The sequence below is a fragment of the Perissodus microlepis genome, chromosome 5 (genome assembly GCF_051167445.1).
Source record: "Perissodus microlepis isolate ML-2025 ecotype Zambia chromosome 5, ASM5116744v1, whole genome shotgun sequence".
NCBI classification, from domain to species: domain Eukaryota; kingdom Metazoa; phylum Chordata; class Actinopteri; order Cichliformes; family Cichlidae; genus Perissodus; species Perissodus microlepis.
The window spans coordinates 33,296,864-33,420,724 of record NC_140465.1 but is presented as its reverse complement, the minus strand read 5'-3'; the positions used below and the strand labels follow the sequence as shown (position 1 = coordinate 33,420,724).

The following is a 123,861-nucleotide window of genomic DNA, read 5'->3' as shown; positions in this document are numbered from 1 at the left end:
ATGATGCCAAAGATGGTCGACAACGTGGTGCTGTCTTGATGTTGGGTGGTCTTTGTGGTCAAAAATGTAAGCTGTCAGGTAAGTGTCATTAGGAAGTATAGACATGTTTCTGGTTGATAGGTACAAAGAAAAGCACTGATATCACTGATAGACATTTATAATGTGTCCATTTAAACATGTTTAGACAAGAAATTTTGGCACACACACTGATTTTCTTCAGGCTTAGCGTCTATTATCCTTCTATTGTAGCTGGAGAGAAGGCTTATAGAGACCTTTCTGGCAAGGGAAAAAAGCAGTGTTCTGGTGAACTCCTGCATCTTTTGTCTTAGGCCTAGGTTTTTAGTGCCCCCAAAATCACATCAGCCTCTATGTCACACTGACATCTTGCTGCATTCTGCTCTAAAAAGCCATTTGCACCATGCAAACTGGACAGTAAACATCCCAAGTGTTTGCAAGGCATCAGAGCTTTTGATTTACCTCTTTGATTAAGGAAATGTTACTTCTCCGATAGTGCATTTGTTTATACCAACAAGCAAAGGCTTGTATTGCAGACACTGCTGCCTAATTGCTCATAAAACTAAAGTTAACTAGAAAAATCCTACTTTGGCATGCCCAGACACATTACAGTGATATGCTCATTACATTGTCAGAAGTCAGACATCTAGAAGTAACCTTGTGTGTGTTTTCCACCCTATAATTAACAAAAAATAAACGCTAACATTTGAACCGAGGACTGAAATAGCTGTGTCCTTTGGATAGTTGTGCAATTCCGTGGAATATGGTTCAGGTGCTGGGTGTCTTTCCTTAATGGTGTACTGGATTCTCTTTACAGCAGAGACTCTGCAACATTTTTCTAAAGAAGATGCATAAAATGTTTCCCATCCAGTGTTCTCCTGTGGTCCCAGCTGTGTTTGGCATCAGGGTAGAACTTAATCACAACATTACAAGGAGCGTTTTTAAGGAATGCCTTGAATAGCTGTAGATTTAGCTCCCAACTTCATTGCCAGTACTGCTTACTGACGCATACAAACAAACAATAAGTCTAGTGCCCTCTCCTGACCAAACTTTAAATAACACTTATAGCAGATAGTATTCCCTCCAGTCATATCTGTTCTTCTAATTGGTGCCAATTTTAGAACATTGCAAAGCGAGAGGTTGCACTTATTTCCGATTCCAGGTATAATATTTTTATCAATCTGCTCCTTCAAAGATTTGAAAGAGAATACCTCATGAATATTAATTCTTAATAATTAATTCATTGAATTTGTGTAAAATTTAGCTATAAATAAAGGCTTTGTTGTGTGTAATAAGTCAGAACCCTTCTCCTGTTATTGTTTTGTTTGTGCATAGTTCAGTACGTTGGACTTTTTGACTCTTGGTGGAAACATGACAGAGGGAAGAGCACGATCACAGCAAAGTAGGGGTTGACTTAATTGGATTTCTGTAGTATATCTGAATGAATACCCTCAGACTCATCACTTAAACAACGCCACCAAGAGTGAAAGTTTGTGTCTGATGTTGACTTTTGTAAACAGTGGAACTATGCCAGCGAAAAAACTTCCAGTTAATTTGTTGGAACTTTTAAATGATCACACATTTTATATGAAATTTTAAAAATGTTTTGGAATAATTTGGTATTTAAGAAATCAATTTAAGATTTGTTAATCTTAAATTAGTAGTTTTCTTCTTTAGGTAACTAGTAGCTACAAAATTAAGATTGTGCCATTTCTGCAACCCATTTTAATACAAAAACAAGGCATTTTGCATTTTTTTATTTTGAAGTTCTATGACCCTTTTTTGTGGTCTCTCGGGAGGCCTGTAGTCTGTGACGTTATCACACTGTGTGCTAATTATGCCTCATTATCTGACAGATTTTCTACTTTTTGTTAGGACATACTTGGATGAAATGCACTCCAAAAATAAAGCAATAATCGTGAGTAAAATATATCTGAAATATATTAAATCGAAGGTCTATTTATTTACATAACTAATCATTGAGGAGAATATGCTTGATGTAAACTGAATGTATATCAATCAAGTAAATTTCTTTTATACAGTTCTAATAAATTTAACATTTTACATTGCACTTATGAAACAAAATTATGTTTAAATTTACATGTAATTAAAATACTTAAGTTAGCATTTTTAGGTATAAATATTTTGAGTCTATCCCATAGTCCCTTCATCCCAGCTCTTGCCCTGTAACAGCTGGGGTAGGCTCCAGCTCACCAGTACCCGTCTGAAAGCAACCCTGATAGGCAGTTAAGATAATGAAATGTAGTGAGTCTGTATTGCTGCATTGTTATGTGTCATATGGAGTGGTGCAAATAAGACAGCTGATGCATGATGTAGGCTAACTTAAATGTTTATATAAAATTTCAGGTGGATCTCTTCTGCACTCTAACCTCTAATGACTTTTAGAGAAGATAATCCAGTGTGTGACCCATTACTTTCTCTAAGTTAGTATGACCCCTCTAAAAAGAAGAGGAAAAACAAAAAACAGTGACGTTCCAAACACACCAAAATACTAAATTGGTCCAAGCCTTTTGAACAGCTACAGTCTTTTTATGTGACCTATTAATGTGACAGCATTTCTGCTTCTTTTTATCTATTATAAATGGGATGGCATAATCGATTAAATGATCTTTAATTTTTTAATTTAATTTATTCAGAGAAAACTTTTGTCAAATGACCTCTTTGACTGTGCCCAACAAGTCAAAGTAATGTAACACACTGATGTAACACACAGAGATAAAAGAGGTAACTAGGCCTGATGTAATGGGATCATCCTGTGGATTTAGGAGTTATTTGAGTGCTCTGTACATTGTACTTGTACATTGAAGTACACAGGCAACACAGAAGATACAGGCCCATCTAAAATGACTATCAAGATATAACTTCAGTTGGACTGGATGTCCAAAAATGTAAAAGTTTAAATGGCAACAAATAGATTTACAAAACAGATTTAACAAGTAATAAGATGTTTTTGTATTCTATCCTTTTACAGCTTGTATACCCACTGGACATGTTAATGCTCACTTTTATGTTTAAGTCAAGTTTTTATATTGCTGTTTAATAAGTATCAGCAATTACCAAGACATGTACATACATGTACAAAAGAATGAAATACCTGAAATAATAAATAATACCTGAAATAATAAATTGCACTATTAGTCAGCCGGCCAGTGTCATATTGCAAAATTAAATCTGACCTCTTTAAAGATTTGATTTGACTTGTCAGGTCAAATAAATCAGACACTTTCCTTCAAGAATCTTAGAAAGGACAGTAAAACAGTGTGTCAAAGCATAGTTAGTATATGGTGCGATCATTACTGTGAGTAGATGTCTGAGTGTTGTTTACTGTTTGCCTGAAAGTCTGCTGGGAGAAAGGACAGAGTGTGGGAGACTTTCTTACCGTCTTGTCCTGTCATGACACTGCGGGGGGGTGGGGGGAACAAGTCTGACGGACACCTTAACCCTCCCTGGAGGATTTTCGGGATTGTGAGTGGAGTAAAGGATTAGGGACTTAGTGGCAAACAGCAAACAGTGGGTCTGTGGGTCAGCGTGTCAGTGTATCAGTGAGTCAGTAGGCTTTTGCTTTTCCCAGAGTAGGTCAAATCTTTGTTTTCCATGAGCAGTGCTAATGCAGCCACTTCCTGATGTCAGAGCATACTCACCTGCTCACCTCACATGTTAACATCAAACTGTCCTCATGGTTATCTTCTAAAACCATCACACGTGCAGCCACAGACTAAGGTGTTATCTATGTTCTTCTTCAAACACAGGCAAGAGGCCTCTTTTCTTGTTACAGGAAAGAAGAGCTCTCTGCTTTCAAAGTGCATTTTTTTTTACCATCTATCCATCCATTCTCTTCCACCTATCCTTTACAGGGTCGCATGGGGGCTGGAGCTTATCCCAGCTACCATAGGGCGAGAGGCGGGGTACACCCTGGACCGGTCGCCAGTCTGTCGCAGGGCCAACACTTAGAGACAGACAACCATCAGATTCACACCCACATTCACACGTATGGGCAATTTAGAATGAATAATCAACCTAACCCCACTAACTGCATATCTTTCCAAGTGTCATCCTTAGTCCTTTAATTTTAAACTTCAAGACTGAAAAAAACTAAACAAAACGTTTTCTGCAATTCAAACCAGGCTCATAAAATTCAGATAACACCTGCAGAAACCAGTATCTAATTCTCAACATCTCATTAAAGTGTTATGCTAGGGTTGGTCTTCATGTTGATATTTTCTTTGAAATGTAGCATGCAACTAAACATTGTGCAGACCAAGCACACCCTCTCATTGCAACGCCTTGCTTTGGCGCCTTTCCCACCAAGACAATACATCTCGCCTCTCTCTAAACACTGCTATTAAATGCTTAAAGAAGACATTACAGAGGTGAGGGCATTAATCCAACTTCTAAATACCTCAGATTCCAGACTAATCAAGCATTGATGGGATGGGCCGAAACAAGCCCAATATATGTAGGCCCCACACTTAAGCCACGGGACTTCAGCTCTTTTGCAGTGCATCACATGACACCCCCTAGAGCAGGAGTGGGCAATCTCAGTCCACGAGGGCCGGTGTCCCTGCAGGTTTTAGATCTCACCTTGGTTCAACACACCTGAATCACATGATTAGTTCGTTACCAGGCCTCTGGAGAACTTCAGGACATGTTGAGGAGCTAATTTAGCCATTTAAATCAGCTGTGTTGGTTCAAGGACACATCTAAAACCTGCAGGGACACCGGCCCTCATGGACTGAGATTGCCCACCCCTGCCCTAGAGGTCCTGGGGGTGTTATATGGTGTCTGCATGAAGGGGACTTCCAGTCTTAGCCAGGTGGTTGTACTACTGTGAAAATCTATGGTGTCAATTTACTGCTGCCCATCCATATTACAGTTTTTCTTGATTGCTTTGACCTGCCTAAGGAAACTGGGATCCACTCAGTTTTTATCATCACTATCTCATCAGAGCAGAAGACACCTTTTGGAAATGTGTTAACCTTTTCTCAATGGATTGACACAGATGTCATTCAAGCAGTCCAAACCCCACTGTTTTAGCTATGGTAACCAAACAGAAAGCACACATTTATTTATTTCAGTCCAACTCATTGCAAGAAGCCAAATTTGACACATGTGGAAAGATAACATGGAGGCTATGTAATGGGCTACATTGACAAGCAATGGTGCACTGATTTGCACTGAGTGCTGTGTTTTGTATTTTGCTGTCCATTGTGTAATGACTGACTGGAAGAGCTCATACACGTGTTTGCAAGCTATTTTATTTGGAGGCAACATTTGCTTTTGTTTCATATTTCAAATGTTTTGGCACGGTTAGAGCCTTATGCAAACAAAATGTGCCACTTTGACAATGAGAGCCTCTGTTTAGGTCTGTGTGTTAACTGTTTGGAAAATGTGGAGTTTGCTGTCATGCAGCAGTCAAGTCAATCAAGAAAAACTGTACATCAAACGTCTTACTTCTATAAAATGTTTTAGTGGCTAATGCCGATTGGTTTTTATTGCAAAATTTAGCAGGTGACACAATAGTTGCTTACATCATTGAGAGCTGTACGATTTTTCTTCTTCTGTTCATTAGCCATCAGATATTTAAATGTGCACCTCGAAGGTGGGGGCACCTGACTAGTGTGCATAGTATCAGGTAGTCTGCTCTGCAGCTCACGTTGACTATAAGCAATTAGCTTCTGTTGTGCTACTTACTTTTGCTTTGATGACAGTCAGGATTTTAAGTACTATGTAGTACTAACATTAATTTCACACAATATTTATCAGTTTATTTTAGTTCACTGTCCATCGCTGACTCGAGACAGTAATAGTTAATAGAATCTCATCCAATCTCATTTAAATTTGCATCTATTCACAAATTTAACTGTTTACTGTAATGTGATACAAAACCTGTTCGGGACAAATGCACCCCACACCCTACGCTATACTTCTTATCTTTGTTCCTTTATGTTCTCATTCACCTGCAAAAATCTTATCTCTCACACACATTGTAGTTCAAACTCCTGAACTGTCAAAATGTGCATACTTTATACACTAAGGATTGAAAGAAAACTATAACAGAGTCTGTGCAGAAAAATAAGCCGGTCTAATAAAGGTCTTATGCAGGAGATAGATGAGACTGCATCAAAAGCATTGCGACACCAACATGGTATACCTAGCATTAAATATAGATGGAACAGCATCACATGAAGGTAACATGGACTTGGGCTTTGTGATACAAAACACAATAATTAGTCTGTTTGGTTTTCCCCTCATTTTTTGCTAATGTTTCTTTCACAGAGACCAACAACTCAGTTTAGCCAGGAATTCTTCGATCTTCTGTTAATACAGATGAAAGCGAACTTTTAGTCCAGTAACAGAAATTTAAATAAACAACCGCTATCATCCAACACGATTTTAGTGCCAGGTTACACGCAGACACTGATTATAGTCCATTTTGGATGGTGTAACATCAGCATCACTGTTGATTGTACAGGGGGAGTTGACAGATTTTGGCAGGAGAGCATATCATGGTACAAGTCATGGAGTCTGATAATTGATCTTTTGGACATTTGCTCCGTGGTGGTTACAAAACATGAAAAATGTTTATTATTTATAATCTTTTAATGTTCTTGATATAAAAACTGTGCTTAGAAATCGTTACAGCGCAGCTGTACTGGGCTGTGACTGTGATTTTATTCCACTGGATTGATAATGTAAATATCAGGATGCAGATTCTTTCCATTATTGCTCTTTTTGAAATTACAAAAATTAAAATATAGATCATTTAATATTTTTAAATATTATTTCTACTGAGATGTGTAAGATTTCGATTCAGATCTATCCCAGTTGCTAATGTATGATGTGAAAATGACAGCATGCCAGGAGAAAAAGACAACTGTTTACACAGCAAACACAGACAGTCCATAAAGCCACTTTTACTGTTTGAATGAGTAAACACACCCTTTGCCTCTTAGACAGTACAAATGTGGTTACACTGCAGGTGACTTGTTTCTCAGCTGGGAATTTTATAACCTTGTTTTTACATACAAAACAACCCTGTTAATTAATAATGATGAATTTCTTAATCAAAACATATTTCTACTTGAATCTGAAAAGCAACGCTTACCAATACATTAGATTTGTCCAATGAGAAAAAAAGAAGGTTACTATTTACAGTGATGTGCAAAAGTCTTGAGCCACACCTCTTTTCTTCATATTTTACTAGGAAAATGGGAAATATGTTCAGAGATTATTGAAACACATGCAAACATACATGGAAATACAGTATATAAGGAAAGAACAGAAAGAACAGAGTGTGTAATCTTCTAACACGCTTGAAAGTCAATATTTGTCATGATCACCTTTGTTCTTCAATACAGCCTGAACTCTTTTAGGCAGCTTTCTTGTAATTTCTTTAAGTAGTCTTCGGGAAAATTTCTCCAGGTTTCTTGAAGGAAGCTCTTCTTCTTCTTCTGCCTTTTGTTCTGTTTCCACACTGCTTCAGTAATTTTGAGGTCCTGGCTCTGGAGAAGCCAATTCAGTTCAATTCAATTTTATTTATATAGTGCCAAATCACAACAACAGTCGCCTCAAGACGCTTTATATTGTACAGTAGAAAGATACACCGACTGATAGTGTCTCACTATGTGTTTTTTGTATTTAGGTATGCTTTTACTATGTTAGCAGCATGTTTGTGGGCACTGTCATGCTGAACAACAAAGCCACTGCCAATCCGACACTTTCCAGATGGAATTGCATTGCAGATCAAAATCTGACTATAGTTTTCTGTGTTAAATAATTCTGTTCAATTTTATTTATATAGTGCCAAATCACGGCAACAGTTGCCTCAAGGTGCTTTGTAGTGTAAGGTAAAAGCCCTACAATAATACAGAGAAAAGACCCTCACCCAACCACCCACCCTCTATGAGCAAGCACTTTGGCGATAGTGAGAGGGACAAACTCCTTTTTAACAGGAGGAAAGCACTAGCAGAACCAGGCTCAGGCAGAAGCACTGATCTACAGTGACTAGTTGGGGGCAAGGGGAGGAAGACAGGACTAAAGACATGTTGTGATAGAGAGAGATTAATAATAGTTAATGATTAAATGCAGAGTGAGGGAAAAAGGTGAGTGAAGATGAAACACTCAGTGCATCATGGGGAGCCCCCAGCAGCCTAAGCCTATTGCAGCAGAACCAAGGGAGGAATGTTGATAAGATCCCCAACACCACTGACTGAAATGCAGCCCCAAACCACGACAGCACCTCCACCACATCTTATAGATGGGTATAGACACTTGCTGTTGTACCTCTCTCCTGACCTGAACCAAAAAGTTAAAATTAATCATGGACTGAACCTTATATAGCGCTTGTCTACTCTCCCGGAGCAGTCACAGGCTTTATACATCATGCCACATTCACCCATTCACACAAGTGCTTTCTTCTAAGCTTTTCAGTGCTTTCTAGCTAACATTCACACACATTCAGTCTCTGATGGCTGCATCGGAGATCTTGCCCAAGGATACTTGGCATGGAGACTGGGGAGCCAGGGATTAAACCACTAACCTTCCAGTCAGTAGATGGACCTGCTCTAACTCATGAGCTACAACAACCCATAAGACCTTTTGCCACTGATTTTAAGCCAAGTTCTTGTGTAATCTGATATACCTCAGCATTTTCTCCAGACCATTTCTGATGAGTCTTTGGTGATTATTAGATTAATTAAAGGGCCAGATGCATCTCTCAGGTTCTGTTTCAGGTTTTTGCTGGATTCTTTCCCGTCTTTGTTAACATGATATTCAGAAACTGATCATCTGCTGTGGATGCCTTTTTTTTTTTTAAGTTTGCCACTTATTGTTTTGTCTTTGATTTGTTCAGTTTCAGATTTATTTTAAGAACACACTACATACCATGCTGAGATATGCCAATGTTTCATCTAACAGGTCTTTGGGAATCAGCTTGTTGGTGCAAAAATGTTCTTTTTGAGTCTGTTTTATCTTTGTCATTTTTATAGATTCAACTAAAGCAATGGGAGGAAAGATGGGCTCAAGGCTGTTGCACAGTGCTGTACTTACATTACTATTTTGCTGCTACAGTTGGCTTAATTTACCTAATAACCAGTACTGCTTTTGCTGTACACTGCAGTGTGTTGTGGCTTCAGAATAAGACACATACAATAAAATGCCATTTATACAATAAAATACAATGAAGCAATTTAGTCTGTTTAAAATATAGAGTTATTTATTAATTAAAAATAGAATCATGACATTTTATCACACACTGACATTTCTGAATTGTATTTGCTCTTACAAATTTTTCATTTACATAAAATAAAATAATATGATACAAAAATAACAACAATGATTACAAATTTCAATTGAAACAGAATTCAAATTCTTGCATTCTGTGAATGCTCCAAAAGTGTACACACACACACACACACACACACACACACACACACACACACACACACACACACACACACACACACACACACACACACACACACACTTTTAAAAACAACTAGAACTTTGAAAATTTACATTTTCTTTCTGTAGGCCCGCTTTTAGGTATTTCAGGTAATGCCAACCTGATGCATTAAGTACAGTAATAGACCTGTCAGCACACTCTAAAATACAGTAGGGTGATAAAGTGCTTAATAAGATATGTTGCAATGGCACTTCAATGTCACATTGAGTCTTGGACAAGAAGTGCCTACAATATCAATCATAATATTAAAATACAACAGTTTTATAATTATTTCACACAGGTGTAAAGTAAATTGCTTTAATATAAGAGCAGCTCATAGAGGCAAGAGAGAGAGAGGTGTGAAAATAGTTTATCAAATATCAGCACAAAAATAAAATAAAAGGGTTTTTATGGTCTTTGGTAAAAAAATCCCCCATGCACTGTTTCAATTGTTTCTTTTGCATTATGGCTGTAAAATCCAAGTCCATAAGACATATAGTATATCAATACAGCCAAGATGAACACAGTGTTAATACAGGTAGAAGTAAAGAAACCCTGGGTATCATCTCTAAAAATAAAAATGTGATGTATTGATAGACATTAATTTATTAAAACTATACAGCTACGCAAAGATTGTGAAATTATGAAGAGTAAATTATGCTACTGGGACATGTGTACGATATTTCCAGCATATGAAAGAAACAAGACTGCCTCCACCTGGAAAGCATGAAATTTTGCATCACCCCTGAAATCTTTAGACTTTGAGAGCTAAAAATGTCTGCGTGCAGCAGCACGTGCTCACTGACCCACCTACCCTCCAGACCTTCACCTGACACTGAAGCAATAGCTAAATGTTTGCTCACATTGCTGAGAATAACCTTGGATTCATATGCTGTTAGAGCCAGTTGCCCAAATGATAAGCCAGGTTGTGTAAATAATACAGTGGAGATGCTGATTAAACATATTCCAGCTGCATGCAGCATGGGGTACCCTTTGACAGAAATCAGTCCAGCTTTCTTGCATTGTAACAACTTGTTCCCCTCGCAGCCTCACAATGTGATCAAAGTATTTGTGGAATGTAAATGTATTTGCTTTAATGTCATCAGAAGTTAAAGAAAAAGGCACGCTTTAAAAGTTTTTCATTGCTTTGAAAGCATTTCTGTAAAACAGCAGCATTTAGGTGGATGAAGATTTACAATGAAAAAAATAGTTACGTAAAAATGAAAGTATAGAATATATATATAATTTTTTTTACATTTGGACACTGATTATAACACAAAACAGACTATAAAACATACAATGAATTAGGAAAGAAATGTAGTGCATCTTTGAACTTCATCCTGGCAGCATGTGAAAAGTAAAAGTTGTAAGGTACAAATGACAAAAGTGAAAATTAATTAATGCAAGACTTTATGGGTTTATAAAAGTTTGAAAATGGAACCTGATATCATTACTGTACTTTTGTATTCACTGTACTTTTTTGCATTGAAATCTAAACTTTATTATTGAGTCTTTCATATTTTAGTGCTGCTCTTTGATTTTTGTGTCTGACGTATAAAAGAATAAATGTATCTGCATCCAGACTTAGCGTATTTGCTCACCTCTAGGCACTGAAATGCATTTGAGATTATTTAAATACTGACTACAAGAGTTTAGAAATAAATTAAAAGTTACTACAAGCAGTAAACTGTATCAATACCTATTTCTTTAGAACATAATACTTATATACTCATAATATTCTTTTTTATGCCCATAATTTTCTTAATGTAAACCTAGAGTGTTAATTTATACATTTATGTAAAAATACACACAACACACCTATTGAGTAACTGCTATAAAACAAACGTGTTTGTATTTGTAAAGATAGTCTAGTAACATCCTCTGTCGATAATTCAAAAGTCTTTTGGGTGGGCATTTCTCATTTTAAAGTACTCTGTGTAAAAGTTGTTTGTCCAAAGTTGGTCAAATTTGTGTTTCTTTAAGTCAACTTGTCTACAATACACTCAAGAAAATAATTAATTATACCACTAATAGTAATACTCAATTTTTTATGTGCATCCACAGGTCTCCACTATCATGTCAGGGACATCTGTTTTGACAATGCTGTGCTGAGAGTTGAAGTAAACCATGGAGAGTGGTCGACGCTCTGTGGGAACGCAGCATGAGGCTGTAGCTGTGTTAATACCATTGACTTTGAGTTGGCTGAAGACAGTGGCATGGAATGAGGATGCTATACCTGGGGAACCAGACAGATGTTGGGGGCAATGTCCCATGCAGTAGTTCATATGGTAGCCTTCAGGCGCAATGATCCACTCATCCCACTGGATGTCTTTAAACTTGATGTAGAAGTCTCTCTTGCAGCAGACTGTTACATCGTCACCGCAACGCACTGAGCGCTTCCTGAGCAAATGCTTGGAGTGGTCATCACGGAGACGCACCTGAGCCACCAGGAAGGGCTGGTAGGGGGTTTCAGCAGAGCCATCTAGGGAGCAAAGGTTCTGTCCGTCTTCTTCGCAGGTGACCTCCAGCTGCAGCCGATGTTGGCCCCCGTCCAAGAAGGTTTGCAGGGTGTGGGTGACAGAGAAAGTGTGCCAGTTACTCTCCTTGACGTGCAACATCTTTTCCATCACCAAGGTCCGATTAGAGCCTGAGATGTCACCATCTACGGAGAGGAAAACCTGGGCAAGGAGACGAGAGTTCCGTTGTGGGTCCTCAGAGGCACGGGCATAGATCCACAAAGAGGACTGGAGGACCTGGATACTTTGGCCACGTTCCTGCAGAAACTGAAAGGTAAGGCTAAGGCTTGCCTTGTCACTGCTCTTTGCATCATCTATGAAACAATGACAATTAAGAAAAACACACAATGTTAATATTTGGAAAAACTTCATAGCTCATCACCTTTCATACCCTTATAAAATTAATGCAAGTATCAATCCTCTTTCACTGTTTTAAGCATTTTACCTTATGGTTAACTTTTCCTACAATACAGCACAAGGGATATTGTATTTAAAGGTTTAGGCAGATTACATGTGTATTTGATTTTAAATATAAAGACCCAAATCCAAGTCCTGGAGCAAGCAGCCATCTTCAGACTTCTTCAAATTTAAATGCACCGTTGCATTTTATGTTGTGAATATGTATAACAGATTTTGGAGACCCCAGCAACAGAAACCTTCTGAGAGAGGGCTTTTAGTCATTTGCACTCCTCTTTGCAGAAGCTGTCTATGCACTTCATACAGATTTTGATTTACATATTCATTCTTGTCCTCTTTGTCTGCCACCCAACTCCAAATCAGAATCCTATCACCACAACCTGCACGAAATTACGTAAATTCACTTTTTATTACTTTCCCGTGTAAATCTTGTTAAAAGTGCAACAATGTAACACTGAAAGATAGATTCCTTTTAAAGCTTGCTTACCACCAGTTCATGTATTTCCACTTTAAAAGGCAATAAAATATGTAGTTTGCCCAAGGGGAACAAACCTTTTTGCATATAAGTAACGATAGATACTTGGATCCTTAATATTACAATATAATAGTTCAGGGAACCCTAGCCTTATGTTAATATCTTACGCAGGAAAAGAGACCTTATTAATCACAACGCGCTCTCCTGTAGCGTTATTGTGCCATGCGAAAACAGCTTTATAGCATAGAAAGTGGATACAAGACTTACTTATATCTGCAAAGCTCACTATTTCATAGGCTTGATCTCTGGTTGGTATATTGTTTTCTAGTTCAAGGGTACCATCCTGTCTGACGCGCCCCGAGTGAAGTTTGCGCAGCGCCGTGAGGAGCGCGACCCGGGGCACGGTGTGAGTGATGTTTGGTTTCTCTTTCAGGTGCAGTTTGTCCAAAAGTTGCTGCTTGGCGAATTCTATCATCATCCTTTCCTCTGCGTCCTTATCCATCGCTGACAACCTGCAAGACGCGCAGCCCGGGGAGCCACTGACCCAGAGACCCTTAAACAGCAACGGTGCCAACAGGAGGAACGCTGAGAGTGACAAAGACATAGCCATCTCCGATCTTGAAGTAAATAACTGCGTATTTGTACTCGGGCTGAGGTAACTAATAAACGTCTAGACTTCTAAACTGGACAACCAATAAAAAAAATCTTCAAATCCTTTCCCTTCTGAGTTGTTCTTTGCGAAAGAAAGTCTCCCAAACGTCCTTGTTGGTAGCTCGTGAAGAGAGGAGCTGAGTGATGTTTCACCCTCCTGATGGTAAAGATATCTGGGGTAATCCACCAAAACTGGTGACACGTTGGAAGGATGCACCAATGAGCGCATCGGGAAGCTTGGAAATTACTGGCAAAACACCTCTGTCCTCTCTCACAACACACGCACGGGCACACGCAACACACACGCACGCAACACGCGTTCACATGTAGGTTACTGTCTCACAGTCACTGCATACACGTGCTACATGATATCACACGCTGCTTTAGATTAATTACTACGCAAGTCCATGGCGGGTTTGGACACATATCGGGAAAGCCCGATAAGGTCTTGAGTTTATCACAACAGGTATTTTCTGTGCCACGTTTCTCCACTTCAGTGCCACTGATACGTAACCTGCCAACGCTCTTGTCGATCAAAGTTGAAATTCTCTGCCCTTTAACCTACTTACAGAATATTCGTGTCCCACAGACACCAAGCAATTGAATCCGTGGGCTTTAGCTTAACCTGACCGAAAACACTCGAGGATATGAGGCGGAGAGTTTAACGCGGTATTTGAAACACGTTCCGTCATGTTTCCTGCAAGGTGTCATAATGTCGTGCAGTAAAACGATGCCTCGTGTGTGTGTGTGTATGTGTGTGTGTGTGTGTTTGAAGGAGAGAAAGAGAAAGCTGGGAAAAGGCGAACCCTGCCTTCATGTCGGCACATGATTTGTCTGTCTGGGTTCTCACAAAAGTGCTGAGCCAGCTTGACATAGCCTACTAAAGATAACGCTGCCAATAAACCGGACAGTGTGTGCACTTAAATAGGCAAAAATACGTTAAACTGACCCTTTTTTCATCATGTCGGGGTCCAGGTCCAGTGTGAGCAGGAAAAACAATGACTTCCACAATCATTTAACACATAAACTACATGCATATGCACATGGAAATAATAGTTGTGAAACAGATTATCCTAAAGCGGTCACGTGTTGATTGTGCGCACATCTCCACAAACATAAACTGTATGGATCACAACACGGGTTGCACGCATTTTTATTTCTTTTATTTTCTTTGTGTTCACGTTTAGTGTTAAATGTGAGTCAAGGCCTTATCATGTTAAAGGAGTACTTGCCTGCCCACGTGTGGGGCATTTTGAGAATTACAACTGACCTCACCAAGTGGTGTCAAAGAATGTGCCCAATACATTTGAATAATTTAAACGTAAAGTTAAATCAAATAAACACGTTACATTTATTACCTAGAATTGTTAGTATTTTTCCTAGGGAGGTTTGAAAAATAAGGTTAAAATCAGAGTATTTTTAACTACTGCCGTGAATACAAACAATATATATATATATTGATATTAAATGTTTATTAGATAGACTAGATGTTATAGGCTATAAGAAGAAAAATATCATCTTAAGAAATGTGAAATCGTTACATTTTATAGTATTTAAACAACTTTGAATGACACATCTCCTACAGAAGTGGACAGCTGTCAAATTACATCCCACTAATAGATTTTCAAACATACATCACTGAGATGTAACGAAACTGCATATTACATTTTAACGCTTGATGCACAAAACAAAGTTCTCATGCATCCTGTAGGCTACGTATCCGTACGACTAGGAGGTACGCCGCTGACGTCAACTGTCGGTGAGGGGAAAAAAGTGACGCTAACACACACAAGCCGGAGCCCTGACGGGGGAATAGCGTTTTGTTTCTTTTTTCTTTAGTTTTGTGTCATTTATTCTTTAGGGTTTTGTTGTTATTTAGCAGTATTCTTACGTCGGACTCGACCGCCGTGTTCTTCAGCGCTTGCTATCTCGCATTAACGTCCATGCTGCTCTCCCCTCACGCGGCGCTATTTTGACAGTCGGGGTCGCGGTGAGCCAACTCAAGCTAGCAGCACCATTATATTAGCATCGGTAAGTCATTTGGAAAGCTTGCTAACCGTACTAGCTAGCACCTTCTATTTTGAGACCTGACAGTGCTCGTACATGTTCACAGCAAGTTTCGCCATTCTGTGACACGGCACACTCTTATTGAACAGCGAGTTGTAATATTAACGCTGTGTTTCATGGACGCTGAGTAGCTAGCGTCCACTAAAAAGAAAAGGCTAGCTAGCGGGCTAGTATTAGCTAGGTAGCTAATTATACACGCCGGACGAGGCAGGCTAATGCTGTGAGCTAGCTATTGTTAGCATAGAGGCAAGCTAATATTTTCAGTCAGCTGCACAGCTACGACTCTGACCAAACTGCCATCTGTCTTCTACAGACCCAAGTTGAAGGATTCTCCACGCAACTCAAGACATACTGCCAACAACACGGTAAGCCGAACCCGCGAAGATGACTCAAGAGCCACTATCTTTAATATGTAACGCAACATTAAGCACCATCTTTAAAGTCCGCCTTCTCTATGCCAGGCACGAGATGGCCATGTTAACATTTTATCCTTCCAATCGTGACCGAGAAGGTTCACTAAAACCCTGGGAATATTTGCTTTTTCCGAAGCGATTAACTATCTGGATGAATCAAAATTAAGTAATTGTTAATTGCTTATGGCTCTTCATTGAAGTCATACTCAAAACACACACTGGATACAACAAAGTTTTATTTATTGACGTGTGTGACTTTCATATAACAACTCAAGACTTGAAACGTCAGCTAACAAGGTTGAGATATTAATACAAACCAACGGAAAGTTACAGAGCTGTAGTGTTTGTATAGGACTGAGTGCCGGTGGGTTGCATGGCGGAATGCAGGTTATACTACAGTACTAAGCCGTCTTCACTGCTCCAAGCAATTTAAGGTTGTATTGTGTTAAGTGTTTTCATTAGCTTGCTTTTTGACATTCAAGACTAAGTAAATATCAGTGATTTTAAGCCTTGGCTCTTCCAGTCTTAATTCCTTAATAATTCATTATTAGTGACTCAGAGCTGGCTAGAGATTTGTGCCCCAGTAAATCGTCTGTAAAACGCACTGTTGTAAGTGATCGAGAAAACAGTGGGGTTTTCTCAAGACATACTTCACACGTGGTCATCACTCTCCGAGTCTTGGCTTTAGCTTTACTTTTTTAAAAACTCAATCCTAAAATAGGCAGCAACAGTGCTGTGAAAACAAGGTGGGATCACAGCATAGAATAAGTGGTTCAAACATCTGCTCTGGGAAAATGACATGTGTGCCTGGGAAAACAACAACCCCCCCCCCAACATATCAATTGGTGTTGGCTAGTCATGTGACAATGAGAACTGATAAGTGGCAAGCAGGGACTTCCATTTTAGTTCCATTTGATGTTGAGATTGTCATAAAAATGCTTCCCAGTTAGATTAATAGTAGTCCAAGGTGATAACCCCAATAAAGCAATGTTAGTTTTTCTGGTTTAAAGCACTGTTACTACTTTATAATCAATTTTTTCCCTAATACAGCTTTATTCTCTTAAATATTTTGTAAGCAACACAGAGTATGATTGTTGGTGTCAGGGCAGTATCATTGAAAAGTATGGTCCATTGTAAGATCTGTAGGAGGTGAGTCATTGAATCAACAGTCTACTGTTGCTAAGGCCACCAATGAGAAAGATGGAGTAACCTGCCTCTCTGTCAACATATTTCCCTCCCTTATACCCTGCAGCCTGTGGATCTTTGTGCATATACATAAATTCATGTAACTGTGAAGCATCGATTGCTTATGGAGTTTTATGAAAATCAGGAAAATTGTTGATTACTATCTGTTAAGTATATGTAATTTCATGTTCGTGTTTATTGTGGTTTGCAGGGTGCTTTCGCCTATTCTAGTAAATCATGTGGTTTTTATGCTAACTTGCTCACTTTAATGTATTTGCTTCCTGCATTCATGTATTCATATAAGCCAATATGGCCATTGTAAGCATATTTTAAACCCAGAGTAATTAAAAAAAGAAACTTATCTAATAAGATTATATCTGTATTTATCGCTCAGATATCCATATCTGCTTCTGCCTCTGAATCTCTGTTTGCAGCAGCATAAGCAGAAGAGTGGCTTTTTCTAGAGAGATTTGAAGAGCTATTTATAGATCTCTGCCAAAGCACCAAGCGTGGTGCTGTTGCTGCTGCTCCTATCTGTCTCTGCTCTTAACCGCTCCTGCTTCTGTTTCTCTCTCCATCTTCATTTGTTCCCCCTTCACCTGTTCTTAGTTTTCTGAACTCATTTTCTCATGATGTCTTCTACTCTAAGTGTTTGTCAGTCTTCTTTTTCCATTACTGTCCTCCATTGCTTGCTTTGATGTAAATTATCAATCAAAGCAGAAGGGAAGTGACATGGTTATAAGTCAGGCCTCAGATTGGTACATCAGCTTGACTAACTTTAGTATACTTTGTTGCAAAGCTGGATGTTTTTTTGCATTTGTTAGTAGCCTTTATTTAGTAAAAGATATGGCTCACAGTCCTCAGACCATGCAGAATCACAGTAGATAAGGTGGGTTTGCCTAAATAAAGGTGTTTTAGTAAAAACCTGTTATGACTGCTTTGAATATTTGCAGTGCAAATAACAACAGCTTTCCAAGTGTTTCATAATAGCTTTAGCTTAGCTATGCTGCATGCAGAAATGGCAGCATCTTGTAAGGTGGTTGTGTTCCCACTCAGTCTATCTGTGGTATCTTTGGCTACTGATCCTCACTCAGCCCCTCCCCTTTCTTCTTCCTTCTTTCTAAGCCCTTCTCTTACTGATCTGTGAAAGAAGCTACCTGGCTGAAGAAGTGACAGGACAGGTTATGAGGCATTAGTCCATGCAATGCATTTTATCCCAGTCATGTTGTTAGCCTGAGACGAACCTTTTTTCAAGGCCATGCTAGGATTGTAGAATCATTGGTTGGGTAAGTCTGGTGTCTTAAATTAAGCAATGCTTGAAAATAAGTTCGATGCTAAACAGCTGTTTATTAAATTTCTCTGGCTGCTTATGTTTTGCAGGGCCCTCTCAAATGTTAGGTGATGCTACTAACCACTGAGCCACAGTACTGATCTTCTGCTCAGTGTTTCAACTTTAAAGGGAAATTTATTGTACAGTTAAGTCCATAAGTGTATGGGCTATGGCATAATATTTGTAATTTTTCCTCTTTACACCACCACAGTGGATTTTAAATCAGATAGTCAAGATGTAAGTGAAGTGCAAACTTTTATTGTCACTACAAGGGGTTTAACAAACACATTGCATTAATTGTTTGGAATGTTTTGCCGTTTTTCATAATAACACATTTTCAGAGGCTCAAAAGTGACTGGACTAACACAATTTGAAATATAAAAATGATCATTTTAAATACCTGGGCAAAGATGACGTGATTGTAGTGACTGCCTGAAGTCAAAAACCCCTGGACACCACTAAATCTCCCTTGAGATGCTCTGCCAGCCTGTTCTGCAGCCACCTTTAGTTGCTGCTTGTTTGTGAGTTTTTCTGCCTTCAGGTTTATCTTCAGTAGGTGAAAAGCATGCTTTGTTAAGTTGATATCAAGTGGCTGGCTTGGCCACTGAAGAAACTCTTAGGTTGCATTTGTACCGTAGTCTGTTGTAATTCATTATCCATTCACTCCGTGGAGTGATGTTCAGTTTTGTAGGATTTGAATCTGAGCAGAGGCTATAGCCTTGTACACTTAGTTCATCCTCCTACTACTACTTTTATCATCATCAATAAACACTAGTGGACCGGTTCCACTGGCAACCATACATGCTCATGCTAGATTTGGCAGATAATATGGCATGCTAAGGTAGGGCTGTTCGATATAACGATATATATCGGATGACGATATAAAAACGTCTATCGTTTCATTTTACGCTATCGTGTGTTTCGTGGTGTTGCAAAATAAACTGTTTACGGCAATATTTTCTCATTGTTTTGATGGTCACTGTAGTGGCTATATTAATTTATTAAAGTTCTCTCTTTCTCTTATATTTAATATAACCACACAACAGACGGACAAGCGCCTGTTTTTATGCGTTGTCGTTAGCAACAACGACTGTAAAACCATCGCATGTCCGCTTGTTTATTTTCCACTTAAACCTTTCATAATAAAGCTCAAGATCCTGTTGAGACTTTTCAAAATAAACAGAATCACGTGAAAAAGTATGCAGAGTATTTACGGATGAAAAGCAAAAAGGAGCCGTCAGGTGCTAAAAAATAAACCTTAGACTCAAACGTTAGAACAGGCTTTCCCCCGCAGCACGCTGTGTAATAAATACTCACCAAGGAAACAGCAGCCGATACAACCTATGTCTAAAAATGTGTAGTTTCTTGCATCGGTTAAAACACTCGACTCCAGGTACACGACGCCCAGCTGGAAACACTTCAGCAACCCGAGATTCATAGAATTTACAGAAAATGTTAAATTTTTGTGATTTATATCGTTATCGGATGATAGATGTTTTATATCGGGATAAGAGATTTTAGTCATATCGCACAGCCCTATGCTAAGGATCATGAGTCATTCATTACCTTTTCAGTTTGTCTTCCCATAATTATAGTGCAAGCTGTGCTTGATTTAATTAATATATGTCCAAATATTTTTTCCCCCAGATCTGGGCAGGTTCTACGTTCAGGTTTTAGATGTTTTCTGGCAAAATGTATTCTAGCTTTCTTGTTGTTGAGTGTAATCCATGTGTTGCACAACTGCTGTAAACCCTCTGTATTTAAATACCCTGTGTATCTCTTTTAAACTCTGACAGTGATACCTCTTTGAATATGCTTGAGTTAGGTAAATGTTGTGAAAGATATTTCTTAACCATGGAAAGAATTCTGCGATTATTTACTTCAGTTGGTTTCCACCCTTTTAGGGCGTTTCTGGTGTTGCTGAGCTGGTCAGTGATTTCTGCTGATTTTGTCATTTCTCAGTTTTTCTGTCTCTCATGGACAGGTTTATTTATTTTTGTACCTTAATTGACAGTATGTGACCAAATACCTCGTATTAAGAGTGAACAGTGAATAGTTATTATATGCACTTGAAAATAATCTCAGATTTTTGATGTTGAATTATGAGGGAACAGACTTCACCTGGCCATGAATCTGCATGTCAGTCAGTTGTCTAATTACTTTTGTGTCTTTGCAGAGGTGGCACTATGTATATCGTCAGCCTTAAAGCTGAACTCTGCACTGAAATCACATTTTGATAGTTTGATTTAAATTATGAAATAATAAATGAAATAAATATCGAGGATTGATGTGAGTCTAGATATATATTTGAACATAAACTGCCCTCTCCCAAAGCAGGAGAAAAGCATTACAGAACAACCTAATAATTACTACATGTACTATAAAAGTAACAAAGCTCAGAGTACCCAAGTTGCTGTTGGAGGGTTGTTTCTCTGTTTCTGCATGAACTTGTAGTACTGTAACTCTTTACCTGAAAGGCTACTAGAAGTAATCCTTGAAGCTATTTTCTGAACTGAGTGCTTTCTGTCATATTTCATGCCTGATCACAGAACAAAACAACTGGGTTTGCATCAGAAGTCAGTAAGGGTGGTCTCTGCCTACGCAGCTACGGCTGGAAAAAACATAGAAATTGTTCTAATGGTCATCAAACCACATCTTATGGATATATATGCTGATGTGTCAGTGATATCAAGGGTCCAGAGGAGGTTGCATTTATAAGAGGAAAGGGTTAAAACAGTTTTGTTCTATTAGAATAAAGATTGGACACATAAAACAATGTTTTGAGAAAACAAGATTTACTGAGACTTTTAGCTGACTAGAAATGTAACACTGATCTGTGAAACTGGTGAAAATGATATTCTGATATGCATTTAAACAGGCCTATATGTCAATTGCATGCAAGTATCCATGATGGACGGGGGTAGAACTCCCCACAAAACAATGTGCACCATTTTTCTTCTTCGACTTCTTCGTCTTCAACTTCTTGAAGTCCAATCCTATGGCGTGCATCTTTTAGTAAAGTCTGTTTTAAATAATTTTTTATTTGCCTTTATGAAATCTTCTCTTAATTGTAGACTTAATATTAATGATCGACTTATCTCCTGGATTGTGTTATAACTTGCATGAAGTGAAACTTGGTGAAGCTGTTGGTATTTGTCATGCAAAGAACCCTGCAGCCATCTAAAAGCTGAAATCGTGTGTGGACATCGAGGCCTTTTTATGCTGCACTATGTTCTTTTTTTTTTTCCTTAGGCGGTACCAAAGTTTTGACCAGTGGTACATTAAATTTTTAATTTTTTAGCGAACTAAGGATGTGCAGTCTAACTTGCATCGCGAGCTCCTTTGTCTGCAAGTTGTGAGTTGATATTCAAATGACTTTTGACTAATGATTGAACAATCAAAGCCTTGTCTTTTTTTCACAGCTGCATGAATACAATTTCTAGAGGGACCACAGTCTAACATTTTTCTTCAAATTTTCCTCTATAAAGCCTGGTCACATACTGTCAAGCCAGAAACCATGAGACAGATAATCCTCCTGATGTTTTCCTTGATGCTGAACTTTTGACTGCATAATTTCCCTCCACTGCATCTTTCAGCTGTCATTTGCAGTGGGGGCTACTGGGAAAACATGCAAATGTGTTGTCTTGTGGGATTAAGGCTTTTCCTTGCTAATGAGGAGGTTTCATTATTTCACTCCATCTTCCCTTCCTCCTCTTTATTTTTTTAAATTGTTTATATATTGGAGCAGTTGTCTGGTTCACCAGCATCTGTCAGTACTCATTTAGTTTGTCCAGACAAAGGCCAAAGACAACGACTTCAGACTTTCCATATAATGAGTGATGAATGGGGACTGTGGCTTCTGCCTGTCTCCAGGTGTTTGATTATTGCAAAAAAAGTTCCAAACCTTAACCTGTACCTGTAAAAGAGTCTATTTATTTATATTCATTCATTTACTATAAGCTTTCAGTGGTGCTACTGTTGTATCAAGTGACATTATAGCGGATCCAAGCAACTCTTTAAACAGCTTGGCTTCTTGCGCGCCATGGTTTGCCTGTCATTGCAATTATATTGTTTCACAAAGGCAGAGAGCAAACAAGACCTGTAAGAGAGAGAGAGACAGAATCCACATGAAAGGGAGGGTCGGAGGAGAAGGGAGGGGTGCACACTGTGCGCATGATGGCACAAGTGTGGTAGTGAGAGAGGGAGCCAGCTTACAAGCAAGATTTTCTTTCTCACTGCTGTGCTTGTGCTTCATTCAGAAAAAGAAAGGGGGCAGTCGAAATAGAGTTTTTTGACCGTTTTCATGAAAGCCATTAAGAAAACTGAGATGGTAGTGTGTACAGACAAGAAGACAACACGGCAAGCTTGAAGACGACAAAAGTTGAATGAGCTGAAGAGACGGAAGAAAGACCTTAAACACCCTACAACTCCAGCAGGAAATGGGATACATTTATTTGTAGTAATAGGGGAGAGAAAACTAATGACAGCGTTGCCCAGATCTGCTTCTGCTGCTCATTCTCCTGCGATGATTTGGTTTTATCTGAGACACCTGATCTGATTTGGCTCGAGATCCATAGAGCTGAACTCTAAATACAGGAAGGATGTGCACTGTAAGTGAATGTGCTTGTGCGTCTTTGTCATTGGGTGTTAATAATTTGTAGGTGAGATGTAGCTTCTGTAGCTGTAGGTGTGATTTTTAGCATGAAGCCATTGCTTCTGCTATAATTAACTCTTGTTATGACACATTGCATTATCACTTTTGTGAAGTTCCTAAAGCATTTTTAAGCAATGTCTCATCAACAGTGCAAATATGATGTATTAAGGTTTACTGAAAGGTAGTTTCCTATAGTGTGTATACAGTTTATTTTATCACATGTGATTGCATTTGCACAGAAAAAATGTATACATGAAAGCATCTAAGATACTATAATGTGTGGCGTATTTACCAGTGTCATGTGTACAGGGTCATGAAACATGTTTGAGGCAAATGCTGAGGTAATAAGGAATTCCCTTCCACTGTCCCTGTGTGGGAGGAGGGACAGAGGAGGGTGGAGGTGGGCTGGTGGTGTGGAGAGTCACTGAAGTAGGCGTTGCTCTGCAACACTGTCATACTGATTGTGAGGGAGGGAGGTGTGCAGAGGAAAAGGACAACGTATGGGCTTACATAAGGCATGTGGATTGCACTGTATTTTAAGCAATAGTGGTTGTGACTGTTTGTGAATGCACCTGGAATTTAAGACTTCTCCTCCTTTATTTGTGGAACACAGTGTGCGGGAATGAACAGACTAGAGAGGAGGTGCGAGAGAGGCAGCACAGCCGTGAGAGATGCACAACAGCAGAACCCTCTTGAATAAAAAATCTGCCACTATAAATAGCAAGCCATCCTCATGGCTTGAGCACTGCTTCAAGTTTAGAAGACCTGGCTTTCCCTCTCCATCACTGTTCTGGTGGTTATAACCCTGAAAAATCAACCCACAATCCTCATCATTTCCTGCTTTTATTCTATTTTGTGATTGCTTGCCCCAGATCTCCCTTGTTCTGAACATGGCCTGTTTATATAATTAATTTTTTATGTACACGCATCCATCTCTTTTAGTCTCCTAAGTAATGCATCTTATTGAATTAGCTTGATGTACATAATATGGCAACGAGCCCATCATTGTACCCTGTTCTCAGTTAGAAATTGAAAAGACAGACAACTGCCACAGCTCCAGATTAAATATAAAATGCTCCTTTGGTGTTATGTTGCTAGAGCTATTGCTGTTTTTCTTTTGCTATTTATTAACATGTGAGTCTCTTCTCTTGTAACACAACACAGATAGCTGAAGTCAGGTGATTAGCGTTGACTGAGCTAATAAAGTCCATCCCCTCACTTGATAAAAATATGTGTGCATCCTTGCATGACCAGTACTTTTGCTGTTTGTTTGTGATATTGGAGTTCTTCTCCTTACGTAGTTGGTGCACCTATAGCCTCACTGCTGCATACTAATTGTTAATGCGTGGGAAAAAGCCTGTGTATCAAACGGAGGAAGCACGAGAGGGCGAGAAAGAGAGGGGGAAAAAATCAATAGCAAACCCCTGAGAAACTGCTGCTGTAATTGCTTTATACGTCAGAAGGTTCACACCTACTCCTTTGAGACTTTAAGAAAAATCTAACTCCAAAACTTTTATTTTGAATTGATAAATACAGTCTTTGTTACAGGAAAAAGGAAAACCAAATCATCAAAAACAAACAATAAGGAAGCACTGATTGAATTCTATTTATCTGATTTTACACTTTCCCTACTCATCTGAACTTTGACAATGTTTTTTTTTTATTATTTTTGATGTGTCCTCATTTGAGCTAATTATAGTATTCATACATGCTAATTTATGTGTGACCTTTTATAAATACATCAGTTCTTTTCTGATGAATTGACATCTGCATTACAAATGAATGTACCTGACACAAAGCATAACTTTAATGAAGGTAGATGGCTAACAGGAGCTAAAAGGAAGAAGGGTCAGTAAAATCCAACTGCAATTATTTGAGCTGTAAACTATAGAGACAACTTGTGCTTTACTGTGGGGCTTATATGTTCAAGTAAAATGAATATGTGGCTCAAGGTAGGTCAGCTCAACCTTGTATCTACTTTATCCTCAGATGAGACTGGGACAGACGTGTGCCCACTTGGTGAATTGTAATGAAGAGACAACTAAAAGAAAGCGAAATATGACAGCAGGAGTCCTCTAAAGACGAGAGGTGTTGTATTTACACAAGACAAGTTCAGGAGTGGTTCTAAACTTAGTGTATTAAATAGCCTCAAAAATAACTTGCATAATTAGGCGATGATGAACACAGGAGCAGAGAGGCAAGCAAAACTGTAAGAAGAAGGGAACAGAAATTGGTATCCTTATGCTGGCAGACCTATTGGGAGCAGTTGGCTTTTACAGGTAAACAGATGGCATGGCACAGCACAGCACACTGATGACCTGCCACCGCTGTCAGGTCAGCTACGTGATCTAGTGAGCCGCTGCAGTGTGCAGTTTCTCTAATTAACTGTACTTTCTGATCTGTGCTGGGGCTGGTGCGTTGCCAGTGTCATGCTAACATTCTCACAGCTGAGGAGAAATTGTCTTTAGAATTCACCATATCAACACATTTCATATCATGAAATGTCCAGAATTTATCAACTGGAATTTGGTGACTAATTGGTATCAGTGATTAACTTATGGCTTGTTAATTATTGATGGACATTAAAAAAAACCCAATCAAACAAAAAAACAACAACATTCAGATGTGTTGCGGTCCCTCCTTAAATCACAGTGTCATTTGAGACACTTAATTTATCAATACTAAGAGAACTAATATTATATTTCCTTTTGTAAATAGGTTTATATTTTGTCCTTGTTAGCATGGTTGTGAAGTCGTTGTTTTTACCATGGTGGCTTTAGACAAGTCTGTTGACTAGTCAGATTCTGTGTTACTGACTTCTGACCATTAGAAGCTGCTTTAGCATGCAGTAATGGGTGTGTTTGCTGATTGCCCCTTGGTATTGCTTAAATTGTATTACATCAGATCCTCTTTTCCATCTAAGACATAGGTCATCAGTTAACTCGTACGTTGTCTCATAAAATGTTACCTGGTTAATACCAAACTCAGATTTTCAAACACTAACAGAGTCTGGGAGCTGAGCGTCAGACAGCAGAGAGCAGCTGTAGCTTTTAACACCCCAAACGTTCAGGAGCAGCAGGACTCTTATTACACATGCTTCCAAAAACATTAAAAATAAAGTGATGAAGTGTATCGTGGCGCTCTCTGCTCGGTGTATAAATATGCTCGTGGTTAGTAAGCACTGACAGACAATGCTTTTGGACATCTATTCCACCTGACCAGCTGTTTCCAGTAGCAGCTGGACCAATTACAGTCAGAAAGTACATCTTTTACATAGATAGGTATTACCAATATATCAGTGCTGAACTGTTGTCCCTTCTAAAGATAATAGTAAATTAATGTGAAACACTGTAGCTTGTTTGCTCTGTTAAGTATTTTGGGTTTTGTTGGCGCAATCATAGAATAGCAGTTTTTAATGAAATTTTTGGCTATTTGAGTTAAAGTAAACACGGCAGTGTTGAATTATATCTGAATGTCAGATTCTTAATGTACCCCGCTCTGAATTTTGCTGTAAATATCGCAGTAAACCTATGGAAAAGTTGTCTGTTTGTCAATTTATTGATTTAATAATTACCATGTCTAATTGAGAAAATGGTGTAAATTAGCATCCTTAGGATACATTACTAAACTAAATTCACTGTAGTCTAGGGCTGCCACAAACGATTATTTTGATAGTCGACTAGTCACCGATTATTTTTGCGATTAGTCGACTAATCGGATCATGCATCCATTGAACGTAAAACGTACAGCTTATTGCACCAGCATGCATCTGCTCTTATATAACTATCATTAGCTTACAGCTTTAAGTGTTTAAGGTATGCGCTAACTAAAAATAAAGACAAGATGATAGTTTATTAAATTTTAATGAAGTTTGCAGATTGTTTCGGTGGAGTTTAGTAAACTGGGACGTCTGCTCCTTGCTATCTAAAATATAACAGGACACCGCAGTATATTCTCGAGCATCTCACACTTCTGATAATCAGTTGTCTGCTTGACGTTTATTCAGCTGTGTAAAAACTATAACTTTAATCTCAGCCAAACCGATTTACTCAGGAACAAATAAAATACTGAAAAAAGCCAAACAATAACATTTTTAAGTTCTCTAAGTGACTTATATATATTTAACCTGAGTTAGTGAAAGATGGCGGTGGGTTTGAAAACGATTTGCTGGGAGTCTGGTGTTCTCACCGGCTCTAGTGAGCCTGTAACCCCGGCTAGCTAACGAGCTAGTGGGTAACAGACGTCTCCGAAAACGTCGGAGCGCTTTTGAAAATATGTGGTGTCTTGATAAACTGAGCAGATATTTGAGGTTTACACAGCTACATTCTCGCCTGAAAATATGTTAAACGTTTATTTTGTGACCCAGAAAGAATAATAAGAGTAACATTAAAACTAACTAGCTGCCGCCATTGTTGGAAACTGAGCAGGGCCGCGCTATGAATTCTGGGACACAGCTTCTTCTTCTTCGGCGTTTAACGGCAGCTGGCATCCTTGTACATGCAGTGCTGCCATCTTCTGTTTCAGTCCGTTATTACACTCTTAAATCCTACTACGTATCCCTGCGTCTTTTGGGATCTTACAAAGCTTCAAACGACGCGTCGACTATTAAATTAGTCGTCGACGATTTTGATAGTCGACGTAATCGTGACTAGTCGACTAATCGTGGCAGCCCTACTGTAGTCTATACAATTTGTTTCATTTTGCATCTACAGCTCAAGTAGCCAACAGCAGGCCTGTCTTCCTCCCCTTATTTTTCTATTTTAACACAGTGTCGTCATTGTTGAGACATTGCAGTTGTAATGTTAGCTCATAATGGACAGAGGCCGTGACATTTGTGCTTTTAGTGAATTGTGTGATGATGGGTACTCGTCTAGAGGTGAGTGATTTGGCCAGTAGATAAGATGATTTGGGGAACAATTGACATTCAGAATCTGAATTACAATTCTCCCCACAGACTTAGTTGAACTCATGATCACATAATTGTCATGTGATCATGTTGTCTGCATATATATCTATGTAAACTTTTTGCCCTGATTTTGTTCTGAAAGTTTTGGAAGTTACTGTAATTTTGTTTGTCATGCATGGACATGGGTTATTGTTATTTGGAAGTATTTTCTGTAAGTAAAGTTCTGTAGACATCAATGTACTCCTGCACCATGTTGACAGGAAGGTCATGCTGTGGACAGCAGCAAAAATTATAGCCACCTAAAAGACATCACTATCGGTTTACATGTATGATGTGTTAAGAAGCTTTTATCCCCTTAACCTGCTGGTTGATGGTTAAGTCAAAGCTGGTACATTTCAGAAGTTTGCGACTGTAATATTTTAATAGGCTACTTCAGACCTGAACTAAGTTGCCATCCAAACTAAATTAAAAAAATCAAAGAAAACAGGGCAGCATTAGGGCAGGGCAATATGGCCAAAAATATTTATCACGATATATATTTGAAAATTTGCGATAACGATATAATTGACGCGAGACAAAACACTTTACAACTCCACAACTTTATTAGTGCAACCCCCCCCCCCATCACTGTATTTTCACTTAAACAAGCAGCTGTTTTTAATGTTCATTAAAGTTATATAAAAATTTAACAGTGCAAATGCAAATTCCTTGCTGACAATTTAACCAAAAGGCATTTCCAGTGGAAATTGGCCGACATATCCTGAGCATAACCATGTTTAATATCCACAAAACTTAAAAAGAGGTTATACACACACAATGCGGTAATATTATGTTGAAGCACAGTACGTATCACTCCGCGAGGCTCCTGACTACGGTGGCCGCAGTGCTCCGACAATCCATCAAGCGGTGCGGGTTCATAGCTTAGCAAAGTCGTACTAAAACATTTTTGACAGATTTTTGAGCGCTGTGTACCACATAAAATCAGTTCGGTAATAACGGTAATAACGATGGCCCGCTTGCACCCTCTACCAAAAAAATGTGCTTCGGTGTGTATCTGATTTACGAAAGCCAAACCAGTTCCACACCACTGAAGTATGGCGTTATTTTTGTGCCACTATTCTAATGAAAACATTAGAGCATTTATGCAAATATGTGATGTCTTGATAAATCGAGCAATTATTTGAAGTTTACACAGCACCATTCTCGCATGAAAATATCTTAAAAGTTTATTTTGTGACCCAGGAAGAGTAATATTTCAAACTCCGCCACTCTGTGTTCCTCCGCCACTTCCTCGTTTGAGTTTTGGACGAAATGGATTCTGGGATATTGCATTTCGTCATTTCGAGCTGATTGGAGACCAAAAGAGCCAATCAGATTTTTTTTGCATCCAAGTCTGTGATTGGCTGGTTTTGTGGCACAAATATAACGGTGTACAGAAAGAGTTGAACGTGCACAGGCAGTAATGTTGAGAGCACAAGCAACACATTGCGAGCAAGCGCAAATGCAAAAACTGAGCGAGAGGGGCTGCTATTGTGAAAAATACATTTTTTTTTGCATGCAGCAATGAATTTTGTTTTCTCAAATTTAGCTTTTCTTCACTCAAAATAAATTTCTCCTCAAAATGCAACACTTGCACCTGCAAATTTTTTTTTTTTACGTGCGCTCAATTTTTTTTAGCGTGCGCTCAGAATAGTGGCACAAAAATATCGGCATACTGAAGTTGCACCATTTTTATAAACCAATTCTGGTTCATCTGTTTCATTCAATGATCTGCTTTCGCCCTTTTCATTCTCCGTCGCCGCCATACTTTTTTCTGCCATGTGTGTATGAAAACAACGGCACTGCGCATGCGCGTTTTAACCCAAATTCTATCGTGATATTTCATTTTCTTATCATTGCCTAACATTATACTGTATTACTGTGAACGGTATGATATGGCCCAGCCCTAGGCAGCATGTCCTTTTTTTTTTTTTTTTTTTTTGTCAAGAGACTCAAATATGTTTAAAAGGGTTCATTCTTTCACTGTTGCCACACATACAGTTTATCATCAACTTAACCATCACTTTTTTTATTATTGATCCAGTTCTGTGTCCTTTCTTGAAGCAGGAAAGCAATGAGAGTGAGGGGGCTGTTTGAATCAGAGGGTTAAGAAATCTTTTATGTAATGCAATATCAGACAGTAGATCAGTATGAAAAACACTCTCAATCTAAATTTGATTAAAAAATCAATATATTTTTAAGGAACGCATATATTGCCATCCCTAGTTTTAGCATCATTAAAGGTTAACAATGCTTACTAGATATATCTGTATTAGAGTATAATTTGTGATGTTGTTGAATTATTCCAGTAAATATTAGAAACTAAATAATAAATATATTTGCTACACACTACTCTTCATCTTGCAGTGAATGACTTCACTCACTCTGCAAGCTACAGTCGGCCTGATGTAATTTATTTCACGACGGATTCTATATGGCTCCTCTGACAAGCAGGTCATATGCCAAATTAAGATCATCGTATCACCAACTACTAACCTCATCTGGTATGCGTACAGAGATCTTGTTTGGGGTGTGTCTGTCTTGTTTTCAGGCCATGGACTGTGGTATATGGTATTTGATATTTATTTGGCATCCCTCCTTGGGACTAAAGGAGGGATTAGAAACACTGCAGAGGATGATGTCTGGTGATCTAGGGAAATGAGTATTCACTAGCTGGATGGCTGAATGAATGGCAGTGTTGCCTTCCTGCTGGTTATTCTTGAGTGCACAAGCCACATTGTAAGAGACCACCACTTTGCACTGGCCTAAGATAGACAGCCTGGCAAGTTGACTGGCTGGGTGCCTGACTTCTGGGTTTGGCTGGCTGGCAGTACTCAAGAAGCCAACAGTGTTGTGGTGTTGGCAGCCCAGAAATACAGCTGTTATTAAGTCTGGCTCAGGCAAATAGAGCCATTTGTGTAGATCACAGAGGACATCGGTCACCATCTGGACACATCCAGTAGTTGGTTAGCAGTAGTCAGACTTTATAATATATACTAGACCATTATGTTCTAATATCCCAAAGTAGCACTGTAAAATCTAATAGTGTGTGCAAGAAAACCCTTACTTATAACCAGCCCAGTTCTCGAAAGCTGTTTCTAATGTTGCTCATCAGTTGTCATGTAATTTTCTTTTTGTTTTTAGTTTCCCCTCTTGGCCCATCTATCACAATTAGCTATTCCACAGCCTGTGCCTCAGTCATGGGAACTGCTTAAGCCTGTACTGGTCTACAGTCTACACTTTTGAAGAGTGGGCAGTTTGTGTCCTAGGTGGCTAATCATTTCGTCAACAAAGCTTTGAATTGTACATCTCTAATACAACAAAATGCTTATGGGTTTTAACTTCACAGTTTTGAGTAGTGCTCTGTTTTGATCAAAGCAGTAATTAATGGGATTGTTGCAACAATCCCAGTACATGTTATTATTAAAAGATGCAGTGTTTCTAATCCCTCCTTTAGTTTGACTTCATTCTTTTGTTTTTTGGATGTCAGTGTAATTAACATTAAATGAATATAACTGATTAAGTGGTGTGTGTGCTTCTAAAAGACAAGTTATAAAGAACACACTTAAGTAAATGTCATAACACAAGACACTAACTTTGGAGCACAGTGCAAGCACATTGGGGGACAAATGTGTTTGTAATACTGCTCAATTTACCAAAGAATCTGTGTTTAGATATTTTTTTTAATTGGAAATGTATCTGTTTTGCTGTCAAATAGAAGCACACTCTGACAAAGGATTCCTTGAATAACTTGCGACAGTGACATACTCATTCATGAGTCCTCTCTAAGCTTTTTAAAGACTAGACACTGCATTTTAAATGATGTGTAATTATGTGGTTTTTCACTTGGTGTGAAAATAAGCAGCCAGAAAAAGATTTGGTTTTGTCCACACAACATCCTGATATTAAGTAGTACTGCAAATCCACTCCCACTACACCATTCCATCCATACAGTTTATTTCCCTGAATGTTGACAAGATTACATAAGAACTGGCAAAGTGAAACTGAAGAAACATGCAGAGGTGGAGCATGGGCAAAGGAAGAACCCATGACATTTTCTTGATGATCTGGATCTCTTTCTTTAATGTTGTGAGACAGAACATTATCAGAGTGCACGCTCTTCAAGTGACCCCGTAGTGTTTTTTTTGTGTCCCTCAGTTGTTTGCGGCACATGTACACAACCCAGTGCAGCACTGTCAATATCTCCCTGGGGAGATTGCATTAAATATTACATGTCCTGTTCCTCCACCTGTCTATAATTGTCAGCTTGTCACTTCCACTTAGACTGTGGCAAATTTGAATTTCATCCCATGATCACACAAAGTCTTAAGAATAACTTCTGAGGAAGCATAACTCAGGTTTTAGACTGAAGTAATTATGAAGTGGTTTAAGGGGCAATAGAAATTGTTGCTGCTCCACTCTGCTCTCATATTGTACAGAACAGAAAATAATAGATAGTGGGTAAAAGCAAACAAGTTTTTATAGCATTTCTAAAATGCTAAACTGTGAAAACTAGCTGGATAAAACTTTTTGCAAATGTCTTAATTTTTTCAGTTGCTATCTCTGTGGAAAGGTGAAGATGCAAGGAGCTGAGGTAGTGAAAGTGGATGAGTTTAAATACCTGGGGTCAACCAGCCAAAGCAAAGGACAGTGCAGTGTAAGGAGGGCACGAAGGGAGTGCAGGCAGGGTGGAGCGGGTGGAGACAAGTGGCATAAGTACTTTGTTACTAAAGGATGGCAGCAAGAGTGAAAGGAAGGATTTACGAGGTGGTAGTGAGACCCGCTCTGATATATTGTTTGAAAATGGTGGCACTCACAAAAGGCAGGAGGGGGAGCTGTAGGTGGCACAGTTGAAGATGCTAAGATTGGGACTGCCCAGGAGAGACGGGATTAGAAATGAGTAAATCCGAGGGACAGCTGAGGTTGAGTGGTTTGGAAACCAATGTAGAGGCGAGGCTGAGATGTTTTGGACATATGCAGAGGGGGGATAGCGGATATATTGAAAGCATGTTGAAGATGGAGCTTTTGGGCAGGAGGAAAAGAGGAAGACAGAGAAGATTCATGGATGTAGTGAGGAGCAGAGGATTGGTGCGACAGAAGATGATGTCAGGGATAGGGTGAGATGTTGGCAGATGATCCAGTGTCACGACCCCCAAAGGGAGAAGCCGAAAGACGGAGCCATTTCCTTTTATCACACTCAACTGTGACTTGCTGTGGGGAACAAAATATAATTGGAGCGTACCTGAAGATGATCTAATGTCTCTGGAGGGCTTCAGTGTGAGCTATAGCATTTTGAATGGATTCACTTGAGAGACCTATGTCCTGTAAATTTACTGTGAGCTAGTTTGAGCAATGTCAGCAATATTTAAAATAACATTGATGCACAAAGCTTTGAGTGTTTAATTTTTTGGCTGATGGGTGTACAATGACCTTTTACTGTGCATAATGTGCATCTGACAGAAAAGGGCAGTTATTATCTGCTGGGGCCTACTTACTTATTCTGGAAATCTGTTCTTGTGTCTGTGAGCTCAGTCTGTTTAGGTCAAGGTTCAGCTCCAACAGACCTAGTAGTTAGTCACTGCTTTCATGTGAATGGAGACAGTCAGGGACGTCATGCCCAAAGTGCACATTTAAACAAACTGTGTGAATGAATCACATTCTAATAATTTTGTGTTAAGCTGGTGTCCCCCTGTGTGTTTGCTGTGTCTGCAATTGAGCTGTGTTGTTTAGGCTATATGTAACCCACGATGCTGCTCTTTGTGTGTCGTTTTTGTCTGTACAAGAATACCCAATGATAAATACATTGAGCTTTGTAATTGGGGATAGACGAGGGTCGTGAGAGAGAAAAGAAGCGAAAAAAAATATGGGGGTGTTGAGGGATATGGCTGCTTTTCTCTTGGTGACAGAGCTTGTTGCCATGGAGCTGGTCCTCCCATTGGTGGAAGTCTGGTCCAATCACTTAACAGTGCAGATTGTTTCATCATTGAGAAGTTTTTCCTCTCTTCCTGTCTCGCTAGCCACCCCTTGCTCCTCCATCCTTCATTCTTTTCCCCCCCTCTCCCATCTCTTACATCCTCTTGCACTGCTTCTCACACTAAAAGAAGCTGATATGTTACATAAGGTTTATAATGAGTGCAGTAGCTGCCACCCAGTTTCATTTTGACACAGTTATTCATTTAACATCAGCGGCTCAAGTGTGGGAGGCAGAATCTTTCATAAATCTCTTCACGGTGCTTGAGGAGACAAGATAACTCTAAAATCCAATATACATCTTCTTGAGGGCAGCTAAGAAATGTGATTATTTCAAATCACGTTTCTGATTGCCCAGAAGGTTTAAACACCGTGAAGTGCCTAGCTGTTGGACAGGTTTTTTTTTCCTTATTTTTTTTATTAGTTGCTGATGCTTCAGTAATACTGTGTCTAAAATATTAGATATAGCAGAATTTGAGTTTGTTCCCATTTTGCACAAAGTTTCAGGAATATTTCAGTTGTAAAACATGATAAATGCTCATGACATTTTCTCATCTTAGTAGTGTTGTCTTTGGCAGATAGACAAATAGATATTTGTCTGTTATACATCGCAAAACAAAAGAACGCCCCATTTTCTTATTGGAAACAGAGGTGGGTCATCTGTGTGTTTGCTTCCCCACATATTTGTAACTGAAAAGTAGCTTTTGGGCCTACAATGTGTAAACACTAATGGTGCAACGGATCAAAAATCTCACGGTTCAGATCGGATCACGGTTTTAAGTCACGGATCGGATCAATTTTCGGATCAGCAAAAAAAGAAAAAAGACAAATTTAACATTTACTTATTCACTTATTGAAGTATTTTTTGCCTGTTAAAAACATTCAACTCAAGACTCATTCCACGCAATTATTAAAAAATAATAATTATGGTTCAATATAGGGCAGTATAGGGCTTTGTATCTACCACTCAATTCAATTCAATTTAATTTTATTTATAAAGTGCCAAATCACAAAAACAAGTCGCCTCAAGGCGCTTTATATTGTAAGGTAGACACTACAATAATACATACCGCTGATTATATCGCACTCCACTGTGATATAATGAGCTGTCACGGTCACGTAGCTTTCCGTTGCCCTGGAGGTCCACCCATTTGTAGTAGTTAGGGCAACAGAAGATGCCTGGGACGGTTCAGCCATAACTTTAAACTTTTCCTGCTCATACATGCTTGGAACGATCTTGCCACTAAAGTGGACGCGCAACGGGATATCATAGCGTGGTCAAGCACGTTCATCATAGTTTAAACCCCTTGTTTAGCACAACGGAATACGGCCTCCTGTCTGCAGCTAAACACCCCAGTAGCTTTTGTAATAGCTTTAGCCCGGTCGGACTGGGCAGCAAAGGGCTGCTTAAATACCGAAAACTTCTCTGCTCCTCCACTTGGACCCCTAGCGCTGGCCATAACTATCGCTTGACAGACCCACCACGCGCACCATACATATACTTTTTCTTCTTCTTTTTTGAATCTTTGGATCACGTGCATGCCGAACCGTGGAGTGGGATCGGTTCGGATTACGGATCAACCGTGATCCGTTGCACCACTAGTAAACACTGAATATGCATATCAGGTGTACAAGGTCTCTGTTTTTCTGCTTCATTGCTAACATAGACCCCAAGCAGTTATCCCTTTTGCCACAGAATAAAGAAATAAAATGCATTATTTTGAATGAGACAGCATGGTTACGATTATTTTGGTCATTGTTGTAATTTCATATATTTTACATGATTATTTAAGTTAACAAACATCATGCAGTCATTGAAACATGCCTCTTTATACATTTGATCTTTATACATAAATCAAATGAAAACAAGTCTGGAAGCGTAAATGGTGGGGCAAACAGGGTTTTTCTACTAGGGAGTTGGCCCGTAGAAGACGTTGATTATGAATTCAACCCCAGCTCATTGCTGGTTCCTGCCAGCATGCAACTTTAACTATGGGAAATTTCAAGATACAGACAGGGGCAAATAGGGGCTTAGGCAGCAGCGGACTTCACCCGTTGCCTACTGGTGGTGGTCAGAGGGCCCGGTGGCGCCAGTGTTCGGCAGCCTCGCCTCTGTCAGTGCGCCTCAGGGCAGCTGTGGCTACAATGTAGCTTGCCATCACCAGTGTGTGAATGGGTGGATGACTGGATGTGTAAAGCGCTTTGGGGTCCTTAGGGACTAGTAAAGCGCTATACAAGTATAGGCCATTTACCATTTACCAGCTGAGAGACCCTGAGAAATCTGGGGAGAGCTGTTAATAATCCTTCTGGAGTCTTAGTTGTGGAACCTTGACATGTTTACCTTCTCTAGGTTGATGATATTGACTGAAAGTTTTCTTTTAGTATTGTTGACTGAAGCTGCACTAAACAGTAGGGCTGCCACAAACGATTATTTTGATAGTCGACTAGTCACCGATTATTTTTGTGATTAGTCGACTAGTCAAATCATCATCCATTGGACGTAAAACATACAGCTTATTGCACCAGCAGCATCTGCTCTTATATAACTATCATTAGCTTACAGCTTTAAGTGTTTAAGGTATGTGCTAACTAAAAATAAAGACAATATGATAGTTTATTAAATTTTAATGAAATTTGCAGATTGTTTCGGTGAAGTTTAATAAACTCCTTGCTATCTAAAATATAACAGGACACTGGAGTATATTCTCGAGCATCTCACACTTCTGATAATCAGTTGTCTGCTTGACGTTTATTCAGTTGTGTAAAAACTATAACTTTAATCTCAGCCAAACCGATTTACCCAGGAACAAATAAAATACAAAAAAAAAAAAAAAGCCAAACAATAACATTTTTAAGTTATCTAAGTGACTTATATATGTTTAACCTGAGTAGCGAAAGTCCGCCGGGAGTTTGAAAACGATTTGCCGGGAGTCCGGTGTTCTCACGGCTCTAGTGAGCCTTGCCCCCGGCTAGCTATCGAGCTAGTAGGTAACAGACGTCTCCGAAAACGTCGGAGCGCTTTTGAAAATATGTGGTGTCTTGATAAACTGAGCAGATATTTGAGGTTTACACAGCTACATTCTCGCCTGAAAATATGTTAAACGTTTATTTTGTGACCCAGAAAGAATAATAAGAGTAATATTAAAACTAACTAGCTGCCGCCATTGTTGGAAACTGAGCTGGGCTGCGCTATGAATTCTGGGACACAGTTTCTTCTTCTTCGGGGTTTAACGGCAGCTGGCATCCTTGTATATGCAGTGCTGCCATCTTCTGTTTCAGTCCGTTATTACGCTCTTAAATCCTACTACTTATTCCTGCGTCTTTTGTGATCTTACAAAGCTTAAAATGACGCGTCGACTATTAAATCAGTCGTCGACGATTTTGATAGTCGACGTAATCGTGACTAGTCGACTAATCGTGGCAGCCCTACTAAACAGTGAGTTTGAGCTTTGTGGCCACTGTTAGAAATGCAATTTTTGGCACTTCCATTAACTTAATTAAAGGTTGACACTTTTTTCTTTTTAACAACTTTTGTAGAAAAATACTAAATTACTACCACACACCTTGACAGTGACCTCAAAAAGCCTTTTACTAATATCTTGTGATAAGGATAGCAGAACTGTTATTTTTAAATGGATATTTTAAATTTCATTTTTTTCTTATATTGATTATTTTTTAAATAAAAGTGGTTATTTCACAACTCTTATTTACTTGTTTAGTTTTGGCCCACATGGAATTCAATATTTCTCTTCATCACCCACATTCCTGCACTCTTGCCTTCATCAATAATGCATCCAGGATCAGGTTGCCCCCTCTCTCTCCACTGGCGTTTGTTCATTATGCAGAAAAGATAGTCTTTTATGCCATCACCCACTTTGTCCTTGTGTGTTTATTCTGTTAAGTTTTTTTCTCTTTATATACGTTCTTTATGTTTTTCCACATGCAACAGTGGAAAAACTACTTATACATAGGGTATAAGTAGTGAGCCACAGAGAGATGGTTACGGAAAGGTATGTAGGTAGGTAGGTAACTAGGGAGGGAGAAGAGGGAAGGAGGGAGAGAATGAGTCATAGCTCGTCCCACAGGACTGAGTGGGCTGGCTGAGTGGAGGAGGATGGCGTCAGCACCAGGCTTGACAATTTAAGAAGACACATTAAAAGAGGAAGAAAAAGAGAGGCAGAGAGAACTAACATTTATTAGTGGGTGGAAGGAGAGAGAGGTATTGATAGGAGGGGTTGATGTGGAGGGGGTGGAAGGCAGGAAGGGGTATCCTCATAACACAGAGAGAAACAAGAGAGGGGGGTGGCAAGGAGAAGAACGGAGAGAAACATAAATGGAAGAAGAGAAATCCTTTCTTCCGCTACATTCGACCATTTATGTTCCCCTCATTTGTGTTTGAGTGCTGACAGAATGCTTTTTTCCCCCTCTCTGTGTCCTTATCTCTAACCCATATAATGTTCTTATTCCCTTTCACGGAGCTTGTGGCTGAAAACTATATAGACAAATGACTTATCTATAGATATTTAAGTGAAGCAAATGTGCATGGACCGCTATTCTACAGTCCCGAGTGCTCTTCCAGCGCCCTCGTCCCCTCCCTATGTGAAATTGTGCAACCAACGCAAAGGGGAATCCTCTCTGACACAGACAAGCACTGCTACGCACACACTGCGAGGGCTGCTGATATATGATATGTGCAGGCACTGAGCTTGCACAAACTCTGCTTTTACTACACACACATCAGCCTCCACTCTGCGAAGACATAACCTTGCTGCCTTTTGTGAAATGGGTTCTCTCTGACGTCAAATGGGCGAGGCGTGCAGCTGAATACAGAGGAGATGAACTGGGTCGAAGCTGCCTGTGTACGTCTCCCACTGCTCTCTGTGGGTTTGTGTGTGCATGCTCACTCCTGTTTGCAGCGATCTGCGATTTCATTCACCTTCGTCTTTCATTCAGCCTCTGCAGAGAAAATGGAGAGGCATTCTTGTTACGCATGCTTTCCCATTATGAAATTTGAAATGATGCAGTGAATGAACTAAAAACCAGTCATAGGTAGCAGCTATTAAGTTACCCTGAGAAAATTATAGGAATATACTGTGATTGTTCTATTTATTTACCCTCTGAAGATTCCAGTGTATATCTTACTGTTGTTATGGTTTTTTCCTGAGGTGTTTCATGTTTTTAACAGTTTACAAACCCCCTCCCCTAATATTATCATACTCAGCTGGAAATGTCCACACTGGACTGTTAGTACTCTACGTAATAGTTAGATATATTAGAAATGTATGTCTATTATTAACTACCATTCCACTTGTAAAACTGTGTTTTTCGTTGGGTTGACTGATTTATTTTTGTTGAGGACAAAGAATTTTAAACTGGCTCCAAGTCTCATTCTGTTAGGTATTTGTTGTGTCAGCCAGTCCGTAGCATTTGATATCAATAATCTGCATTTATAACCGCCATGCAATTCCTTTCATTTCTCTGGCTTACCGGACTGCTAACTATTGCAGAGACCCTGACCCAGCCTGACCAGATGGAAGCTAAATTTGACAGTGAGCTCATACCTGCAGACAATATTTAGTCTGGCTAGCCTACTGTCTGCAGTGGTTATATGCATACTGTGTGTTTGTAATGGTGTGTGTTAGTTTTAAGGCAGTGTTTACCAGGCAGATGACTGCCTTTCTCTCTCACACACACATAAATGCTCACACCCGCCCCTCATTTCTGATTCAGGGATCCTTTCCAGTCGCAGCTTTTGATGTGGTAACCTGACCCAGTGGGCTGGGTAGCTTATGACCTATGTGTCTCAGCATGGACCCTGTCATCAGGGTCTCTGCAATACTCTGCAAGACCCAGGGCTCGCAAAATCGCTAGCCCGACGTCCCGGGGCTAGCGATTTTTCCAGTCGGGCTACCAAAATCTGTCTCTGCCCTGCCCGTCAGGCTATCATAGGAAAATATATTTCAATGCTTTTGCATTCTTTCGGAAATGTAGCTGGGTAATTATGTCATTGGCATCGGTGAGCCACTGTCAATATGTGACATATTGAAATCGTGTTTGAATTTGCGCTTGTTTTTTGCTTTCACTTTGCAATCGCGCGAACTGTTTTATAGAGAGCGACAGCACTGATTGGTGAGTGATGATAATTTGCGCACCAATTCCTCTGACATCGTCTTATCAATCGTTAGCTTACTATGCAAACATGACAAGTGAAATCTCCCGCAGCTTAAACATGTGAGAGGTTGATCGCGCAGAGAATCGCTGAACGTTATGTGAGTGCGTGTGTAAAAGCAGCAGGATATATATTTTAGTTCTGCTGAGCCAAATAAGACAGGTCAGCGTGAAGAAGTGACAGCCAAAGAAAAGCTTACCACAAAACGGAAAAGTTATGACAAATCAGACTATAAGGCAAAAAGAAAGTGCAGCTTTATGGTTTCATGGACAAAAGAATTTCTGTGGCTGCGATATGATGAGCTATATAACCAGGGCTGCACATAAGTGGTCCGCAGGTGCGCATTCGCTGTCAAAATAAAAAACGCGCACAAGATAAGAAGTTGCACCGCGTGTTTGCGTACATAAGATTTTCTGGAGGAGGACAGACATTTGTTTAGAACTCTTAAAGATGTCGAAGAAGCTCCTTTAAGCAATTACTTTGGTTTTCCTCCACATCCAAAGAAATGTCAGAAGGAGTCCGAACCACAAAAGAAGCACGTATTCTCGGAAAAGTGTTTGCAGGAGGTGAGCTGGCTTCAAACAAATGATGAACGCACAGAGATGTGGTGCAGAATGTGCCGTGAAAATCCCACTCTAGCGGACAAAAACAGTGCCTTTTATATGGACGCAAACGCGCGTTGCAACTTCTTATCTGGTGCGCGTCTTTTATTTTGACAGCGAATGCGCACATGCGGACCACTTATGTGCACCCGTGTAAATAACATAATGTTCTGCCGGGTGTGTTGTTGCTTTTCCCTCGATTTCTGAGTCGACAAGCGCCTTTGTTACTGGGACCAGTCATTTTAAGAAAGGCCCCCATTAGAACCCATGAGAAATGCAAGAAATGCATTATTGCTCAGTCTGCAATATCTTTCCCAGAACAAACACCAATTGCAAATAACATACTAAAAATAAACCTGAAAATCAGTTTAGAATAGCGTACGATGTTGCAAAGAGTGAACTACCACTGGCAAAATTTAGCAGTCTTTGCAAACTTCAAAAAGCAAATGGCCTCGATCTTGGTTCCACTTGCCTCTTTCCTGTGACTTCAGTGGAAATTTCAAATTCAGGATCTGACACAGACTGATTCATGTCCTACACAGTTCTTACAAGTTCATAGAAATTTCTGTTCAATTAGAACCAAGTATTTGAGTTGATGATTGTAATTTTTATACAATGTTGTAATTTGTGTTTAAAGAATTTTTTGATTAATGTTTTGTTTCCGTTACAATATTATACTTTAATGTATAATATTGTAACGGAAACAAAACAGGAAACAAAACATCAATCAAAAAATTGCTCTCTTTTTTATTCGGGCTACTTAAATTTATTTTGGGCTACCAAAAACTGAAGAGTCCCTGCCCGAAGGGCTACCAGGGATTTTGAAATTTTGCGAGCCCTGAGACCAGTAATGTGCATGATGTGGGTCAAAGTGTCCTGCACTGCATCATGACAGCTGATGAGGATTGACTATATTTGTTATGTTGTCAGTGGGTGTGATTTGTGGACCTCGGGTAATGTCAGACATACACAAAATCTTACCTCTGCAATCAAACACAAGTAGTATGTGAGAGTGAATTGTGCAAAAGCAAAAAAGCTTGACAGTAGCAAAAAAAGTGGCATAGGTTAGTAATGACCCCACTGTTAGCTTTCGGTAAAAATAAATAATCTGCTGCACTGCCCGTGTTTTTTGTTGTAAGGTATGGCATAGAAGACGGCACCTGGGACTGTAAAGTCTAGCATTGCATTGTGCAGTGAACTTTGCAGTGTGGCACAGATGGTAAAAACAATTTGTGGTTGTACCTGGCTTTGTGGAAACATGCTTTCGACATAATTTGCAGTGTATGCTTTTCTAACCACATTATTAGTTTGCACAGTGTTATTCTCATGGCTTTTCATGTTGCCTGTCAAAACATTGATGGACTGAGTTCTCTTGCCTTTATATTGACCATGTCTCATATTTATATTGAAGAAAAGTTATTTTGTGATTATTATCAGTTTTATTGGCTGCCCTAGCAGATAGCCAAAGTGAGATGTCAGCATCAGACCCTCCACCACATTGACTGAACTGGGGCACAGGAAGGAAAGAGCAGTGCTGCTGCTGATAATGTAGTTGTTCAGTCTACAGTGTCCAACCCTTAATATATCATAATGTAATCGTGGTGTATACATTTTTGATAAAATGATCAAAAACAAATAAGGCTCAATCTTTACAAAACCTGTTGTTGCCCTGTTGCTCATAGGAAGTTTATTTGATTGTTAGGGCCTTTTCCAGAATACTATAGGGCAGGGGTGTCCAACTCCAGGCCTCAAGGGCCGGTGTCCTGCAGGTTTTAGATGCGTCCTTGATCCAACACAGCTGATTTAAATGGCTAAATCACCTCCTCAACATGTCTTGAAGTTCTCCAGAGGCCTGGTAATGAACTAATCATTTGATTCAGGTGTGTTCACCCAGGGTGATATCTAAAACTTGCAGGACACCAGCCCTTGAGACCTGGAGTTACACCCCTGCTATAGGGTCTTGCAGTATAAAGTGGCTTGAGGTGTCTGTTGTGATTTGGCAATATATAAGTAAACCTGAATTTATGTGAATTTAATATAGACTCACACACTATATAGCACTATATAGTGATATTGCCCATTGTTTAGAGATGCCCCATTTAAAAAGCCAGGGGTTAATTGTTTAACAGTTTATTTTGAGGCTAGATGTTACAAATGAGGAGTGGTTTTGACTATGAAACCACACATTTATTGAGCCTGTTATGCCCTGGATATCCTTTCAAAATGTTTGGATGGCAGTAATTTACAAAATAGACTTAATGTTGTACTCACAATGCCCTGAAACTAGTGAGTTTTCCTCATAAACTCTTTAGGAAAGTTTTTTTTACTCAGGTCACAGGGTAAGGGAGCTTGAGGCTGTTTCCCCATAGATTGCTATTTAACTTGTAGATTGCTAACTAGTCTTTTTGCAACCACAGGCGTTGCCACTAAAACAGATTCAGGTTGAAGGAGATAACTTTTCTTTTGTTTACTGATTTAAGAGACCTTAAATTGGTTGTAATATCAGAGTGCTCTGTCCAATCATATAGGTGTGACTTTCATCCTTGCTAGCTAGGAGAATGAAGACACAACTTTCCCTTGTCATGTCTATACCAGGCTATACAGTTGGATAAAAATGAATGATAAATGCTGCTAGTGAATGTTTTGACATCATGTCCCAAGATGTTTTATCAAAATCAAAAGGAATATCGGTGTCATAATGCACATCGGTGTGAAAAGAAAAATAACAAGAAGAAAGATTCTGATAAATATGCAGCAGTCTGAAAGGTGTAGTCATGTTTATCATCATTCAGAGCAAGGAAAAGCACGGAGCAGGTTAAAGGCAACTAAAGAAGCCTCAATACTCACTTATCAATTCAGTAGCATTAATTTGATGTTTTACTACTTGATATCCTGTGAATATCCTAGAAAAATGAGAAACCACTTTGTTGTCAGTGTAAGATTGCCTGAACTTGAGAAGGCCAAAATGGAACACTCGTAATGGCGTATCCGAGCTCTTGCTGTTTCTTTTTTTTCTTGCTGCATTTTCTCTGCTACTGTCCTTCCATATCTCTCTCTGTACGCTGAAATCCTTTTATTTATTTTTAATATCATTGTTTTCTCTTCCTGTTTCACTGGTACTCTCTCAGCACAAATGGCACTAGTACAGAATGACGTTATCATCTCCTTGGCAACCCCTTGTGCTGGTGTGTGTGTGCGTCCGCGTGCGTGCACGCGTGTAAGAAACTGGGAGGAGTGTTGATAGAGCAGAGATCATAAGCGAGGGATGGGCAGAGGAGGAGGGGATAGGTAAAGCCGGTTTATTCATAAGCACCCCACTACTGGCTCTGATTCACAATTTCTCCTGCAGCCCCTCCCTTACATTAAGCTTGCACAGTTTGCTCAGCCAGGAGATTTGAGACTGACGTTCGAAATGAATGAATATATTTGCTTTCCAATCAAAAATCTTTCACTCTCTTTGTGCAAAACTGCCCTGCAGAATGCGGTCAAACAGGAGCATGATATTATTCTTATATGATCAAGTCGGCCACATGTCGGCGTAGCTGAAGTTTTGTGTAAGCAGAATATGGCTGGGGCCTGTGGGTGCCCTGGTCAGTGATGTAGTGTAATGCTGCTGATGACGACTTTGCTGTTACATTGCCTGGGTCTTTCCCACACTGGGAATCCCTGCCTCATTTTGAACACTGTATCTATTCTGTTCTACAGCATGGCACAGTGGTACAGGCATGGATGTACATGAATCTTCAACAGTGCACGCAGTGCATTTAATACAACAAGCGTACTTATTTTATTTATACAATTATATTAACAAAGCTGCACAACGTGCTGTTTTTACTCCTGTGTGATGGAGGAATATAGGACTATATGACCGTTTATTTGCTAGTGAGGCTGTGTTGCTGTTCTTGCATGACACCAGAATTTTAAAAAAGTACTGTTGGCACTGTTCAGGACCTTTTTTTTTTAAACAGGCAGAAATTCAGTGTGCTAGACTCTGCCAGATGGTGTGTGTCTGCTACCTTTCTGCTGGGATGAATTGCAGAGGAGGAACACATTTTTAGCGCTTTCTCAGAAAGCACATCGTGAAACATGGAGCCCACACTGTAGAAACTAATTATAAGCAGTGACAAAGTCAACAATTTAGCAGTTTAAGGAAGATTAATCCTGCTTTAGCTGCTACTTTTTAAAACCTGCCTGCTGCTAGGTTTTGAGCTTTCAGCTGCTTTGTCCCCCTCCCTCTTAGAAATAGCAACAGCAGCAGCGATGAGTCACTCAGTGTGTGAAACATGACGTCATCCGTGTCTTCCTCTTCTGCTCTTGGTATACAGGACTCCTGACTGTAGGACAGACCATGCTGCTGCACTAAGCTGAAGAGAGAGAGAAGGAGAGAGAGGTCCCTGAGGACCCCTGAGGACCCCTGAGGTGGTGGCTGGTCGTTTGGTGCCCCTCCCATTTGTCTGGCTGGCTAGCTGCTGCCTCTTCAATTCACCTGATTGCTGTAGATATCTTTTTTTTTTTCCCATGTGCATGTTGTTTTTCTAAGGTTATCCTAAAGGTGTGTCATTGAGAGCAGGTTTTGCGCCTATGTTGGGAAATGTAGAGCTTAAAATTAGTTACTAAAATTAGGTACTTCTGCATTTCTAGTTTTATTTCATTTACAAACTGTGATTTATTTTTGGCTGATGTTTTTTAAAAAACAAGAACCAAATAACCAAAAATAGCCTCCCTGATTTAAACCTAAAAAGTTTTTAGATGCTACTTTTTAAAGTTGCTGCTGTTAGGTTGAGCTTTCAGCTGCTGTGTTCCCCCACTCAACTCCACTTGAGTGTCACAAGGCGCAGTAAAATGTTACATTTATTTATTTATATATATATATGTGTATATATATATATATATATGTATGTGTATATATATATATGTATGTGTATATATATGTGTGTATATGTGTGTATATATATGTGTGTATATGTGTGTATATATATGTGTGTGTGTGTATGTATATATATATATATATATATATATGTATATGTGTGTATGTGTATTATGTATCATAATTTGGGGATTTTTTTTCTCTCTTGTCCTTATAGCCCTTCCCCAGAGGCTAAGACTTGCTATGGACTGCACTTCGCCCCCTGCTGCAGCCCAGTCGAGTACACTACGTTAGTGGGTCCCCACATCTTTCCGTGTGGTTCCTGTCCAGACTCAGTGAACAGAGTCCAGCTCCGATCTGGTACCACCTACAGGTAAATGGTGTTAAAGTACATTCTGTCTTTTTGGCTTTCCTTGCACAGTTTTTGCCAAGTGGGTAGCCATTCTGTGCAGCAAGTGTAGAACTTCCCCTTCTTATATCTATCTTCTTTTTTTTTTCTCAGCCACTGCTGGGTCCTCCACCCAACCCCCTCCCCACTCCCACCCTCCCCCCTTTCCCCTAAAAAGATGTCAGTGAGCCTGACAACGGACATCCAGCAGGAGGGAGAGAGTGGGCCACTTATTGAGCCCTGCAGTCGAGGCAAGACCTCCCCTCAACCACAGGGCACCAAAGAAGGAACTGGAGAGAGCCTGGAGCCGGATGATAGCTCTCCACAGGATGCACAGGTAGGAGAAGTTGATCATACTGGTGTTAGTAAGTTTGCATTTAGATGTTAAAAAAAGAAAAGAAAGGAAGTTGTATTCCACATAGTTCTAACACATTTCCTCTCTTGAGAAGGACCATTGTTGAATTTCAGGGCTGGTAACAATACCCAGTAATCAGCTGTTTGTTTTGTTTTGTGACTAGTAAGCTAACCAATTATTGTTGGTGTTACGGATGAGGTGGACTCAAGTCAGGAAATTCATATTATTATTATTTTTTTTCAAATGAAGCTACCTTTACCTTCTACTTTATTGGCAAATATCTTATTGTGCTTGACAAACATTGTTGTCTTTTGAGTAACACATTACCAAAAATTTTATTCCTTATTTTGCTGCAGGTTTTTAATCAACGAACAATAGCGTTATTATCCCACATGTTGTGTTGAAGCTTTGAGTTAGCCATTAATGTTTAAACCTCATTATGGTTTATACTGATGAATGCAGAACAATTTCTTACAGACATGTTCAATTACTCCTCAACTTTATGTACCCTATTTAGTTTATTGTGTCTAATATACTGTAATTTAAGTAATAAAATGATTCAATAAACTATTCTTTCAGAAGCGGGCTCCTAACCACAGCCATGGAAGGAAAAGGGCCAAGGTAAGTGTCTGTGGTTAGATTTTTTTCTTTTTAAATAAATTTATCCAAGTTTATTCTTAATTCCTTGAAATAATCCCCGTGCTATTTTGTTTGTTTGTATAAGATGACCTTAACACTGTAATCCTCTCAACTACAGAGGAGCACCTCCTTTATTGGCTTAAAATCTTAAGTCCAACTTTAAAAGTAGCTGTGTTAGACTGACCTCTGTAATGATAAGAGAAAAACACATATAACCAGTTACATTTTACAACTAGATGTTGGTTTGCAGAGTTAAGGAGAAAAAAAAAAATCAGGTCAGCTGTTTCGTGAGTATGGTGACCGAATTGTACGTAGCATAGTAAAGTAACATTTTCATTCAGTTATGTTAGTAATAATGAGTTATGCATACTGTAGCTCTCTTAAACTGGCTTTACCTTACTTATATGTATGTGTAATTGATTTTGGACATTCGGACATTGATAAATATGACATACCAGTGTTTAGTCATTCTTGATTATGAGAGTTCAACCCAGTTATTGCATTTTTGGAATTGTATTTTAGTATGACATACCTTGCTTAACCAGTTCCCAATGCTTTCTGTAAAACTCATTATGGCTCATAATGGCTCTCATCATGTCACTTAAGGTTTAATTTTCTCTGGGATTTTAATCAACAAATGAAGTGTTGTCATTACATATGCTGTATTGAAGATTTGTGTTAGCCATGTGCCATCTTGGGTCTTTCTCCATTAGCCAATATCATTGTCCTGAAGGCTCGAGAGACATTTATGCTGTTGTTTATGCGACAGAAAGCCTAACATCAGAATTTTGGCATGGTACACAACGATGTTAATGAAATTCAGAGTTTCCTTGTATCAAAATGCTAGGTGCTTGTATTTTACACATGGATAGATGTAATAGTATGTTGTTGTAGTAAATTATAGTTGGAAAGTCTGAGCATAAAATCTAAAATCTAGCTTAGTGAGATTTGCTCTATTTCTGTGTTTAGAATATACAATTGTAACACATTAGCCTTACAGATAATTTGTGTGGTAATCTTTCAGTCTAATGCCAAACTGAAGCTGGTACGAAGTCTTGCAGTGTGTGAAGAGTCCTCCGGTCCGTTTTCCAATGATGGACCACCAGAATCGGTAACGTGTTTTGTTTTTTGTTTTGTTTTTTGTTTTGTTTTTTGTGGTTTGCAAGTCTGTTTTGACGGGATTTACAATGCTTAATAGGCAAAATTAGTAAATGCACAACCTGCAATTTGTGTAATAATGAAAAGCGGTTTTCTAGGATATCATCCAGCTTCACATCAGCTGTCCATCTGACAAAGAGGAGGAAAAGTCCTCGAAGGACGAGTATGAAAATGAAGAGGAGAAGAAGGACAAGACTCCCCGAAAGATGCTGTCACGTGGTAAGATGCAAACTCTCACTTCATAAAAGTATCTTTTCCTATCAACATCTTCCCTTAACTCTGTCTGATTATGCCTCCCCCCCTCCCTTTTTGTTTTTTTTAATAGACTCCAGTCAGGAATATACTGACTCCACAGGCATCGACGTTCACGAGTTTCTGGTCAACACACTGAAAAACAATCCCAGGTACAGGTCTGACGGATAAACATGTTGGTAATAAGACGAGCACAATAATAAATTACTTATTAAGTAAGATAGTGCTATTGATTTATACCAATCAATTTCTAAAATTGATTTTTTTCCTATTTTTTTTAAAAGGCTCAAATAGTGCAGTTCTTTGTCCAAACTATGAAAATATGAAATAATATCAAACTTGATAGCAATGATTTTATTTAAATTGCATTTTTTTTTATTGTAAAATCAAATATCATTTTTTTTGAGTAGTTGTTAAAAAAAATCTGCACTCTCTAAATATCTTCATTTTCATCCCGCAAAATTGGATGTTGTGTCATGACATACGATCTACGCCTGTACAGGCTTCTGTACATGAATTATTAACTTTTATTTTTTAGATATCTGAAAAACAGCAAATCTTGGTGTCCTGAATTTTGAGAACACTTTTTTGTGTGTGTGTGCGTGTGTAATGACATGTCAGTAGTATACTTGCTGCACTATTCAGCGTCTTGCTCACCTCTCTGATCTGTCCCTCACTCGCTTTCCCTCTATGGCTCACCAGGGATCGAATGATGCTGCTTAAACTGGAACAAGATATCCTGGAGTTCATTAATGACGACAAGTAAGCCACGTTCTTCATATCACTCACATGTTTTTAAATTTAGCCCTCCCACCTTCAGTTCTTATTATTTATAGTGTGCTGAGGAAATGAGAGAATTATGTTAAGTTGTAGTTGTGTATTCTGTAATTAAGAATACTGTTTGTGTATCCTAACAGTTTGAAAATCTATCTTTATCCTTTATAAATATGACATAATTACTTAGCTTGTTTTTCAAATGTCCTAAATAATCAGAGAATTAAAACCCAGCGGTGGGTAATTTGCTCTGTTGAAATAACCTGCTTCATGCATTTTTATCTCTGTTTCAGTAACCAGTATAAGAAGTTTCCACAAATGACTTCTTATCATCGTATGCTGCTGCACCGTGTGGCTGCCTACTTTGGCATGGACCATAATGTGGATCAGACGGGAAAGGCTGTCATCATCAACAAGACGGGCAACACACGCATGTGAGTGTAGTTTGTCTTTCGCTCAGATTTCAACTAGTCTGGTTAGTTAGAACGTCAAATTAATGCTCAAAGTTCAATCCTGTTCCAAGACAAAACACAAGAGGCAATGTATGTGATATCAGCAAGAGTACACAAAAACTTTATTTTAGATTTAATTACTGTTCATTAAATAAGTTCAAATTAGGACATTGGCTGTGGTGGAAAAAACCCTCAGCACACAAGTTTGACTCCCTGCATGTATTCCCCCCCCCCCCCCAAAAAAAAAAATAAAAATCTAATAGATTTTTATTTAACTCTGTACCAGTGTTTCAACTAAGAAGGAAGTACATTTTTAATATAAATAATACTTGTATTGAGGTATCGATTGTGCCAGCAGCAGTTTCACCTTAGATCAGCGGTCCCCAACCTTTTTGGCGCCACGGACCGGTTTATGCCCGACAATATTTTCATGGCCTGGCCTTTAAGGTGTCGCAGATAAATACAACAAAATAAAACTAGTACCGGTACCGAAAAAAATAAGATTTATTCATAACACACCGAGTTAACGATAAAAACGATAACAAAATAACGCTGAAAACCGATAAAAACCCTGAAAACCATACATTTCACACCTGAGCCTCAACTCTCGTGGCCCGGTACCAAACGACTCACGGACCGGTACCGGTCCGAGGCCCGGGGGTTGGGGACTGCTGCCTTAGATGTTAAAGTGGACAAAAATACTATGTGAGGATTTGTTAAAGCACATGTTGACAAATCGTTAGATCTAGAAATGAAAGAACAAAACATTTGACTCCCTTTGGAGGTACCAGCATTGCAAAATTTACTGTTTTTTTTCCCCTATAGTTTACAAAATTTCACCAGTTCAGTTTTATATAGGTTTATTTACTATATCAGTTTTCAGAAATCCACTCAACTTTTCTAGGCATGATTGGATGGAAGTGCATTTAAGAACATCATGCCTGACACGGTCAGATTGGGCATTAAGCTTTCTTTAACTGTCAAATCCCCCATGTGGAGTTTGATTTGCACAGATGTGACAGCATTGCAGGCAATAGTCTTGTGAGTTCACAGCTAGTGTCCTGTCTCATGCACGATTTACTTAAGCAGAATATTTCCAGTATTAAGAACCCAGCTGACGCAAATTAACTCCTGCTGTGACACATGTGGGGCAGTGCTTTAGAGCTTTGGACAACAGTTTCTTTCCCAGATTCTCCCAAAATTCTTGTCTTGAATTCATGTGTGAAACTAGCTCATGTTTAAAAGTATGCTTTTTGTCCTCCACTATGTTTGTTTTTTTGTTTGTATAGCCCAGAACAAAGGTTCTCTGAACACATCAAGGATGAACGCAACATGGACTTCCAGAAGAAGTTCATCCTTAAGAGAGATGATGCTAGCATGGACAAAGATGATAATCAGGTACATCGATTGTTATCACAAGTACCTTGTAATTTTTTGTGTGTATACAGTGGTTCATTTGTTTGTTTGTTTTTTGTCACTTTCCACGCATGCTAGTGTTTTTAGCTCCACCAAGGAGTTGGATCCCTCACTGAGTAACAAAAGCTTCTGTAGGCTTGTCTCAAATAGTTTTTCTTAATGACTTTAAAAGAAACACTGTATGTAAAACTAGTTCTCAATCTTGCTGCCACACGTTACAGCTTTTGGAGATGGCCCCACAAAAATAAAGGGACATAGCTGGATTTAATGGCATGTGGTGTTTGACATGTTTTCATTCAGTCAGACAACAGATTGCCAAGGCATCTGGATGTGTGAACAACAAGCATTGCAGCAATTTCTTGGCTCAGTCCTGTAGTCATCTTACATAACCTTACTGAGGAGGCTAATTAGCTGTGTCAGTAACAGTTATGATAGAATGCAGGGTTTGGCCACAGAATGGCCATTGGCTTACAGAATACTGTTAAAGTAGCACAGTTATCAGTTAGGAGTGAAACTGCATTTGTTATCAAATATGAAAATTGATACATTTTTAATCTGCAGAATCTGGAAACATACCACATATATTGCATTCCTAGGCTATGTACAAATAATTGCCTTTCTCTGTCTGATCCTGATGCAACCACATGCATTTTAGCTTTTTGCTTGGTTTCACATCCTATGGTTTCCATATACAGAATCTTTTCTTATTGCTAAATTGTGGTGATAAATTTAGGATGATGACTGGGAACTGCTTGACTGCACCATTTCCTTTCTAACCTAGCATCACCAATATAATTTCTGTATTAGTTATCGTCCTCCTACTCTCATATAGGGCTGCCACAAACGATTATTTTGATAGTCGACTAGTCACCGATTATTTTTGCGATTAGTCGACTAATCAGATCATCATCCATTGGACATAAAACCTACAGCTTATTGCACCAGTAGCATCTGCTCTTACATAACTATTATTAGCTTACAGCTTTAAGTGTTTAAGGTATGTGCTAACTACAAATAAAGACAAGATGATAGTTTATTAAATTTTAATGAAATTTGCAGATTGTTTCGGTGAAGTTTAATAAACTCCTTGCTATCTAAAATATAACAGGACACCGGAGTATACTCTCAAGCATCTCACACTTCTGATAATCAGTTGTCTGCTTGACATTTATTCAGCTGTGTAAAAACTATAACTTTAATCTCAGCCAAACAGATTTACTCAGGAACAAATAAAATACTAAAAAAGGCCAAACAATAACATTTTTAAGTTATATAAGTGACTTATATATGTTTAACCTGAGTAGCGAAAGACGGCGGTGGGTTTGAAAACGATTTGCCAGGAGTCCGGTGTTCACAGGGGCTCTAGTGAGCCTTGCCCCCGGCTAGCTATCGAGCTAGTGGGTAACAGACGTCTCCGAAAACGTCTGAGCACTTTTGAAAATATGTGGTGTCTTGATAAACTGAGCAGATATTTGAGGTTTACACAGTTACATTCTCGCCTGAAAATATGTTAAACGTTTATTTTGTGACCCAGAAAGAATAATAAGAGTAATATTAAAACTAACTAGCTGCTGCTATTGTTGGAAACTGAGCTGGGCTGTGCTATGAATTCTGGGACAGAGGTACTTCTTCTTCTTCGGCGTTTAACGGCAGCTGGCATCCTTGTACATGCAGTGCTGCCATCTTCTGCTTCAGTCCGTTATTACGCTCTTAAATCCTACTACTTATTCCTGCGTCTTTTGTGATCTTACAAAGCTTCAAACGCCGCGTCGACTATTAAATCAGTCGTCGACGATTTTGATAGTCGACGTAATCGTGACTAGTCGACTAATCGTGGCAGCCCTACTCTCATACAGTTCATAGTCTTTAAGACATTTCAAAATCTTCTTGATGGCTAAGCGTAACATTATGACCACTAGTACAGATGAATGTTAAATACCTTATTCCAACAGCAAAGGTCAGAGAAAGACAGCAGCAGAAAGCTTTTTCTGAGTGTATCCAAACTCCCCATCAGCAGTTATAAGTGTCTTTTTAGAGCTTTCCAGTAATCAAATTAGGGAATGTATTAGAGCAAATCCAAACTGTTTTGGCTTTGGCTTAGAATTTACAAGAATTAAATGATCATCGATGCTCGAGTCTGTGTACAAGATCCCCCGAGGACCTGTGTGTTGCACCCAAAAGAGTAACGAAGTTCCCTGCAGTGGTGGTCATAATGTGACAGCTTGTGATGAGATGAGCACAGAAATTCAGTGCAAAACTTGAATTTATCTGCTGTAGGAGAGCTTTAAAATTATACACTTTTATAAAAAACATTTTCAGTTTATTTCAAAAGGAACTTGATCTTTGCATGCTTCAATATTTGAGTAGCTCTTGAGATTTTAAATTAAACCTTAAATTGGACATTTTCAAATACAGAGACAATTCTCCATTTTGGAATTAGGAGATTCTCTGTCTCAAAATTGATTTTGTTTACTTTGTTTTCTGGACCAAGTTTATCACACCATTTTATTAATTTCAGCAGTGTTTGTTTGGGGCTATGACACTTTTTCCTAATGCCTTGTACAGATTTGTCATACTGTCTTCTATAATCCTATGTTTTCTCACGTTTGTGGTGTTAAAAATTCCCACGCTGACTCATCCCTTGAACACTCACTTTGCACAGTTTTCATTCTGCTGTCTTGTTTTGACAGCAGACATCTGCTCTTCCTCACATGCTATTCTTATCTTGTGCATTGCTGCTACTTTTCTTGACAGCAGGTTGCAGAAAGTGTGACTATATGTGTTTGAAAATTAAATTGCACGCTTAATTATTTTACATTGTCATTCTCTCCCCAAATGTTAGATCCGCGTGCCGCTGCAGGACGGGCGGCGTAGCAAGTCCATTGAAGAGCGAGAGGAAGAATATCAGCGGGTACGAGACCGGATCTTTGCCCGAGAAGTGAGTATTGAACATGGATGGAGGAGCAAGTGCTTGCAGTGCATATTTCCTCATATGTCAACAGCACCAGTGTTTACTCAGTCAGGTTTACTCAGAAATTAATTTCTTTGTGATAAACTTCCACAATATCAACAATTACCTTCACTTAGTAATTTACTTTATGTGTTAAACTGACTTTTAATGAACTGTTCTTTTTCTTGGGTTGAATAATTGACAGTTGTATTTTGACCAGATGCTTGTGGTAGACATAAACAAGCTTTGGACATAATTTAATGGGATTTCTGACTGTTTGTCTTGGCAGAATTAGTAAAGTTCAGTACAGTTTGTTGTTTTTCAGGAAGAATCTACATTTTAAGCACATTCCACATAATGATCTTAAAGAGTTAAGATCAGAAAGACTTTATGTTAGCTGGATTTATGCCTCCTATTAACTGCTTTGATTTGTGTTCAATGTGAGATGTCTGAGGTATTCGTCCTCCTCTATCATTAGTGTTTAGCGTTTTTTGAGTTGTTTGGAGCCATATGGTCTGTTCTCCACTTAGCTAAAGGTAACACCTTGGGCTTACTGATCTTAAGCACTTCCCAACTTTTTGGGAGATTATTAGAAAGTAAGTGATCAGAATCATGTGATAATCCTGGAATCTGCAGTTCGTAAGAAATTAGTTAGAAAGAAAAAAAATCCTTTTTATCCATTCACCCCCCAATAAGAGAGTTATGTAGTAGGGTCATACAACCTCAGAGGAACAGTTCAAAGAAACCAGTGAAGGATCTGTAATGCTATGGCATTCATATCCAAAATTACTTTAAGTAATCTTCAGAGTTTCATCGTGCTGCCTTTCCAGTGAGTCCCTCATCTCAGACGCGCTCACTCAAATGGCACCGGGTTGGACTGCTGGCAAGAGTAGTCCTTGTTGAAAGTGTAGACTGTTGAGAAATGGGTCCTGTGGTAAACTCACCAAGGCTGCGCATCAGAACAAAGATGTCATAAAAGCTGCCTGTAATGAGATTGAAACTGTAACTGGATGTAGTCTAAAACGCTGAAGTTAAAGCTCGTCTGCTGGATGAGAGAAACACTGAAAAGGCAGTTTTGTGTTTTGATTCTTATTATTTGCGACACTCAGTTTGCAGTCTCTTGTGAGGTTCTTGATCCCACACTGGGAATCTGTGCTTTATTTTATGCCAAATACTCATAAATCCAAGCCTGTAAACCTTTTTGAAATGGAAAACACTGCTTGTCTTAAGTGCTCTTGAAAGAATTATACATTTCATAATGTGCAGGTGTCCTTTTTTTTACAGTCTTCACAAAATGGATACATCAATGACAACAGGTAAGATCCTACGTTCTTCTGAAGACTTCAATGTTTGTAGTTCATAGACTTCATCATGGCCATCTCTCCTATTAACACTGTATTGTGTTAGGTTTTAGTTATGAGAGGTAGGCAGCTACCTCATTAAAATATTAAGAAGTATCTGTGTGAGTTGAATTTTTGACTTCTTGCAAGTTTGCGTTGTGTAAAATTTGATTTTTTTTTTTAAATCTTTTTTTCTTTCAAATGATTAATTTGCTAATTTCCCTGATGTTTTGTGTTAAAATTACTTTGAGTGACACTGTGTTTGAGAGAGATTTGTGCATAGTGGAATGCCACTTTTTTCCTTCTCTCTTATTTTAATAAGAAAATAATTTGACTCACAAGCAGTTAGACTAAGACGACCCCTAAGCATCCTGTCCATTGAACTTGAAAGAGTATGATATAATATGCTGAGAGAAACGGGAATGATTGACCAGTCAACTTTTTGCCTTGTGTGCATTTTGTTTTTCTCCCTTATTTCTTTGGGTGGTGAAAGTTGCAATGAACCTTCCTCTACCTCTTACACCACTCGTTGTCATTCTTCTATAAACCCTATCCTGTTTTCCACTCCAGTCCTGTAACTCTAGCGTTTTCTCCTAATGTTAACCCCAACAGACTTTCCACTGAGGGCTACTGCTCTAGCTCTCAAAAGAGGAGGCAGATCTTTAGGTATTGGGCTGCTGCTGACTGACTTGTGTGTTGCCATGCCCATTTTTCAAAGTGGTTTGGTGATGATAGTGGTGACCTGTGGTGGTTATCTTTGCTTGGCATAGTCGGCTGATTAATGGCTATTCCAGCATTGCACTTTTGGGCTTCCCAAGACCCATGCATGGCTGCTTTGTGGTTTCACTGGGGACTCACTGACCTACTTACCTTTCCACCCATCCACCATCAACCACATTTTTACACAAAGTAACTGCATTGCTTTCACAGTAATCTGTTTGTTTTGTGGTTGACTCAGTCTTGTAGTTTTTGTTAACATGTCAAATGTTGCATAGTTTTGCATAAAATATACAAGTAGTGCGCATGTGCAGTAGTGCTCTCCAACTGACATGGTCATTTGAAAATAAGAACCACGAGGCCCTTTATATTTTGTGTCCAACAACTAATAATTTTCCTTATTGATAAATACTTTCTACTTTCATCTATACACTGTTGGGAGATGTTCATGATTACTAATGAGTACTGTGTAGTCTCTTAGATGGAAGCCATAAAAATGTCTCTTACATCAATAAATACTTGTATATAAAAACTAAAGTTAAAAGTCCAAAGAGATACTAAAAATAGCTTTGTTTGCATGCTTAACATGCTTTTAGACCTTTGTGCCCAAACTGTTCGACCTGCCTCAGCTTTGACTCTGATTTCTATAGCTATCCCATGCTACTGAGATATTATCATCAGATCCTTGTAGTGTTTTATGTTGCCTGAACAGATCAGGCATGTTGTGGCGTATTCTGCAATACCAACATTTCCACTTGTCCTTAAACTAACCTCTGTTAGTGGAGCTTTGTCGCTGCTCAACGTAAACACATTACAAACCTTAAGATGTAATGTGTCTTTGCCGTTTAGGAGTGGTATTAATGTTTTGGTACGCATGTGTACTCTGTTTAATTGGAGGAGCAAATACGTTGGTAACTTGTGAATCAATAGAGTGCAGAAATATATGGTTTTCATGCCTCTACACTTGGCATCACATTCTGTTGTTTTGAAAATGCTGCCTTTAGGGAGTTACTGGAAATTTTCATTTGGATTAGGATGAACTGATTTGGAATTTGGTGGTCAAAAGTAAAAAAAAAAATCAGATAGGCCATGCGTTTGGGCTAGGCTTTAATTTTTATGGAATAATCCACTTGTAAGATTTAGATTAATAATAGGATAAAGTTTTGGCATTTTGTATACAAAAGCTTAAAGGCAGAGGCCAGACAAACATTGATAAAACTGGTGAAGGCGTACAAGATGGTAATTCCAGTGTTTTTATTCTGTAAATATAAACAGGATCTAATATATGCTCTGCTGTTTGTAACATGTGTTTGTGTAGTGAAATGTAGACGTTTTCAGACATGACCCTTCTGTCATATTTAAGAATTTTAATTTTAATTTTTTTTTTTTTTTTTTTTTTTTTTTTTTTTTTTACCATACGAGTAGTCCATTTAAAAAAAAAAAAAAAAAAAAAATTCAGTTATCACTTAATTTATGAAAATTTTAGAAGTTTAACATGGGAACTGAAACAGAATTATGTATGTTTGAAGTGTTTTTCTTTCCATCTAAATGTGGTTATAAGAAATTTTAACCTTTTAGAGAATGCATGCTGTTAAAATACACCTCTAAAATCACAGACTTGTTGATGTTCTTCAGTTTAATGAACCCACACAAAAGCTCTTTGGCTATAATAACATCTAACAAGGAAAATGATTGAGGTGCAGAACAGCAAGAGTCTTATCTCCCCCTCCTTCCCTTGTTTGTGCATGTGATGGGGGAATGCTGTCGTGGGGAGATGAAATATCATGTGATCAACAGCAGAATCCCTCCTCCTCTTTCTTCTCATCCTGCTCTCATCTTTGTCTGCAGATCGAAGCGAACAAGTGTGCGACTGCTTGTACAGAGAATGTCAGAGCACCCACCCTTCCTTAAAATAGGCTGTGCGGAGAGAGGCCTCAAAATAGATCCCCCCCCATTAATTCGGTCTCTGAAATATTTATGAGCCACAGCCACCTTTTAAGCACTACTCCCTATCACTATGGTTTTACAACCATAAACACATCTCCGTGCTCATCATGGAGATTTCCAAAATCTGTCTGACATATTATGAATTAATGCCAGTCTTTTCTCTGTACATGGACATACTCTGTTCATAAACCTCCAATGATGGGGTAAAAAAACATTTACAGCCCTGGTGGTTGTTTTTCTTTTCTATGCTTTTTTTTTTCTTCTTGCATGCAGGGTCTTTGTTCTACAGTATTTTAGCAGCACAGTTGCATTTTTCTTCTTAAGTTTTAAAGTTAATAAATTCCACTTTCTTTTTTTTTCTCTTTCATGTTCAGCTAGAACAATAGTATTCTTAATGCTGCCACTTAACTGGCAGACCCAGCCATTCACGTGATAGTGGATTTCCTCAGAGTGGTGGTTACTGTTTCAGCATGATCATTAGTTTTCTTGGCAGCTACCCTTATCTAGGGTGACAGCATCACAACAACACGTTGTGTGTGAACACAGCAGTGTAGCTTAAAGAACTATATTGGTGAAGCAGTTGTAGTAAGTGTGTATTTAAGTATTGTGTGTGAGAGTCTGAGTGCTGATGTACATCTGCTCTTAATGAGTGTTTATGTACATTTGGTATTAATTCAGTAGTGTATGTGTGTTTTGTTTCTATGCTATTTGCTGTCTCAGTGGAAAGACGATGCATTTTTAAGTGCATGCATGATTGTTTCATCTGTGTTAATATGTTTAACATGTTTATGCAAGTATGTATGTCCTCTATGGGAATGGTGTCTACAGTCTTTGGGCCTTTTCACACCTGGAAATACAAACTAGGTTCATATTTTGTTAAACTGATCTGGTTAGTATGTGAATGGAGTCTAAAATAGTTTACGTACCACGTGGACTTGATACTGATTTGATGGGGATGTGTCTGATATACACATGCATACATACCGGCCTCACTTTCTTTATTTTCAGATGGCATTGCTCTGTCACAATATACCTGAAAGGTGTCTGCATTTTCTTGAGGTTTTAACCCTTCAAGTCCCTTGATATTTAAAAACAGTCTCAGCCTCTCTCTAGCCCAGGGGTGGGCAATCTCAGTCCACGAGGGCCGGTGTCCCTGCAGGTTTTAGATGTGTCCTCGAACCAACACAGCTGATTTAAATGGCTAAATTAGCTCCTCAATATGTCCTGAAGTTCTCCAGAGGCCTGGTAACAAACTAATCATGTGATTCAGGTGTGTTGACCCAAGGTGAGATCTAAAACCTGCAGGACATCGGCCCTCGAGGCCTGGAATTGCCCACCCCTGCTCTAGCCTCTACCACAGAGTGTTCTAGTTTTCACAGTAGAAACAAACAGAACTCGTTCTGGACCGAAGCCACCTCTTTTTGTCAGGTTAAGTTTGACTGTTTGGTCTGGACCCAGGCCCATGTGTCCATAAGTTTTAACTACAGTGATTTTGGTTGGTATCAAACAAAATTTAAAAAGTCTAGACCAAACATGGTAGGTGTGAAAGCACCCTTAGATGGTTAATGTGTGCTGAGCTCTTGGAAATCTGTCTTGTCTAGTGTCTTTGTAATATCTTCTTACATCCTAGTGTTTGGAGCATCTTTTGCATGTATGTTTTCCTTTCTGGATGGGTTTGTGTGAGTGTGTGTGTGTGGGTTTGTATTTTTTTAAAATTTGAGACATTATTGTTTGGTATGTTGCCTGAGTTTGTATTGTGGTATACTTAACCAGCAAATATACATCTGTGTTGAATGCTCCATCTTTAAAACCTCTTAAACTGTGTGTACTCTCTGGCTATTGGTGACCTTACTCTGCTCTTCTGTTTCTGCTCCCCCTATCCTTTTCTGTCTTTAACTGTCTTTATTCTGCTTCCACCTACACACCTCTGCTTCGAACTCTCTTATATGCACACCTTTTTTCTCTCTTTTCTTTCTTTTCTTCTTCTTCTTTTTTTTTTTTAAATCTCCTCCTTCTAACCTTATACTTTTTTGTCTTTCTCTTCTGGCTGTGCTTTCTGTAATTTGCACATTCTCACTCACCTTTCAACTCTTCCTGCTACAACACCACCTCTACTTCATCACTACTTCATTCCCATTTTATTTCCATCATGTCATCTCTTATCTTTCTTTTTTTTCTTCCTACTCTGTCTTTTCTCAGAAACCGCGAGAGTTCCAGCCGGGCATCAAGCAGCCGTCAAAGCAGCACGGACAGTGACATGAAGTGCCTGGAGCCAAGGCCTTGGAGCAGCACCGACTCAGACAGCTCTAACCGCACTCTCCGGCCACCCGTCACTAAGGCCAGCAGCTTCTCTGGTATCTCCATCCTTACCAGGGGGGATAGCCTTGGCAGCAACAAAGGCTCGCAAGGGAGCTGCAAAGGCTCTCGCTCTGGTAAGGTTTGGAGAAAAGTGGAGAAGAAGCATTTAGGTAGTATGCTATTAGCTTGTTTTATTTTACTTGCCTTAAATGAGTAGTACAACATGGAGAGATGGATTATCTAGTCATGTAAGCTGTTTTTTGTATAAAATATAATGAAAAATTATGATAGAACTGACCGAACGTCATTGTAGTTTAAGAATTAGCTGTGTAGCATAAATTGAATTCAAGAAGCTCCCTTATGTCTATATTCCACATCCCATAAAATTCTCTCAGGTCGGCCTTCTTAGCGAGATTTTAAGGTAATGGATAGTGCCTTATTTCTTATTTCATTGCTAAATGTGCCAGATATTTTTTTTAAACAAGCTCTGGAGAATGATATGGTTGGTCATTTCTAAAAGTTGCCCTTTTCATATGTAGCACACAGCAAGACGTGGTCTGCTTCAGACAAATTCTCACCTTTGAAAATACTCATTTTTGGTTCCGGAGAAGGGTGCTGCCTGGGTAAAGTGTGGAGAATGAAGGCTATTTGATGCCCACTTGCGCAGTGTGTATTCACATTACCTGAGCTATTTCCACATGGTCTCTGTTGGGCATAACAGATTTTGTACTATGAAGCTGGCTATTAACTAGCTTTTAAGGTCCGGCTGTGTCGGACATTTGCCTTCCCGAATGTGTCTCCATCGGCTTGTGTCTATAAAAGTTCAGGGCTGGAGTGCATGTGTGAAAACAATTTAATAGTGGTCATCAGAGGACTCGAGGACTGGTTGATTTGCTTCTCCCGACGGGGCTCCTCCGGTTTAATTTTAAGTCTGTGTTGACTGCTGTGCTACTTTTTGCTTAAGATTCATGTGTAGAAGTGTTTTTGTCTGCCCTACTCTGTGGAGACTAAAGGTGTATTCATTTCTCCTGTATTGTTTTGGGAAAAGCCTGTGAAGATCCTGACTAGCCTTGTTGAGTTTTTGTTGGTTTTTATTTTGGAAAGGGGGACATAAGTATCATCCACATTGTCACAGGCAGCCTGTTGGTCAGAACAATAAAAGCATTTTCTTAGGAAATTGCGTGCCCCCAGTACCTACTAGCTACTTGACAAATGATTTGGTCCCTGCAGTTTGTGCAGTAGAATTGTCAAAATGCTTTTGTATCAGTTTTCAGTCATTAAGGGTATATTCCTGTGTGCCAGCCACTGTGTTAAACAAGTCATCAGAAACTCCTGTGGTTTAAGGGCTTTCAAGGCCGTCGCTTTATTAGCAAAGAAAATCTTAAAGCTACAGGTATTTATCCGATTAAGAATTAATTTCTGTCCAAACGTGTTCTTGTAAAATGTTGAGAGCTTATTTAGCAGAGCTCATATTTTATAACAACCAGGAATCAGAAGTTACTAAAATTAGCTTCAATTGACTTTTTAAAGGTGACAAACATTTGATGCAAAGTTGACTTTATTTTGCCCTCTAGTGGTTTTGCACACATACAAATCATTTTCAGAAATCTTCAGAACACTATTTGGTGTTATTCAGTGATGATGCAATATTTTAAGATCAAGTCATAATTTGTGGGTTTCAGTGTTGGAGAATTTAAATTTCAAAATGATCTCCTTTATCTATCATGTCACCTTCTAAATCACTAGGCCTTCCCCTAGTCAGCCCTGATGTATGTCCTCCACCTGCAGCCTCCCAGTCCAGCCGTAGTCTGCTACCCTGCCCATCTCAACAGCCACAGCAGCCACAGCCCCAGGCTCCACCTCAGACTGCCCTGCTGCCCACACCGCCGCAGCACCCTATGAGCAACCACATGATTGCTCAGGTAAGTTATCTCCACTACCAACCAAAAATGGATGCAATGGCACATTAAATTTGTGGTTTAATATAGGACGTCTGTTTGAGAGTCTGTTTTTCTTTTTGTTTTCTTCGGTGTAGCAGAAGAAAGAGAAAAACATGAGGTATTTAAGTGGCCATGTCTGTTAGTGTAACAACTCTTACTTAAATGTGCATACTGTAATTAAGAAAGGACTCAGTGCTGTTTATTCAGCTGTGTACGGAAAAATGTTAGACAGTCCAGTTTATTCATTGAAATTGATTATTAAGGGCAGCAGTGTAATTTCAGGTATAAATATCCTGCAGACAGTGAAGCTACATTATTTCTTCTTGTCATACACAGCTCATCAGTGAAAAAATAATTTGAAATGGAAACTTGGCCTTCTCAATGTCCTACTCACAAACACTTTTATTACTTCTTAAAAGTGAAAGAAAAAGTTGAAATGGCTACAGATAAAACATGCTCTTAATTAAAATAAAATTATTAGACCCAGAGTTGTTTAATATATGGTCGACATCACTTTTACTTAGGCCTGCATGCCACATTTTTATTCTCCAGAGCGAGGGAGAACTTTAAACACAGTTTTCTAACTATTACGGTTAGACACTGTGTGCATATTGTTCTACAATCACTTCCAGGGTGTAGTGACCTGAGGACCTTCCGTTCAGAACATTTATGATTAATGCATATCCCGTCACGCCATCATCAAACGTATCAGGGAAAAAACAAAGAGACTTTGAGGAGGAATGGATGGAAACAAGTGCAGTAAATTGAACATATTCAGCTTATATATATAGAATCAATGTCAACCATCCTCCTTTAACAGGTTTGATTTTTCAAATAACGTCACAGTCGATAGTCTTTGATTGCACACATTTCCTTTTCTTCCTTTTTTTCTGAGTAGTAATAATTACACTTAATTTTTTATATATAATTTGTTTGTGTAATATTTAGAAAAAAAACTTGATTTCCATTACTATCCTCTCTGCTCATTAACAACTTTTCCTTTGTGTTCTAACCCTCATTTTTCCTATGTCTTCATTTCTGTTTTTCCCTTCTTTTCACTGCTTCTGATGCCGTGTTCTTTGCACTGCCTTGCTTCACTCTCTCTATGCTCTACCTCTTTATTTCATCCCTTTTTTTGGTGTGTGTATAGCCGGTGGCGTCTCTGCAGCCCTCTCAGCCTGTCTCCTACTCCAGCCCTTCCTGCCCCCAGGTTCTCCTGCCAGTTTCTCCTCCCCAGCAGTACACAATGGTACTGACACGTATTATAGCTTCATCTCTTTTATACTCATTCAGTTAATGACTGACACTTTAGCTGATGCCATATCCTACTAAAAACTCTTGCACTCATTTACTGTCCTGTTTACATTCACTCAGGGGAGTCAAAAAACATATCTTGGCTCTATCAAGATGTGAGTGTGTCTGCAAATACATTTAAGTAATAGCTTTTTCATATAAATTGGTGTTACTGTCTAAAGTGGATTCAGTGAGTAAATGTTGTGTCTGTAGTAACAAAAGAAATGGCAAGGATGTGTCCAGTTTGTTCCTGGCTCCGTTTTTTGTTTTTCTCTTTTAAATCGCTGCGTCTGTATGAGTGCAACCACAGTTGCCCACAGAAGCAGAGTTTGAGTTTGGTTGTGTTTACATTGGAACAGTCGTTTGAAAAAGAGTTTTCACTTGACTCTATGCAGTCCTTTCTAAAATTACTTACTGCTTCCATAACAATGAAGAGGATAAGCAGCACTTTTCTTATATGGATAATCAGATGCACTTGATTAACTGATCATCAGCAAGTGTAACCACCTCTCCAGGACTGGCCATCCCTACAAAGTCACACAAGATCAAACCACCCAAAAAATTATTTAAAAAAAATGTGATACTCTACTGGCCTCAATTACCTTGTTAAATCTTAAAAGTTCATGCAGTACAATTAGAAAAAGACCGAACAACTGAGGAGTTTTTGGGAAGCGTTACCAGAAGCTGTAACCTGAAGCAGCTTTCTAAACGAAGCACAGCTTGTTTTCTGCCCCAGGCCCTTGCAATCACTCACTCAACCGTGAAATCCTCCGTATACCAAAGTATTCTAGAGTCAGATCTATCTGAGAGCAAAAGGTGGCTGAAACCTGTCACACACCCTAGGATCATTGTCCTGTTGCAACAGTCATGCAACAAGACAATGATCCCAAGCACAGCAGCAAATCTATGACAGAATAACTGGAAAAGAAAAGACTCAACGTGGTGTAATGGCCCCAGTCAGAGATGAGTTCTGCCTGATTTAAAATGCCGCGTTGGAACCTTAAGAGAGCTAAGCATAAATAATAACCTGCAAATTTCAATGAACTGTAAAGTCAAGTGTGTGAAAATTCGTCCAGAGGTGATGTGAGAGATGTGGGTTTTTTTTTTTTTTGTTTTTGTTTTTTTGTTGTTGTTTTTTTAACAAAATTGTGTAGAGTCCTTTGAAAACTTTCTTTTTCACATGACTGTATGTAAAGCAATGTCCGATTAAACCAGTATAAACTTCAGTGTCTAATTTTAGATTTTCCAGCATACAACAAAGTCAATACTCCTGTCATATATTCTGAATGCTTGCAATGTTGTATTTGGATTCTGCAAATAATAATAATAATAATAATAATAATAATAATAATAATAATAATCCTGATGATAATCAAAGTAATAAATAAAGTGTTTTCCAAAATGACACAATGACCCTTTAATAATCAGAATAGGAGTTGTTTTAGACCATTGCTAATGAAGCATTTATGCTGTTGGAGATCATTGTTAATTACTTAGTATATCCTAAAATGCATCTCCAAAATCAAAAAACAGTACTGATATAGGAGTATCACCTATAAGTCATAACCAACTAATGGCATTATTCCCATTCTACCCAGGGAGAAGAGCTGGCACCCCAATTCACACAGATGACACTGAGTCGGCAGGGCTCCAGTGAGAACCCCGAGCCTCCCCCTATGTATCAGGCTACTCCTCCAGTGCTGCCGCAGCACCCCCCACCTCAGACCGGCTACATTATGGCTACTACGGGTCAACCTTTGCCACCTCCGTCTGGTTACCAGCCCACCACTGGACACCCCCATCCTCCACCTCCACCGCCTCCTCCATCCCAGCCTGTCATGCAGGCCGCACCACCTCCACAAGGCTACATGCAGCCCCCTCCACCTCAGCAGGTATGCATTCCTCCATGGGTGGTTAGATAAAAACAGCAGACATACCTTTTAGATTTAAATTCAGTTTCCACAGTTTGTCAGCTTTGATTGAATATTGATGTAGCTGATATCTGGAGGCAACCATGCCCAAGGATTACATGATTAACGAAATGTAACACAATGTGATAAATAAAACAGACCTGTGTATGACTTTCATATCAGGTAGTTAAAATATAATTACAAACATAAATTAATATTTCATACTTGCAAAAGGTTTTATAGATCTGTTATCTAATTTAAATCATTACCTAGAACAGCACTCTACACCGAAGGCAAAGTAATTAACTTCGTGATATGTCAGTTACCAAAGCTGTCACAAATATCATGGAAGATTTGCAAAATGTTCTGTTTTTACGGCTTTTCATCAGGCTTTTCACTCATCGGATTTTATCAAAAGTTATATACGTACTATTTGTAATGAACTAATTCAGTTTTGGCAGTTTTCTTTATACAGATTCATCCTGATTGACACTTAAAAATAGCTTTGATTCTGTGTGCTTTCATTTTATAGTTCTATTCTTGACCTTTAGAGACATTTATTGCTGGTTGTTGGTGCATTGTAGTGTAGTGTACTCTAGTGTTTCTGTTGGCGAGTCAGCACGATCATAAAAAATTGGTGGCCATACAGTCGTCAACAGGCTGAATCACAACGTTGTATGGTGAAATAGAATTAACCTGCACCCCAGCAAACCTGTGGACGCAGAAGTATAATCACACCTTTGAGTGGAGCTGATTGTCTTTTGTTTTAGCTCATCGTTTTGATTTACTCTCACTTTTCTGCTATGTTGTAAATGTCCTCGACATATTTCCTGGCTACAAAAATTTTGCAAAATAATCTTAAGATGCAGCACGTGTTTGCTCGGGTTCTCTCCAGGTACTCTGGCTTCCTTCTACATCCAAAGACATGCAGTTAGTGCTGTTTGGTTAATTGGTGATTCAAAATTGCCCACAGCTGTGATGTGAGTCTTGAGAGTCTGTCTTTTTGTAGCTGGGATAGCCGCCTGCAAACCCTGATAAGGATAAGTGGAAGAAGATGGATGGAGTTGCTTGAAAACCATCCAGTTGAAGTACAATAATGAATGATGAATGTTATTTGCTAAAGGTCTAAATAAGCAATTTTTAACAGAGGGGAAATTTTTACTGCTTTAAATACAAGACTATTACTACAAATATTCCAGCTTTCATGTTGATAATCCTGTCCTAACACATTTGCTTTAGTGAAATTTAAGGACCAAGTATTTATGAAAGTCTTTATTACTGTTAATTTGCTTTCTAAATTTAAGTAAAATGTGACTTGAGAATTTGATGGTTTGCAGAAGCAAAATAATATGGTAGTTTATTACTTCTACACTAAAAATTGTCTACACCAGTGTGATTCAGTTATTCTTCTCTTCAAAGTTCATTAAATACAGATTACTGAACTTTGGTTTGTTATTTCTACGCAGATACAAGTCTCATACTACCCTCCTGGTCAGTATCCAAGCTCAGGCCAGCAGTACCGTGTGCCCCAGCCAATGTCCCACCAGGTGTCTTACCCAACCCAACGCACACAACCCATGCCTCAGCCAGCACAGCAGTCAGGTCAGTTGATTTTCATGTGCTGTGCATCATCAGACAACATGATATTCAAAAAAAAAAAAATCTTTTTTGATATGCAAAGACATAAATACTGCCATTTGCAGCAAATGGCCATTTAATGGCCTTTGTCAAATGTTGATGCACATTTACTTTTTATTGCATATTAATGTGTTTTTATTTTATTTTATTTTTCAGTCTATTGACAACTGGAAGACAGGGTTTTAATGTGTATTTGTAACAGATGTTGTATACTTAAGTTCAAAATTATTATTTGTCCATGTAGTTGTACTTACTGGAAATTATATTGGGGATAAAGTCCACTCGATTTTGGAACTGTAAATGTTTTCCACAGCAAAAATTGCCAAGTCACACTTGCTTTTAAATCTACCAGGTGAAAGGTTGGAGTGAAACAGCCGTGCCTGCTTGTTCATCCAAGTCCAATACAATCAGATAAATATAGGGCTATTTTTCCTTTTGTGTTCCTGGAAAAAGTTGTCAGGCACCAGCATTGTATGGTTTGTGAAGTCTGGCTGTTTGTATAGTAAGTGACTGACAGTGTTGACAACCTAAAAGGACTTTGCATCATAATGGACGTCTGCCAAAGCCACATAGTTCATGAACATGAAGGTCAGAAAGACCCTACATTACAACATGCCTGCAGTCTGGTCTGAAATATAAGTTTTGTGATGGTGAAGATTTATACTCATAGAAAATTAATTAATTTATATTATGTTTAAGCATGTAAGCTTAAAGTGATGGTACATTTCAGTTTTTGTGAGTTACGCGATTGTCAGTGTTCTGTAAATTGTTTTCCTTTTTTTTCCTTTTTATTTAATATATTATGGTTCTCTTTTTTGACATTAACGCTTATTATGTCCTGTTGTTCTGTGAATTATTTAAAGGTAAAGACCCAACTACTCCTCTTCATCCCATTTCCTCCCTTCTGTAATATACTGTGGTTTTACTTTAAATATTTTTATTTTTAAATTATTTTGGTCATCAGGTCTTCAGACCATGATGCCCAGCCAGCAGCCGAGTTACCAGGGCATGATGGGTGTGCAACAACCCCAAAATCCTGGACTGCTCAATTCACAGAGAGCAGGAATGGGAGGACAAATGCAGAGTATAATGGTTCAGTACCCACAGATGCCATCATATCAGGTATGCAACTGTAGGAGTTGATAAAGGATACTTGTCAACAGTCATATCTTTCTTTGGTTAACGTGACTAGTTGATGATTACAGAACTGTCGGGGTTTTTTTCAGGCGAGAACAAAAGTTAAGCATTTCCAGCATCTAAACCACATGCGGCTCAATGTTAAAACAGCGCCATCTGGTGTACAGTTGAAACATTATTTTATGTCTGTGAAACAGATGTGGATCTGTTTCACAGACTGATCAGATCTAACTCAGGTTTGTGCCAGTGGTTTATTTAGAGTCAGGGGTGCAGCTGCAGAAAGCTCTCGCTTTTTGCCAGTGTAGTTTGTGTTGTGTGTAGGCACCAAAGAACACCTTGACCCTGTGTTGATAGCAAAAAAAGCTTGCATTTATAATCCATGTTGCGATGATATTTTACTAAAATGTGCTAACATGGAGTTTTGATTATGTGGTTTAGATTGTGAATTGAATAAGGTTGCCGCTCAGAGGCAACTGAAAATCTGTTGCTACTGTGATATTCCAAACACACCAATATGCAGCAAAGAGTTGCGCTGAATATCTGGTGCTTCTTAAACAATAACAAACGTCGTGCAAAGTGTAACACGGGTTTAACACGAGTATCTACCTAATCATCTTTGTCAGAAGACCCCTAGACCCATCAGTACACATTCTTGAACTGGACATTTTTTTTCCTCGATCTTTGACACTTTGCTAGGTACCTGTGGGTAATGAAAATCAGCAGGTGGTGCAGCAGCAGTACCAGCAGCAGGTCATGGTCCCAGTCAGCCAGTCTGTCCAGGGGCCCATGCCTGTTTACTACAGTGTTATCACACCCACACAGCAGAATAGCACAAGGTAGGTGCTTGAAGACATGTTATTCCAACAAGAGATTTAATAATAACCTTGAAGTATTTGAAATGTTTGTTTCCCCTGATTTTAATATAACCATCCACAATGTGGTGATGTTCTTCATCTTTTTATGTGTCTGTCTATCCTGCAGTCCATCAGTAGGTTACCTGCAGCCCCCCAGCTCTGAGCAGTATCAGATAACACAGTCACCATCCCCCTGCAACCCTCCACAGTTGCAGCAGCAATATTCAGGTGAGGCTTGATGTCAGCAGATTGTAAAGATGAATATTTTTAGGATTTTTTGGACATCAGAAATTTGTGTGACATCCATAATTAATACTGGATTTATATGCTTTATGAAAGTGTAGGATCCTAAAAAGAAAACAGTCTGAAAACTGTTTTTGTCTTAGACTGCGGCAGTCCCAGGTACATCTGTATTTGAGTATATACTAGTGCTGACCTGATGAAGTCATAGTATGCTTAAATCTACAAACACTATGTTGACTAATCTTAGTTGCAACTGTCCTTTACAAAATTAGATGAAAGGTATTTAGGTAAGAGTTCAGACAAAGGTACACGGGGTTCACACGCAACTCCGTGTACTTCAAGCCCTGCACACAGGGACAAACAATGTTTTACCTCAAATTAGGTCAGGTTTATTTTTATGTATTCATAGAGTAATGTGATTGGTCAGGAAATGAGATGTATCTATAAACGTGACATTGTTCTTCAATGTTTTCCGCAGTTTTGCTTCATTTGTGACAATTAATAATTTTATCTGATTTTAACCCGTAAACATGCCTCTCTTTCTTGTGGTGGTTCATAAAACCACCAAATTCAAAGTTCTTGCTTAAACAGAGGGGAGAAAATAATGAGAAAATTAATTTAAAAATAAGTCACCTTGGTTGGCATTTATCAAAAGTATGCAAACAGCTGATCTATTGCAGGTTTACACAGATATAAAGAAATCTTAATTATACAACTATGTTTTTAATGGTCATAAGTTCTCTTAATATGGTTGTCATGTTATAATAAATGCCTTAATATTATATTGTTCATTATTTGTTTTTAAAGCAGCTCTCACTCATGGATGAACACAGATTAATAGTTGTCTGCACTATAATTTAATATATAATATATGTGGCTTACTAAAGTGGTTTAAAGTCTTGGAATTGCTCAGCTGTCAATCTTAAAGGGAAACTGGTATTTTAATTACCTTGTGTAAAGCTGCCTTTTTTGCTGAATCAAATATTTATCTTTCAAAAGATATGAAACTTATTTCACTACACATATTGATATTATTATGTTACACGTGTCTGACTGTTTGTGCTCTCTCAGGAGTACCACCTCCTGGGCCTGGGGTGATGGTCATGCAGCTCAGTGTCCCCAATGGACCCCAGCCTTCCCAGAACCCCCCTCTTGTCCAGTGGAACCCTTGCAAGTACTACAGCATAGAGCAAAGGGCAAGCAAGCCAGGCGAGCTCTACAAACCTGACAACACTCCACAGGTACACACGTGCATGCAAGCCTTCTTGATCAATGCAACAAACCTTGTTAATTCAATCTGCAACTCGCATGTCCGTGTGTGTACTTAATTGTCTTTTCATTAACATCTCCACACCCTAGCTGTGATCTGTGATTCGCTTTAAAAGCTGTTAGATCAGGAGGCCCTTTGAATCTGATGAATGAGTAAAGATTTTGAACTTAAATTACCATCAATTAATCAAAATAATATTATAATGTCTCTTATTTTTGCTCTGTGTGTATAGGCCAGTACTCAGCTGACGAGTCCCCTGGCCTCCCCCACTCAGTCTCCCACCCCGTCACCTTCTGGCAGCGTCAACAGTGTCTGTCCAGGCCTGGGACCATTACCCCTCATTTCCCAGTTTCCCCGGCCAGGAGGGCCAGCTCAAGGTACGAGTGAAGGTTCAAATCCATAAACAGATACTGACTGTTCACGAGTAAGTTTTCATACACAATGTAAAAAATATTGCAGGTCTCCAATTGAATATCATCCCAGTGTAGCCCCTAGACTCACAATCACATAAAGTACACTTAAGGCTTTGATTTGTGTGCTATGTTACCCTTTCATAGTCTTCTCAATAGCTTTACGCATCCATAAAAGTCTGGACTAGTCAGCAGTAGTATATATATTTTGCCATGTTAGCTTTGTTGGTGCTACCATTTACAGCAGCATTGATGAAATGTTGTTTTATACATTTAAGGTTTCGCCCCCAGATGAGTTATTTATAGCAGTGAAGTTTGGAGACCCTCAGAAGGGATCCCAAAAAGAATCTCTTGTGAGGTCATAAAATTGTGCTTTATCTATAAAGATGGCACCTTTACAGCCAATTTACAAAAAAAATATCTTATTTCGCCCTTTACTCTGTAACATCTTATCATGTACTACCCAACATCTTATCTTTTAGCCTGTATAAAACTCTAAAATGATTGTGACACATCAGCTCAATCTGTTAGGAAATCACCTACTGCAACAAGGGTGTAATAGACTGTTCATGTTCATTTGTGGCTTTGCTTATTAGCCATTTAGGTGGCGAGCATGGAGTCTATAACCAAAAAAAGCAAATGGGCTAAATCATTACGATTACTCTGTAAGTTGTCTTTGACAAAATTGCTCTTTCCTGTAATACTTTCTTGCTCCCCAAAAGTTTGGGACCCCCTGGCTAAAATATTATGAGTGCAACTTTGATTTAAAACAAATAAATAAATTTAAAAAAATTATATTCGCCCAGCTTAGTTGGTTGAAAAGAGGTTTAGTGCTCAAAAAGCAATCCTCTTGATGCTGGTGTGCTTTCAGCCCTTGTTAGGTTTGTGCTCTTTCACCAGTTGCGTCAGCAACCCTCTAAACCACGTCGGGTGGCTTTTGGCTGCAAACAAATGAACAAATGATGGCTTCACCTCAGCAAATTCACATGACTGGCATCGTGCCACCTGGTCAAACCTTCTGCATACACACATAACTTTACCTCATCACTGTCCTTTGGCCTATTTTTATTCTTCGAAATGTACGGTTACACGTACAAACAGGCTCTTGCATCAGTCTGCGATACTACATCTCCACAGTGCATCTTTATTGCATTTATAATGTATAATAAATACTGTAGTAGTCAGGTGACCCATAGATGACTTTAGGTGGTTTCCATATTTTTTTCTTTTAACTTCTTCCAAATCTTTATTGGAGTAATTTGCCAATTTAATTTACCAGTATACATTATACGTATCCATTTTGACTGTTGAGTGTTAGTGTATTTAGAGTGTGTTGCATGGATTTCCAATCTTGAACTGTTCCTTCTTCATTAGGAGTTGTTCTCTTTCTAAGGGATCATTTGTCTTATCCAGTGGTCTAACATTATTTTTCCAGCCACACTGTTAGGTTTTCAAAACTAGTGAAAATCATTAATGCTTATCCATTTAGATTACACTTATGTTCATCTGGTTACAAATAAGAAGTGGTTTCTGTCTCTTGTAATTAGTTTTGAAATTATGTTCTCACATGTCATCGGACCTCTTTTATTGTGCGCTGCTCTCCCAGAGACACAAACATGGTCTTCCTTTAAACGCTGCATTTAGTACATACATCTGATATGTTTAATATTACTCACTTTAACTTGACAGGTGCGGCATATTTTTGCAAAATGGATTACAGCACGGTTTTCAAGCTTCGAGTGAGGTTTTAATTTTAATTCACCATTTGAATTGTGCAGGTGATGGTCGCTACTCTCTTTTGGGGCAGCCCCTCCAGTATAGTCTGTGTCCCCCACACCTTATGCACGGTCAATCCTCCTACAGCTCTCATCAGGTTAGTATTGATGAGCCTTTGTCCTGAATTCCTTCTTAATGATTAGGGTATTGACTGATATTGATGTTTTCTAGTAAGAGCCTTTTAGTTTGTCAGTGTGCATTAATCAGTTTCTCTGGTTTAAACATATTGCTTTAGTTTGTGGACATTTGTTTTTTGTTTGGGTGCTGTCATGAATTTTGGGGTGTAAAAACTTACCACCAGCTACAGAACTGTTTTTGAAGAAACAATAAATCTGCATGTGAAGAAACTGATAGCCTCTTAAGAATGACATTTTTGTTACTATAACACAAGGAGAAACTGTTCTTTTGTTATTCTTAATATTCTTCAAGCAACGTAACATTTGATTTGAATTCATTGCTGATTGAGACCCATTGATTATCTGTCTGGGCTCTATGATTAAGTGCTCCAGAAATGAGAATCACACAACTTTTGTGCGTTACAGTCATAAAATGTGGACTTTGAAGGATTAAAGCTCTTTTTAGAGCACGTTGTGTAGCTAAAGCGCAGTGTTTCAAAAAATTTGAAATCCGTGAGCTGTCATTTTGTTTCTCTGCTGCTGACCTTTCAGTGCCCACGAACTGTGCGGTCTGGTGAAATGTTTTTAAGGGTACAACTGATATCACATACCCCCACCTAGTGTCCTCCTTTGTTACTGCATCTTTATGAGTGTTATCTGATGTGTTCAGGGCCAAGGAGTAATGAAACACGGAGCACGAGGGAAAAAACAAACACTCAAATCTGCATCAACAGATCTTGGTACCACTGATGTAGGTAAGTTAGAAATCCACCATCACAGACCAGCATAAATCGACAAGTGTCCTTTAATTTTGTGCTGGAATGTTTTTAAAGAGTTACACAACTTAAAAGAACCCTGAGTTTAAACATTCGGTATGTTGTTTTTGTAACAACACAGCTTCCTAACTCGACTGGAATCTGCAGTTTACTTTATTCTTCTTTATCTTTATAAAACCCAAGAATTTGTGGCACGTATAAGACACGCATGAGAAAGGGTTGCGTATCTTCTTTTCTTGTCTGAGGACATGAGGATTATAAAAGCTTGTTACTTAGGTGAAAGCAAAGACTGTGTGTGTGACTTCATTATTTTTGGTAGCCTATATTCCTGTGCTTTTCTTTTTTTGGTTTGCTCACATTATATGGAGTTCATTAGTAATATCATTGTCCCTCCTCGTTCAGTGGTGAGTCGAGTACTCGAGGTGACAGACCTGCCGGAGGGGATCACACGTCCAGAGGCTGAAAAGCTCTTCAACCAGCTGTCGCTGTGCGGTGCCAAGATCCAGTGGCTGAAGGAGCCCCAAGGAGGCCGAGGAGGAGCAGGGGGCTGCGGCCCCTGTCCTGGTGCTGGGCCTTCAGGGCCAGGAGCAACAGCAGGCCCCGGAGCTAGCATGGGAGCTGGGGGAGCGAAGGGCGACGGAAACGACCCAGCTCACCTCTACACAGTAGTGGCAGTGTTCCCCAACACCATGGCTGCCCAGAGTGCTTCCTTCAAACTTAACAACAGTGGGGCCAGCCTCTTCAAACTGAGGGCCGCCAAAAAGAACTATGACCTGCGCGTGCTGGAGAGAGCCAGTTCTCAGTGAGAGGAAAAGAGAGGGGGAGGAACGAAGGTGAAAGACAGACAGAAAGAGAGACACTTGCTGGAGTGGTGGAAAAGGGAGGAGGACTGAGGGGGACTGCTCTTAGTGTACAATTTAAAAAAAAAAAAAAACTTGATTTAAATCATGTGTCAAATGTATAAAAGGGAAGAGGGTGTGAATCATGAGGTGGCTGGTGTTTGGTTGCAAATATGATTTTGTTGTTTGTTTTTATTCATTGTTTTTGTTTTGTATTTATATCGCTGAAGAGCACACAAGACACGCGAGCATGTGTTTCACTGTTGCCGTGGAATGTGTGCTGCCATGATACAAAAACACACATAACAGAAACACAAGTGCAGGCAACAGGGTCACGTAGCACATAACAAAAACACACTGGACAGTCGACCTCAGTCAAACCTTTTCCTCCTCTTCCTCCCTCCCCCCCTTGACCCTTCCTCCTTTTTTTCTGCCAGCGCTTTCTCACCTTCCTCGACTTTCTGTCACACAGTCGTCTCTTTATCTCACATATTTATAAATTTTCATACGGCACAGTTGCGTACTCTCCGCTTTCTCCTGCTGCTCCCCCCTCTTGCCATGTCTCAAACTGCCTCCTATCTTTCTCTGCTCCTCTGTCCCTCTCATGTATTCTATCACTGCTCTCTCCTCTCTTGCTTTGTTTGCCTTACTGCTGTTGTGGGTTTCTGTATTGCGCTGTTTTCTTTTTTTCTTTTTTTCTCAGAAGTTTTTCTTTGTTTGTTTTTTGGGGTTCAATATATTTATATAAGTGATGTAAGGAATAAAAGAAATCTATATATTCGGTGAATTTTTTTTTCTTCCCTCCCCCCTGAGTGACAAAGGTTAGGCCTTCCTATTTATCCCTTTACTCCTTCCCTCTTTATCCCCGCTCCTCTTCCCATCTTTTTTTTCCTTACTGCCCTCTACCTCACTTCTTCTGCCCCTCTCCTCTCTCCCACAGCCGCCCCACATGCCCCAGCTCCACCCCCCCAGACGCCCCATTGTGTTTGCGTTTTTTTCGTTGACAGCTGTGCAGAACGTATCAGAAGAAGTAGTAAAAGTGCACAATGATTGCATATGTCTACTGTAAATTTTATTTAATCTGTTATTTTTTGGTTCGTTTTTAAAAATATAAAAGTCGAGAAAAAAAATCTATGAAAACATGCTTTGTGTCGTGGTTTGTTGTACTGATTTACTAAAGCTGACTGTGACATCTGAACCTAGAGGTGGTATCCTGCAAAAGCGCTTTGCAGTCTTCTGTCCTGCCTGGTAGGTCTATCCACCTTGCAGTTTTTTGCCTCTCTGCAGTAACAACCATATTTTAGGAATCATCTACTGTCATGGCTAAAAACTCTGTTGGCCAATCAAAATTTCCCTCATTGGCCAAGCTTTCAAAGACACCAGGATAATGAACATACAAACGAATATACAGTCAGGTCCATAAATATTGGGACATCGACACAATTCTAACATTTTTGGCTCTATGCACCACCACAATGGATTCCAAATGAAACGAACAAGATGTGCTTTAACTGTAGACTGTCAGCTTTATTTGAGGGTGTTTACATCCAAATCAAGTGAACAGTGTAGGAATTACAACAGTTTGCATATGTGCCTCCAACTTGTTAAGGGACCAAAAGTAATGGGACAATTGGCTTCTCGGCTGTTCCATGTTGCTGTCAACCGCCAAGATGAGATCCAAAGAGCTGTCACTATCAGTGAAGCAAGCCATCATTCGGCTAAAAAAACAAAAACAAAAAAAAAAACAGAGAGATAGCAAAAACAGGCGTGGCCAAAACAACTGTTTGGAACATCTCAAAAAGAAGGAACACACCAGTGAGCTCAGCAACACCAAAAGACCCAGAAGACCACGGAAAACAACTGCGGTGGATGACCGAAGAATCCTTTTCCTGGTGAAGAGAACACCCTTCACAACAGTTGGCCAGATCAAGAACACTCTCCAGGAGGTAGGTGTATGTGTGTTAAAGTCAACAATCAAGAGAAGACTTCACCAGTGTGAATACAGAAGGTTCACCACAAGATGTAAACCATAATCTGGACTTCCAAAACAGGAAGGCCAGATTAGAGTTTGCCAAACGACATCTAAAAAAGCCTTCACAGTTCTGGAACAACATCCTATGGACAGATGAGACCAAGATCAACTTGTACCAGAGTGATGGGAAGAGAAGAGTATGGAGAAGGAAGGAACTGCTCATGATCCTAAGCATACCACCTCATCAGTGAAGCATTGTGTCATGGCGTGGGCATGTATGGCTACCAGTGGAACTGGTTCTCTTGTATTTATTGATGATGTGACTGCTGACAAAAGCAACACGATGAATTCTGAAGTGTTTCGGGCAATATTATCTGCTCATATTCAGCCAAATGCTTCAAAACTCATTGGACAGCGCTTCACAGTGCAGATGGACAACGACCCAAAGCATACTGCAAAAGCAACCAAAGAGTTTTTGGAGGGAAAGAAGTGGACTGTTTTGCAATGGCCAAGTCAATCACCTGACCTGAATCTGATTGAGCATGCATTTCACTTGCTGAAGATAAAACTGAAGGGAAAATGCCCCAGGAACTGAAGACGGTTGCAGTAGAGGCCTGGCAGAGCATCACCGGGGATGAAACCTAGCGTCTGGTGATGTCTATGTGTTCCAGACTTCAGGCTGTAATTGACTGCAAAGGATTTGTAACCAAGTATTAAAAAGTGAAAGTATGATTTATGGTTCTTATTCTGTCCCATTACTTTTGGTCCCTTAACAAATGGGAGGCACATATGTAAACTGTTGTAATTTCTACACCGTTCACCTGATTTGGATGTAAATACCCTCAAATAAAAGCTGACAGTCTGTAGTTAAAGCACATCTTGTTCGTTTCATTTGGAATCCATTGTGGTGGTGCATAGAGCCAAAAATGTTAGAATTGTGTCGATGTCCCAATATTTATGGACCTGACTGTAGTACACATGCAATTCCAAGAAATCTTTCTGAGCCCTTTACCCCTTAAACCAGGTTTATACTGTCATAATGTCAAGTTAGAACTGTTGGGCTATACCTCGTAATCCAGATTTATAAAAGAAAGCACCTAAACGTGCAGACTGTCTCTGCAAATATTTGTGAATGAAGAGGTCAGGGGTGGCAAACTCCAGGCCTCGAGAGCCAATGTCCTGCAGGTTTTAGATAACGCCCTGGGTCAACACACCTGAATCACATGATTAGTTCATTACCGGGCTTCTGGAGAACTTCAAGAAATGTTGGGGAGGGAATTTATTAATTTAAATCAGCTGTGATGGATCAAGGACAAATCTAAAACATGCAGGACACCGGGTCTCGAGGCCTGGAGTTTGCCACCCCTGGAATAGGTCATCCCAGGGGTCCCCAATCCCAGTCCACGAGGGCCGGTGTCCCTGCACTGTTACGGAAAAAAAAGAAGAATAAAAAAACATCCGCCCATAAAAACGAAAAATCACCATCGGCCCACCGAGTTCAGCTATGGCTGCAATTGTGTTTAGTAGTAATTTGTTTTTGTAGAGGGCTAGCAAAACAACCGTTTTCGAGGGCATTGTCATATTGAAATCCAGACTTCTCTGATGAGGCTAACCAGTAGTGGTGTGCGGATCAATACTGAAATATCGATTCTTCCGATACCAGTAATTTATGTTATAGAATCGATTCTCATATTAAAATATCGATATTTTAGTACTTTGGGGTAAATTTGTAGTTTATTATTAACAGGAACACAGTGAACTAAACTATATCATTCGGATCGTCTAAATAGGAAGGAAGTACTTCCTCTTACGCCTTTCATAGTCATATGCGAAGTATAAATATGTTGCAGCCCCTGGCGTGCGCACTCACAACAATGGCTGAGTGTAATCTGAGTCATGTGTGGATGTATTTTACCTCCACAAACAGCCAAGACGCGGTTTGCGATACATGTGGCAAGACAGTGAAGTGTTGTGGCAACACCACTAACCTCGTCAAACACCTCAGAGTAAATCATATCACAGAATATTATGAGCTTATGTTGAGGCGAACTGAAGAGGAGGAGAAGGACAGGTGCTGCTAGGGCGAGATAGACGTCTCTCGTGGAGTCCTTTAGTCCTGCAGGCAAGGTGTTCAAATAGTGCACAACTTCAAGTTTTTTTTATTTCTATATGATTATTCTGCATTATTAAGCAATAAGAACAAGTAGTCTGATGTTCTGTATTATTATTATTATTTATATTATTATTATTACAATTACATAATACAATTATATATTGTATTATGAAATACAATGATAAACATTAAGTTTTTGTACAAAGTATCGGTATCGGATCAGTATCGTCTATACCACCCTGAATTTTACTTGGTATCGGATCGGAAAGGAAATCAGTGGTATCGCACATCCCTACTCCTGGTCATCAGATGCCCTTCTGGGATAACAAGCTGACCAAAGGAGGAGATAGAAGCCACTTACATCAAGACAAGAAAACTCCTCACCATGCATGGAGGGTTTCACCCTAAATCCTGAGACCCTGAGACTTTATGCTAAGCAGAAAGAAGGTAGCGAACATCTGTGCCGAGTATGGCCTGGAACCTCAAAGTTGAAAACGGGAAACACCCCTTAGGGTGGTAGACACAGATGGACAAGCTGGTGATGGCTAACCAACTAGACATAGTTGTGGTAGACAAGCAAAGGAAGATGGCCGTAGTGATAGATGTACCTATACCAACTGAAAGCAACATGGGGAAAAAGGAACATGAGAAGCTTGAGAAATACTGAGCGCGAGAAGACACTGAGAGTAAAGGGAACAGTGGTCCCCTGTGGTAATTGGAGCACTTGGGGCATTGACCCCTAAACTGGCTGAGTGGATCCAGCAAATCCCAGGACCAACATCTGAGCTCTCTGTCCACAAGAGCACAGTCTTAGGAACAGATACTGAGGAGAAGATACCGCGCAAGACCCTCAAGCTCACAGGCCTCTGGCATTATTTATCTCAATCTCCCTCCTGTTGAAGTGTTATTGAGTAAGACTGAGCTCCTAGAAAAAGATCTGAGAAAAAGTTTAAGAGTCAACAGAGGGACAACAGTGAGCAGTGAGATCACATCATTCACAGTTTTTAGTGTGTGTGTGTTTTCAGATGAACGCACCACCAGCCTTTCTGGTGTGTTTTCTGTCTACAGTGTCATCTACTAGCTCAGTCAGGAAACAACTGAACAACATCCTGGCTCGCTGTGACTCATAAGTTTTTCCTACAATTTGGATCAGAAATCCAGCTTGACAAGTTCCATTATTCACTCACAGTGAAATGTTCATTCCCTTAGTGTGACATTTGCTACCAGGCTGGAGGACAAGGACTCTGTGGACATTAATGATAACCCATCTCTCCCTGAGAGTGAGGTGAGACATCGAAACAATGTGTGACTGTTTATGAACCGCACAAAGTAGTTCTAAAACAAATCATTCATACCGGGAATTCTGCTTCATGTGTCATGTTTGTGATAGTTTACATGAAACACCAGTTGTCCCACTACAAGACTGCAGCAATAATCTAAAGTTTTGAACATATTTTCTGATTTAGCTCTTTAAGTATTGCAATTAGATGATTTTGAGATTTTTATCTCTGCATCTTTCCTAATCAAAAAGAGAATCAAACTAAATAAAATAATTTAAGAAATAATACACTGGAGGCATCTGACTCATTATAGGTCCACATAGAGCCTAAAATAGGTTGAACTATTAAAATGACTGTATGGCATCCAATAAAAAATAGAGGCAGGACTCATCAGAGACCCCAAGACATGATATTATCACAATACTCAAAATGATAGATATTAAAACTCATTAAAACTTAAACCTAACCCTCTGACTAGTTTATAAAACTGCTCTTGTGACGTGAGCCATTATTAATCATTTGTAATAGGTTGCTTTCTGCTGCTCAAAGTACTGTGAAAATAATTATAGCAATAATTCTGGCGTTTTCCTGCAATTTTTGCAGAAGATCTTTGCAGGCTTTTCAAAGCCATCCTGTGGGGCAGATTGGACCTCACAGTGAACTCACTCTAGAATGCAGACCATATATTTAACACCTCTGCAACACATTATGAACTTGCTTATTTTTCACAGAAAATGAATGTTTTTTGAGTGATTGTAGAGTTTTGATCTATACTGTGCAATTACTACTTCTGGAGGAAAGTTTTCTGAACATGCCGTAAACACATACTGCAAATCAAAGTCTGTTCTCTTTTACTGTGTCTGGGATAGAAAGGAACCAACATAACTACCTATATACAATTAATTGGTAGAAAATACAGGTGGTCTTCATTTGATTTATCTAGCCTACTTTCATGTCAACACTCACACTTTTATTACCTGATAAAGTGTGAATGTCAGATTTTGCATCACCTCTGCCTCGTGTCATTTGGTGAATAACTGCAAAAGTTAACAAAAAATTGCAAAAAATAAAAAAAGTTGCAAAAATAAACAATAAAAGCAAAGGTGAATCAAATAGACCAACACGGCAAGGCTGGGATGGTCCATTTGGGCATCTTTCTTCGCCTTTAGACAACAATTCTGATGGCAAAAGAGCCAAACGGGACAGGCAAAAAAAAAAAAAAAAAAAAAAAAAGAATAACTGCAAAAGTGAGTTTGAATAAGTCAACTCTCAGCTGACAGAAGCATTGTGGTAGGTCTGTTTAGGAATTCTGACAGCTAAATAGAGTTGCAGTGAGATGGCACTGTAATGTGTGAACTATCCCTGGTATTAGCAGTTATTATTGTGAAAATCCACAGCCTGATGGCCGCAGGGCTTCTCTAATCCTGCCAGACTTTGAGAGTTCAGTCTGACAGGCTTCCCTGTGATAGTGTGTGAATACAAAAGCTTGTAAATATGTGTGCGTGTGTGTGTGTGTGTGTGTGTGTGTGTGTCTGTGTCTGAGAAAACGATGGCCTTGTTTTTGACTCTACAGAGCAGCAGTGAAGTCAAGTTCTTGGATGTTCAACTGGGAATGTTGTGGGTGTCTGCTGATCGCTATTTTAAAATCTACATCTATTTGTCCCACCTGTGGTTTGTGACAAAAACTCCATAGCATGCAAAGCTACCCACTGAATCCATGAATTTTCATCATGATAGCCTATCTCTATGACAACTGGGATAGACTCCATCCTACCCAATTGGATGGATGGATGGATGGATGGATGGATAAAAATGAAGAAGCAAAAACCTACAACAGTCTCAGCATTGAAGTTCTTTTTCTCGGCTCTGGCTGACGTGATGCGGTTTGTGCGACGACCCGACGGGCTCCATATGACTCAGAGTGCAGTATTAATAGACCCGGTCTTGTACAAATCTGTCAGCCTGTGGTGGGCGGTTCAGGACACTGAGACTGTTTGGGTTGAATAAAGAAAACAAAGTAGTGGAATCTCAAAACTGTGTCACTCAGGCCTTTCAGATGTTGCAGGTAGACGTGTAGCTGATAAAATTATCCAATGGTTCCATTAAATACATCTTTATCCACATCTTGCTTTTTTAAAATTTTCACAAAAAGACAAAGTCCTTCATGTCAAACCATTGGTGCTCATGGCAACTATTTTATCCTTATCTGTAGTGATTTTATCCTCTTTCCTTTCAGGTATATTTCACCTGTGATGAGGATGTAGAAGAGAACGAGAAAGAGGAACGACTTCCTCCAGAGCCAGTCAAACCGGCCAGTGACAAACCTCACAAGTTTAAAGATCACTACTGCAAGAAACCAAAGTTTTGCGATATCTGTGCTCACATGATTGTTTGTGGGTGTCACAAAACACCACCCAGCACCACAGCCAGGCACACGTTTAGTTCCCGATGTGTTTTGGTAAAATTTTAATACACAGCGTGGCCGTGGCATGAGTGTAAAAGAGTACTGCAGAGATTTTTTCCTCCCATATATTTAATGTGTATGCACCTCTCCTCGCCCCTCTCTTGTCATGTGCTCTTGCAGCCTGTAGGCTTTGGAAGAGCCTACAGCTCTCTCTACCGGAGTCAGCAGCATGCCACAGTCTCGCAGCTGCTGCCCTTTTGCAAATCCCACTTGCACATATTGCTACATTGAGATAAATTCCTCATTAAAACCAAATGCCAAACCTGGACACTTAGCCTTTTAACATAAGTTCGCGTCAACATAGCGGTCATTTTTAAGAAATGAATCATAAAGCAAATGTGTTTTTAGTTTTGGTAACCTGTAAATAACACCCCCCCCTTACAGTTGAATCGGTCTTTATATTATTCCTTTATCAGCATGTCTAATGAATGCTAATCTTTGACAGCATAGTCAACACACACTGACTCTGTGTTAGAGACACTGCAAATCAGTTCGCCTATGGCTAACAAGGGGCGTAAGAAAGGATCAGAGGACAAGAAGAACGTATGTACGGATGTACTCAGACCTTTTAATCATACAATGCAAAGGCAACACATTGTGACTTTAATATCAGACTTTATGGTTTACATATAATATCTGTATATGCATATATTTATATTTATGCCATTAATCTTGCATTAGGTTTGCAATACTGAAGTCAGTCAGTGCTGTAAAAGTACTAGTACCGCTGTACCCACACTCAGATGATGATGATGGAGGAAGAAAGAGGATGAAGAAGGTGAAAAAGTAGAAAATAATCCTGTGGCTTCAGTAAATGCAGACACGCACCAGTCGTGCATTTTAGTCAAGCTTGGACATCTTTTGTGCCAGGAGTATTTTTTAAAACATCATCAAAATATTTAGTATTCCTCCTTGTTCTTAGCAAAGCCAGAAGGAAACAAAAGAGGAGAAGTTCTTGCAGATGACAAAGTCTGAGAATGACAGAGTCAGTGAAAATTATAATCTTGCAGATAATAATAGCAGTGATAATTACCGCCGTGAAAGACAGGTCAATCTAAATTTTTCAGAATAAAAAGCTTCAGCAGGGGAAGATCAGTATGTTCAGCCAGTCTCACTACTATCCGGCTCTCTATTGCTTCAAGGCCATAGGGAAAGATGATCTAGAGGTTCGGTAAGCTCCTCCACAACACTTCCTGTCTCCTTTGATGACTTCCTTAATCGCTTTCTTGCTCTTTTTCTTCCAGGCTGCCCTACTTGTTTGTGTCATCATGTGACATCTGAATATTCCTAAAATACTCGTGTCTTATTTGTTCTTAAGTGCCAGTGAGCACATGGCAGTGATAGATGACTCCAATGAGGAATGGTGGAGGGTGAGACCCAGATTAATTTTTTTTAATTCAGCTCACACAACATATTTCACTGTAATCATGGTCAAGTGATGTTTTCAACCCTGTCTGCTCTCCAAACACTGTGAAATTTCACCTAGAGATATCGAGCCAGATGGCACGGGGATTGATTAATTCGATTTTGGTCATTATTGAGATCTGGGATTTCTGCCACTAGATGATGATCTTTTTTGAGCCAGAACAATTATGATGGGAAAAAAAGGTCTAATTGCCGTTGGATCCTTTGAAAGGTTTGTTTTCAATATTTATGTGGTTGTTGAGCAAATGTAAGCCATGAGACCAAAATCTTCAACAGGATATGTTTTAGGAAAAAACAAGTGACGTAATTAACTACAGACCTGATGAGCACTGTGCATCATCTGTTGTGCTATTTCTCACTAATCTCAAAGCCCTGCTATGACATGATATGTCCATGTTTAAACTGAGGCATCTCAGTAATTCAAATTAGACCCTGGAGCCTCAGTATACCTCATGATCAAAGCGTTTACTCCACCAGGAGGGGATTGGGACAAGAACGGGATTCATCCCCGTCCACTACATCATTCATGTGTGAACAAGAGAGGAGGTCCACAAGGTGACCCGCTCCTTTGCTGGCAACAGAGAGATGGGCCGAATCACTCTGAAGAAAGACCAGGTTAATGCTCACATGCACAATCAAATACGCAGGTCCTATGCAGACACATTACAAACTGTAACTGTAAACTATATTTACGCCTCGCCACTGTTTACACCAAACTGTAGGCCAAGAATAAAAATGAGAGAGTGAAATACAGATATTTGACAATTTAAAGGAAATCCTAGACCCTTGATTTACATTAAGGGAATCTGATGACTCTGATGATATTTTGCAGGCATAGTTCAAGTCCATTTAGAAAGAAGGGCCACTGCAAATAAAAACACAGTGATTGCCTTGTTCTGACATTAAAACATTTCCTAATAGAAGTGATCTCTTAAAGGATAACAATGCTCTCATGAATTTGGCATGAGGGAACAGTTATAAATAATGCGATGTCCCCTGCAGTCACCAGATTACAAGCCAACTGAACACCAGTGGGAGATTTTGAACAGCAGTGCTTCCCACAACCAAAAGAGGAACTATCTTTGGGACGAATTGTGTTCATTCCTTCAGCAGATGTTTAATTTTAACTCATCAAAAGTGAGCTAAAGAAATATAAAAATAAAAAAGTGCTACACTGCATCTGCATTGCTCTGGTATTTGCTAAAACGTAACACAAGTTGCCTCACGAGCTCCAAATGTGTTTTACATCCATATTCCTGTTCTGGCTTACTATTGAGGATTGTTTTGCATCTCATCTGTCGAAGCGCACTCACACATATTGAATCGCAGATTAATTTCTTCTCACAATTGTTCTGTGCTCTCAGCGGATTTGTTATTGAAATAACATTTCATGCATAAACCAACACACACGCTCAAGAAGAACATGGTCTACACATTTCTGAAATTTCTCAGCGCCGGGCCTGCTATCACGAGCAGCAGGTTGAAAACGTTTCAGAGCAGGCTGTCAGGCACGACCTAAATGGACTTTAATTTCAGTGCAGGACTTAAGAATGCCATGTAAACAATTACTAGTTAAAAGAGTAAGTTTTTCCACCCGTAGCTGTTACATCAAGTGAAACATAAACTTCCATAGGAATTAAGACTGTCAGGTGCTGTGAATCAAATGCACTGGATTAACTGATCATCACCAAGTGTGATTCTGTCTATAAAAGCAGATGTTTTGGCAATGGAGCATTAAGGAGTGTGCAATACTGTTCCCACAATCTTTCCAGCAAATTCACACAAATTCTCTGCAATGCTTAGAGAATTTTAAAAAGGTGTAAATCTCAGACTCTACAGGCTTCATTTAGCAAGGTTTATGTTCATTAAAGTTCATGACAGAACAGACTTTTTCAGAAGACTGATCAAGTAAAGCTGTGTTCAGAATACACCCATCATGGGCACGAATGTCATGGTCATCCTGGAGTTTTCATGATTCTTTGAACATCGTTTGGTTGCCCACGATGAGTCTATGCAAACTTCTAACCACAACAGTACTGTCTGAAAAGTAGCAGACACTTAACAACTGTGGCGACACACTCAGTTTAACATCAGTGAAATGCCTTTTAAAATCATCTGAACAACTTTGACCTCAACTTTGGTCCACAGCAATTAATGCACCACAGTAAAAGTAAATCACATGATTATTTAGCAAGAAAGATGAAGAAGAAAAAGCCAAGCATGTGGAGATTCTTTGATTTATTATTGAGATAATTTTTTTTTGATGTGCTTGTGTGTCATTATATTGTGGTGAGGAGGTCAGCAGCCAACCTGCTGCAGCAGATAGTCAGATTCATGTTTTTGCTAACTTTTGTAACAACAATGCTGCCGCTGTAACAACCATTTCTACTGACAATATCAAACATAAAAACAGGCACTTTTAGAAGCACAGATAATACACATTTTCTTATTGTCCATGTGAATAAATCATACGAATTACAGCCGCCACATATGGGGCCGAGGTTGGAAAATATAATTAACAGGATCAGACCTGCGAGCGTGTGAGTGCTTCTTTCCATCAGTCATCCGTATAACACTGAACGATCACTGAATGAACATAATTTGAGTGTGTTTCATCATATTATGCAAATTCAGTGTGTGAGGAGGAAGAAGAAGCACACAAAGGGTTGGATCTGGGAAAAGGTGCAGGATTTGTTATCACTTCGTTATCAGTGTCATTCTTAGCAAAGGTAAGAATGCATTCATGTCGGGGGAACAAATGCGAGACAATAATGAAGCAGAAACATTTCCAGATCTTCAAAAGGATGCAGAGCTTTTATCTATAGATACTCTGAGTGCAGTGTAATTAGCTGAAAGAAACACTGCGGGGATGGTTGGCGATGGGGAATGAAGGGAATGGCATATGCAGCTCTGAAGAGATATTTTAGTGAACATATACAGCCTGAATCACAGGACACGTAGACAGAAAGACAGATGGACAAACATCTACTCACTTTGTTTGCACGCCTCTACCTGCTGCAGTGTCTTCTGATAATGTTTAATAAAGAATACTTTTTTTGTGCTTTTTCAGTGATCGCTCGTCTGAATAAGACTGATTTTCACATTCGCTGCCTCCCTGCTTACCTGGTTTCCTCCCCTTCACGGGCTCATCCAACATGTTTAGATGCAGATGACGAGTTGCCTGGTCACACCTCCTTCCTGCTCTGTCGTCTGTCAGAGGAAAGGAGATTCGTGGCCTGAGCAGGTACCACTGCCAGGCTTCAGCAGTCTTCTGATTGGACAACAGAGAACCCCTTCAGACACGGGTCACTTCCCCCTGGGAAACTGCCTCTGCTTCATGCTGTGCTGGACTGAAGTGACTGTGTGGAAGATGGGCTACCATAGCTGCCATGTTGTCATCCTCGACCCTGTGACCCTGCCACAGCAGACAGGCAGGATGGAGGAAGGTTGCCAGGATGTTTGTGGATATGTGTGGGTGGATGATTTTAGATATTTGTATGTGAGTTTCTGTCTGTGCATATTACAATTAGTGTGCTTATATTTCTTGCTTGTTTTGTTTTCAAATGTAATGCATGATCAGCAGATTGATTTGATATTCATTTGACTTTGATGCTATGGAAATATAGCGTAAGTATTAACTTTTTAAATATCCCTCCTGGCATCTGAAAGTTGAGTCTGAAAGCATAAAGTTTGGAAACGTATGTTTCCTCTGAAGATTTGATCATTTAACAGCTAGAAATGAATAACTGGTGCTTGGTTTTTCTTTCAAAATGACACTCATTGTATCATTTTACACAAATGAGGACAAAGAGCTCTATAAAATGAGAAATTTAAAGCTCTCAACCGTTACTATGGAGCTTTAACAGACTTTCTGAAAAAGGCTTTTTTTTTTTTACACCAGTCAGTACTTCTTCTTCCTCTTCTGGCCACACATGATCATCTGCCTCTATCTCCTCTTTCATATAATACATTCTTAATATATACAACAGTGTAAATACCACCTTGAATTACACTGTGCTGTACACAGTTACCATGCAGTGCCAATTTGAACCAACAGAGGTCCCCATTGCACTGGACAAAGAGCCAGTCATGCTGAAATTCTCACTGAACCAACTTGACACCCCACTGGGAGCCAGTGTGTGCTTATTGTTAATAACAGTTTCGGAGATGCACAACCAACCAGATTCCAGCCTTATCTGTAGGAAGTGTCTTATTTTTCATGTTAATAAAGCTGTGATATAAAACAAGCATGCAGAGCAGCTGGGAGCGCTGGTTTGGTTTCTAGAAACGCTTTACTTTTAGAGTATTGACCTGATTTGTAGCCAAGCAGCAATTAAATTAAATTCACTCATGCCAGAATTATTACTTGGCATTAAATATAATAATCAAATTAGATCCAAAAGTTTATTACATTTTCTCTCCTTAATTTGTGATCCCCAGGTGTTACGTATCACACCCATGGGTGCAGTTTTAGGCCTGGCACAGCTTGCTGCTTTCCTCTGATAATGGAAACATCCTTGAACGTGCGATGTGTCATTTGCAACGCATGTTGAAACAGCATTATACAGCGTTAAAAAGTAATATAACTCTGTGAGGTGTCAAACTGCACCTATGGCTGTGCAGAAAGTGATGCACCCCTTTTTAAGAGCGCAGGCTCTGCATCATCCCATTGAACCGCCACATTCAGAATCGCATTTACCATCGAGTCGAAGAGAAAATCTATCTTCCCTCTGCCAGCCGCCGAGAAATGTAGCAATGTGAGGAAAAATAATAACATAAAACTATATTAGAGATCCTCTTTGCCTAGCTGAGAAGGTATTGATTTTTAGAGAAATGTTTCAGAAAGTCTCTTCCATGGGCCACTGCTAATGCTGCTTCTTTTCCCAGACCTCATAGCAACAAAACAACATTTTAGGCCTCTCACAAAGCTTAGGGACCGTGTTTATTTTTAGAAAGTTGCCATACTCTCTTGGTGTGTCTCTTTTTTTTCCCTGTGACATACAGGTGTGTGTAAGTGTGCGTGCAACAGCATGAATTTGTTTCAAATCTTGGATTTCCTGACAGAACCTGTGAAGCGTTAGATTAAAAACCCTGACATGATTCTTTTAATAACTGTTGCAGAATAACACGCCTTTTATTTCTTTCCATTTTTCACTGAGGCGCCAAAATTCAATTATCTAGTCTGATTTGTATGATTATTAATCTCCGTTACTCATACATTCAAAATGACTTTGCAATCGTGTGACATACAAAATCGAGTCTTTTTTTAAAAAGTGGAAATGTAATGAGGTAGGCTCGATGCAGGGCAGGGGTCAGAATTATGGACAAGGGAGACAGGTGTAGAGATAGAAACAGTCTTCTGTCTGGCACCATTAAGTAATTCAAGGTGTGTGTGTATCCACTAACTGCCAACACACACCGCAGGGGAAGACAGTGGCGAAATATTGGCAGCATGTTGCACAGTACTCTACATAGATGTCAGTGTGTGTGTGTGTGTGTGTGTGTGTGTGTGTGTGTGTGTGTGTGTGTTTTCACGTCTGTCTGTCATGTGTGTGAGGAGAGGGAGCAAGGGACAGAATAACAAAAAGTTCTGATTTATATGTGATTTCATGCTAGTGCAAAAATAAATTAAAGATGGTGATGACACACACACACACACACGTTAGAAGAGTGAGAAAGACAAGTTTACTGAGTGGCTCCTGAGGCCCACAGAGAGAGAGATTGAGGAGGGAGGGAGCAAAGGCTGGAGAGAAGACTGCAGGGTTGGAACCAATTAGGCCAGGAGAGGCTCCCTCCACCTGCACTGCGGAGCCCCCGGGGGAGAGCCCCAGTGACAAGATGAGGGATCATCATCATTACCATTATTTATTTGCTAAGCAGAGGCCGACTCTGGGGCCAATCCTAATAGGATTCACGAATTACAATGAGCATCTTGCTTTTGGGGCAAATATAGGATGTTGGAGGAGGAGGACGGGGGGTTAATGCATGGATAAAAGCGAGCATACATTTGGAAAGCAACAGCAAACACAACTGATTTTTGCTAACACAAATGGCTTTTTAGTCAGTCGTGCAGACTTATTATAGACTCCCAAACTATCATCAATAATATATGTAGTGTCCCTGGAATTTTGGCAAATTATGTGAGGAAGTCAGGTTGGACTACTCCTGAAATCAATACTGCTAATTCAGGTGCAGGCCCAGGTAGAGGAGTCATATTTATAATAACTTCATACTTCTGCTGACTTCTCACAGAAGCACAAATTTGTTCATTTCAAGAGAAACTGCATCTTTAGTTTTGTTAACAATTTTTTTAGTGCGTAGAGGTATTTAAAGAAAACGTGTCCATCAATTTGCATGGAACAAATTGGAGTGGGATTGGTTTGCTACGCTTGAAACACTGAAGTGGTTACAGTTACAGGCTGAGTGCTTGTTTACCCAACCATCAAACAGACAAAAAAAGACGGGAATTTAAACAGATTTCCTAAGATTTTACAAAACAATTACACACTGAAAAATGTAAATTCACCATAGGGGCTTCAGACAAGAAACGTCCACACCACACAGGAGTTCTTAAGATAAACCTAAGTGTGTGTCTCTAAATGTTACTTTCTTCTCTCTTTTGAACCTGTTTATACGCGAGGACACGATGGAGCAACTGAGGAGGAGTATGTCTCAGGAACACTGCAACAAGTAAGGAAAATGAGCCGAGTTCATTGATAGTCACTGATAGTAAGCTACTGGCAGCAACACGCAGCCATCAAAGTGGGCTGCCTGCCTCTGTTGCCAGGGCGATGAAAAGCCAAACCAAGCAGAGCTGCTTTACCTGATTCGTTCATAGTGGTTAAATATTATCAGAGTGTCTGTAACAATGACGCCAACTGTTAGACACACAGCCATGTCAACCTTTGCAACAGTAACATCACTGTGTGACTGTGGTGGCACTCATACCCAGGGCTCCTGCATACATTTCTGTGGTAATGAAATACTGTTGTGACTTATTTTCCTGTGGAACTCTGGGATTGTACTCTGGCACATGTTCCTGTGGTAAGATCCTGTGCTAATCTGGGATGTTCACCTGATTGTTCCACAGGCTCGGTGGTACTTTACAGTAGGTAGCAATGATACCACATTCCTTAAGTTGTACTTTTTTGGGGGGTGAGGGGATATTTACCACATGATTGCACCACAGCTCGCCCTGTAGTTAACAGATTTTTATCTTTTTCAAGTCCTAAGACACATTTTTCCCATTATGTAGGAAACAATTTTGTGTTTTGAAAGTGTAACTACTATTTTCTACCACAATACACATTTACATATGCAATGCAAGGCAATCAGATCTGCACATTTACACATGTTTGCAACATGCCACTGCAGAAATAAAAATTGAACTTTTTTATCGACTTACTACTGAAAGTTATTATATGGTCACTTCTCTTGATAAAGGTACCACTACTAATGCTCTGCATTCACTTTTACCCATCATAAAAGTCGATAGCTATCAGCAAATTGTACTTAAGTTAGTATGAGTGTTAGTCTATACTAGATATACAATCTGGGCTTTAGAGTCTGTACAGCACACAGACGTTTTGGTTCATAAAAAAGAAACAAACAAACAAATAAATAAAACAAACACTCAAAGTACTTAAAAAGCAATAAATGTTTTTAAAAGTTGATTTTTTTAACTACTTCATACTAATTATAGTGTCAGTATCTAAAAATTTGTGCCAGCTGTGGGTAAGATCCTTATCTTTAAAGTGGGCAATAGCTAAATGTAACAGGCACACCGTGGAAATAAATCGATATACTTCAAAACTGTATTTAAATGCAGCGGTTTAGTAAACGTGCAAAGTCGCTGCACCTACCAGACTTTTCTCTGTGAAGGAAGAAGCGTTTAGATTCTTTCTGTCCAACAACTATTTTACATTTACTTTAACATCACTGGACAAAACCTATCTGCAAAGATGAAGCAAGTGAAATTCTAGCAATTTTTTTTCTAAATGTTATATTAATGCAATAAAAACGGAATGTTTGACCAACACAATGAAATGATTTGACTGTGTTGGGTTTGTGGGGATGTTTTGTTGGCATTGTTCAGGCCACCTCTCGGGTTTGAAGGGATCACTGTAAATCACTACAGTGCTGTTCTAAGTGCTCATCTTTACTCTAAGCTGAAACAGAGGTCTATTCCATGATGGCGACCCCACCCCGAAAAGTCTTGTAGAATCACTAGCAAACACACAGATGCTGTTCTTGTACACCACCTTACACTTGTGTTGATTTTTCCTCCTAAATTGTCATTTCTCTAAATGTTACGATATCTCTAGAGCTAATGTTTGAACTCTTTTTAGACACTACTTTCAATGCAAACCCAGACACAGTAATAGCGCTATTTTGGATAGATATATATGTATAGAGGTCTTTGGGTAAAAACAACTTTTGGATCCCTCGCTTTGACCTCAAGAAACAATTTTTTATGAATTTATGGGCTCGGCTACATGTTTCACATCATATTAATTAAAAAATGGAGTTAATTTTATAAATTATGGTCATTATTAGTTGTGTCCTGTTTCAAAAAGGCGACAGAAAAAGCATTCAGCTCAGGGCTTAATTGGACTAAACTAACCACCTGCTAATGTTACCATGTCCATCTTTTATGCTATCTATAGTAAAAATATAATGTAGTTTAAAATGAGCAGTTCAAAAATGACAAGCACAGCTTTTGAGTAAAATTAACTTCCGCTGCTGTGTTTCTGAACAGCGACAAGCCAACGCTCCACACTCGCTGCTGCTAAGCTTCTGGGAAAGCTGTGTCTGTGACACAGTGCAGCTCTGACTGAAATTACTTGTTGTCCTCTTCTCTTTTAATGGTGAGTAAAACCTTTGCTTATTTGTTTAACCACTGACATTATCATCAGTGTATTCTCTTGCATATTAATTTGTGTAATACACGTATCTGTAGGTGTTTATGCTGCTGCTGAATCATCGATCCAACATTGAACGAATATGTGTGATATGACTGAACTGCAAAGGAAGCCGGGGGGAAAAGACAAATATCACAGCACGATGCAATCTCTCTGAATGCAAATGAGTATAAGAGAAAGCTCAAGAGGTTATAAAATGACATCTTTAATTTACACCTTTGCAGAAATTAAGTTATGTCTACCGTGAGGCTTGTTTCTCTCTCTTTGTGTGTGTGTGTGTGTGTGTGTAATACCATGTCTGTGATTCAGGTGTTGTGCAAGAGTGACTATAGTTAGTCCATAACTCATGATGCTCTCCATTCAGAAGACACCTTAGGGCCCACATTACACCCAGTGAGACTCAATCACGGCCTACGCTAAATCGATAATCCTGGAGATAGTTGGTGGGAGGGAAAGAGAGAAAGATGGAGAGAAAGTGGCTGGGGGAGACAAAGAAAGGGAGGAGGAGGAGGAGAAAACAAGACAGTGGATGAGGAGGGAAGAGCCTTGAAAGACGGAGAACAGGGACCAGGATGGGAAGATGAAAGATGAGGACTGGTTTTCCCACAAACCCCCAAAGGCCCCTTTGCTGACTATGTTTTTATCTGAGGATGTGAGGACATTGTTGAGGTGAAAAGAGAAGAAGGACAGAACGACTAAAACTGAGAAAAAGAGCAGGAAAGAACAGAAATAGTGGCTTGCGGGCAGAGATACAATGAAACAAGATCCACACACCTTGGAAATTTTGCCTAATCTTATTTTATAGAGTTTGAGTCAGCTTGCTGAGAAATACAGAGTCATTTCTTACCTGGTCTTGTTTTTTTTTCCATATCCTCCTAATATAATAAGAGAGCAGTTTCTGTGTGTGTGTTAGTCTTCTTATCACATTGCATGCACATTCCTGCATTCATCCAGTTCCTCACAAACCTACTCCAAACTTAGCTTAAGAGGGCATTTGCTGATTGTTTTATCTTTTCATTTTTTCTAAATCAGTCTTAATGTCAGCACTCAGCATTTTAGTTTCCCTCTGTGAATCTGTTATTTTCAAGTCCAGACCTTTATTACTTTATAATGAAAGACAGATTGTAAGCCTTGCTGAAGTCCAAACTGAGCACTAGAACAGGGAAGGAAGGTGACTTTGAATGTGGCCAGACATGTGGTTGTTGGTGCCAGACGTGCTGGTCTGAGTGTTTTGGGACCTGCTGATTTTTGGGGATTTTCCCTCACAAACCATCTCGAGAGAACATAGAGAAAATCGACAATGAGCTGCAGGCAAAAATAGCTTGTTGATGTACAAGGTTAGATTAATTTTAGCTAATAGGAAAGCATTATTAACTCAAATAATCACTTGCTATAACCACGGTATGCAGAAGAGCATCTCAGAATGCACACAGAATCTTGAAGCTACAGCAACCACACCAGGGGTCAAAACTGATCAACAGAATACTGGAAAATGCTCCCTTAAAGCTGCATTGAGTCTCAATTTCTTCTGTAACATTTGGATCGTCAGATCAGAAATTGATGTAAATACATCCTGCTTTGTGTCAACGGTTGAGGCTGGTGATGGAGGTGTGACGGCACGGGGGTATTTTCTTGGCACACTTCAAGCCCCTCAGTATTACATGAGCATAATTTAAACACATTAAAACTAGCTGTAATGAGGACTAATGAAGTGGTCAGCGACTGTATATATATGTATATGTATATATATATATATATATATATATATAGAGAGAGAGAGAGAGAGTTGGGCTCATTAATTGCATCCCTTCTGCCCTGATCTTGCAGATGCTTTTAAAAACATAGACATACTGGAAATGACCAACTTTTTCTGCTGCTTTTTAGTGTTATATTTCCTGTAATGCTGACATGATGATCACCCATGGCGGCATCGCTCGGTGCACATTATTATAGAAAATTACTACTGACATTTCTGCCTGTTGCAAATAGGGGACAAATCCAGTTCAATCCAAGACTCTTCTTCTAAAGTAAGGTCTATTTACAGAAATCTTTAGAACCTGGTTCATGGGAGAGTATCAGTCAGTATGATGATTTTGGTAAATATGGCTACTAACAATCTCTCTAGCAGTTCAACAGCCATCTGCAAAAGCCCTTAAAAATAAACAGCCACATAATAACCTTTATATACAAATGTGCAGTATTATTTTTGTGTGTGTGTTTTGTATGTCCTTTCCAGTTACACAATTAAATTACGTTTTGGAGATCTGCTCTCCTCAAAGGAAATCTTAAGTGTTACGACCAGAAGGAGGTGAAGGGGGATCAGGGGAGGTTGGGGTTGAAGGCGATGAAGAGGGATACGGTACAGCTGGGAAAAGTCTCAGGGGAGGGTCAAGGAGAAAAGCATGCTGTACTGAAATGGTGTTTTCTTTGAGTCCGGAGACGTGGAAAACTAGACCTGGAGGTTTAGCTGACAAAAATAAATAAATAAAAACAAATAATTAGACATCAAACAAACTATTTAAATAAAAAATGGGGACCATAATACTTCACAAGGCTTCTACATTGTCTCTTTGACTTATAATCTCATTTATCCCATTTAATTATGTAAATATATAATAGGTCATACATACAGTATAAACAAGGGTTAAATGGTGTCTGTGTTAAATGCATATCTGCAGTATTAACTCAAAATAAAGAACCATGTACATGATGAACGAGTGTGAGCAGTCTGCTTGGGCCGAATACTTTTGTAGAAACGCAGTCGGGAAGAGTAGTGGGTGATAAGTGGGGGAAGTGGAGCTCTGGTGAGATTCGATCATAGGCTTGTGGGAGCTGGCAGGACACTTTCTGTTAGACATCTGTGGGCACAACAGGGCAACATCAACAGTTTGGCTCGGAGATGGGCGGCACGAAACAGCAGAGAATCTCCATCTGTCTCTTCCTCTTTCTTGTTGTGTTTGCCGTCGTCCCTGCACTCTGTCTTTTCACCCTGTTCCCCTCATTTAATTTCACTCACACTCCCCAACTCTCATTTTTGAACCTCCCGGTCTCTCCAGCTCTCCCTACTCACCCCCCCCTCTGTCTCTCTCTCTCTCTCTAAAGGCATTGTGGTGTATGCACCCAGCCCTTGCCACTCTCTCTCCATGACTTGCTGTTGTTTTTGAGTGATGTGCGGCTGATGGCGAACGCTGGGCGATGACAGATGGATGTGACAAGCAGATGGTTTTGCTTGTCGTCTCTTTAATCACAGAAATTCACTCGGCCATGAAGTCGGAGCTCTGTCTTGTCATAGCAACACAAAGTGGAGACAAATTTATCCAGCGTGCCATAGATTTTGATATCGAAAAATGTGTAGGCATTTGTGAAGAAAAGAGGCTAAACGTAAATGGAGGTCCTTGTCTTGAAATCGGCTCTGATAGTATTTTGATGTGTCGACTGCTCAGTTGCATGGTGAGGGGTTGAACTTTTAATTTGACAGCTGGGTGACGGAAGATAAACAATTGCCTTTGCCATTGTGGTTGTGGAACTGTTTGACATTATGTGCATTTAACACAGTGCATTGCTGATATTTTTGGTGAGGGCATGCACAACCTGGTGCAGTTTCATCCATCCCGTGAATGAAACGCAGCCTCAAAGCTCTCCAGTTTACTCAAATGCAGAATTGTGCACTGTAGCCTAAAACAAGCTTAGATCCCAAAAGAATGGGAAGCCTCTATGCTAATGTTCCCGGAAATAACATAAATATAGTTCCCTTCTTCCCAACTCCAACATCACAACAAATTTGCACTCAATAACTTCATTGACCTATACCATCTAACATCCCTTCCACCATGAAAACAAAACACAATACATGCCTCTTACCTGCCTAACATAAACAGAAAAAGTGCATTCAAAGAAAATAGTTTCCAGGCCTACAGCTACACTCAACTGGACATCACTGCTCTACACATGATACAACATCGGCTCAAAGTCAGGAAGAAGGCAGAGTCATAAACTGGTCACAGTTTAAAGTTGGTATCCTCAGCCTTCATCACGTGGCCAGTTAGCACTTACAGCAGGAACTGATTTTACATTGTGGCCCACATACAGCCCACTTTGATATGGACCAGTGGAACTTCATGATAAACGTATAAAGTTACAGAAAAGGTTCTGGTAGTTCATTGCTCAGACTGTCCCATAATTATAAAATTAGAATATAAAGTTTTCATTAATTCCTAGAAAATGTCCCTGTGCTTTGGTGTGGTATGAATTTCTGTCAACAGGAAAAGCTGTAAAACTTATGAAAATACGGTTGAAAGTTTAAAATCTATGCACTCATTTTCACATTTTCTAAAGCTATGCAGTGGGCCGGATTGGAGTCCAGATTGCGGGGCCTGATTCTGCCCCCCGTGCTGGAATTATGTTTGACACCAGTTCACACAATGGTAAAACACACCCGGATGAACACAGCGCCTGTGAGCGACTTCAGACTCTCCTTCTACCTGCAGTGAGCAACTGTTGTCAGATGTACACAGTGTCAAAAATATGTGGCACAAGCGGTCAAGAACAAAATTTAGTTTTTAACAAAACGCTGTATTCTGACCCAGATTTACTTTGGACTGCTGTCATTAACGGCATGATATTATTATTATTACTAGAGATGCTACGATGCCACTTTTTAAAATGTCTGATACTGATATCATGAATTTGGATATCTGCTGATACCGATGATATGAATCCAATATAGTCTATTTTATAATCAATAAAACTGTTTGTTTTTTTAATATCTTGCTGAATTTTGGATAAGTTCATACTCAAATTTAAAAAGACAAACCACTAAAGCTATTCTACTACAACTGTATGCGAAAAATACACTGCACCCAAAATATTTCGCAGTTCAGCAATACTAATCTTATTATTTAAACTTTTAGCAGAACTCTAAATCTGAGAATTTAAACCAATATCCCAAAAAGTAATTCAAAATGCAATTTTATGCAGATTTCAAAAACTCTTTGGTTCTGAAAAAAGTGCAATATCAGCAAATAATGTTTATATTCAGCAACTAAAAAAAAAAACCAGGTTGTAGAATGAACCCTTTTATACTTAAAGCTTAACATAAATAGACATCCAGAGTGGAAAGCAGTGCAAATAAATGTAAACACAGCTTCACAACACTCATCTTCTGTCCAGATGGATGTCAGTGTAAGCTGTTTTTATCACAATTAACCTGAGACTGAATTTTGTGTAATTTCTATACAAAACTTAACACAAGTTTGAAAAATAAGTGTTTTTCATAGTTTCTTTTTGAACCACGGAGCTGTTTAGCCTGCAACACTGTTTTTTTTAAAGTAAAACTTGAGCCTATCCATTGTATGTCAGTCTTGGCAATGACAATGCACAGATGTCCAAGCTCCACACATCTGCTGTTAAGCTCAACGCAGGAATGCTTTACAAACATTCAGAGATGAACTTACACACTTTACTTCTCTGGGATAGCTTGCTCAGAGATGAAATGCCGGTTTGGCAGCAGGTAGTGAGGTTCCAAGTAACTCCAGACCGCCGACAGGCCTCGCACACCAAAGCTGCTCTGTCACGTGATGCATACTGCTCCGACGTGCTAAGGTCAATACCTGAGTTATGCCATGTTGCAAGTTTTGTGAGGTGCTTTTGTGATATTTAATGGATCGCCGATATCCAATCCAGTAATTTAGGTCAGGGTCGGACTGATACCGATACTGGATATTGGATCAGTCCATCCCTAATTATTACCTCATAAAACCTGATACAACGGAGTTTTTTCTGGTTATGATGCTTCGGTGATTAAAAAAGAAAACTAAAATAAGTTTTCTATTAATTTCAACCATAAAGACTTCCACACACACTGTGGCTTTACAGAGCTTTCAGATGAGAAGTGTAATTAACACCTAGACGATCTGATCAGCATAATCAGCTGGAAATTGTTGATAAGGTGTAATGTGGAGCACACTAACAGGCCACAACCCATCTGTGGAAACATTTGCCACACTAGCGCAGTCCATCTTCTCTTTGACAAGAAGATAGAGCAAGTGCTTTCTGCTGGTGTAGAGACACAGTCTATCATTTCCCTCCACCCTTTCTTTCCTTTTTCTTCTCCCTCCATCCCACCGTCAGCCTTTTGCCTTAGTGTCATGACTACCACAGCCCCTCAATCTCAAGGTTAGGCTTGCAAGGTCAAATTGACTTTAGATTAATTAACTGTCAATTAAAGGAGTAATTGTTTCATAATGTGGTATGCCCCCGAGACAAGGTGTGTGTGAGCCGGGCTGGCACTGTCAGAGCTGGTTTAAGCCGATAAGCCAGTGAGTGAAGCCTCTCAGAGGCAGGGAAGGAAAAGGGCACAGGTGTAAATGTGTTTGTGTGAGAAGACAGCGATCTGTAGGATGTGTGTAGTTTATGTGCCAGAGAAAGTCAGCAACAGACCTGCTGTATAATGAGAGAAACAAGTGATACATCCTCTATTATCCCATAACAACAGCCCTGCTGGACCCCACATTCTTCTCCGTCGCCATCCGAGTGCAGCGGGTAACCCTGACACGGCTCCGTATACATCACACAAACATCAAAACAGACCTGCAGGCTAACACACCTGAGGTGAACCTCACACACCCATAAATCCTTCACACGGGTGTTGCATTCTTCTCTTAAATCAACATTCATCAGCACATACAGAGGCTGATGAATGGATGCATCCACCACCATAGTGAACCACGGAAAGGAGAGCAGAGCTCCGAGACGGAGAGCAGCGATGAAAACAGAATCAAAATGAGAAATGGAGAAGGCAAAAACAAGTAAAAAGAAAGACGATATGAATAAAAGAGAGGGGGGAGAGGCCGTGCGGTGAAGGTTGATGAAATGGTGATTGCCTCTTGCTTGCTAATGGTTGGCCTGGAGGGCTGTGTGCGAATGGCATGTGCAGCTAAGCTCTTTGCGCTGCATTTGTCTCTCCTCTTCCTAATATTATCAGCGAGGTTCGACTTTGGAGACAATTGCAGACGTTCCGTTGAGAGAACAAAGGACAAATTAATAATAATTCAATAGCTTAATTGTCTGAGATGACAAGCCTTACAAAATATAAGATATCCTGAGGATTACGCCAGCTGAAAATCCACAATAAATAAAAACTTGCTCATTTGAAATATGAGGGAAAAAAGATGGTTGGCAGTGGTGTTTAACTTGTTACTGTTACCAGATAGCTGTAACCACCTTGACATCACTGGTTAGTTTTTAAAGGCTTATTTTTGAAACCTTAACTTGAGCACACTGAGTGTTGCCATCTTAATCTAAGCGACCCAGATCGACAGATTGCTATCTGTCCATCACCAGCATAGTTAAAGTAGACAATATCTTGCAAACTGAATATTGTATTCAGTCTTGAAACAGAATGAGACCTAAAAGAGTCAGAGATCCGGGGAGTCAAAGGTTAATTTTTCTGTGCATTTCTACACAGTTGGATTTCCTTGCCGTTTATTGCTGGTTTTACTTTTTTTGGTTTCATGTTTCAGAGCTATAAGCTGCAGCTATATTTATAGTTTACACCAGTCCCCACGTATACTGTGCAGCTCGCTCAAGCGAAAGCTGTGGGAAACACAAAAGCTTTGTGTTTAGTATAAATTTTCTCATTAGCTCTCAATAACCATATTGTATCTTAACAAATTTATTTTAAAAAGGTTGAAATATTCCTCTAATCTAGAAAAACCCCTTGATCTCGACAGCAGTCGTAGACATCCCTGGCCTTGCAGGAAGCACACGCCACAGGAGAATAATCTTCTAAGAGCAATCCATTTTAATTACAGGATGTATCTGTGAGATTTTGATCGATTCCAGTTACTAAGACCCCCTATTGGTAATCAACTCTATTACTGCTGCCTCTACTACCTCTGCCAAACACCTTTACATTGTTGTCTACAAGTGTACTTAATTGTTTCCTCAGAGTTTCCAAGAATTATTGAGTCACATGAGCGATTGGAGCTTAACCCAGCTATTGATTGAAAAGCTCGCCTGTTTTGCATTTGTCTGTTTTTAAGTCTGACATATCAGCCTGTTGTTCATGTGAGGCACTTTAAACAACTGAAGTGCAGTCTTGATGGCGCTGCTGGAAACTGATGGAAGGAAGCGACCGTGTGAGGATGGATGGTTGGATGATAGACAAATGGATAAATGATGGGAAGATAAATGGATGGGTAGATGAATTGCTGGATGGGTGCACAGATGGATGCGTTGATGGACTGATTATCTGAAAGATGGAGGAGAGGCAGAAGAACAGTGGAACGGGCTGGGTGGATTTTCATCAGATAGGCTGATGAATAAATGGACACACAGATAGGTAGATGGCCAGGGAGAGATTGATAGGTGCTTTACTCAGTGGGCCACCTGCATCCTCAGCATTTAGAAGAGGGTGGAGAGTAGATACTCATCTGTAATAGGGGTAATGGAGCTCAAAATAAACTCACAAATAGCTCTATTTCTGACTTCCCCCTTCACCCTCTTAGCACGCCCTCACTCCCTCTCACACCCTCAGTAAGAACATTTCCCATATACTAGTCACTGCATTTGGTGTTTTTTGAAGGGCCAAACATTGCTCCAAACTGGAAACAAGCTCAAACACTAGAAAAGGAAGAAAAAACACCTGCTTTGTATAATGAAAACACAGCAAAATACTACACCTTCATTTTTCTAGAAGGCATTTAATATCAAAATAATAAAAAAAACTTCATTAAATAACTTTACATGAAAAGCCAAAAGCTGTTTTTCATTTTTTAACAATTTGAGTTGGACCAGTTTGTTTTACTGAAATTGTAAAAGCTCAAATGCAACCAGTCTACAAGGTTATGTGTTTGTTTGTTTTTTGCAGATTTGCAGAGGTAATTTGACCACGTCCCTCGGGGTATACTGTGTGTGTGTGTGTGTGTGTGTGTGGGGGGGGGGGGGGGGGGGGGGGGGGGGGGTCTTGGACTCTGGGAGAGCTGCCCTTTGTCACCAACGCTGTTCATAATTTTTATGACTGTGTGAAATGACAGGAATGAAAATGAGCACCTCCAAGTCTGAGGCCATGGTTCTTAGCTGAAAAAGAACGGAGTACCTACCCAGCAACAGGAATGAGTTGCTGCCCCAAGCGGAAGCGTTTAAGTGTCTCTGGGTGTTGTTCACGAGTATGGGAAGAGGGGTGTGGGAGATTAACACCATGCCTGCAGTGATGTAGATGCTGCACTGGTCCACTGTAGTGGAGAGAGAGCTGAGTGCAAATCCGAAGCTGTTGATTTATCAGTTGATCTACATCCCTACCCTCACCTATGGTCACAAGCTTTGGGTAGTGACTGAAAGAATGAGATCACAGATACAAGCAAAGACATGAGTAATGAACATTTTGCGAAGGGTAACTGGCCTCTCCCTTAGAGATATGGTGAGAAGTTTTATTATCTGAGAGGGGCTTTGTTATTCATTATTCCAATAACTTTCATTATTCCAGTAGAGCCTTCCTGTGCCTTCACATTAAAAGGTTCCAGTTGAAGTGGTTTGGGCATCTGACAAAGATGCCTTCAAAGATACCCTACAAGGAGGAAATCCCAGGGTAGGCCCGGGACACGCTGGAGAAATTATAGTCTGTCTCTCATCTGGCCTGGGGATGCCTCGGTATTCCCCCAGTAAGCTGGATGTGGTGCCAGGGGAGATGGAGGTCTCGCGTTCTCTGCTTTGGCTGCTGCTCCTGCAACCTTGTTTTGGATAAGCAGAAGGAAATGGATGGGTATAATGTTCCCCAGGGTAAAAAAAAAAGACCCAAATGTATACACAGGAGAACGATAACCAGATCTTTATTCCAGAAAAGGCTGGGTTGAAATCAAACAATTCCAACAAGGTGCAAACTGCAAGAGGAAGAGTAACAAGTTATCAGCTAATACCAGCAGGCTTGGTTAGTGAAGTGCATAGACTGCACAGTAGATGCTATTTAAGTGTTAGTATTTAACATGCTGTACATTACACTAGAACTTGTGGCTAAACTGAAGCAGGCTTCTCTGGGAAGCTGTTAGTTATGTGTCATATATTGTCACTTAAGACTTCAAAAAGAGCCAAGACCACACACACACACACACACACACACACACATATATATATATATATATATATATATATATATATATATATATATATATATATATATATATATATATATATATATATGTAGTCCAGTTAGCTACCAAAACTTTTTCTGTAATTTTATACATTTCTTGTGATTTAAGCCCCATGTAAGAATAATGCAGACAGATTCCTCTCATTAATCACAGTTGCATTTCTTTATAATTTATAGAAAAATTGAGGCATACTCTTGAAACTGAATTTCTTTTCCTTATATTGAGATATTACTGGGATTAAATGTGCAGTTAAACTACTTTACAGTAACAGAAAGGCGATTTTCACTGATTCAGGCCATGTAAAATCAAACTGGGCTGTATATGGCCCATGATGTAAAAGGAATTTGACATCCGTGGTCTAGAGGAACAGTTCAGCAGCTCTGAGGTGAAGCTTAGCAGACAGCCATCAGCTACAGCTGCCTGGCCCGGAATCCACCTGTAAGTCAAAGTGGCAACAAAGATGCATAATTTTAGGATTGTGGATAAGTTAAAAAAAAAAAAAAAAGCATGTACAGTTGTCATGCAGGGGGGGATAGCTGGTGAAGTTTGGCTTTTTAATGGTAGAATCGTAGTTTGGAGCCAACCTCAAGAGGCCAGTCAAACAACTGTTTTTGTCTCTTTCGCACTGACTTAATTTTCCAGCCCCAGAGGATGATGCTTGGAAGTGGTACATGATACAGTACACGGAGGGAGACACACACAGACACACACACAGGTTTATGGTGACAATCCTTCCATGTGCAGAGTGCATGTATTTCCCTTTGTTTGCATGGTTACGTATTAATATTATGTCCTTCGAGCATAAGTGTGTGCATGTGTGTCAAACACAAACATGAGTTCAGTATCGTGTTCCTGTACGTTTCGCAGCTTTCTGTTACAATACTCTGCAGTCTCTCAGCAATAACAGGAGTGTAACACGTTACTGCCTTTCTTTCATTTAGTCTCATGCTTTTCACTCCTCTCCTCTCCTCGTTTGCATGGACTCTGTTTGCTGTCTTCTCTCAGCAGATGGGCTGGACACACATTGGCGGCTGAGTGCGTAAAGTAAATGATATTGAGGAAGTATGGTCGGGGTAGTTTATGTGCATTTTCATCAAGGCAACATGTTATTTTTTCCCCTCTATTTTTCTGTGTCTGTGTGCGCACACTGTGTGTTGACAGGTGGCAGTAGAAGTTGTAATGCCACCAGCAACACACTCAGAATATATTTTCATGTCTCTCACCCCCCATCTCATTTAATAGTCTTCCTGGTTGCTCCTGCATTCAAACCCACTTATGTTAATGTGTTTTTGGGTTTCAGCCTGCCTGATCTTAGACCATGTTATATTAGCTGTATTGATCATCACTTCGTTACGAATAATTGTGCAGATAACGGTTATCTGCTAAAGGAAAATGCAGGACATACAGAAGGGCAGCAAAAAGTAAAGAGTCTGCAGAATGGAAAAGGGGAATAAAAAGAGAAATCAATAGGAAGTAAGCAGTTTGCACTCTCCTGAGAAAAGCACAGGAAACTGCCATGACATCTTTCTGAAAAACACGTAGTCATTCAAATCAGTAAAACTTTGAATAGCTGAAAAGAAGTAATCATTACTAGACCACTTACAAAATGTATGCTATTTTTGTGCAATTAAAATTGAAAAACACAGATCATTTTTTCCAGTTTCTGCTACTTGTGGCAAAATTCTGATGCAAGTTTTTAAGCAGTTTTGTGATTACTGTGAGAGACACTTTAGGTAGGAAGTTGTGGATGTTTCCATCGATATCTCTTGAGCTGTTTTTTCAATATCTGAATATTTTAAGTGGTGGCAGCAGGTCTCTGGCTTTGAAGAAATACAAGAGTGACAGACTGAAAAACTGACGGGCACCGACTGTACTGTTCCAAGTCTCTGACTTCAGGTAAACCACTCGGATTGCTGAATGACAGAATGGTGTCAGTGATCAACAAATGTCCTCTGGAGAATATAGGCTTCCTGATCTCTGTAACAGATTCTGAAATTTAATATGTAATGGAGTGAACTACTTCACTTATACTAAAATATTTAGAGGTAGTTCTCCACACTGACATTTCTCTACAGACACATGTGGACAAGTAGCCGGACAAGGCGACCAATCATCTGTTTAAGTATTGATGCATTGCTAAGGAAGTTTTAGTAAGCAACAGTTATACTGGAGCACACAGAGTAGCAGGTATAAGTTACTGGTTACTCATGCAATTCCAACTCAAACCCTAACTCCATCTGGATACACTACTTTTGGAGGAAATCTATCTCAACCCAATGCGTAGTATACTGACAACTGTGACAAACCGTATGTTAGCATTGGGAGGCATGAGAGCGGGTTGGAATGAATCTATACATGTGTTTTGAGTGTGACATGAAAATCAACCGAACAAAGCATCATGTATGTTAAATCTGTTCACTTTCAGATCCTGAATCACTTTGGAAAACACTATGTGATAGGGTTAAGGTTATGGTTTAGGTGAGGGCTAGAATAGACGGCTGGAGCCTCTGCTCTAAGCATGTCTTACCGCTGCAAGCGGCTTTCTATTGGATTTAGCTGGCAACCCAAAGCGCTTCATAAGGACACGGAACCACATGACGCCTAGGGACGTGACACATCGTTAGTATGTTACGTGTTGGGAATGATAATGCTCTGAATATTTAATGTTACTTCCCCGTCTCATTATGAATTTGTTTAAGCTGTGTCTCCTTTTTAAACACAGATCTCTTCACAAAATAAAACTGACCCAAGCCTAAACTATATTGGCTGATATGCACTGGACTATTTTTGCCATCTCTGATCTATGTTGGATATAATTTAGAAACAGTGCTTACATGAAATTGTTTTCCCAACACAGAATAATGACAAGTTTTCCAGCTGTAAAATTCTTAGCTTTATTAAAAAAAGATATATTGTTCTTTTTTTTTTTTAAAGAAAACAATTAATTTGAATGTTGCAAAGCTGATATTTAAACTGAAAAGTTTCACCTTGCATGTTTGTGTTACATATGTGTACATGCCCACCCACCCACCCACCCACACACACACACACACACACACGCACAAAAGCATACATATACATTTGCAGTTCTATTGGGCATCTGCCCCAAAGGTAGTACAATCAGCCAGGGTCGTAAGTGAGGACAGACAGGCTGACCTTCACTGCTGCAGGACCTCTAGGACACAGTGGGAGGCAGGGAGGGAGGTAAAAGAGAGCCAGAAATGAGTCTAGATGGCAGATGTCAAAGCATAAAGTGCTGTGAAAAAGCAATTGCTTAGTTGTGTTTTTTGCATTCCTTCCTAAACCTATTAACTCATTGTGCCATCCTTGGCAGAAATATCTGCAATCAAACATTTGCAATAACTGTCAATGAGTCTTTCACAGTGCTGTGGAGGAATTTTGGCTCACTCTTTCTTATAGTATTATTATAATTCAGCCACACTGGATAGGTTTGAAGCTGTTTAAGGTCATGCAAAAGCTTCTTAATCAAATTTGAGTACGGATTTCTTTAGGTTATTCTAAAACCTTTTAAAAACTCTTATTATTATTATTATTATTATTATTATTATTATTATTAGTAGTAGTAGTAGTAGTAGTATTGGTAGTATTTGAGCCATTCAGGGGCGGACTAGCTGGGGTGTTTTTGATCACTGTCCTGCTGCATAACCCGGGTTACCTTGAGCTTCAGGGCAAGAACTGATGGCTGCACATTCTTATGGTGACAGGGTATGATTTGTGGCTCAGCTGTAGGTGGAAGAGGTGGGGCCAGTTGGCTAAGGGAGTGGTGATGGTGGGGAGAGTGGTACACCTTGCATGCATCTGCTAATTATTCTCCCTACCTATATAAGTACAGCGATGGAGGAGAGGATGGCAATGAACAGAATTAAGTACAAAGTCTCCGAGGCTGGGTGGTTGTTGAGGTGAGCATTTTTCTGTGCGAGTGATTCATGAAAAACTTCCTGCACTAACTGGATCACTACTAACTACCTTCCTCCATGTGGTTACTGAGAGGAGCCTGGTACAATTCTACTTCAGGATTTTCTGGTAGAGAGAAGAATTCATGGTCCAACTAACTCATCCAAAAACAACCCCAGACCATCACACTACCACCACCATGTTTGACTGTTGGTATGATGCTCCTATTAAATGCTGTGTCAATTTTATGCCAGATGTATTGGGACAGAAACCTTCCAAAAAGTCCACAGAATATTTTCCCAAATGTCTTGGGTATCATGAAGATGTTTATTTGGCAAATGGAAGACGAGCCTTTGTGTTCTGCTTCTTCTTCTCAGCGGTGGTTTTCTCCTTGGAACCCTCCCATGGATGCCGTATCAGCCCAGTCTCTTTCTTATTGTTGAATCATGAACACTGAGGACTTATTTGAGGCAAGCGAGCCCTGCAGCTCTTTAGATGTTGATCTGTGTTCTTTTGTGACAATATGAGTCATTGATGCGCTGGTAGGCTGACCACTCCTGGGAAGGTTCACCACTTTTCCAAATTTTCTCCATTTGTGGATAAATGCTTTTGCCTAAGTCTGCTGGACTCTCAAAGCCTTAGAAATTGATTTTTAACCCTTCTGTTAATAGACTGACAGATGCCTCAGCTCTTTCTTTAGATCACAGCATAAATTGTTTCTTTTTAAGATGTTTTTGTCAGACAGGTTTTATTTAAGTAATTTCTTGATTCAGCAGTTGTGGCAATAATCATTATTGAGTGTGGAAAGTAAAACTGAACTCAGCTTTTCGATAAGTGTGGTTAATCACAATTAATTCAGACTAACCATTTTCATGATCTGAAACATTTCAGCGTGACAAATATGCATAAAACTAAGAAATCAGGAGGGAGGCACATGCTTTTTCTGCTCTATATAAATGTTAAATGTTTAAGAGTTTAATGAGCTGTGAGAAAGGCCTTGAAAAAACAACAATTAGAGAGACTAGAAACAAATAAAGCACTCAATTTTCTCTGAACAGAGACACAGAGACAAGTTAGTCTACATTGCCGGGGGTTTTCAGTTTGTAGTTGGCAAGAAAATGTTGGCAGCTCTTAGAGAAAACTGGCTGGCTGGCTGCCTGTCTGTTAGTAACTTTGATATATTTCCTGTCGATACAAAACCCAATCATCATTTTAGTTAACCCCCAGGAAAATGATCATGTACTGAACTCTGATGAACGAATAAACGGATTATTAAACTAAGATTAAATCTGATTGTATATTGATAGAAGATGCATATGTCACATCCAAAGTAACTGCATTAACCTCCAAATACAGTCATGATACCACATGAGTACAAAATGATCATACTGCATTAGATTTCTCTGTTATGGTGTAATTTGACCTATTAGTGAGCATGTTCATACTGGCTTCAACACAGATTTTTTTCCATGGCCAACATGACAGTTCAAGGTCTCAAATCAGATTATAAGACTCTGACTGCAACAATCTGGTGCCAGACTGCTTTACAACAATCCATAACTCACAGAAACCACATCAACAGAATCTTTGAGTGACCAAGTATATAATGGAGTCCAGATAGAAACCTCTGCTGTTAGACGTTAAAGTTGACACCACTTGACGAAAGTGTTGACAAAATGTCTTATTTTTACACTGTGTGAAAAAGAGGAATACAATGTGCAGGGAAAAAGCTGTGAAAGTAGCATCTCCCACAAACGGTCACCTTTCTTCACAGACCAGTTTTGTCTAGGAGTGCCATGCCAGTATTTATACAGTTGTGACCTTCCCCCTGTAACCTCCTGATCCTCTTCAGCATACATAGTTTACAGGCTGGCTGTCCAACCCTGGATAAATCACATTTGATCTGTTCTTTCTCTCTTTCCCACATCTCCCCAAATACTGCTCTCAGGAGAAGACACGCGAATACCAACTAAAAGCAAAGACACAATGTACTGATGTTAGCTTGACAGAATCAATGGAACCCAATAACAGGTAAAAAAAAAACCCCAAACAAACAAAATGCAGAGTAAGGTGTTTATTTGTATGCCTTCCTGTGTCTACCATGCATTTAAATACTGTACTGCATGTGTTATATAAAGGGGACAGACTGAAAAGAAAAGGTGCAATTCCAAATACCTTGAAGTACAAATATTGTACAACAAAAGGAAAAAGCCTGCCAACTTTTCATAATATTCATTAATAAGATAGTTTGTGTGAACATATTCAGGGGTTAGGTGCTTAGAAAGAGGGGGTTTGTAAATATTTACCACCTCAAGTGAGGTTAAAGAAGTGTGTCCAGGGCACGGGAGGCCTCAGGAGATACATGTTGAGAGTAAATAATTACATAGGAGGGCCCCTCTGGGGCTTCTGTAGAATCAGAAAAAGATGGTGAGAGATGAAGGACAGATTAAAAAAGATGCTTACTGGCACTTGAGGTCCATCTGTACCTTCATTAATGTGCACAAATATACATATATGTATGTATGAGTGCATTCCCAACTGTGCATTACTCACAGGTCAGCTCTTATGCACGCACAGATCTTCTAGATGTACCCTGCAAAAAGGGGAGAATATCTTATAGCGACAGATAGCATCATGTCAGCTTCATACTAAGAAAGCATCTGTTTATCACTATTTTTAAGTCATTAGTTTAAAATCTCAGAGGTAACTTTCCCATTATACTTTTCTCCAGAGGAGGAGTTGCAACAACCAGATATAGAAATAGCCACATAGTATTGAATCAGACAAGTGGCAAATTAATAAATAAAACAATGCAGCCCTCAGTGCCACATTATAAAGAGTTTATATTCAGAGATACAGAGCTGTCTATCATGAACCTGCTATTAATAAAAAAAACATAATAAAAAAATGAGGCCATCACTGGCAATAAAAGTGCTTTTTCCTCATTTTCCTTTTTACAGAAAATCTGATAGCACATCTTTGTGTGGAGTATTAGAAGATAAATTCTGTTTCAGGAAAATGAATTAGTTAAAAGACGGTGTCTTGGTGAGAAATGGCTCTGTCATGAGGAGAAAGCAAAACAGTGGCAATAATAAAGTAAAATGATCTCAGCCGCCTGGGTAGTTTAAACAAACCGGCAAACGCAAACTTTTTGTATTCAAGACTAACTGGTTATCTAAGGAGCCTGGAGACAACACCCCCCCGAGCACAGACCAAAACATCACCATGTTACCAGGTGACAAGGGGAGGTGCACTGTTGTTTTAAACACAGTGGATTGTCACACTCTTCACACACCCCATCACATCACAAACTCTACTGCCTTCACCAACAAGGTCCAGAAACCTGCACTCGATCCAGATGAAACCATAGTGTCCTTTGATGCGGTCGCTCTCTTCGCTTGCATACCTACAACTGAAGCAGTAGAAACTGTCAGAATGTAACTACAACAAGACAGCCGCTTAGAAAACTGAACCAGCTTCACCAATGATCTACTCTGATCTCTGCCTTACCACCACATATGTTAAATATAACAAAGTTTCTACAAATAAAAACATGGATGCTCTCTGGGCTCACCAGTGTCACCCATTGTAGACAACCTTTACGTGTAGGAACTGGAAAGAAGGGACAGCACCCATCCACTGGTACAGGTACGTGGATGACACCTCAGGTTGAGGTCTGGAGTTTTACTGAGCCATTGCAACATCTTGATTCTTTTCTTTTTCAGGTGTGGATTTGCTGCTCTGCTTGGGATCAATGTCTTTTTGCATGGCCCAAGTAAAGTCCAGCTTTAGCTGCCGGACAGTTAACCTCACAGCTGACTCTTAAATACTCATTGACTGCAAGGCTACAAGGTCTTCACATCAAATGTGCACTACGGTTAAACATCTTCACTTTTGTCTCTTCCAGAGGACATCAAACTAGAAGTCTTGCAGTTTGTTCAGATGCAGCTTTGAAAAGTAAACCATGTTGTTTAGAGAGAAGAGGCTTTTTCAGTGTTTTCTAATTTAACATTTGTAATGCTTCCGAGCTCTGTAGAATCTAAGACATAACTCTTGAGTGTTTGCAGTTTCTCTGAGCATTACACAATCTGTCCTTGGGGTGAATTTGCTGGGAAGATTGTGGTAGTGTGCTAATACACAACTGAATGGTCCAGACCAGCAAACGGTCAAAACTATCATGTTTACAGTGAGTCAATGAAATTAAAATGACAAAAATAAAGTCAGTTTAAATGCCATTAAATTACTGAAACAATGTTGAGGACATCCTGTTGATCACCACTGATGATCAAGAGGATGTTGTCAACATCATTTCAATAATAACCAACAAATCAACAATGATTCAATGACATTTTTCAGTCTGAGCAAATCTCGTTGATCTGTAGCTGTAATTTCAACATTGTTTGATTATGAACCAAAGGTGGAAAAAATGAGGCAATGTCAGAATTTGAAGTCTATCCAGTGACATGTAGGTTGATTTAACATTATTCCAACTATTGTTTGCTATCTTTGAGGAACAGTCCTATAAAGTTTAAACAACAAATTCTTTTAACAAATTCATTTTTTGTTATAGTGTAAGTCAGCGGTCCCCAACCCCCGGGCCTCGGACCAGTACCGGTCCGTGAGTCGTTTGGTACCGGGCCGCGAGAGTTGAGGCTCAGGTGTGAAATGTATGGTTTTCAGGGTTTTTATCGGTTTTCAGCGTTATTTTGTTATCGTTTTTATCGTTTACTCGGTTTTCCTGGGTCTTTTCATGTGTGTTATGAATAAATCTTCTTTTTTTCGGTACCGGTACTAGTTTTATTTTGTTGTATTTATCCGCGACACCTTAAAGGCCGGTCCATGAAAATATTGTCGGGCATAAATCGGTCCGTGGCGCAAAAAAGGTTGGGACCGCTGGTGTAAGTAACCATTTTTATAGTGCATTAACAGCTCAGATTTAGTCACCATTGTTTGAAGTACAAGTGCATCTCAATAATAAGAGCCTGAGAGTCTCTGTGATGATATATTCACTGAGCCATTCAGTCTTCACAGGCTGAAATTTCAAAAACAAACCATCAACTAAATCCAAATTTTACTATTCGTATATAAAATATTATGGATGTTATGGTGAAGACTAAAGACTAAAAGCCTGAAATTAAATAATAATAATAATCTAATATGACAATATGTTTTTGCATTACTGACTATCTTACAACCCCACCCCAAACACACACACATATTCACTCACACTTTGCATTTCTTTCCACATTTGCCTTATTTCACACTGGTCAGATGTTTGTGTGTCCTGATTCATGTGCGCTGAGGTTTGAGGAGCCAGACAAACATGCACATATGCACAAGCATCCTGATTCTGGTTTACAAATTGCATGCAGACTGAGTGCTGGCACTTTGGGCCCTGTCCTGTTCCAGCTGGGATCTTATCAGTGTGTGTGGTGGGTGGTAATCAGAAGATATAATATATCAGGCAGCTGGCCGGCCAAACACAATGGAGGGAGCATCACTGCTATAACCACAAAATCATCACACTCTCAGCAGCCAACATGTCCTTGAAATGGAGAATGAGACCGAAGTGGAAAAATTACAAGTCCAGGTCCCAGTAATGAAGAGTTTGGCCAACCCTATCCACACTCTGGTCTCACTCTTTTTTCTTACACTGCCTGATTTTGTGTTTTTAAAGACGAGATTGGATTCCACATGTGGTCCTTGCAAAGTCCTTCTTGTAGCAAGACTTACCACTGAGAAGCCATCTTGGTAGTGCCTCTGGGGAGTTATTTGGGTTTTTATTTTGAAGCCTCTGAATAAATGATTGAGGGAAAGAAAAACAGAGAAACAGAACGCATCGGATTAAAAAAACATTTAAAAACTTTGACGGCTTTAATGACTTTACTACACACATGGAAACCATCCATGCACACAGTCAAGAAAAATAAGTACCTGTATCTTTACAAGTGGGTACTCCTGTCACAGCACAGAGGGAGCTGTTGTGAGCTGTGAATATTTGTCAGTCAACAACGTGATTGGCTCATACATTTCCTGATTTGGCTGGTGATTGGCTCCATGGGAGGCTGAATGGTTGGCCTGTAGAGTGTGATTCCTGAAGTAGCACCAAAGTTCTTCTACAAGCAAGGATTGCTATTTGGCAGTGATGCTGAAAGGCTTCCAAACACCTATTAGGCAATTATTTTAAATAATTATCTAAATTAGCTTTAATTTCAGTGATCCCCAGGACATTAAAAACTGTACATTTGCAATCACTAGTCATACATGACAAAAACTAATTAGAAATCAGCTGAATTATCCTAAAAACACTCATTTCTTTCTTGAAGACTGTCATGTCTCTGGATCTTGTGTGCTGCTTGTAAGAATTTCCTGCCAACTGTCTTTCTAAACATAAACATCACATTTTGTAGTTGAGTTTCAGACAGTTTTCATAATTACTGTGAGAATTACTTTATCCCATGAGGCTTTCACATTATATACCCAAAGTTATTTAAAAATTATATCAGTATTTTTTTAAAACTCGTTGCATTTTTAGCTATTCCCTATTATTAATAATAATAATAAAGTACACAATTTCTGTGCATTGGTCTCACAAAGGTTCACTTCCTTTGGTATTAGAGCCTAACATGTAATAAGAGAGCAACAACGTGGTGACACTGTGCGGTGGGGGATTGTTTAATCTAAATTCTTTTATTCCATCTGCTGCAGCGCCTCTCTCCAGGGGTCCAGCACTACTCTGGTGCTGGCTGTCACTGCTCTGTTCACTGCCTGCCTAAATGAACAGCCCTGCCTGTATCTCAGGGTCACCTTCTCCAGCGTCAAGCTCCCACTGCCACTACCTCAACCCCCCCACCCCACCCCACCCCCAGCTTTCCTTGCTCTCTCTCTCTTTCTCTCTCCAAACTGTGGTTTTCATGATTTCTTTGCTAATGCACATTATACTTTATAACATTTCCTTCACACTGACTTTTTTTTCTAACAGGCATCTATGTATTGATGTGGCCTACAGGTCTAAAAAGTGAGGCCACTGCAGAACACCTGTATTGTTTCTTAAGGCCTGTGAGGACCAACTCCTCTGCTTGCAAAATAAGTCTGAGTCTTTAGAAGTTTATAGGAAAGCAACCTTACTCCTCGTGACTTTTACTGATGGATTTATGGTCTCAAGTTTCAAGCCCCATATAATATGGCATGATGTTCACTCTGTTCATTCTGCTGTAGTTTTGAGAGTAAAAGGTAAAGTCTGTCTTTTTTCTGTCTCACTATATTTTTGTGAACTGTGATGTAGTACTAAAAAATTAAATCAAAAGCAAAAATGACTTTCACTCATTTAACAATTTGAGAATCAACTTGGGGTCTTTATGACTGATGATTAAAAATCAGCATTTAGGGAGCAGGCCTTCCTGTCAGCATGATGGGCTTGCGAAAGCTTGATTAACCTATTTTTAGGTTCACACGATTGACTTTAATTTCCAGATCATGTTTTGAAGTCCCATTGAACAAAAAACAATTAAAAGCACTGCTTTATTTCTATAGCTTGGACCAAAAACTTTCTCACATGCTACAAATTAGAAACAAATTTTCGACAGAATTGACCCTGGGATCCAATTAAACCTTTAATATTCCCAGTAATTACACGAGGCTAAGGATTCCAGGTCTACGGAAGAGCTTTTTGATTGATCAGTGGATCAATCCAGTAATTAATCACCTCATTAATTACATCAGGTGCTGATTTCGATCGGGTTGAAAGTCAAACCAAAGAGATAATAGGTGATATATACCCTGACTGCTGAGTTAGAGAAGCTCAACAGTCAGTTTTATGGGTCAGAGTTTGCATTATGGAACCCCCAGATATGTACAGTAGATTAGGCTGATCATATTCACTTCACTGTTGTGAAAAGGAAACACAATATTCTCATGTGCAGAGAGCCCACATGCTGACATGACCTTTAAACGTGTACTTAAAATGCAGCTTTTTGTAGTTTTCTCCAGTGAGTTATGAGACAACATATAAAACATGCAGGGTACGAGTAAGTGTTCCTGTTACTTTACATCATAGACATAAAGTTGGTTGAGTGTTTCTGTTAAAACTATGATCCCATGATGTTGATGCTCAACGTTATATAAAAACATTGTTCTGCACAAATATTACATTCTGGCATTAGATTGTGAACTGCTGAGGTTAAAGTGATTGATCTGGAGGATTTTGGTTGTGGTTTTTAACAGAGCCTGAAGGTGTTTTCCAGTCCTGAAAATTTCATGTGGCTACAGTAACTCCCGTGCTTAACAATTTATGAAGGCTCAGAAATGATGGAAAAAAATCAGCTCTTGATGCATGCTCAAAAATCCGGGTATGGAAATCCCAGAAAATTGATATTCTTCTTCTTCTTTAGTCAGTTGAAGAAGTCACTTTTAGTCTAGGAAAAAAAAACTTGAAAAGGGCAAAATTTCATCACGTGCCTGTATACCTTGAGGGCCTCTAACGTGGAAAGTAGTCAAATTTTGCTTCTTTAAATATCACTGAAGTTATTGCACAAAAGCACCAGCTGACTCTGTGGACATCAGGTGGAAGACAGCCATGGATTTATTTATGTTTTAATTGAACGAGCCTAGTGTCTTTTTCATTGTTTTTTTTTTTTGGTACTGTTTAGAAGTGTATAATAAGGAGTGAGCATTCTTCCTGAAACTGGAAAACCATAAGATTTCTAAGCTCCTTATCTGTCATGCATGGGTGGCAGGAAAAATACTTTTACTGGTGGCATATCTCTGGCAGCGTGAACGCTTCATAACTGTGGAGTGTTCATCAGATAGCGAGGGTAAAACTGATGAAAGCCCTGTGAGATAACATCCTGTCCCATGTTGATAGTACACATTTCACCTCTCTTTCTCTGTCTCACCCTAACCACATGCAACACTTGATAACACTGAGGCTGTGTCAGTGTACTACTCCTGCCCCCCCTCTTCGTGAAGACCTCATTGTTTACGCAGAGAGCCAAACAGTGGTTCATTCCCCCCGGGCTGCACTCATTGCTTTTGTAAGTGATATGGTTGTTGGATACTAATTGCATTAGCCCAGCGGGTTATTGAAGTTTTGCTCCACAACTTGTGGTCAGCACAGAAAAGATGACCTCAGTCACCAACCCAATCAGTAGGTTGAGCATCAGTGAGCGCACGCATGCAGGGCGGTGAGTTGTGAGACACGGCATGGTTCCCATTAGTGTCAGCCACACGGGGAAATATGGAGGTTATTTAGCTTCAACAGAGGAACGAGAGCCAGAATCTTAACATTGAACTGTTGTGGTTAAGAGGCCCCCTGCTCTGCAGGCTCTGCCTATTTTAGAAATGCAGCTTTGATGGTGGCTTGTATTAAATTTGCAGTTTTTGTAGACACTTGTTATCATTTCATAAAAACGGCCAAAGGAGAAAGTTTTTTTCTGCTCTTTAGTGATATACCTCACATGTACAAGCCGTGACAGCAGGGTCGGTATTGTTCGGCATGCACCTCGTGAGTCCGTAGGTATTATTTTTGTATTGTTGCAACAACTATGTTTTTTTTCTAGTGAGTATTTAAATGACTGACAGATTTTATGAGCTTAATGGTGTTGCTACCACTGACAAAGATAGGTGTTGGCCTTTACCAAGGCCTTGTGGGTCATGCCCATGTTCCACAATCGTTTTAGTTCCTAATGTATCTTTAACTTCCTGTAAAAACAGAATTGCAGTGCCACGTGTTTAACTACCTACTCACACTCATGACAAATGTGTGTATGCACATGTGGCTCATTTCTATGGTTTTGTAACCACAGTGGCAGGTTTACATACATCTGTCAACTGTAAGTGAACCACGCTGCAGCTTGGAGCCTGGTGAATTAAGAATGTGATACTAAAAACTGCAGAAAAACTGAGGTACCTGGATTGGCCACTTGGCTGGCCCCAAAAGGAAATCAGTCCCTTTAGACTACAGTTACTCTCAACTGCTTCCTGAAGTCCCAAGGGGTTGCTACAGTGGATGAATCAGCATGTTTTATTTGGCACAGGTTTTACACTGGATGTCCTTTCTAACACATCCCCCCATTTATACAGGTTTGGGACCGGCACCAGGAATTCATAAGCTTGTGACCCCCCTGAGGCTTAGTTTGTGTTTCCTCCTGGAATCCACCAGGGATCCTTCACATGTTAAAACTGCTCACATCCAAACAATAAAAAACATCCTTACAGCATGATAAAATAATATTTGGAGGCTTAAAGGCAATCTTCAGCTACCAACAACTTTAAAAGTTGAATGTTTTATTGTCACGTTGTCTTCAGTATCCCTGTTTCCACTGACTCGCTTGCACTAAATGTGCTTGAGTGATGACTGAATTAATTCAGCTCAATCACAGTAAATTCACATATTTTATTTCTTTGACTGCAGAAAAAGTCCTACTGTGTCTTTCTGCGAGCTGTGCATGTGATGTACTTTTAGCTGGTGTACAAACAGCTTTTTGAAGACGTTAATGGTTTGACTGCTCCTTGGCATCGTGGTCGGCGTGCTCCCATGACTATTTAAATTTTGCTTCCTAAGTGACTTTTAAGCTACTGCTTTCACCAAAGCAAAATACAATGAACACCAGGATGTGATCAGAGTCTGGTAGGATGTCTGTGATTAATTTTAATAATAACATTGGTGAGCAGCTAATTAAATTCTATGACTGCACATGGAGGGAGCTGATTAAGAGGGGTACTCAGAGGGCATGGAAATGACAGCAGGTCATTATTTAAGCCTTGGGCAGTCTGTGTGGATATTTTTAAATGTGTGACTTTGAAATCACGAGGGAATGTACACAAACACCACACGAGCAGATAGCACAGATATTTAACATCCTTCTCAACCACACCTCTTCAAATTTCCACTAAACATGGGTCAAACTTCAGAAAAGCATTTCGTGCAAGTGCAACTTAGTGATGTCCAGTCAGTCTTAATGGACTGACACACTGTGTCAGTAATGATTGTCAGATAGATTTTACTGGAGGGGATATAATATTTACCTTCAGTGGACTTGCTGCAGAACAGCCTGAAGAGAGAAGAATCGCAGTGCTGAGGCAATTCCAATTTGTCGTGCGAGTGTCGCTCGTTGGTCACAGAGAGTTAATGAGGCGAGGCCCTGAGCTCTAAGTCATCCTGCCACCGCCGCTGATCCCAGCCCTGATTACTGTAATGAAATGGTCAGGAGATTATTAACCAAACGCCACCATACATCCACATAAGCACACACACAAAACACAGATTGAATCTCAGATACACACAAACAAGACAAACACATACAATGTAACAGAAAAAAAGTCACACAGAAGAAATGGAAAAATACATAACACAAAAATAAGAGATTACACAATATTACTGGATTGTACCAAACACTCTTCTAGATTGATAGACTAGCAGAAGTGAATGCACGACTCTAAAAAATGTTTTTCCCGGGCTGCAGGAAGATGCTCGAGCGCTGCTGTGCACAGGACTTCCCACTGCAAGCGGGATTTGTTTTGATTCCCATGGTGCCACAGTTTCTGAGTTGCTAGCACAACAGGTTACTAAAATGTGTTCCAGTAAATGGAGTATTTCTGGTTTCATGTGACTTTTGTTCCCAAAGCAAGGTACAGCATGAAATTGGGTAGTGTGAACCTAAAAGAAGCAAACAAATAAAAAAGAAAAGTGCATAAAATCAAATCTATTTAAACGGGTTTCTTCCTGATATGCTTGGCAGTACTTGTCACTGGATATGTTGAAATTAAAATTGCTCTTATAGAGCAGCACTAGGGTTGATAAAATTCTGTTGCTCAAAGAGGGAAAACTGAATACTTCCACATTTCTCATCTTTTTGCACCAATAACAAACAAAGAAGGAGACTTGGAACAAACATGTCTGACATGCCCCTCATGGGTTCTGTGCTTGAACTAGCCACAGATACCAACATTAGGTAAATCCCCCAAATAACCTGCTTGCCTTCAGCCTTTAATTTCTTTCCAACAGGTGCATTTTAATTGTTCTCCTGCTCTTCCCACCCGATCGTATCCTCGGCTGGACACACAAAGCTGCAGACTGAAATTCATAACGGCAACATCATCATAGAAAGAGCAGTTGATTTGTTTATTGTGAACAGCAAAAGGAAGGTAATAAAAGAAAAGTGCACATGCAACCAAGAATTTAACATTACAGTGTGCCTGTTTGCTGTGTGGGCAGTCTTAGATGCTGCATGCAGACACAGTTAACCTGTGCAGATTAATTTGGCTTTTTTCCATCTTTTTATTTTCCTCTTGTTTCATTTTATTGTTCTGTACAGATGAAAACTGTTATGCATCCTCTGCTTTTGAAATTAGAGTGTTTTTATTTTAATTGTTAAAAAAATAAAGTAAGAAAATGGAGTGAACAGTCATATGACAGTCACAACAGGTCAGATATGTGCAGATATTATAATGTGATCAGCTTTCATCTCTCCCTCTTTGGTTTTAATGAGTTGTCATTTCCAATAATGTTATCTTTCATTCACCTGTCTCTTTCTCATGCTTAGCGCCACTTAATGTGTGTTGGATGGAATATCACACACACACACACACACACACACAAACGGTGAAACACACAGACTGTGAAACAGGGAGCGGAGGAGATGCTGGTCAGACCAAGAACAAAACCTACAGGCTGCCACAGTGTGGTGGTAGGAGAAACTCTGTTTCCCTAAACAAATAAACATGTAAAAAATACATGATTTGTTTTTTTGTGTGTTTGTTAGATCAAATTTGATTGAGATGCATTTTTGGCCAAACACTGTTTCTCTCTTTTGGTGCACAGAAACGCATCGCGCCCTTTTACAACTGAATCCATCACGCTAGTGAGAGGACAAAAATAAATTATGCTGTAACGGGAAATATAAGCTGATTTAGAGCACAAGCTTTGGGGTCAAAACAGACATTGCTGTAGATTTTGGGCAGACGCAAAGTGACGCAAAGTCACAAGGTTATTGTTTTGCTGTCCTACATTGGGCTTTGTCACTGCTTTGACACTTTAGAGCGCAAAAAAGCGAACAAAAGAATTTTATATGTAGTTGTCTCTCTCCTGACAACATGAAACCTTATTTTTAACCTCTGCTGTTACACTTCTATGACATATTCTCCTCCGAGGGAAAGAAACCGGCCAGTGTACAGCGCAGACCGTTCCTCCGTCTTCCGCCATGCTGCTCCCACAGAGAGCAGAGGTATTTTTCACTGAATTATCTCCCCTAATGACCAGGGGATTCTAATTAAAGGCATGATTAGGGATCGCTCTTAAGCACCTTATTGGAAATTAAGTACAATCCATTTTGCCTGACAGCAAGTTTCTAGAGATACACTTTTGCTGATCACTAGGTGAACAGTGTGGAGAAGATGCAAAGTCTTGTGTTTTCTTCTTCTTCTTTTGTTTACGCCGCACAACAGGCCAGGCATTTGGCCAGTTTTTACCCACAGAAATATCTATTTTTTATGATACATGGCAATGCTTTATTCCCTTCCCTCAGAACTATTGAATGGAATATTATACCATTTTTACTCTCCATTTTCTTAATTTTTCCTTTCCTCCTTAGGAGTAAGGTTAATGCTTCGTGTCTCATCAGGTTATTTCACAAGTGAGACCCTTGGGGGCACGAGGCATGATGAGAGCAGTCTTTTTTTTTTATAAGATGCAAGCTGAAGGTGTTCACTTCAGCAACTTCTTTAAGTTTTAGAATATTTATGCAGTGAATGATTCCGAAAAAGCATCTAAATGTGCATATAAATACATATAAAAGGTAAGAGCCTTTCAATCGATTGGAGGTCTAGGTTCAGCAACATCACGTGTCAAAAACTGAGGTCAGCTGACTCCTCTTCCATCAATCAATATTTTCTTCCCTGATGACATGTGCATATTCCAAGATGGCAATGTCAGGATTCATCAGACTCACTTTGTGAAAAAGAGGTTCAGGAGGCATGAGACATCATTTTCAGACAAACCTTTACCCCGTTGAGAAACTTTGGGATGTGCTGGAGAGGGCTGACTATCTCATCATTAATGCAACACTGAATGGTAATAAATACTGTGGCATTGCATATGTTTCTTTATTTAACAAATAAATCTGACACGATTGCCTCATTGCCCTATTTTTGTATATTTCCCTTTGATGACATGAAGTTAGGTGAGGTGACTTGATACCAGTTTTATGTTCTGAGTAAGTCCTGAGTGACTTTTAGGAGCAGGTAATAACAACCTGCATTCTTGAATGATTTCAGTTTGTCCTTTGCCAGGAAAAAGTAATAAAACTGCATTCATTTTACAGTCTTATTGGACTGGTTCTACCTACTGTACATACTGTACATACTGTACACACGCATACACTGTGAAATGATCCTCCAGCGACAGTATTATCTACATACACACAAAAACTATTCTATTACAGTATATTGATTTGCTCCATGCAGCAATAACAACTGTGCAATATTGATCCCACGTAATTCAGCTACACATTTGAAATGCATTAGCTGGGTTATAGCAAGACTTAGAACTCAGTGTTTCCAAATAGGTGAGTTTCATATCTATAGCGCTATATGTGCTTATTATGGTAACATTTATACAAATTGTACAAATTTTTACTCTACATAGTCTTTGAACTGCAAAGAATTTCTGTTGTAAATGTGTTACTATTATTACTATTGCAGTACAACTTCATGGGCAAAGAAAATAAATGAGCCTATATCCCATTTATGAATAGTAAAAGCTGGAGGCTATTTGTCATCAGAATAGAAGGTTTTTTGCAACAAAAAAAAAAACACCCAATAATTTGATTTTTAGTTAAGATAAAATGTGTGTGGCAATTGTTCTGTCAAAACACGAGGATCAATACTCTTGAGTATTAAAGATGCATGCTTTGCAATTTCTGTATCCCTCTCTATTTTGACAAAGTTTCTTGAAAAGGTCATTTCTATCCTGTTACAAATGAAAATCCTTTAGGAGAAGATACTCTACCCTTTTGTAACCTTTACACAAGAAATCCCATTGGGTTGACTCATTGTGCAGTGGAGAGGCTCATAAATCTATATCCTATGGAATAGATGCCTCTAATCAATGGCTTTTGGTGCTTGTCTTGTCTAATCACTGAGTCACACCAATTGATTGTGATGGCTGGGTCAGAACTAGTGAAGCAATTACCAATCACGTTGCATACAGCCTACAGGCTGTGGGTGCATGTGCATATGTTTCATTATGTACTTTGTTGTACCTGCACTGCTGACTGTATGTCTTAATTGAGCTGCCGTGGGAGTAAATGGATTGTAGAACTGAAGTTTTGAAGAGCGTGTACGAACTTGCAAGTTGGTGACAGGAAGGGTCAAATGTTCCCTGAGGGCCGCGGGCACTCCTGACCCCCCTGAAACACCAATTTAACCATCATTTAGTTTATGTGTGGCATGGCGTGGGCTGTTGCCATGTCTGAAGGCAGTAGATGTGTTCAGGTGACATCTTAACTAACTCTGTTTCTATCAATTAGAGTGAAGAGGTGAGACACTGCAGCACCAAGGGAAGGCCAGAAGTGAGAGAAGGACAAAAAGAAAAACAACAAAGGAATTAAGCGGCAAGGCACAGCGGAGCCGAGTAAGAGACGTGAGATCAGTGAAGCTCTTTGGTAACCACAGCTCAGCTACTGTTACTTCAGTGACTCAGTAAGATGCTGGAAAGGAAGTGCATGTTAAAATAATCACTTAGAAGTTAATTAACTTATGTTTTTAATTCAATAATTTTTCAGTGATCGCTTACGATTGACGTGCACATGCTTTTCTTCTTCTTCTTCTGTCAGACCTTTAGGTGTCGTCACAACAGATCATCTGCATGTCATATTGAACAGGGTAATTCAAATTCAAATTCAAATTTTATTTGTCACACACACACAACCATACACAGTATGACATGGGGGTGAAATGCTTGTAGCTGTACAATGCCCGACCATTAAATGACAGAAAAAAGTTTTACAGTATTTACAATTTACAGGTTACTACAAAATTTACAAATTAACTTAGAAAGAGAGATTATAAAGATTATAAATTATAGGAAGTGTGTGGTGGTGCGTGTGGTGATGTGATCTGTGTGAGAGTCCAGTCTTATAGTGATGTGTGTGGGAGAGTCCAGTCCTACACCTGGTTCAGGGCCCGAATAGCCTGGGGGAAGAAGCTCCTCCTCATTCTCTCTGTTTTGGCCTTAAGGGAGCGGAAGCGCTTCCCAGACCTCAACAGTGAGAAGAGTCCATTGTTGGGATGGGAGAGGTCCATCATAATCTTCCTAGCTTTGGACTTGCACCGCTTGGTGTAGATGGACAGCAGGTCAGGGAGCTCTGATTGAATGATGCGTTCGGCTGAGCGCACTACTGTTTGCAGATCTTGTCTGTCCTGCTTGGTGCTGTTCCCAAACCAGGTGCAGATGTTTGCCGTCAGGACGCTCTCGATGGTGCAGGAGTAAAAGTTCTTGAGCACCTTCAGTGGCAGATGGAAGTCTCTAAGTCTTCTGAGGAAGAAGAGACGCTGACGGGCTTTCTTAACCAGGGTGTTGATGTGACAGGACCATGACAGGTCCTGAGTGATGTGGACACCCAGGTATGGGAAACAGGCTAGTAGACTAGTACGATGCATTTCCATCACACTACTCTACAGTAATTCCATTAGTTAAACGTGCAACGGGGTCATGTTGAGACACGGTCAACTCAAAAGTTCGTAAATTGGATATTTGTCTTTTGTAGAAATTATATTTTACAATTCACAAAAATATTTAATTGTATGTGATGCGGCATGCGATAACCAGGCTAATCTTTTATTTTAAACTTTTTCATTTCTAAACTTCTCGATCAACATAAAAAACCCCTGATCTGTCTTCATTACTTTGCTATGAATTTTTAGCTTGAAGACGTCAAACTGCGTTCGTTTTTAAAAAATGTTTGCGTTTCACAGATAGATAAATACTCGCTTGTAGCAGATT

The 123,861-nt window shown here is 39.5% G+C and overlaps 2 protein-coding genes, 1 long non-coding RNA gene and 1 pseudogene across 12 annotated transcripts; 3 read left to right on the top strand and 1 right to left on the bottom strand.

The window, feature by feature from the left end:
• Positions 1–9,237: 9,237 nt before the first annotated feature.
• Positions 9,238–13,496, bottom strand: LOC146387686 (inhibin beta B chain). The gene is made up of 2 exons (XM_084929488.1): positions 13,154–13,496; positions 9,238–12,308 (listed from the first exon to the last, which is right to left on the bottom strand). The coding sequence occupies exons 1-2, from the start codon at positions 13,494–13,496 to the stop codon at positions 11,527–11,529; spliced, it is 1,125 nt and encodes a 374-aa protein (XP_084785614.1). The 3' UTR covers positions 9,238–11,526.
• Positions 12,181–13,603, top strand: LOC146387685 (uncharacterized). Its single transcript, XR_014800307.1, has 2 exons — positions 12,181–12,268; positions 13,320–13,603. It is a non-coding gene; the product is annotated as an uncharacterized LOC146387685 (long non-coding RNA).
• A 1,675-nt stretch (positions 13,604–15,278) lies between these two features.
• On the top strand, positions 15,279–75,771 carry r3hdm2 (R3H domain containing 2). Of its 10 annotated transcripts, none has more exons than XM_084929480.1 (28): positions 15,279–15,568; positions 15,918–15,969; positions 45,198–45,367; positions 45,957–46,112; positions 46,242–46,464; positions 47,065–47,103; positions 48,146–48,232; positions 48,378–48,498; positions 48,605–48,683; positions 49,234–49,293; positions 49,599–49,739; positions 51,047–51,155; positions 54,016–54,111; positions 55,390–55,439; positions 56,076–56,129; positions 60,327–60,559; positions 62,172–62,347; positions 63,516–63,614; positions 65,257–65,550; positions 67,035–67,170; positions 68,171–68,328; positions 69,040–69,179; positions 69,325–69,425; positions 70,512–70,681; positions 70,943–71,087; positions 72,899–72,993; positions 73,683–73,767; positions 74,191–75,771. In XM_084929480.1, exons 5-28 carry the CDS (start codon positions 46,306–46,308, stop codon positions 74,592–74,594), a joined length of 3,231 nt encoding a protein of 1,076 aa, XP_084785606.1. In that variant the 5' UTR covers positions 15,279–15,568; positions 15,918–15,969; positions 45,198–45,367; positions 45,957–46,112; positions 46,242–46,305; the 3' UTR covers positions 74,595–75,771. The 10 variants fall into 10 exon arrangements, with proteins under 10 accessions (XP_084785606.1, XP_084785607.1, XP_084785608.1 ...); XM_084929481.1 differs by having other exon boundaries at positions 47,062–47,103; positions 55,408–55,439; XM_084929482.1 differs by having other exon boundaries at positions 47,062–47,103; positions 62,214–62,347.
• A 3,410-nt stretch (positions 75,772–79,181) lies between these two features.
• Positions 79,182–88,384, top strand: LOC146387683 (SH3 and cysteine-rich domain-containing protein 3-like; annotated as a pseudogene).
• Positions 88,385–123,861: the final 35,477 nt, after the last annotated feature.

Bases quoted from the DNA above. Each gene is read 5' to 3' on its own strand.
- r3hdm2 (XM_084929477.1), top strand. From the start codon at position 46,306: ATGTCAGTGAGCCTGACAACGGACATCCAGCAGGAGGGAGAGAGTGGG. The intron at 48,684-49,233 runs GTACAGGTCTGA...ATGGCTCACCAG, and splicing joins ACACTGAAAAACAATCCCAG to GGATCGAATGATGCTGCTTA. The intron at 63,615-65,256 runs GTACTGACACGT...CATTCTACCCAG, and splicing joins CTCCCCAGCAGTACACAATG to GGAGAAGAGCTGGCACCCCA.
- LOC146387686 (XM_084929488.1), bottom strand. From the start codon at position 13,496: ATGGCTATGTCTTTGTCACTCTCAGCGTTCCTCCTGTTGGCACCGTTG. The intron at 12,309-13,153 runs GTAAGTCTTGTA...ATTGTTTCATAG, and splicing joins AGTGAGCTTTGCAGATATAA to ATGATGCAAAGAGCAGTGAC.